Source organism: Nuphar pumila, chromosome 2 (assembly GCF_984573655.1).
Source record: "Nuphar pumila chromosome 2, dmNupPumi1.hap1.1, whole genome shotgun sequence".
NCBI lineage: Eukaryota > Viridiplantae > Streptophyta > Magnoliopsida > Nymphaeales > Nymphaeaceae > Nuphar > Nuphar pumila.
Window position 1 is genome coordinate 145369902 of NC_143250.1, and position 144179 is coordinate 145514080.

Below are 144179 nucleotides of genomic sequence, written 5' to 3' on the forward strand. Positions count from 1 at the left end.
AACGTTCAAGGTGACGTATACTAGCTGCTCCTGCCAGACAAGCGGCCCCCATTAGTTCTCACTTCTCAATAGGGGTGGCAATCGGGTCGGGTTGGCGGGTCGGGTTGGCGTGTCAGCATACCTCAACCCAAACCCGACCCGTTTATTAAACGGGTCAGCTGTGGCAAACACGAACCCGACCCGTTTAATAAACGGGTAACCCGACACGACCCGCCAACCCATTTAATAAATGGGTTGGGTCGGGTAAACGGGTTTTCAGGTTCGCGGGTCAGATTGGTGGGTCGGGTTGGCGGTTGACGGATCGGGTTGGCAGGTTGGCGGGTCGGGCAGACGGGTTGGCGGGTTGACCCACCCGCCTAACCCGTTTATTAAACGGGTCAGCCGGGTTGGCGGGTTGGCAACCCGACCTGTTTAATAAACGGGTTACGCGGGTCGACCCGTTTATTAAACGGGTTGGCTTAAGCCCAACCCGAACCCGCCTAAGAGGCGGGTTGGCGGGTCGTGTCAGAAATTGCCACCCCTACTTCTCAGTACCTCCCTTAGGTCTCTTCTTGCAACTCTCTGTACAACTGGCGGCCAAATAATGCGGGCTTGACTTTTATGTTATACTATGTGTCACCTCACAATGGCTCAAAGAAAAGGCATAGAGAAAAGTTGGATGGCAGAAGATGGATGCAGAATCGCAAGCCATAGTCAAAAGCTTCAACGGTCAAGATCTTTTCTGGTCATTTTATAGTTTTGCCCTAGGCCAGCCTTATATAAAGGGTTTAAGAACCCTAGAATCTCATATTCTCTCTGTCTCCAAACCCTCAAATCCGTCTTGGAGGGCGCTCGTTGGTTCTAACTGAGAGATACCCATTTGAGATCTGCCTTTCTTCCACCCGGACTGGGGTTCTCTCTGAGTCTCTGCTCATAAACCGTTTTTTTGAAGCAGAAATCATCCCTGAAGGGTGAAACATGGCGGAGGATAGCGAGGTGGTTGCCGGCAGCCCAGTCTCTTCGGACCACAAGAGGAAGATCGACGAGGTTCCGAGCCAAGAGAACGAACCGGTGGAAACTGAGGTTTCGAGCCAAGAGAACGCCGAAAAACTGGAGAAACCCGACGAGAACGCGGATTTAGCGGAAGAAAACTCTGTTCAGGAGGCCCCGGAGGTCCCGGAGGTTGAGGATGCCCCCTCGGAGTCCCCGGAGGCGAAACGACCTCGATTGGATGAACCTGTTGAGCATGGTACCTTCCATTAACATAGATAGTTACTTTTTTTATGCTTTTCATATTCATATCCTTCTTTGGTTCCTTACCCTCGCAGTTCGTTCACTCTCTGCTATTTATGGAAATTTGTCTTGTTTTTTGTTTTATTCCGTCGTTCGTCTGTTTATCTTGGTTAGTTTTATACATGCTTTTTACGTTCTAAAGATAGAGGCAATATAGATTTCACACTGCGATTCAGGGGGTGAATGGTTGAATGTATTGCATTGTCAATCGAGGTAGCTTGGTGGTTTTTTATGGTTGGATAGAGAAGTAATCAGTATTTCCTAGGGAAGCACACTAACATTCATAGTTTTTTGTTGCTTTGGTATTAATCTTATATTGGCGAGTTCTCATCATTCTTCCCTATCTTTTGTGTTTCCTCGATTTTATTAGACTTCTTTTCTTTGGGTCTTTTTAAAAAAAGGAAGAAGTAGAAGAAATTAATCTAAATGTAGTTATTTTTTTGTTATTGATGTTTGGATCCTACGTCTACCTCAATCTTGTGATTTAAGCACACTTATCAGTTCTGCATTTTCTTAATTTTTTCTTTATTGTAGTTTGGTCCTATTGCTTTCCTTGTCATGGTCATCGATTATGTCGTTGAAGTGTTATCCAGAAATTGATTGTGGGCTTACAAGGTTGTAACTGTTTATTTGAAACTTGAACTTCTCTATTTACATTGCGATGGATTTGTGCCTCAGCTGCCAAAGAAGGTGACCAGATTCAGAACTCTGAGGAGGTTCCGGCAGATGATTCTCAGAATGCATCCGTAGAAAATCCTCAGCAGCCTACCCAGGATGTTCCACAACAAATTATTCCTCAGGTGGATCAACAGCCTAACCTTGAGCAAGATACTTCTCGTAAAGTTGAAGTCCCTAACAATAAGGTGTGTGCCTTTATTTGTTTAAAGCTTCTTAGTTCTACTTGTTAATGACATAGAGAAGTTTTGTATTACTTTGACAATTGAGTGTCTCTTGTGGATCATCTGGTACAGGTTGGAGTCCTCATTGGTAAGGCTGGGGATACAATCAGGTACCTGCAGTACAATTCGGGGGCTAAAATTCAGATTACAAGGGATGTTGATGCAGACCCATCGTCTACAACAAGGCCAGTGGAACTAATAGGAACTCCCGAAAATATCAACAAGGCTGAACAACTCATCAAGGATGTTATTGCAGAGGTTTGTTCTGTTTATTTAAATTTGTAATTTTTTCGATGGGTTCAGCAGTTTTGGGTTTTATTTCATGTGTGATAAAGACTACATGGGCATTTCTACATTTTTTATGGTTATTATTTTGTCAATCACATTGCAGGCTGAGGCAGGGGGTTCACCTGCCCTTGTTGCTAAGGGCTTTACTGCTGCACATACTGGTGGAGAACAACTTCATATTCAAGTTCCTAATGATAAGGCATTTGAACCTCTCTTTTTTCATGCATGAGATGCATATAATGCTTCTATCATTGTCTTAACCTATATACATGTAAAAATTGGTTCCAGGTTGGTCTGATTATTGGTAAAGGTGGGGAGACAATTAAGAGTCTTCAAACCAGATCTGGGGCTCGCATTCAGGTGATTACTCTATATTTTGAAATGATATCCAAAAATTGAATGTTGAATCAGCAGTTACCGTAGCATTTACTGGCAACTTAACCCAAGTTCTGAATAAGCATGCTTTGTCATCATTAGTTGGTACCACAACACCTTTCTGATGGTGATGCATCCAAAGAAAGAACCATTCGAGTAACTGGCAATAAGAAACAGATAGAAACTGCTCGGGATATGATCAAAGTTGTACTGATGAACCAGGTTAGTCTATGGTATTCATGTCCTTTAACCCTTTTTTTCTGGTTGTATGATAAATGACTAGACATTTGTTATGAGCACAGATTTTTAACTTCACAATAATAAGATTGCCTTTGTTGGTGGACTGCCTTGGTTTGAGCATATTGTTGATATTATCCATATTGTCAATGAATGATTCTTGTTGTTGCATAATTTTCATGAGGTCCTTAGACATACACCCAGATACATGCTTTTGACTTGAAGAAATGCTTTGGGAATCTGTTAGGTTTGTATGACTTGGAAATTATAAGCATCATTATATGTTCTTATTAAGATTTCACATGCTTGGATGAGGAAAAAAACTGTAGATGCTATTTGCAGGCTTTTTGTACCTTTTTCAATGTTATTGTTGGGTTTTACCTGCATCATGTGCAATTTCAATTGTTGATGTCATCAATCACTGTGAGAAATTTGTCAAATAAAACCGCATAACCTTCCTTTTCTCTTTCCCCGAAGTGATATCTGCAAATTGGAGAGAGATACATGTTTTATTAACTGTCAGTTATTCTTCATGACATTTTGGGGCCATAGCTTTGATATGTCAATGGTCAAATAGCAAACCTATTGATCATTTACTAGGACCAGCCATTCAAGTGGTCAGTGCAATCCTAGATGTGTCCTAACTAAAAGTAACTTGACTAAGTGTCTAACTGTCTATTTGTACATCGCAAGTCATAAAATTGTCACTACGTTTTGCAAATGGAGGAAAATAGTTATCACATAATTTAGTATCTCATTGGCTGTGGGATGTTGTTCATTTCTGTGGGATTAAAGACAATGTGTCTATGTTATCGGGACATGGCAAGACAGGCCACGTACCCGTGTTGACATGACTGACATGCCTACGGATACCGGATGCAGCATGGGTACGTGGGCTGGGTCTGGTCCAACTAAGACCCACCCAACCTGAAACCCACACTGGTTTTTTTTTCTGTTTTTTTTTCTCCTGTCAAACCTCCCCCTTCCCACCCTCTGCAGCAGGAGAGAGAGAGAGACCTACCTCCTCCTCCATCTTCTTCTTCACCTCCTTGTTCTCCTTCTTCGTATCCAGAGAGAGAGAGAGAGAGAGGCGGTGGGAGTCTCAATGATATCCAGACCTACCTCCTCCTCCTCCTATTATATATATATATATAGCCGTCTCCATACCCTCATTTTTTGAAATTGTCGTGTCGTATCTTCCGTACCCATACCCAGGTGACATAGCAATGTCGGGTATTTGTGTTTGGAAAACTGGTGGCCAAAGATGTTGATTTGTCCATTGATAATTCTTCAAGAGTTGCTTTGAAACTTGTGTAGCTATGAACTTATTTTCATCAAATCCTTTTTTGGGTTTTTTGGTGCTTTATTGTATCTGAAGTTTAGGTATCTTCTCAATAATGACTTGGGAAATCGATGGATACAAAACTTTGTGAAGAGTTATTAAAGTGTATGGTTTCTAATATCATGCTACAAACAACCATCATGCTAAATTGTCATGCCTTTTTTCTTTTTAAAAACCGTAGAACAATATGCAATTTATTATGCAATGTAAGTCATGCTATTCTTATATGCTGACGATCTTACATTTCTATATTTAAAACATGTCTGTGTGCTGGTCATTTTGCCTGTCCCAGTTTCCATGCAGAATTTGTAAAGATTGTAATTCTTGAAAATGCTACATTAGGCTTTCAGTTTCCCTGAGGATGGTGGTGTGTTCATGCGTGATCCCATATAAAACATGCATAAATACCGGAAGATATTACATTTGGTTTGAGATGCTAATTGCCATGATTCATTTATGCTAAAAGCGCCGACTTCGAATTGGTTGGCTTTCATAATGCAGATCTGGTAGGAGAGCCAACATCCGAGACTCATGCGTTCAGCTTTATGTCTTTTACATCCATTTGTACTCTCATCAGTTGAGGAGGGGTATCTTCTTGGGTCCTTTATGGTCCAGGAAAGCACATAATTGGTAAGGTCACTTTGAGACTTTGCAGCTGAAGTATTGGACTAGTAATGTAATGTCATGAATTCTTGATAGACCAGGCTTTCGTCCTGATGTTCAAATGCATGCACCAAGTAACCTGAAGTTGACTGTTTTATGCCAAAGGAGTTTTACATTGGTGAAGTCCGTACAGTTATTATGGGTGTCGATATTGGTCTAGGTCAAACTACTTGTTTCCAAGTTGTTACATGTTGGCATTGATAATGGATGTCTTCATGGAAAAAGTTGTTACATGTTGGCATGATATGGATGCTATATGGATTGGGAGAGCTTATAAAGTTGCCATCAATTCTTGGACTGTTCCCCAGGATTGTTAAGTGTTTTACCATGTTCACCAAGATCTGTTTTTGCATGTTCATGATGCACTTAACACTTCCACGTGATTGCTTCAATGTACCTTATCTCTTTTCTCCTATGTCTGAGATTTTTCAGACCCTGTTCGGTTCAGTTAGCTCCTAGGTTCTATGCCTGCCCTAATTACATAACTTGCAGCATGTTTGATCCAAGATAGTTTTAAGGTGACAAATGGATGTAGTCTTATTCTTCAAGATCAATTGCTTGCTAAGTTATCCTAATAATTTGTTTGAAAATCTATGCGGATGACCTACATGACACATTGACAAGAGAAATGATGTATTTGTTGGATTGATATCTCGAATCTCTGTTTGTGATGCTTATGGTAGGATTTTCATGCTGCTCATGAAAAAAACCCGAGTTCTGCTCTTCATATTTTATGAATATGTCCATCTTCTTGGTTACGTGGAAAGACTATAAAGCGCGTGAATACTGATTCTAAATATCTCTGTAACTATACTTCTATCTGCATCTGATGTGACAATAAGTACAGATAAAAACAAGCTAGCATTCATAAAATGATTTGGTTGATATTTTCCATTTCCTCTTAGTTATGTTCTTTTGAACTGAATTCATTGGTTAGTCATCTTGTTGCTTGTGTTTTGAAGCTGTAATAACTATTTTTCTGTCATTTTTAGATTCATATCAATGATGGGTGCTTCAATGCAGTATTTTTTTGTATTTGCAGTTTTGAGATTTGTGTAGATTTACTTTGCGGGAAGTCTTTAATGGTTTCTTCTGTTATCATACTTTATGTGCACCCAAGTGTGTTTATTTCATCTAAGCGGGTCATTCTTTGATTACCTAGACCTAGACAAGATGGATATACTCGTCTCCATGAGTTCTCCCCCTCCTATATGTAATTGAGTTTCACCAATTTTGCAAGCAACTTACCGCATACTACTTTCTGCATTAGTTCATGACTTCACATCATTTATATGTTATGGTTTTGTGTTTGTGATTCAGGCTCCTGTGAGGCCTTTGGCTCCTGCCGGAGTTAACCAGCAAACATATCGTCCTAGCGGGCCTCCATCTGTTCCTCAATGGGGAGCTCGTCCTCCCCATCCATCACAACCAATGGGTAATGATTATCAACAGCGAGGACCTCATCCATCTCAGACTCGATATCCTCAAAATCATGGTGGTTATCCTCAACAGCCACCACCAAGGAGTACCTTCAATCCAGGCTGGGATCAAAGACCTGCTGCTACACAAGCCCCCCCTCAAGCTGGTGGTTATGGTTACTATGGACAAGGAGGTCATGCAACAGAACCTCCATCTTCTGCTCCTAATCCTGCCCCTTCTCAAGTTAATTACAATTATGGACAGCCACAAGGTGGTTCTGGTTATGGGCAACCACCCACGTATTCACAATCAATGCCTCCCCAGCAGGGCTATGGACAATATGTTGACTCGGGTTATGAAAAGCCAAACCAAACCCAGCAGTTTTACGGTGGACAGCAGGCTAATTCTCAGCCAGGGTATGCACAGCAACCAGGCTTTCAGTCGGGGTACATGCAAGATGGATACAACAAACCAACCTATGATAACATGTCTTCACAAGGACCTGCACCACAGTCCTATGGTCCACTAAGGGCAGCTCAGCCTGGGGAAATGCCGCAGCAGGGGTCAGCTCCTCATGCATATGGGTCAAGTGTGCCATCACAACAGACTTATCTTTATCCATATGGATCAGCACCAACTACCGATGGATACAGCCAACAGCCTGCCGGTTCTACTACTGCCCCTGGTTATGCACAACCTGTTGGTCAGGCTGGTGGTTATGGCCAATACTCTTCTCAACCAGGGTATGGTGATCACCAGGCTCCAAACAGTTCAAGTTATGACTACCAAGGACCCACAGATACGGGGTACAGTAGCGTGCAGGGTCCAACATATGGTGGTCCAGCAAACACCCAACAGGGATATGGGCAACCAACAGCGAATGCAGCAACCTATGATCAACAGGCAGTGCCTCAATCAGGTTATGGAAGTTATGGTGGGAATGCACCAGCTGGTTATGGCAAAACTCTGTCGCCGCAACCCGGATATGGACAGTACGATTCTTCTCAAATGTATGGTCGTCACTAACATATATTCCAATCTTTAACCGATGGAAGTCCAACTGAGATCTCTGTTGCCATAAAGTTTAGTCTGAATCATGCATGCTAGTTGTTTCGATTAGAGATTACCCAGTAGGCTTATCCTTTAATCTATTGCATATGAAGCATGGAGTATGTTGTCAGCTTCATGTCCAGTGACAGGTCCTTTAGTTTGTTACTAGTATAATTTTCTTATGAAATGTCTCACTTATGAGTTGTACTCTTATATATGATTTTAACGTTTAAGCTTATTTTTGTGATGCTGTTGGGTTATCTGTGCGTGCATGCATGTGCAAAAATATATTCACATGCTTCAATCATTGCAGGCAAATCATGCCAGAATCTTTGGTACATGCTACTTTGAAGTTGAATGGATGATCTTGTCCTTGTCACCTTAAAATCTTGTTACATCATGTTTGTTTTGCATAACTCACCCGCTCACTGTTGATCTACAAGCTGAAAGCGGAGTGTTAAGAAACTCGCTCACACATTGCTTTTATGCGATGCTGAGGTGCTGTGTTGCAATGCATATCCATAAATCATTGTTGCAGAATATATTTGCAGGGTGTCTCGATAATTCATTGCAGACATGCAAGTTTTCAGAATCATGTGATACATGCAATATTGTGCTATGCAGCAACAGATGTGCCGGGATTGGTCGTTGGTTTATCATTTGCATTTCGGTATTAGGTCTGGTTATGAAATTGTAGTCATGGGTTGTATGGTAATGCTGGTTTAGAAGTGCTCTTGTGAAATGGGCAATACCACAGCAATGTAGCAAGCAGTTTTGGTATGCCAGTTTTGTAGGCCTGGTTGTAAGATTGAAGTCTGAAGATGCTGGTTATCACCTCAACTTTGTTTAACGAGATCACTGTTACTGCTAGTAAGTGTTTGACCAGCATTTAAAGTCCACTTCTGATTCTGTAATATCTTGATCTTTAGAAATTGTTCATCAGGGTCCCTAAAAAAAGATTGTTCATCAGGGCAATTAGCCTACCTATATGATGGGTCCCAGAATTTCTTCCTTAGATGGAACGATTCCATGTAGCCTTTCTGAGATCCGAGAAATGGGAAAAACAGGATCGCATTGGACTATTTTGAAACTATATCATGTTGCAGCATACAGCACAGATGAACTCATGGCAGAATGAAACAAGATTAAATGGCACTAGTTCCTCAAATTTAAATACAAGTCTAATAACAGATATAACAATAAATGTGTGCAAAAAGAGCAAATCTTGAGTCAAATAACTTCAGGAGCAGCAAAACAGAATGCATCTCTCTCTCTCTCTCTCTCTCTCTCACCAATAAGAAAATATCTGCTGTTGCAAAATGTGTTATTCCTGGATGTTTTTTATCAATCATTGGTTTCTGTTCGTGTAACGATGAGTGCAACTTATGAAGTGCTTTCAAAATGGTTAGCCTTCTTCGTCCACCAAAATGGTACCTCCAGTGCTTCCAATTCTAAGGTCAGACAGAGAATCCATATCGTTGTCAAGCAGCAAAGGCATGGTCCGGCCCTGCACAGATTAATATTTCCCAAATAAAAAATAAAGCAAGCATACGCTTGAGAGTATACTTTGCCTAGTTCATGATGATCAATTATGGTGCAAATTGGATAACTTAAAGTAAAATGCTTGTAACGTATCTTAACATGTCATGTTTTAGAGAACAAAGGGGAGAAAGAAAAGTATCTCACGATAATTAAAAAAGTTGGCACATGATAATTGCATATACCCCAACAGAATAAAAGATCGTTGGAAGGTGAGGATTCTATAAAATGGCAGCCAAAGACCGGACTCCAACTTTGTCCTCCAAGACTAATGCTGGATATGGTCGACCTATATACACGCCTGCCGTGTACTGGCCTTCCTCTTACCATATTTTGAATTTCTAGAGAATACTTGGATAAAAAATCCCCATTGCAAGTTTATGATGAAACTATTGTATGTTCATACCTCTTCTTGAAGAAATAATTTTGGCTTTACAGACTACTAATGCTGGATAAGGTCGACCTATATACATGACTGCCGTGTAATGGTCTTCCTCTTACCATATTTTGAATTTCTAGAGAATACTTGGATAAAAAATCCCCATTTCAAGTTTATGGTACCTCTTCCGGAAGAAACAATTTTGGCTTTACAGACTTCATCTTAAAGAAACTGACACACAGAACCTTCAGCTTTCCAACCTGTATCACATCTTTCAATGATTACAAAACTTTCTGCATGTGCAGAAGATGAGAAAAGCAAAAACAATTATAAGGAGGCATTGTGAATACGGTGGTTGTAGCAGGAAGTTTCTTTGTAAGAGGCGGCTTTTCCCCCATGGATGCTCCAACACATTTCAGAGTAATTGCTGCATGCAACATGTGGCATACATGAGTCATCGTACAAAATCCCCTTGCAAATGGCTTCTTCAACCATCAATTTAACATTCAATTCTTACACATTAAACCAGAAGCCATTTTCTGAGGTCCCAGTGTCCCAGAAGATCGCTTCTCATCCTCAATACCATGAAACCTTTTTAGCTCAAAAAACCTGCACGAGAATCACTCAATGCTTTAGGCACGTTTAAAGCCTGGAATATGCAGGTTGGTTAAGTGCAAGCATTGTGTGGTAGGGACATGAGCAACCTAGCTCTCTCTGAATGCACCTGACCAAATTGGTCAAGGTGTTAACATGAATGAGCATTCATTCAAGGCTTATCATCACTATAAAACAAGAGACCTTTGTGTCCTAACTTTGGTAATCTTTATGCTTGTATTATCTGAAAATTTGAACTGGAGAGTGCAGTTAGATCTACTAACATATGTTGGTCAGATAAACTGCAGTTAATGCCTAAAAGCACACTATATGGCAGCTTACCTTGGATGCATTTTCCTTATCTCTTGTTTGTCCAGTTGCATGTTAGCCATTACTAGATGAATATACCTGTAAGTTGAGTGCCAACTCAGAAAAGAAAAATAGGTAATGATGGATAAGTTGAAGTCACAAACATTCATAAATTCCATTTATCTATATAGAGAGTGTATTAAGTTTATTTCTCTTCAAGCAACAACTGCAACAAATTTTCCATGAAAAGCTGTTTGTAACTTTGTAAGATATCCTGTTTGTTGTAAGGTTAACATTTCCAAAATCTTGGAAATTTTTGGCACATTATTTGGTTGCTTGTGTAAAATAATGAACACGAGATTGTGAAACACATAAAAGGATAACAAAAAATAATATTAGGAAAACTACTATCCTTTTTGTTTCCCTTTATTTTCATATTTATATGATATATACAAGCAGCAAGGTGTAATCTCACCTTATCTCAGCATCCTTCCGTTCATTCTGGTTCACCTACCAAGTATGATGTAACTTTTTCAACAAAATTTTGTAACTTAAAAACTGACCACTAAACAGAACATTTTTTTTTACTACCTCACTCCCATTTAGCATGGTGACTTTTGCTAATCGTGCGATCAGAACAAATCGTTGCACACCACCTTTTCCAGGATCAGCAATTGGATTCTCAGAGAGTCTAACATCCTTCAAATACATTCAGCAAGCAGATTATTGTAGGAAATACAGCTATACATATACATTTATTATTGCAAATCCTCTATGAAAATTGTCACTGACAAAAGAAATTTGGTGCAAGAGTCTCTTAATAGGTTTAAAGTATTTGAACTATAAATCCAGGAACCTCACCGTCAAGCTTGGAAAATTGTTTAGTGAATCCACAGATGCCAAATCTTCAATCTTATTACCACCTGAGCAGTGGTACGATAAGAAACAAAAGAAGAAAAAAACAAAAATAACCACATAGCCAAACAAAAATAACAAAAATTACCACTTATAAACAGCATAGTCATCTCATAATAAAAGAAAAAAACAAAAAGCTGAAAAGATACCTAGAAGCAGACAACGCAAGTTCTTGAAATGCTTGAAGCGATTCTCTTGCAAGTCACAACCATATATGGAATCATGATTTGGATGAAAATCTGGATAAGATATGCTTTTCAAGTTGTTCTTGCTTAAATGAAGTTGCTCCAAGCTGGACAAAAGAATATTTTAAAAACTAAAATGAGTCCAGAGTCCAGACACAGCCAAATAATAGCTTAAAAACAACAATTTCTGATGTGGGAATGATATTTCATACTTTACCTTCTTAACTGAGAAAGCTTCAGAACTTCATCCCACGTATCTATCAAGTTATCCTCCAAATTTAAAACCCGCAAGAGATCAAATCCTTCCACATAGGAGAATGATGGTGAACAGGGCAATATCTGTATGAAAGAAATATTTCTACAGTTCTGTTTTAAAATCACAACCTCCTCATAAAAGCAGCTACAAAGGTACTATTGTTTGAGGTGAGGTAAAAATTAATGCCTATATGCAAATACCCAATATGATTTATAAAATTGAAGGCATTTTCTCCTTATGCACAAAGCATGCACTATCCATGCAAGGACACCACAATGAATGGATTGGAAGATTTCCTCATTTATTTTATGTTAATCCTTGTCATGGATAGATCCAACTATATAAAGTGTGCAAGCCTTCTATCCTTTTTTGTTCCAATTAAAAAATACAAATTTTAGAAAAATTAAAACCCTGAAAGCTTGTCAAAGTGAAAAGTGTGGACAGAACGACATTCCAGAACCGTGAAAGCACCTGAAAACACCTTTTACTTCCCCCTTCATGTCAGTCTCATCAATCTGTTTGCTACTATGTGACACCATTGTTGCTATCCAACAATAGTGTCTATAAGACATGGTTGCTATTGTAAACATTGGCTCTTACCTCGATTCTCATCAATCTATTTGACATCACGTGGAGCTCTTCGATAGCTGGAAGATAATTCTTCAGGACATCAACCTATTGGAATCCAAACATAAGTAGTCACGAGCAAGAACCCTACATCTCAATGACAAGCTACATCAAGTTCCTACAAACTCACAGTAATACCTGCTTCCATGTCACACCACAGTTATTGAGGACCAAAATATGAATGTTTTTGAGAGAATGCATCCCAGATACATCATGTGACATGCGGTTGTTAGTCAAATCAAGGACTTCAAGAGCTGGCAGTTCTTCGCAGATAGAATTCACATCCTACCATCAAACTCAAATCAATCAAATTTTTGCAGAACTATAAAGGCCAAGTTATGATGATGGCATGGACGATGCATGCCAAGTATCCTAGCATGAAGACGTGCTATGGCAGTTGAAATACACGCTGTTGGAAGTTATCATCTGATATGGCTTGAACAGATAGCAGCACATCAAAGAGTGATACTAATGTAACCAAGAGTTCTTGGGTCTGAAGTCTCATTAGGGGCTGTTCCCCAACATAGCTATCACAAGAGGACAAAAAAGAAAAAGACGCCATCCAATATGGATGAAATAAGTTACAACATAGTTTGACTTTGACATCTACAGATTTGGTTGATTCTATTCCAAAATATGGCCAGGAAAGGTTCATCATACTTATACCAATTTATGCACATAGTATGTGTGTATATTTATGCATATGCACGTTTGTGTGTTCTCCAGCAAGCCAAATGAGAAGCTCTACTTCACTAGAAATACTTCAAGTGATCAAGCATGACTTGGGAAGTAAAGGTGATGCCTTGCTTGCCTCATTAGATGTGGGCTATGTCACATGGGTGCGGGTGCGGAACTTTCAAAAAACCCGGGTGCGGGTGTGGCACTTTCAAAAAACCCGGGTGCAGGGGTGCGGCAAAAATATAAAAAATTATATATATATATATATATATATATATATATATATATATATATATATATAAAGTCCAAAAGTTGGACATAAATGACCCTGGGTGCGGTCAACGTACCCAAGGTTGGGTTGACCGCACCGGGTGCTGCATGCGCACCCGCATCGCGTCGACGCGGGTGCGGCACCCAGTTGGGCGAGTCCCTGTGACATAGGATGTGGGGGATACAAGAAAGAACAATCAGATATAAAAGTTATTAAATCTTTTGAGGTTGGCAATGTATATAACTGTTAAAATATAGTATGCGTATGGATCTGGATCCAGATCCATACGCACGTTAAATGAAACACATGCACAATACTGTTTCATTAATGGCATTCTTGTAATACTTCTGTAACAATAGACTCATTGTATATCTGCTTCTTTTTTATAAAGCTTAGGGCTTGGAGGTTGAGCTATTGTGTGCCGCCCCAGCCATTGTGCATCTCCCTCTCTCTCTCTCTTCTTGTTTCCTGTGAAGCTGAACCACACACATACGAAATCTCATATGGTATCAGAGCAGTGGTTGCGAAATCCTATCAGAGGCGTGTTCAGCGAGATCTGAAGAAACAGGTTTTGCTTCATCTTTCCCCCCTTTTATTCTCCTCTCCTCCCCTTCTCTGCAACTCGTTCTTTTTCTGCTAGTTCTTTTATCATCTCCGTCTCGGTCCCAGAACTAAACAGGTTCCTAAACTTCTGCTACTTGTTTTTTTTTTTCTTGATTCTCGTTCATCATCTGTTTATCTTCTTCATCATTAAAACTGCTTCATCATTAACGTTTGTCTCTCTTTCCTCGACATCAACGACTGCAGCCATCATTTCTAAGTGTTCTCCTCTCTGATTGCAGTCTGTTTGATTCAACTTTGATTGCAGTCTCCTCTTTGATTGCAAACAATCTCTTTTTATTCTAGCAATTTTTTTCCTTCCTTTATTGTTGTTTTAGTGTTCTCTGTGCAATGCCTAGGCAGATTATAACAGTTTACAATCTCGATTCTGAATCTGCAAAAAAAAATGAATTTCCTTTCAAGATATTGGTAGCACAGATACATGCCTTGTTGAAGTTCTACTGATTGATTAAGTGATCTCAAATCTGTTTGTTTCTTTTCATTCGTCTTGTTTGCTTATTCATTGTCCCATTGATGTGGATTACTCCTCGTCATCCGGTCCCTCTGCAAATTTCTTGAGTCAGCTCATTACAGAAAAACTTACTCATTCTAATTTTTTGACCTGGAAGAGGCAAATCCTTCCTTTTATACGGAGTCAGGATCTCGATGAACATCTGGATGGTTTAGTTCCTATACCACCACGACTTATTTTGCAGGAAACCAAGGATGAGAAGGGTGACACAATTATCATTTCTATTAAGAATCCAGAGTATACAGCTTGGAGGAAGCGGGATCAGTCTTTGGTTGCTTATATTACGTCAACACCTATGTCACATGGGTGCGGGTGCGACACGGGTGCGGCACAATTTTAAAAATTTTGGACACGGGGACTCGGCTATATATATAAATATTTTTTTTAAAAAAATATATATATATATATATATATATATATATAATAATATATCCTGTGTGTGCATATATCTATATAAATTTTGGACACTCGGCTCGTGACTCTTCCGAGTTGTCTCAGATCCTGAATTAACTGAGTTAAAATAGTAGTATAACTGGGTTAGAACCAAACTTGGCTGAGTTTATCATTGACTCGGCTGAGTCTTAGCTACCATGGGAATAAAACATCATCAAGGTATTAATTAAAAGCATTAACTAAAAGCATGTTCTGGTAAATGCATTAAACATCTTTTGCTAAAATTATAACATTAATTAAAAGCATTAAAAGCTTTTAATTTTTCAAAGCTAGATTTGAAAAAGAGAGAGAATTAAATGATCTCGGTGGATGAAAAATGTTGGTACTCGTGGATGAGAATTTATTAGCCTTTATAAGAGATAGAACTCGGTGGATGAAAAGTGTTGGTACTCGTGGATGAGAATTTATTAGCTTTTAAGATTGAGAGAGAGAATTAGATGATAATATTTAAGAATAATTTTTTATGGGGCTTATGAGAGAGAGAATTAAATGATAATTAGCTTTTTTCATGCTATATATATTTTAAAAACTATATAAAAAGATCATTTTTTTTTGTTTTTTGCTATAAAAATGGACAATTTTGGACTCGGTCAAAGTTGACCGAGTCCAAAAGTGGACGGACTCGGCCTCGACTCGTTGACCAAGTCCGACTCGGCGTTGACCTGTCCAGGCCGAGTCCGAAGCCGCACCCGTGTCCGCACCCGTGTTGGGGCGTGTCGACTCGGGTGCGGCGCCTCCCTAGCCGAGTCCGTGTGACATAGGTCAACACTCTCTCAAGAAGTGTTAGTTACTCTTTCAGATGATTGCACTGCGGCGGATCTGTGGAGCAAGCTGTCTCAGACATACTCTCAGATATCAGAAGCCCGAGTTATGTACTTAAAAAATGAATTTCAAAGTTTGAAGAAAGGCTCCATGACAGTCATGGAATACATAAGCCGCTTGAAGAGTATTACTGACCAATTGGCGGTTATTGGAAGTGTTATTGCAGATAAAGATAAAGTTCAACAACTTCTCAATGGATTAAGCCCTGATTTTGACATGTTTACCACAACTTTATCATGCCTTCCTCACTTGCCCACCTTTGACGACCTTCAAGCGAAACTTCTCCAGCATGAGATGATTATGAAACAAAGGGTAGAAGGAAATGAATCAGCTCGTTCTCATTCAGTTTTGGCCATGGACACTTCTGTAGGTTTTGGACAAGGGAATGGAGGGCATCAAGGAGGCAGAGGTCGCGAACATTTTGGGCAGGGAGGACGTGGTATCTTGCCTACACCTAATATTTCAGGGGTTTTTAATACAAGGAATCAGAGGAGAGTGCCCACTTGTTTCTTATGTAACAAAAGAGGACATGTGGAAGTTGATTGTTGGTTTAATCTACAGAATAGAGGAAAAGTAAACAAAATTGAAAATAAATCAGCTACTACCGTGGACACGAAAGCGTCATCTGCAGATGTGCAACAACTTTTGTTATCAGCATTGTCACAGATGACGATAAAGCAAAATGAACAAGGCGAGTGATATGTTGATTCCGGTGTTGCCACACATGTTACGGGTAATGTGGGTAAGTTATCTCACTTATTGCCTTACTTTGAAAAAGGTAGTATAGTTACGGGAGATGGAACTTATCACTCCATTAGTCATACTGGCAGTGCACATATCCCTATGTCAAAGTCTTCACTTCACTTGTCCAATGTCCTTGCTCCTAATATTAAAAAAAACATTGTTTCTGCAGCTAAACTTGTTGACGATATGAATTCTTCCGTCGAATTTACTCCCTCTTCTGTTTATGTTAAGGATCTACGAACGAAGGAGACGTTCGCTAAGGGGAAGCGACAATGAAACATGTACGTCTTCAAGGAGATTCCTTCAGTGTCTTTGCCTTCAGTCTCAGTCCTCCAGTTGAAGTCGTCCAAGCATTCTTCAGAGTCTTCGCCTTTAGAGTCTTGGTTTTTCCCTTAATTGGAAGTTTTTAATTCATCTCATTGTAATAAGTCAGATATTTGGCATAGTCATTTGGGACATTGTAGTCGGGGTTTCGTTGAAAATCTTGTATCTGATGGTTTCTTCCAGAGTCTAGTTTATGTTCATTTTTTTATAATAATAATAAATGTTCTTCATGTGAACTCTGCAAAAGCCATGTTCTTCCGTTTCATATTATTAATAAAAGGGTTTCAAAGCCATTTGAGATTATTTGTTTCGATGTTTGGGGACCCGCACCTATTCCTTCTCTTTCTGGCAGTCGTTACTATGTTATCTTTATTGATTCTTATTCCCGTTATACTTGAATATATTTCTTGAAACATAAGCATGAAGTTTTCCAAATATTTCGGGAATTCCATTCGATGGTCAAAACAAAGTTTTCTTGTGATATTGTGCATTTACAATGTGATGGTGGAGGAGAGTATTCATTGAACGAGTTTATTGCCTTTCTTCGGGATAAAGGAATAAGTCGACAGGTTTCTTGCCCTCATACTCCTCAACAAAATGGGGTTACAGAGAGGAAACACAGGCATATTGTCGAGAGTGCGATGAGCATGTTACATGATAGCAATGTGCCCGTTAGTCTCTGGAAAGAAGTTTTTCACACATCTATTCATGTCATAAATCGTCTTCCTATAGCACTTCTGGATCGAAAATCTCCCTATTATATTTTATTTGGGCAACATCCCTCTTATGATGAGCTGCGTGTTTTTGGTTGTGTATGTTATGTACATATTGTTTCATCTCTGCGAAATAAGTTTCAGGACAAGGCCGTCAAGTGCAAATTTGTTGGGTATGCGGATGAATACAAAGGCTATCGATGCTATGACCCTACTACAAAACGTATTAGGACCTCCAGAAATGTTGTTTTTGATGAACGAAATTTTCAGGTCAATGACTCTGAAGAGTTGTCATCTCGAGAAGTAGAGGTATATGATTCATGGATGAGCGCAGATCTTTTTGCTAATACAGGAGAAACATGTCAGGCAAATTGTCCTTCCTTCAGCTTGAGTAGGGAGTTAAATGACTCACAAATGCATGTTGAATTATCTCCAGTAGAACGCTTCTCTGGACAAATATACACTAGACGGGACATAAATACAGAGCCAAGGAATATGGAAAGCATCGCCACGCATTAGGCATCCTATTCAACGATGGGTGAGTTATGAGACCTTTTCCCTTGATTTCCAGTTGTTTATGTCTCAACTCACAAAACAGGATGAACCTACTTGTTTTAATCAAGCTCTTCAATCCCGTCATTGGACTGAAGCTATGAATGAAGAAATGGAAGCATTTCATGAATGCCAGATTTGGAAAATAGTACCTCGGCCAGAAGGAAAGAATGTAGTTGGCTCAAAATGGGTTTATAAAACAAAGTATAAGCCCGAAGGAAGTATTGACAGATATAAGGCGCGACTTGTTGCTCAGGGATTCACACAATAATATGGTGAAGACTACGATGAAACTTTTAGTCTGGTAGTCAAAATGGGTACAATTCGTGTCATCATATCCCTAGCAGTCGATCGAGGATGGAGCCTTAGCCAGATGGATGTCAAAAATGCATTCTTGCATGGAACTTTAAAGGAAGAAGTGTATATGGAGCAACCTCCTGGTTATGCCGAGAAGGATCCTACTGCCTGGGTGTGCAAACTAAGGAAATCTCTGTATGGGTTGAAACAGGCGTCCCGTTCTTGGTTTGAAAGTTTCTCTATGCAAATTCAAAGTTATGGTTTTAGAATATGCTCTCTGGATCACTCGCTCTTTATTTACCAAAAGGCAGACATTGTTATACTTCTTATATATGTTGATGACATTGTGATCACTGGGAGTTCAAATAATCATGTGCAAGACATGAAACAGTTTTTAATGAAAACTTTCAAGATGAAAGATTTAGGGGAGTTGAGGTACTTTCTTGGTGTGGAAGTTGACAGATAACAAGACACATTGACACTCATGCAACAAAAATACACTCTTGACCTTCTGGAAAGAGCCGGGATGATGAATTGCAAACCAGTCAGCACTCCTAGTGTATTACATCAAAGGCTGAGCCCTGAAGACGACCATCTTTGTGTCAACCCTACAACGTATAGAAGCCTCGTGGGGATGTTACAGTACTTGACCTTTACCAGACCTGATATAGTTTATGTTGTCAATCAGGTATCCCAGTTTATGCATGCTCCAACGGAGGGTCATATGGAAGCTATGAAGCGCATTCTACGCTATTTAAAAGGAACTATAGGAGACGAACTTGTTTATCGCAAGAACGATAATCTGCATAGAAGACATGAACTCATCACTTATATAGACACAGATTGGGCAGGGGATCCAAATGAGAGACGATCTGTCTCTGGATATTGTGTATATATTGGACACAATTTAGTGTCCTGGAGCAGCAGAAAACAAAAGGCAGTGGCACGATCGAGTACAGAGGCTGAATATAGGTCGATGGCTGCAGGTACGGCAGAAGCTACATGGATTAGACACTTATTGAGTGATCTTGTGGAGACAATTATTCGATCTTTTCTTCTATGTGACAATCAAAGCACAATAAACATTGCATGTAATCCTATCCAGCATAGCAAAACGAAGCACATTGAGATTGATCAACATTTTATACGGCAGAAAGTCGAGATGAAGGAGATAGAACTACGTCATGTTCGAACAGAAAATCAAGTGGCAGACTTGTTTACCAAGGGGTTAATAGGACGTCAATTTTGGCTATTGAAGAGCAAGTTGTACATGATCCAAAATCACGTACAACTTGAGGGAGGGTGTTAAAATATAGTATACGTATGGATCTGGATCTGGATCCAGATCCATACACACGTTAAATGAAACACATGCACAATATTGTTTCATTAATGGCATTCTTATAATACTTCTGTAACAATAGACTCATTGTATATCTGCTTCTTTTTTATAAAGCTTAGGGCTTGGAGGTCGAGCTATTGTGCGCCGCCCCAGCCATTGTGCATCTCCCTCTCTCTCTCTTCTTGTTTCCTGTGAAGCTGAACCACACATATACGAAATCTCATAATAACGACTCCAATACCAAACTAGTGAAAGAAAGCAACGAACGAGGAGAGAGAGGCTCTGAGGGCTGAAGAGAAAACCCAATTAAGGGTCTGCGTGTTTTGCTTCTCATTAAGTAGGCTTCTGTACAGTGATTAGGGTACGAAAATACCCATTACATGTTATACAAATATTACAACATGCCATTAATGAGCATGTGTTAATAAACAAGATGAATTGGGTCTGGATCCTGAGATCCAGACCTAGTCGTGAATGACGTCTTTTCACCCTCCCTCAAGGTGTACATGGTTTTGAACCATGAACAACTTGCCTTTTAACATCCAAAATTTATCCTTGATAAGTCCTTTTGTAAACAAGTCAGCAACTTGGTCAGCAGTCCGAACGTATTCTGGTTCAATTTCCTTTTCTTCGACCTTCTGTCTTACAAAATGTTGATCAATTTCAATATGTTTGGCACGACTGTGATAAAAGGGATTGAATGACATATTGATAGCACTTTGATTGTCACACAAGAGAAAGCTTTTGAAAATCGGGTCTCCTACTTCTGTCAATAGATGTCTGATCCATGTTACTTCAGTTGTAGCTACTGCCATTGATCTATATTTTGCTTCTGTGCTCGACCTCGCTATGGCTTTTTGCTTCTTACTGCTCCAGGAGACAAGATTTAGGCCAATAAAAATACAGTATCCTGAAACTGATCTACGCTCATCTGGATCTCCTGCCCAATCTGCATTTGTGTAAGTAAGAAGCTCATGCATGTGATGGCCATGCATACTCTTTCTGTATTGAAGACCATCTTCAATAGTTCCCTTTAAATATCGAAGAATGCGTTTAACAGCTTCCATATGCACAATATGCGGTTCATGCATGAACTGAGATACCTGATTGATAGAATAGACAATGTCAGGCCGAGTGAAGGTAAGATACTGAAGCATTTCTACTATCCTGCGATATCCTGTAGGGTCATCATACAGATCTCTATCTTGGGAACTGAGTTTCTGATGAAGTACACTGGGTGTGCTTAGAGGCTTGCAATCAGTCATACCTGCCTTGCTAAGAACATCAACGGTATACTTATGTTGAGTGAGTGTTATGCCTTCAGCAGTCCTGTCAACTTCTACTCTAAGAAAGTATCACAGTTTACCAAGATCCTTTATCTTGAATCTATGATTCTGTTCAATATGTTCATTAGAGTTACCTGTAATGATAATGTCATTAACATATATCAATAACAGGGTAACTACATCTTTGCATTTGAATATGAAAAGAGAATGGTCGAGAAGAGACCGAATAAAGCCATATTTTTCTACTTTAAGCGAAAAACTGTCAAACCAAGATCGAGATGCTTGCTTCAGACCATATATAGTTCTCTTTAACTTGCACACGTATTCTTTAGAGTTTCCTTCTGCATACCCAGTGGGTTGCTCCATGTATACTTCATCCTTTAGAGTTCCATGTAGAAACGCATTTTTCACATCCAGTTGACTGAGAGTCCATTGGTGTTCAACAGCCAATGATAGTATGATGCGGATAGTGCCCATTTTCACGACCGGACTAAAAGTCTCATCATAATCTTGTTCTTGCTCCTGTGTGAAGCCTTTAGCAACCAGCCTAACCTTGTATTGTTCGATAGTCACATCCGGCTTATACTTTATCTTATACACCCACTTTGATCCAACCACATTTCGATCGTATGGTCTGGGAACAATATCCCAAGTCCTACATTCATGAAGGGCCTCCATTTCTTCGTTCATAGTTTCAATCCATCTCTTAGAATTTATTGCTTGATAAAATGTTTTGGGTTGATCCTCCTTGCCCAAAGAGGCTAAGAAGAGTTGGAAATCCATTGTAAAATTCTCATAACTAACCCACCTATCAATAGGATGTCGAGATCGGGTAGACCTTCTGTGAACAGGTGATTGAATGGAAACAGGAGGATTCTGCTCCTGATTAGAGTTGAGGGGTATCTCCTTCTCACGTCAAGAGTAAACAATGCCTTTATATCTTTCTGAAGCCGATAGTGACTCAGAAATCACACTTTCCTGAGGTCTTTGCTCAGCAGTAGATACGTTTCCCTCATCTCTTTGATGACATTCAGAGGAACAAACATCATCAATACTAAAAAAGTGATCTGAGTTTAACCAAGGATGATAAACTTCAATTTCAGGAGGAGTGATAGCATTATGACCAAAATTTGATTCGTCAAACACAACATTTATGGATATTCTGATGCGCTTGCTTACGGGATTATAACATCTGTAGCCTTTGTAATCATCAGCATACCCAACGAATCTGCACTTTAAGGCCTTATCCTGAAACTTATGCCGCATTGAACTGTCAACATGAACATAACATAAACACCCGAATACATGCAAATCATGATAATTTGGATGCACACCATGCAAAGAGAAATAGGGTGATTTGTTTTCCAAGATGTTCATGGGCAATCGATTTATGACATAGACTGATGTATGGAAGGCTTTTGTCCAGAAGGTAACTGAAAGATTACTATCATGCTCATTGCACTCTCGACAATATGACGATGCTTTCGTTCAGCAATCCCATTTTGTTGAGGTGTATGAGGGCAAGACACCTGCTTACTTATCCCATTTGTTTGGAGGAAACTAATAAAGTCATTTGAAGAGAATTCACCTCCTCCATCACATTGGAAACAAATGATATTCTCAGAGAATTGATTCTGAACAAAGGAATGAAAGTTCTAAAATAACTTAAAGGTTTCAGATTTATTTTTCATAAAGAAAATCCATGTGTATCTAGAATAGCTATCAACAAAGATGAGATAATATTTAGTGCCAGACATGGAAGAAACTGGAGCCGGGCCCCAAATATCTGAACATATAATCTCGAATGGTCTTGAAGCTCTTTTATTAATGGAATGAAAAGGAAGAACATGACTTTTACACTGAAGACAACTAGAGCATTTTTTATTGTCGACACTTAAACTTAGACTTGACTTGGGAATAAGACTACTTGAAACAAGTTTATCAATAAAATAACTACTACAATGACCCAGATGACCATGCCAAAGATTCGGCTCAATACATTCAGAAAGATTAAAAACACTGTCAGGAGGAACTGAGGATGACGACATGAGCTTTAAGGTGGAATCAACAGACTGAATACCAGATGAAGGATTCTCTTGGAACACATACATATTCCCTTGTCGTTTTCCTTCAACGAACGTTTCCCTCGTGTGAAGGTCCTTAACACAAACAGAGAAATGAGTAAACTCGACTGAAGCATTAATGTCATCAACAAGCTTAGAGACAGAAACAATATTTTTCTTGATATTAGGAGCATGGATGACATTTGAAAGAGCAAGAAAAGAGTTGGACATAGGAATTACAGAATTTCCAATGTGCGAAATATGGTGGTGAGACCCATCTCCAGTGACTATACTATTTCTACCAACATAAGGAACAAGATTTAGGAGCTTACAAGCATCACCAGTGACATGAGTGGCTGCACCAGAATCAACATACCAAGTGTCTTGATCATTCTGTTTGATATTTAATTCAGCCAAAGCAGACAATAACAGTTCTTTGACTTCTCCACTATTTTTCAATGTATTTGTTCAATTTCTTGTCTCCAATTGCTTTCCTCTATTTTGCGGGTTAAACTAGCAATTTGCCTTTATGTGTCCCCTTTTGTTGCAGAGAAAGCAGGTAGGTATTGTGGCAATCCAACAATTTGCCTTTATGTGTCCTTTGCCTTTGCAGATTAGGAGGCATACTAAGAGTAGGTAATATTCCACGAACTCCTTGTCCATTCCTCTCTTGACTAACTCTTTCTCTAGATTCATACCTGCCACGTCCTCGACCATAGGCGACTCCTGTGACAAGAACGTTGTGGGCTCCAACGGGGTTGTGATTACCTTCAGAGAATCCTTTCAAAGTCATCTCATATTGTAAGAGCTTAGCACGAAGATCTTCAAATGTAGGTAAGTCTGGCAAACACAGCAAGGAAGTAACCATATATGATAATCGGGTCCCAGCCCGCTCAAGGTTTGTTGCACCATATCTTTGTCGTTAACTGCGCATCCCACTATAGCCAATTGATCTGTGATGGTTTTCATTTTGTTTAAGTACTCCGTGACAGTCATGGAGTCCTTTCTCAGCATTTGAAATTCTTTCTTTAAAAATAAAACTCTTGCCTAAGAAACTTGAGAGTACGTCTGAACGAGACGATGCCATAACTGCATAGCTGTGCAGTCATCGGGGATTGCCACAAGCACCTCCTGTGACAGGGTGGAAGTGATGTAGGCAACCAAAGCCTGATCTCGCTTCGTCCAGGATATATATTCTGGATTTCTGACAAAAGTAATGGAAGTGTCACCCTCCCCAGTCTTGCCATCTTGTGATATGAACTCTGGAGGAACAAAAACAGAGTCATCTAGATGCCCAGAAAGATCTTGACTTCTTATGAATGGGATGATTTGTCTTTTCCAGTTAAGAAAATTGGGGTTGTTTAGTTTTTCTGACATAAGTTGGCTAAGAAAGTTGGAAGAAAGTACAGATTGAGAAGAAGAAAAAGAATCCATAGGTAATTGAAGGTGGAAGGAAAATAATATTGGAGTAGAACAAAAAATAGTCAGAAACAAAGGTCAGAACCAATACGTAATTTCAGAAAACTCAGAACTCGGCTGCCTTTTTTTTTTATACAGCAGACCCGAGACAAAAAACGAAGTTATGCAGTAAACTGATCTGAATAGAGATTAGTTAATGAGAAGCAAAATATAAACACATTATTTGAATATAACATGTTTTTCCTTTTGAAAGATGCAAAGGGCTGAATCTGATTTTTGGATGAAACGATATTCTAAAATGTAAAGAAAAGAAATCTGATATTGTATTCAGATCAGAATCTGTCCTTACTTTTCTGAAGAAGATGAGGAACAATTTATGAAGTCACACAAGAATTTGCTCTTGTGTGACCATATGGAATCACGTCAAACAGCGTGAGGGGGAAAAGTAAATGCAAAATAGAGAAGGTGCAGACTCTGATGACGATTAAAGGAAAGTGGGTGACGATTAAAAGTGAAAAGGGATTGACGAGATGCAGACCTTAGAAATAGGAAAAAAAACAGAAAAACAGAATACGTTAACTAAAAAAAATATTCTGCAGAATGAGAGGAGTAGGAAAGCAACAAGGGAGGAGAGAACCTGGATTTGTTAATGAAAGAATTACCTTGGAGGAAGACGTTGAAGAGAGAACCTGGAACCTGTCGCTCTGATACCATGAAAGAAAGCAACGAACGAGGAGAGAGAGGCTCTGAGGGCTGCAGAGAAAACCCAATTAAGGGTCTGCGTTTTTGCTTCTCATTAAGTAGGCTTTTGTACAGTGATTAGGGTACGAAAATACCCATTACATGTTATACAAATATTACAACATGCCATTAATGAGCATGTGTTAATAAACAAGATGAATTGGGTCTGGATCCTGACCCAGTCATGAATGATGTCTTTTCAACTAGAATTCAATATTACTTTATATTTCGATATTTTCATGGAACATGGAATTGAAATAAAATATTGAAATCTTAGAGAAGAATAGAGAAGTGACTGAAACAAGCTGACAGCATTAGTTGGAATTTACTAATGTGGAAATATTATGCATCATATGAAGTTGTACAAATATGTACCTGAAAGAGCAACATCAAGACTGTATGCTAATTTACGGTCGCAATTAGTCCATGATATGCAGTTATGCGTTCATCCTCAGGAACTTTTGCAAGAAAATTATCATTTTTTGTTTTAAAAGCATATAAGTTCCTAAAATAACGTTGAACAGCAGCAGGCCTACATAAATATAAGGTAAATGTTAAAACACATACTTTCCAATGTGAAAGTAAGTTTCCGGTCAGATCAAGCTCCTTAAGATCTGCATTAACAAGAAAAAAACATAAAAAAATTCATCAGCTATTATATGAAAAGTTTATGAGCAAATGTATTAAAAGTAAAAAGGAGAAAAAATGATTAAGCTGAAAAAAACTAATGATTTATAGGTTTCATAAGAGTTACAATTCACTGCATGTGATACTTGCAGTAGATAGTTTGCAGTTGAGCAACATTTCTATACAACTTCAAGCGTTGTTTATTAACAATGATCGCTTTGTCACTAGGATAGTTGTAGTGTCCACAAAGGGATCAATTGTAAAAAATCGATGAAATCCATGTTCCCCTCAAGTACATAAAACAGTTCTCAGTTTCACATGGCACCAAACCTTGATTCTATATATCCTTCCACAAGTTGATTTCCCGAGCTAGATTGGGTTTTCTAGAACAACACACATACACTCTTAACTTATAAGCATTTATGTGCAGCATGTTAAGTTGTATTATATATATATATATATATATATATATATATATATATATATATATATATATATATATATATATATATATATATATATATATATATATATATATATATATATATATATATCATTGTAATAAGTAATACCCAATAGGGGTATTTCAGTCTTTTCACTCTATAGGTTGTGCCCACCCATTAGGGGCACTAGTGTCTTTGTATATTTTTTGTTTCCTTTATTTTTTTTCAGTTTTGTAAATTCCTGTTTTTGCAATAGGCAATATTGTCATTGCCCAAATATAGTTGTTGGGTGATCCCAACAACTACATTTATAGCTGTTGGGACGCTCAGAACAGCTATATTGGCTCTCCTTTATGTATATATAGGTGTGCTTTCCCTTAGATAGGTATTGCTTTCTCAAACACCCAATCTCTCAATAATATTCATTATTTTTACTTGTGATTCAGGCTTATAAGTGGCGTATGTGTATGAGTTTTGTATTGACCCTTAAGTAGTCATTGTGTTCTTCTTGTAAGCCCATAAGAGGCATCTATTTGTATTTTTTGCTCATAACATGGTTTCAGAGCCTTAGTGCTCCTTGATTGTTCTTTGTATTTGAAGATAGCATGGTGGACAGTAAAGATTGTAGGAACGTCGATTCAGTGCTTCAGGAAGTGTGTGCCATCAACAATCTTCATGTCTTTCGCTTCTCCCTCTTATTTTCTCTCTTTTTCGCTTCTATTCTCTTTTACCCCATGGCCGACAAGAAAGTTGTAATTGTTCCCATAAAATTTGATACCAACTATAACATGTGGGCCACCACGGTGAAAAGAATATTAGTAGGAAAAAAATTGTAGCATTTGGTTGATGGTTGTACTCTGAAACCTCAACCTATTCTTACCAAAGTTGTAGTGGGAGAAGATGAAATATCCAAATAAGAGACCCTCAAAGGAAATAAGAGAAATAAAACTCTCTTTGATTACAAAAATAGCTATAAAGTATGAAAAGTAGGTCATGCTTAAGTGTTCTCTCTTCATTAGAAGCATCAGTGAGGAGCCATGTGAGAACATCTTGGAATTTAAAAGAGCAGATGAGGCTTGGACTTTTATCAAGCAAACTTAGACTCAAAGAGATGCCACTCACAAATGGAAAATACATAACAAGATCTATCAATGCACACAAGGTGTCAAAAGTCTGTGTGAGTACTGTGGATCTTTAAAAAGACTATGGGACAAAATGGCTAAATTAGAGCTTATTTGAGACACACTCAATGATGCTCGTCTAAGAAAGAAACAAATCTTATAAGAGCATTTTTTTTCAATTTATGCTAGGCCTAAGACCTGAATTCGAACATGTGAGGGTCACCATTACTTATCGTGAGAAAGATGAGCCATGAAGTTTTGGCCGAAGTATGTATGAAAGAGACTACGTTGAAGATCATGACCAAGTCCAAAGAATCCAAGATAATGTATTAGTGATCCAAAGACACAGTGTCAACACTAACACTTACAAGCCTTCTCACTTCACAAGACCCAACTTTGAGAGGCAACGTAATGATGAAGGAAGATCATACGCTACAACAACAACTACGCCTTCATCCCAAAACAGAAGATCATACGCTACAATTGTAAAAAAATGAGGCACATTAAGCCTTATTGTCATGAATTTAAAAGAAATGATGAACAAAGAGTGATAAACGTAGATACATCGTATGAGGATAAGAATGGAACAAATGGAGATTTCAAATATGTTGGAACCATGTCGTTCTCCAATTAGTGGAAGCCCTACAACCACTTCTCAAAAGTTCATATTCTTCCATCATGGGAGTCATAATATCCTCTTCTTCTCTTGCAGATGCTTCTTGGACTTGGCTTTTGGACTCTGATGGTTCTTTCCATATGACTCCCCATGATCATTTACTTTCCGAATGTAGAAATAATTCAAGTAAATCTAATGTTTTCAGTGTTGATGGCTCCTTGATATAAAAGGGTTTGGTGACTTTAAAAATTCTTCAATTTTTTTTATACAAAAAATTAGATTGTCCCAAAATCCAATTTCAATCTTCTTTCCATTTTTCAAATTGTCGATCATGGTTGTAGAATCTTCTTTTCATCGGACCAATATTTGGTGCAGGATATTCAATCCGAGATGCATATTAGGGAAGACCATAGAGAAAGAGATCTCTACTCCATGGATCGATTGATAATTCCCAAAAATATTTTTTGTTATAATGTACATGATTTGGATATCATGGCATCAAAAGCTAGGTAATATACCTCATTTGAGAAAATTTTGTAATGAAAATTTTGATTGCATTGATTGTATTCACGGTAAAGTCAAGGTCATTCCCTTTTAAGAAAAAACTTTTTTTTATTGCACTGATTTACTTTCTTAGGCACAAACATGAAGTATTTAAATTTTTTAAATCCTTTTATAACTTGGTCAAAAATCTATTTGAGTATAATATAACACTATTTTTTGCTCTAATTCAGGGGGAGAGTTTATGTCAAATGATTTCAAAAAATATTTGGAACTAAATGAAATTGTTCACCAAAGATCTTGTACTTTAACTCCTCAACAAAATGGCTTGGTTGAAAGAAAACATAGGCTATATTATAGAAACTATTACAACCCTTTTCATTTCAAAAAATATCCCAAAGGAATTTTGGGCTGAAGCTGCCCTTACCATTGTTTATCTCCTAAATTGTATTCCTTCAGTGAAGCTTTAAAACATTACCCTTCTTGGAAAACTTTATAAAACCTCCCATGATTTTTCTAGACTAAGAACTTTTGGATGCAAATGCCTTGTTCTTACCAATAAAAAATGACAAATTGTCTCCTCGTGCAATTCTTTGTGTTTTTCTAGGATACATAGAAACCCAAAAAGGATTTAGATGTTATGATTTTCATAATGATAAACTATACAACAACAACAACAACTACGCCCTCATCCCAAAAACAATGGGGTCGGCGATATGAACCAAAAAAGAAAATCATTTCGGGTCTTCCACATGAATCCTTCTCATTCAATCATTTCTATCCAATGTCATGCCCTCGGTGAGGTTCAAAGCATTCATATCCTTTCTTATCATCTCCATCCAAGTCTTCTTAGGCCTACCCCGACCTCTTTTAACTAATTATTGTCCCATTTCTCCATCCTTCTAATTGGAGCATCATTAGGCCTTCGCCGAATATGTCCAAACCACCGTAAACGATTCTCTCTCATCTTATTTTCAATTGATGCAACGCCTACCTTCTTACGTATCTCTCCGTTTCGAATCTTATCTTTTATTGTATTTCCACACATCCATCTAAGCATACACATCTCAGCTACACTCATTTTTTGAATATGATGTCTCTTGGCAGCCCAACATTCCGTACCATATAGTAAAGCGGGCCTAATTGTCGTCCTATAAAACTTTTCCTTCAATCGCAATGGCATTCTACGATCGCACAACACTCCAGTTGCACTTTTCCATTTCATCCACCCAACCTTTATCCTATGATTTACATCTCCATCAATTTCTCCATTCTTTTGAATGATAGATCCCAAATATTTGAAACAATCATCCACCGGTATTTCCCGCTCACCAAGCTTCACTACACTCCCATCACTACTTAGTTGCTTACTAAATCGACATTCCATATATTATGTCTTACTCTTACTCAACTTAAAACCTCTGTCTTCCAATGTCTGTCTCTATAATTCTAACTTAGCATTAACCCCAGCTCTAGTCTCATCAATCAAAACAATATCATCAGCAAACAACATACACCACGGCACATTTTCTTGAATTGATCTCGTAAGCTCATCCATCACTATAGCAAATAGGAAAGGGCTTAATGCAGATCCTTGATGTAACCCAACCGTTATAGGAAAATTGTTTGTCACCCCTCCACAAGTGCGGACATTGGTTACTACTCCGTCGTACATATCTTTAATGATAAACTATATATCTCTAAAAAATACGATTTTTTTGAAAAAAAGAAGTTTCTTTGATCAAATGCGCCTAAGAAAGCTAGTAATTACTACTTGTTTGAATTACTTTCTAAAGATAAGGAAGATTCTTTAAGTATTGATAATGTAAATGAAGAACCTCAATTAAATACTCCCAGTGATGTTCCTAATATAGATAGAGACAACCATCCTATCCTTTAATACAGTAGAAGGGGCAATGATAGTCAACTCAATGCTTTAGACAAATATTCTAGCCATGAATCACAATTACAAAATAAAGTCGCTCATACATTACATGGGGAGAAAACATAGTTTGTGCAGAGGTACCCCTATTTCTTCGGCCTGAAGAATGTTGGATTTCATCACATCTTTGATGGGGATAAAACATGGTATACCATCCATTGATTCTACACTTTGTACTATTCTCTTGATTTTTGTCTCACCCATACCATGTGATCAAATGCTGATTGTGAGATACATCAACTCTATATCATTATCGTCCAACAAATCTTTAAAGGAAACTCACATGTATAAGTGTGAATTTCTCATTCTTTCACAAAATGAAGTCACTCATACATTGCATTCATTTCATTCTTTCACAACAATGTTGTTTTTCACTGCCTCTTTGATGGGAAGAAAACAGAGTATGTGCAGAGGTACCTCCATCTCTTCGGCTTCAAGAATGTTGCATTTCACCGCACCTTTGATGGGGAGAAAACATAAAATATCGTCGTTGACTATACACTTTGCGTTATCCTGATTTTTCTAATCTCACCCATACCATGTGTCAAACGAACCCTGATTGTGAGATACGTCAAACGATGACTGTGAGATACATTGAGTCTACATCATCATCGTCTAATACATCTTAGGGGCTTTCACAGTTCATTAGAGCAGAGGCCCCCATCGATTCTACATCATCATCCTTCACATTCTCTATGAAGAGAACATATTTTCAGGTGATCAACTTTTGCACTAACGAACAACTCATGGACTTTTGGTTTCCTATTTCACCCATACCATAAGATCTCACCATCGATGTTTTTACCAAAAAAACTCACTATTGATAAAGTGTCGTTGATCTTTTCACCGTCGATGCTTTTATCGAAAAAACTCATTGTCGATGAAGTGGCGTCGATCTTCTTACCGTCGATGCTTTTACCAGAAAAACTCACCGTCGATAAAGTGTCGCCCATGCTTTTACAGGAAAAACTCATTGTCGATTAGGTGTCACCCATGTTTTCATGGTTTTCCACCGTCGGTGAACCGTTGTCGATAGGGGTGTCAACGAACCAAACCCTATAGGGTCAGGGTATGGCTATAAATAAGAAGACCCGAGTCCGAACCCAAAGGTCTGAGTAATACATGGATCCGGGTATAGTTTGTGAAATTTTATACTGGACCCAACCCGAGTTTCGATTAAGACCCGCAATTTTCCAATGTAAATATGAGAAAAAATATTGTTTTACATGGTATGGTCCGAGTTTGGTTCATGTAGTTCTTATTGGGTCCGAGTATGTTTTTTCTTACAATGGACCTGATTAGACTCGGGTCCGGACCCGAAACTATACCAAAAAATTTGGTCCAAGTCTGGTTTCACTTGGGTCCAAACCAAACCCAACCCGTTGACACCCCTAACTGTCGATGAACCATTGCCGGTAAGGGATTTTCGCAAAGTCAGAATGTCGTCGAAAGGATTGGAGACCAAAAGAACCCTTAGAGTTGCGAAAATAGGGCATTTGCATGAAAATGAGGGTTTGAGAAACAAAGCATCATTTATATAGACAGGAATTTCGCAAGAAAAAGGAATTTTGCAATATCTGTGCAATACTCATTGAGAATTTCGCAATATAAGACTTTCACAAGTTTTTAGTAATTTCACAATACTACATGCATACTCCTCGGGAATTTTGCAAGGAAAAAAAAATTTGCAACATGACTTGCGATACAAGTTTCGCAAAAAAAATTTGAATGTCTCAAAATCAATTGTGATTTTGTTGATGAGTTTCACAAGTCCATCAACTTTTAGCGTTGTGACCTATGAAAATTAAAAATTCGCAGCTACGAGAGGTAAAAGCATCCCAAAAAAAATTAAAAACCTGCAGAATTGTCCATTTGGCAGATTTGGTAAATTGTGGGATATTTCGGGAAACACATCAATTGTATCGTACAGTACGGTCATTTTCCGTATCTTTTATTAATTAATATGGTATTCTTTACATTTTCAACATTAATTAACCATTCCTATCGGTCATATGGTCATTAATCATGATGAAGCTCACCCATTTGAGCCCATTTTTGCAATCTCCTGGATGGAGACTGGAGCTATAACTCAAGGTTGACATATCCGCCACTCGTGCAAATGATGGTGGTGTTCTCACGCTTCCAAAGTACATTTATACGAATTTCAATACTGAATCTATTTCAACCATCGTATGCCTTTTGTTCTTCACTTAAGCCTATAAGAGGTCCAGCAGCCATTGATTTTTTTCTGCCTCTAAATCCACTATCAATGGAGAAGAAAAATACTTCTCAAAAAGTCTCAAGGAATCCATCAAAAAGATATACAAGGGCAAAAAAAAAGTATCTAATTCTGCAAGAATAAGTTCTGCAGTATTAGTAGTGGAAGCACGAATCACACCATGTAAGAATACAAATAATGAGTTATGTTAGAAGAATCATGTTCATCCGGGTCTTTTCCTTCATACTATAATTTAGTCATAAAGCAAGACTCACTTGGTATCACAGTACGAATCACATGAGGTGGCCCAGATGAGCTAACTCCTAAATAAGCGAGTGAAGCATGTTGCAATTCTTCAAGTCGACTGAACTTCTCCTGAGCTTTATCCTTGCCCAAAAGTTGAATTGCCACTCTATTCTTTCTTAATGAATAGACATACATCTCATCTTTAAAGAAAATAAACCAGTAGTTAGAGGATGCCACATGTGATAACAACCGGATTATGATAAGAATATCTAGTAATTCCAAAGACAACAAACCAAGCCACATAATAAAAAATGGCCTACAGAAAATAACCAACATGCTAAAAACCAAATTACTCAAAAGGAATAAATCAAAACCACTTAAAAATCCTTAGAAACAGCACCAGGAAGAAAAAATGAGTTCAAATGGCAAATTCGACGCACCATCTTCTGCTTTTGCAGTGCCAAACAAGTAACAGAAAAGAACCAACACAAAAGCAACTAATTTTCTCATAAAAATCAGTCATAATCACAAAAAAGGAAATCAAAACCATGACAACACCACCAAGAAGGCAAAACGAAGTTCGAATTGCAGATTTTGACAAACCATCTACTGCTTTTGTAGTGCCAAACCAGGAACAGATGAGAACCAATACGAAAGGAACTAATTTTCTTCACAAAAAAAAAATCCTTATAAACAGCATCATAAAAAGAGAAAACGAGTCAAAATCGAGAAATTTGACGTACCCTCTTCTTCCTTTGTAGTTTCAGCCGTGTACCGGCAAGCAAGGGCCTCTAGAAAGGACACCCCTTTGCTTATGGTGTGAGGGCGAACAAGGGATCCCGATTTCTCGCCTCTGGCACGAAAGTAGCGAACCCCATTGACGCTACCATCGTGCTTGCCGTCCCCATTGTCCCAATCGACGCCTACCCAAGTTCCCGAATAGCCATCGACGGATCCCGCGTACTTCACGGTGCCGATTCGGCGGGAGTCGGAGACGCTGTGGACTCTCCGATCGATTTCGAACGATGGTTCTTCGCTTGGTGACATAGGTGCCCCTTCAAACTATTCCATCGATCGAGAAGCCTCTGATCTGTAGCAAAATCTTCCAAATGGGTGTGGGAAACTTCGGACTTGAATCGTTAGAGCAGATGAGTCGTTGAAGAAGTGGGGAAGATGGCGGCCTCTATAGTGGCACGTTTGGTCTGATGGGTGTCTGGAATCAAATGCTCTGGTTGGATTCAGAGAAATGAGCGGAATTGCAATCGAATTCCCTGAGAAGCAAGGAAAATTCTGATACAATTGGGTTTCCCGGATCCACTTTTTTCCCACGAATCCAAATATGCCCAAGATGGGCCACTGGTTTCCCTCCAAAAGCATGCTTTCCATAGGAAAATGCAGTCTGTTTACCTTAACACACCTTCTAAAACTAACGGTGCCTAAGATGTGTCTTAGGGAGCGTTTGATACACAGGACACACCCGTGTGGGGACCGACCGGTTTGTCCAGCATTTGATATGCAGGCGCACGGTGTTCATCACAGAATAGAACACGTTCTGTGCAGGTTCTTTACAAAGCGCTGGCAAGTCCAGGACAAATGTCACTCGGCTCTGCCCGCATGACATTTGTTCTGCCACGCAAACGCTGCCTTGGGGCGTTCTGGTTTCAGTGAAGTGAGACAGCACTCACACAAAAGCCCCCCCTGTGCCCGCAAGGGCTCCGCTCACTGGTTGAGGTAACTTGTGAATGTCACCAAGTTGACAGGTTGTCACGGGTTAGAAACTCACAGGGAGCATCCTTGCCACAAGATCGAAGTTGGGTATACTCAATGGTTTTACCAACCGGAGGCTCCAAAAGAACTGAAAGGCCTCCACATGAGAAAGTATTTTCCTATCTGGGTATGTATGAAACACACACTGAAAACATGGAGTCCAACCATGTGAGTGGGCATTCATTTTTTCTTGATAGGCAAGCTGAGGTCAGGCAGACCCCTACTAGTTATACAAGGATACCATTGAGATTTGAACTTGCAACTTCTCAACAAAAGGTGACGTGCACTAGCTGCTCCCACCAGACAAGCGGAGCCCCGTCGGTGAGTGGCCATTCATTTTACCAAGAGTGGGGAGCGGCCTATTTTTCTAGCATTCTGTGTGAAAGACTGTTTGTTTCACCCTCGTTTCCATGGGTGAAATACAAGAGCATTTGTTTACACCCCCGCGCACCAGAAGCCACTTTCCCATATAAGGTATGTCAAAGCAGGAAAGTGATTCCCCATGGGCGAAGGTTTTGATAGAAAAAAAATATTTTTTGCATTTATTATGTGGTTAGAAAACTTTGTTTCAACTCCACAGACCCAAGGGGGTAGAGTAGTTGGAACAGGCCTCGGCTGTTAGACGGGCAGTCAGGGTTAGACTCCCGCAGGTGTAATTTCCCTTGCATAAGCTGAAGCTGGTGGCTCCCTGGGGTCAACGGGTGTGCCCGCACCCCCCCCCCCCCCCCCCTTTCCTTTAGAATCTTTCGAGGGCCGCTTTCATAAGAAAGGGCATGAAACAAACGTTAGGGTTCAAAACTCCTAATCCCAAGGCAGCTCCTCCTTTTCAGTTTGGTATGAGCAACACCAGAGAGAGAGAGAGAGAGAGAGAGAATCATCAATCACTATAAGATAAAAATAAGATATCGATGAGCGTCTTTGATGAGGGGTGCTTTAAAACAAAAGAATCGCATTGGACCGAGCTGGATACTCAACGCCACAGTCTTCTGCGAGTATAATCATAAAGAGCCCAGATGAAGTTCTTGGTCTTTTCCTCTTCAGGCAACTTCAGCATGCCAGCAACGGCTGCATACCCCGTGTGGTGTTTGATTGGGACATCTGCTTCTGTTCTTGTCCCCAACACTTGTTTGACGCGTTCAGGGGGTGACAGAGCCCACTGCATTGCCCAGATAGCAAGGGGCCTCATGTAACAGATAGACCTGTACTCATCTCCACTCGTCCAAGCTTCGGGAGTTTGAAAGGCAAAGCTGCACAGGCATTAAAATTGAACATTGTTATCACAAGCAGCTGCAGAAGTATTTTACCAGGAAATTAAATGGCAAATCCAACAATGCACACACACACACAAGCTTCTTGAACCTGTCTTATCAATCCAACAATGCACACACACACAAGTAAAATGACGTTATCACATTAGCAACTATGCTAGCAATACAGACTTGTCTTGCGCTTTAACGATTATTATTATCGTTATAGTTTCTTTCATAATTACTGATGAAGCTGTTGATCAGGCTTACTCTAAACCACATTTGGTTACCAAGGGGGCTTTCAAATCTTCATCAATCTAAAGGAAGATATCATGTTATTTCATCACCAAGAATGAAGTCTTTTCTTTGTCTTTTTCCTTTTGGGGGTTCAGTTTCCGTACCATAACTGATGCCATGAAGGCTCTTGGCTTTGAATCAAGGATTTAGCACTATGTAAGTCCTTTAGTAGCCAGATTTTGTGCAGGCTTTTAACTTTTAGTCTAGACAGGTTTGCATCTCAACTTTAGTCTTGCTCTGATACAAAGCGGCCAAGGGGGCAATACCTACAGTGTTGTAGCAAGGTGATTAATACATGCAGTTTTCATATTCTTGATTTTTAAATTTAGCCAAATTTAAGTACATATATGTGCACAGGCCCACCAACTATTATAATATTTTAATTTTTTTTGTTTTAATTCTTTCTAAAGATGTAATAAAATTTCCAAAATATTGCAATAAATTGGAAATTTTATAGAATAAAAATATTCCATGATACTTTTGAGAAGCATGGTCTGCCCCTCCCTAGAACCCTAGAATATGGGACCACATTGGTATGATTTTTTTTATTTATTCTTAAGAATCCCCAAGATATTTTTCCAAATTTTTATGAGAAACCCACTCATTGTTAAATTCACCCAAGAAATATATATATATATATATATAGATATAGATATATATATATATATATATAAATAATCACATGTACAAAGAGAAGGGATGGCGCCTTCACAAGCTGCCAGTGATGGAATTACCCCAGTCCCTTTTGAGACCAAACAGCTTCATAGACTCCTTGTGCAGTTCTAAATGCTTGCTCTTCCATGCCTTCCTGAATCATGCTAGCAGCTACAGCATATGTCACTCCTGGCCACACCTCTCTTGACTGCATTGCAGTTGTATCGATTTTTCCATCCGGTAGCATCCCATTAATGGCCCCTCGCTTTCCATCTTTGAATCGTAACACGTTGAAGTCATAAATCATCTCATGTGCCATCTGTGATTTGCTTTTTTCCACAACTGGTGCAAGACCACACGCCCTTGCATACCTATGAACACCGAACAGATTAATAGTCTTCACACTACATGTTTGTATTCTAGTTTTGACAATGCTGCAAACTTGTCATCAAGTAGAAATTCAGAAGGTGGAGTGTCATATAGGAATCAACAGCATTTTAACCACAAGATCACCCTTTACCAAGAAAGTTCTTTATCTACTATACTAGGCATCTAAGTAAAATGCAAACAAAAGATAGTCTATTGAAATAGAGTTGCCAGCCATGAAGAAACATTAAAATAAGTTGAGGTACATCTAAGTAGTAGAGATTTCAACCCTGGCCATCCAATTCTCGCCTATATAAGAAACACTGTGTCCTGGTTCTGACCTGATATAGACAACTGAACTATGTGCACTGCTGAGTATGGATATGATAATGTGCCATTTATAATTCCCACTCCTTGAATTATATGTAAATACTAAGGACACCAACAAAAAACTCCATCTGTCTTCCTTGAACCATAAAATAAATGACAAAAAAAATTCAATTCTTCTAAATCATAGTCACCAGTATTGGTCATGACAATTTCTCCCCGGGGTTTTTCAAGAGTTGGGTTTTCTCTGGAAAGTCTTGAAATTTTGAAAATATAAAAAATAATAAAATAAATAAGAAACAAAGGTTTTGTATTAATTTTTCTTGCTAAAATAAAAAGAAACAATTGAAAAGGTCTCAAAATACAAAAGAAACCAAGAAAAAAAGAAAACATAGGTTTAAAACATATAAAAATATGAAAAATACAAAATATCTCGTGAATATATCACGATAATGTCACGATATAATTTTTTGGCAATATTTTGAAAATATCATGACTTTTCCCGATATTATCAGTTTACCTAAAAATACTGATAATACCGCAATATTTTCAAAATATCGATGATATCAGTGACCACATTCTAAACTGTCACACGGGTACTTCATTTATCCCCTTATATGTTAGTCGTGTTGAAATCTTCATAAAAATGGTCATACCCGCAGCCATATCCATGTGAGATAGCATCGAAAGAATAAATACACATGATCCATAACATGCAAAAATCAAAATAGTTATTGATTCTAGATATTTAGAAAATCATATGGACATGAAAAATAGCAAGACATGAAACTATTATATACACGAGACTGAGAACTAAAGCCATCCTCCATACCAATGTCCAGCCAACTGATCCGCCTGAATAGATGAGCCTGAAACACCACCACTGCTGTCGTAATTGAAATAGGAACCATTCCACAATGTTTTTTCATAAACATTTTTAGCTTTCTCAAATTTATTCAAAAAATTCTCTTCAGAAATATCATCTCCAACTTCATGTGCCATTGCAGCAGCAGCCTGCAGTGCTGCCACCCAGAGACCCCCTGTGTAAGCGCTTACACCTGTTACACACCATACATCATAAGTCTGATCAGGAAAACCTTCATTCTCAATCATCCCATCCATATTCTTGTCAAACTGCTCCATGTAAGCCATGGCCATGTAAACTGACGGCCAAACAGCACGACAAAATGACTTATCACCAGTTGCAACAACATCTCTGTATACTTGGAGTACAAATTTTGGATTCAAGTCTTTCCATCTGTCTGTGTTGTGGATATTGTAACTGTTCACTTCAAACCAGGGGTCATGCAGTCCAAGATCATGGGGAACAGCACCAAGAGCCTTTCTTGCAACCCACTGACCATTAGATAGCATTTGCACTTTTTCAGGATCATTTATCATTACTGCTGCCGCAAAGTCTCTCTGGATGCTTAGTTCAAGCTTTGGAAATGTCATGACTAAAGCAAATGATGCATAAAAATGGACGTCATAAGTATTCCACATAAGATACTCAATCCCTTCAAGATATAAGAACTGCCCAACATTTTCTTCTCCATTTTGAAGCAGTGAAGGTCCAAATGCTGAGTTTGATATCTGTGGATTACGCATCTGTTCAAGGATGACACCCATCCTATCAAGGATATCAAGTGCAGTATCATGATTGCTGCTTACCAAGTTTTTAAAATTGGATTTACCAAGGGAAAACTTTTCATCTACAACAGAAACATGATTCTGAACAGGAGGATTGCCATCTGCAGAAATTTCTATATTTAGATTCACTGAACTGCACCACATTAAAAAAGAAAAAAGTCCACGACCAAAAGTATATAAGAACATAATAAATACCTGTCCAAATTGTTCCTCCTGCATTAAGATAATAGAGCTCATTGAAGAGGGTGACAGGATACCTGTAAGAAAGACGGAACTTTTTTACATTTGAAGTATATGAATGATAAGGAGATGCAACTTAAGGAACCTACCAATCAGGTAACCTTTTATCGTGAAGAATAGGGCTCTGCCACTTTTCAATATGAGATTCCCAGTTCTCATGTTCTGTTTTAGGAAAAAAAAAGAATGAATACAGACATCCAATTACAAGCCACAAGCTCAGGTTATGCTTTGCATTTTGACATATTTTCTGCTCATACCATGTATAATTTTAATGAAATGTGAAAGAGAGATGGAAAGGTGTCTCCATCCTCAACAAGAGTACGAATTCTGAGTTCTTGTCTTTCTATGCAGAAAAAAATAAGGAATTCAAAACCAAGAACACTTGGTTAATATGGACAAATCTAAATATTTATTAAGAATCAAATTACAAATACATTTGATCAGCAGATTACTGCAACACTATCTTTATACGTTCAGTTAAAATTTGTCCAACAATCTTGTGCCTATAAAGTTTTTTTATTTTTGCAATTCGATTGTACCTGCAGCCAAATAGTCAATATATGACTACCTCAGTATGGGTCATTAGACTCTCATTACTTCCTATAATTTGCAAATGGTTTTGACCCTTGATCTTCACATCCTTTACTGAAATAAGTAGTGCATGTTTTCAACCTTAAGGGTGTGTTTGATTGCCCTATATCTGAAGTCTGAACAAGGGTTTGAGATCAGAGGATTTCATATCCAGTTTGGGAGCAGGGCGGAGGTCCACTATAATTACATTCATGTGTGAGCCCCATAGTGAGATTTGTCATCATATCTCAGATCTGGTATTCAAACACATGCTAAGAGAACACGTGTTTAATAGAAATAGGCCCAGGTAATGAACAGATCAAAATTCTTCAGATGATCAAGAAGTCGTTTAGTTTGTCCTGAGAAGATCAAGCTCTGAAGTTGTTTAGTTTGTCCTGAGAAGATCAAGCTCTGTCGAGAGGTGGCCAGCTATGAAAAATTTTAGCATAGATCATCAAATCTTTTTTATGCAAATTGAGAAATAAATAGAATCTAACTCATATTCAAACTGCTCAAAACAGAAGATGGATGGAAGCAATGAATGAGGAGATGAAAGCTCTGCATTAATGTCAAACTTCGGAAATTGTGGAAAGGGCTTCTGACAAGAATATAGTGGGATTGAACTGAGATTATAAAATCAAATATAAACTTGATGGGCCTGTTCAAAGGTGTAAGGCACGTCTAGTAGTAAAAGACTTTACTCGAGCATGGACTTGATTATGAAGAAACATTTAGTCCTATTGTAACTGTGGGAACCATTCACATTTTATTGTCTCTTGCAGTTGATCAATGGCTGAATTCATAGTCAATTAGACAATGCATTTTTGCATAGGGAACTCAAAGAATAAGTGTACATGGAACAACCTCAAGGATACAGTGAAAGAAATCCAGTTGAATATGTATGCAAATTAAAGAGAGCATCGTACGTGTTGAAGCAGACTCTCGTTCGTGGTTTGAAATTTTTTTCTTAGAGATTCAAACTTCAAAGGCATGAATTTTATAGATCAATCCTTGTTCATTCACAAAGGTAAAGGCTACAAGACAGTTCTACTCATTTATGTAGATGATATCATTGTTACAGGCAGTTCCAGAAAATCAAGGATATATTGAGCAAAAGATTCAAAATAAAAGATCTTGGTAAAATATTGTTAAATTGTACATATATATACATAAAACTGTATATATATATTTATTTATATATGTATTTATATATATATATATATGCATATCATATATATTGTATATATACAATATATTGGACAAAGTCAACCATACTTGACTTGATCCAACGACTAGAAATCTAGCTAGTTGGAAAGGTCCTCTCTCTCCTTTCTTTTCCCTCTCTCACTCTTTCTTTTAGCTCTCTTTCTCTCCCTCTTATGTATATAAATAAGGGTTCTCCCCTTTGTAAAAGTATACTTCTTGCACACTTGTGATATTGAATAAAATATTATTTTTTTATATTGTGCCTTCTTGTGTGTATTCCCTTTGTGTGATTTGTGAGTCTGTTCCTTAGTGAACACTTGTGTACTTATCCACTTAATTGGTGGACTTATTGTTTATGATTGAATATTCTTTTATTGTTTACATGGTATCAAAGCTTGACTCTTTTTTTGTGATTCTCACTGAAGTGCTCTTGTGTGAGCCATTGGTGGAATGTTTGTGAGATCGTGATTGTGCAAGTGCTTGTAGATTGTGATCGTGCATCTTTGAAGTTCTCAAGTGCTTGTGTGACACATTTGTTAAGTCCCAATATGGCGAAACACACAAGAGGGGGGGTGAATTGGGTTTTAAAATTATTTCGCTTTTTACACAAACGGATATAAGGAAGTCAAGGAAAGTGATGCGGAAGTAAAAGAAATAAGCAAACTACAACACAAGGTTTATAGAGGTTCGGCCAAACCCGGCCTACGTCCTCTTGGCACTCTTGCCCAATCCACTATACCCCTAGCTTCACGGTGCTAGGAACCAATAACAATGGTTTTACACTAGTTGTGAAACCCAACCATGAGCTCTACCGACTCATCATAACTCTATTAAAAATAAAGTGTAACATATATATATATATAATATTATTATTATATTTTTTTTATCTTTATTATTTTTCTTTTTCTTTATTTTTATTTATTAAATATCTAGTTCAATTTGAACTAGATATATTGTTTAGTCAAGTTCCTAGTTGGAACTTGACTACAATATAGTCATTGGACCCTTGTCCAACGACCATATTTAGAGTCGTTGGAAAAGGGTCCAACGACTCTAAGGAGAGCTCAAAATGAGCGCTCCTCCTCCTCCTCCATTTTGTATAAATAGGGGTGTTCCCCCTCAATAATGTAATTCAATGCTTCTTAAGCATTTTTGTGTATAAATAAAATATTATTTATTTTTCGTGTGTTCTTTCATTTATACCCTTTCAAGGGTCATGCTTGTAGTGTCTTCAATAGACACTTGTTTGTGAGTTCTTCGTGCATTTATGGAAGACCACCATTTCATTACATGGTATCAGAGCCGCAGAGACCTAGATCTTGAAGTGTTTTTGCTTCGATTTTCGTGCCTCATTTGCAAAAGGTGTTTCATCACCTTGTTCTTAACTCAAGAAGATTTGTTTGAAGAAAGGAAGACTTGCGCTACAAAAAAAAATTGTTATCCTCTCTCTCTCTCTCTCTCATATATTCCTCCCTTACCCTTGTAAAAAATGAATGACAATGATAAGATCACAATCATACCCATGAAGCTAAATGATACTAATTATGTAATGTGAGCTTTGATTATGAATAATCACATTTGGGAAAAAGGATTATGAGGTATAGTGGATGGTTCCGATTCGGAACCTAAACTATCTCTTACCAAGAAAGAAGGCGATAAAGAGGTTCCTCTAACGGAAGAGGAGAAGAGTAAGGAGTTAGCCACTTATGAAAAGAAATGGAAAGAGTGGAGGTTAAGGCATACAAAAATTATGTCATGGCTAATTAATAGCGTAGACATTAAAAAATACTCTAGTCTTGCCAAGTTCGAACATACCGATAAGACTTGGGAGTACCTTAAAAATATGTATTCCCTTAAAGATATTGCGCATGCGTGCAATCTTCAAGACAAAGTTTGGATAATGACTCAAAAAGATAAAACCATCTGAGAATATTACAATGAGTTGTCCAAACTTTGAGAAGAATTGACCCTTTTAGAGCCAAAATGGCATTGTCCTAAAGACATTGAGTTTCGTAAAAAACAACTTGATATGGAGCATTTTTATCAATTTATAAATGGTTTAAGACCAGAATTTAAGTCGACTAAATCAACTCTTCTTCATCAAAGAAAAGTTCCCTCTATTGTTGATACTATAGAGGAACTAACTATGGAGGAAAACATAATTAAAAAGAATATTCCAAAACCAGAAGATGATTCCGTCCTAGCTGTGTCTAGACCGAGCAATCATGTGCGCTCTTACAGGACACCTCACTTCAATAGACAAAATGGGGACTTTGACAAAAGAAAAGTCATTTGCCACCATTGTCATGAACCAGGGCACTACAGGCCTCAGTGTCCTAAACTTCGAGAATTAAGAGAAAAGAGAGCAGCAACTGTTGGATCGGAACTTAAAGATCAAGATACACCAGTCTCTTTGGCTCAATTAATGGAGATTCTCCAACCTCTTATCAAAAGAGCTTCTTCCTCATCTGAAGACTCAATTGGAGCAGTTGTTTCATCTTTCACCGATCTAGGTAACTTTCCTTGGCTTTTTTATTCTAGTGCTTCCTTTCATATGACCCCAAATGATAATAGCTTATCTGAATGTTTCAAAAATAAGTCAAGTGTGTCAAAAGTTTTTACCGTTGATGGAACCTCTCTTGAAATAATAGTAGGAAATTTTGAAAGGGTTCATAAAACTAAGATTTTTTTTTATTCCAGAAGTCAGATATATTCCTAAACTAAATTTAAATCTTTTATCTATTTCTCAAATAATTGATTATGGATATAATGTCTCCTTTTCATCTCATGGTTGTTGGGTATAAGATCGCCAGTCAAAAAAGCTGATTGGGGAAGGCCATAGAGAAGGAAGACTCTATTACATGATTTTTTTAGAATTGCCTAAGAATATTTTTTGTTATAATATTCAGAAAGTAGAGTTAGATTTGTGGCACAAAAGACTCGATCATCCTCATATGGCCAAAATCCAACATTTTTCTGATCTTGAAAATTTTTTTAATTCTGAAAACTTTACTTGTAAAGATTGTATTCTTAGCAAAATGAAAAGATTGCATTTTTTTTATAGAACCTTTGTTTCTTCTATACCACTTGAATTAGTACATTCGGATGTTTGGGGTCCTACACCAATTATTTTGAAAGATGGATTTGCATATTATATCATTTTTGTTGATGACTTTTCTAGACATACTTGGATTTACTTCCTCAAACATAAATCAGAAGTCTTTTCGTACTTTCAAACATTTCATAACATGGTTAAAAATAAGTTTCAAAATGATATATTCATTTTTCTCACATATTCAGGGAGAGAATTTATGTCCCAATAGTTCAAAAACTATCTAAGTTTACATGGCATTACACATCAAAGGTCTTGTCCATACACACTACAACAAAATGGACTGGCCGAACGTAAACATCGTAATATCATGGAAACAACTAGGACTTTATTAATAGCTAATTATGTTCCAAAGGAATTTTGGGTAGAAGTGGTCCTAACTGCTACCAATTTTATTAATCGAATGCCATCTTCTTCCTTGAAAAATATAACTCTAATTGTAAAACTAGTGAATCTTTCTCTGGATTACTCTAGATTGAGAGTGTTTGGATGCAAGCACTTTGTTTTTACTAATAAAAATGACAAACTTTCTCCCCGTGCGATTCACTGTGCCTTTTTAGGATATGTCAATAATAAAAAAGGGTACAGGTGTTTTGATTTTCAAAATAAAAAACTATACGTATCAAGAAATGCATCTTTTTTTGAAGAAGAAAGCTTCTTTGATTTTGAAAAACCTAAGGAAGTCACTGAATATTCTTTTCTAATAGATTTGACCTCAAAACTTGTTGAATGTGATCTTGAATGTGACTTTGGCAATGATCAAAGTACTATTGATCTCGAACACAATGACGATAATAAAGGACAAGACCATAGGGATGTTAGTTTACAATATTTTAGGCGAAGAGAGTCAAATATTCTATGTGCACTAGAAAAATATTCCGAAGTATCCACTAGTAAGTCATCCCGAGTTTCAAGACCTCCTGGAAAATTTATGTCGTACAAATCATTTTCACCAACATATAGGGCAATTATTGTATTAATACACTCATACGAGGAACCATCATCGTACTCTCAAGCAAAAAATCGTGTAGAATGGGTAGAAGCCATGGAAACTGAGTTAGATGCACTTAAAAAGGCTTCTGCTTGGACTTTTCAAGATCTTCCTCTAGGTAAGAAACCTATAGGCTGTCGATGGGTCTACAAAGTTAAAACCAAGAGTGATGGAACTCTTAAGAGATATAAAGTCTGATTAGTGGCCAAAGGCTATGCCCAAGAATATGACATCGATTATGAGGAAACCTTTGCTCCAGTCGCTAGTATGACAATTGTTAGAACCTTAATTGCTTTGGCTTCTATTAGGAAATTGCCCATATTTTAGATGGATGTCAAAAATGCATTCATAAATGGTAAGCTAGTTGAAAAAGTATACATAGAAGTCGCACCTGGTATTAATATTCCCAAAGGTAAAGTTCTTCGCTTAGAAAAAGCTCTTTATGGTCTTAAAAAAGCACCAAAAGCTTGGTATAACAAGCATAGTCAGGCTATGCTCAATATTGGTTTTCAATCATTTTTAACTGACACTGCTTTGTTTATTGAAAATTCTGATGCAGGGATTATAGTGCTTCTTCTCTATGTGGATGACATGATCATCACCGGAGGCGATAAACAGGGAGTTGAAAACATTAAAAAACTTCTTAAAACTCATTTTGAAATGACTGATTTAGGTTTATTAAGATATTTTTTAGCAATTGAAGTGGCTTATTCCCTTCGGGAGTACTTAATGTCTCAATCTAAGTTTGTTTTTTATATTGTTTTAAGGTCTGGAATTACAGATGATAAGAAAGTTGACACTCCAAAAGTTGTCAATATTAAGATAAAAAATGATGTTGGAGAACCTCTTGAGGATCCTACTCCTTACAGATAGATTATCAGAGCACTTTCTTATCTTTCAATTACCAGACCAGACATAGCACACATTGTACACATAGCTAGCCAGTTCCAACATGCTCCCACCACAGTTCACATGGGAGTCGTTTTGCGTATTGTTAGATATATTAAGTCTTATGTTTCACAAGGACTTTTTTTGTCTTCTACCTCCTCACTAGATCTAATTGCATATATTGATGTTGATTGGAGAGGTGATCCCAATAAAAGACACTCAACTACTGGCTTTTGTGTTTTTCTAGGTGAATTGTTAATCTCATGGAAATGCAAAAAGCAGCAGAAAGTCACCCTCTCATCCACAAAAGCTGAATACCGAGTCATGACAACTACGACCATGGAAGTAGTTTGGCTCAGACGTCTGCGTGCCGATATGGAAGTTGAAGCAACACAAGCTTCACATATGTACTGTGACAATAAAAGTGCGATCTATATTGCAAGCAACCGAACATTTCATAAGCGCACCAAACATATTGAGATGGATTGTCACTATGTCAAAGAAGAATTTTTGCATGAAAAGTATTGAATTTTGGTTATTAGGATGACCAAGTCGTTTGTGCCATAAATCCAAGTCAATTTTCTGAACATTGCAACAAAAGGTATTCTTAGGTATTTCCAAAAAGTTCATGTAGTAGAGGTCTCCTTCTCTATGGCCTTCCCCAATCAGCTTCCCGAAATGGTGATCCTGCACCAAACAGACATTAGAAGATAAGGAGACATTTTATCCATGGTAAGATATTTGAGAATCTAACAAAAAATTTAAGTTTAATTTGAGAATATACCTTACTTTTGGAATAATAAACCTTTTAGAATTTTGCAAAGTATTTTCAAAATTTTCAATTCCTTTTATTTCAATAGATATACCATCGATCGTAAAAACACTTGATACACTTGAGTTGATAAGACATTCGAATAAAATATTGTGATTGGGGGTCATAAAAAAAGCACCAAAGTCAAGAAGTTTTACCGAGATCAAAAAAAGAAGAAATTATGACTTAAATTAATGCTTCATTTTAAGAAGATACTCTTTTAAGGAAAGGTTAGAGAATCTCCATAAGTTGTGACATAGATACAAGTGCATCATGAGATTTGTTAGTTTCACTTGATTCTTGAGACAAACCAACCGAATCCACCTTTTCTTTCCTCTTTCTAAATCTAGAACATTGAGGTTTAGTATGTCACGACTCATGACAGTTATAACAAATAATTTTTTTCTTGTCATATTCATTGCCTTGTTTTCAATAAGGTTTGTTATCATACTCATTTTTTTGTTTCCAATGAGGTGGCTTGTAAGGGTGCATGTAGTTTTCCAGTCTAGAGACGGCTAAAACGGAGTCATCTTCATTTTTCAAAGAGTACCCTCTTAGCCTATTCTCTTTCATACACAACTCTTCAATAGTGTCAACAACAGAGGAGATTTTTCCTCTATAAAGAAGAGTCGATTTGGTACTCTCAAACTCCGGTCTCAAGCCATTTATAAATTGGAAGAAATGTTCTGCATTAAGTTGTTTTTGTCAGAGTTCTATATCTTCTGGGTAATGCCACTTAGGCTCAAGAATACATAATTTTTCTCCAAGTTCGGAAAATTCATTGTAGTATTCTCTAATACTTCTGTATTTTTAAGTCATTGTCCGAACTTTGTTTTGTAAATTGCACACATATGCAATATCCTTAAGGGAATACATATTCTTAAGGTATTCTCGAGCTTTGTTTCCATACTCAAATTTTGTGAAACTATAGCACTTTTTAATATTGTATCTAGTAAAATCATCAATAAAGACAACATAATATGAATATCCTTCTTTAGACATAATGGGTGTTGCCCCCCATACATCCGAATGCACTAATTCAAATAGTATCTTAGAAATAAAATTGCTACGTAGATAAGAAAGAGAATGCATCTTTCCAAGGATATAATCATTGCATGTAAATTCTTTTTTATTACAATTTTTTTCTAAAAAAGGAAAAAAAATACAACTTAGAAATACTAGGGTGACCAAGCCTCTTGTGTCTAGTACCAATATCTTTAGATTGGATATAATTACAAAATGATTTGGATGACAAAGACAAAAAATCCATGTAATATAGGTCTCCTCTTCTATGGCCTTGCCCAATCCGCTTTTCAAGACTAGAGATCCTGCACATAGCAATTGATTGGTTAAAAAGAGACACTACATCCAAAATCGATTTGAGAAATGAAAAAAAGATTTAAGTTAAGTTTTGGAATAATCTTAATCTTTGGAACATAAAATTCTTTGCCTTACTAAAAACTTTTTTAAGGTTTTCCATCCCTTCAACATCTAATTGTAAAACCTGTAAATTTTTTAGAAATTAAATAAATAAAGAATTAGCTTTACCTTTAAGTTAAAAATGTGTTTCTACCTTTTTAATGTCAACTTTAGATGTTTTATACGCTTAATTATATTATTCTGACAAAGAAGGGTAAAATGGTCATTTCAATCATTTTTGAAGGTAAAATATCATTAAAATATAATATTGTCATGAAAACTTATTGTTTTAAAGAGCATAAAATTATTGGAGTGTTTTAGAGGTGTTTTGAACGTAACAAAATACATTTTAATGATTTTTAGAACAATTTGATGACCCATCCGGAGACCCATCCTTCCCTTGTGTCCGATCCGGAGACCTATCCTCTCCCTCAGCTTCACCCCACGCCATTGGTTCAGAAGAAAATAAGGGCCCTGGTAAGCAATCAGGAAATTACCAATTTGTCTAAAAGAGCAAATTCATATACCTCAGCCCGCCGTCGACGAGGGGGCAGAACTGTTAAAATGTATCATTCAACATTTGTAATATATATATATTATATATATAAAGCATAATACATATTCATATATGGTATATATGCATATGTATTATCCTAATTATATATATAAAATATATATTTTTCTATTTATAGGTATAGGGGTAGTTTAGACATTTCACTATTTTACGCATATTCTATTGGGAATATGTTTGTAATTTTCCTTTTAAATTTATTTTTTATTTTTTCTTTTTTCGTGGTTTGCGCAACCTTGGGTGGCTCCCCAAAGAGTCGTTGGGGAGCCCCCAACGGTCACAAATGTGACCGTTGGGGGCTCCCAACGACTCCTTTGGGAGCCCCCTAGGTGGCTCCTTTCTTGTGTTATAAATAGGGGTCTCCCCCTTTGTATTTCTTACTTCTTGAGGGAGCTTATGCTCCATTGTAATGGGGTTTTTACCCCTTCTCCATTATTCTTCAATGATATGCAACTTATGACTTTATGTCATATTTTTCCCTTTTTATGGGTTTTATGTGTTAGCACATTATGTGCTTATGTTGTTTCCCTTTAATGGGTATATTTGCACTTCACGTGCATAGATATGGGTTCATTATTGAACCCAATGTATTTCAAGTCACTTTCTAACATGGTATCAAAGCGAGGTCACGATGGGGTTGTCCTTTGGTGCAACGGAAAGCGTGTCGCTCAAGAAATTGTGAAGTATTCATTGCTCTTCCTAAAGTATTATGCTTTTGAAGTTATTCGGTATGTATCCCTTTTCTTAAAAGTATTATGCATTTGAAAATATGTTTCTTGCATATAGTTTGTTCATTTAATGGTCATGATAGTTGAATTATTTCTTTTCACATTTTGTGTGCTCATATATTTTGAAAATATCTCTTTTTAAATTTGGTGAAATCGTTTGTTGTCCAAATATAAAATTCGTGTTTTTCGAACTACTCATCGCATATAATAGTAATTTATGTTTTTAAAAATTACCTTCAATTATGTGAGATTTATAGTTCTTATATAAATATTTCATGATTGACCTATAAGTTAACTTTTAAAAAATTATATATATGATTTCTTGCTAAAATAATGATCTTTGCTTAAAAAATTTTAACTCTCATATGAACCCTAATTTGATTCGAGTTCCCCTCTTGATTATGGATTTTAGTGCATTTTTGAAAAATTTGATATAATCATTATATGAGAATCTCTGACATCTAAAATCTTTGTTGAATCCTAAAGTAGTTCTTGTTAATAATGACTTATAAGAACTCCTAAAAAGTTTTTCAATGTTTCTTTTTTGAAAAATTATCTATGATAAACCATTAGGAAAGATTGTTTTAAAAGGAATTTCCCACATAGAGTGCATAGTTCATCTATTACATCCTTTTTGGTATAAATGATTTCATTTTTCATCCTTATAAACTTGTTGGTTTGTATTTTTCATAAGGTTTCGAAACCTCTTAATAATATCTTTAAAGATGCCTACATTGGCCATAATATGGTTTTCTTTGTCCTCAATTGCACTTATCAAGCATGTAATTACATAATTAAAATTTGAGAATTTCAAGCATTGCTCTTTTTATAAAGTGCATACTTGCTCACTTTTGTGTATTTTTGTATTTTGTGCACATTTGCTTCTCAAATATTTTGCGCTTGTATGCATTCCCTCTTTTTTATGATATACATGCCTTAGTGCATGTTTGTTTACACCTTGGTGTGTATTTGTTCAAGTATTGTATGAGTGCATTCGTGCACATCTTTTATAAAGTCTTGTGTGCTTACATGTGTATTGTCTCTTCGTAGACATTTTTTGCATTATGGAGCCTTTATGCACATTTCTTTTGTGAAAAATATAATGAATTTAGATATTGAGTTCTTGTTAAATCATTGTAAGTGCTTATAGCACTTTGTATGTGTCCGCATATCTCATCACAATCAAAGAATATTTTAAAATTGTTGTATGGGATTTAATTCCAAATCTATAAATTTTCAAGTGTTTTTTGAATATTCTTTCCTTGAGTATTGTGTTAAAGCCTTCTTTGTGAACCATTACGGTTCTTATGATTTCTTTGATTAAAAGCTTGATTGTCTTGATGAATTCTTTATGTTGTTGTGTTTGTTGCTTAATAAGTCTTTTTTGGTACAAAGACTTCTTTTGAAGATTAAGCATAATTCGTGTTTATGCAAAATTGTTTTGATGGATTATATTGGACCTTTGATTCAATTTGTTAATCGGTCCTCTTGGTAAAAACTTTTATTTGGAAAATGATTCTTTATGTGGTTACTGCCCTTTTGTGGCACTTATATTTGTCCATCACATGTTATTTAATGCATCATTTATTTGGCCTTATTTTTGTTATATTAGAGATGTTTGTCGAGGTGAGTTATGGGCACCTCGTGTTGTATCATTTTAGATTGTCCACCTTCCATATTATAGATGGTTGTTGAGGTGAGTTATGGGCACCTTGGGACTCTAAAATGATTTGTTATTTGATCTCTAATTCTGAGTGTGTCACTCATTTTTTCTCTTGTGGCCATTGATATTATGGATGCCTCTAAGTAAATGTGATGGACATGTGGTGTTTGAAACCTTAAATGTTTTTAAGGTATATTTAAAATCAAGGTGTTTTGGGATTATAGCCCAACCTTTTATTTGTTTAAGAATCTTATGAGTGCACTTGCACATTTGTGATTCTGTATGTTGTGCTTGTTGTGCACATGTGTTCTTGTGTTTTTTCACAAGTGTTCTTGGTGTGTGTATGTTCACACATTTGCTCTCAAGAATATTATTTTATCGATTGTAGTATCTTGTTGAAGATACTTTTTACATGCATTTATTTCAAAATGTTATTGTTATGAGTATTCTTTTTTTTTTAAAAGGAATATTGTTTCATTCGAGGTTTTATTTATATGTTGTCATTACAAGCTTTATTGCCTCAAAAGTCCTTTCCTTTTATGCCCATTATCTAAGTGTCATCATATGTAGACAAGAATTTTATTACACCTTCGTGTGTTTTTAGCCCTTTGTTGGCTTTTGCTCTCTTGGTCTAGTAGTTGAACACACTTGTCTTGAGTGTTATCATATGTAGACAAGACACGTTGATGCACACCATCGTGTGTGGTCTTAGTCCATGTTGGCGTTTGTGTCCTTGTTCTAGTCGCTTAGATGTATGCCCATGGTTGGCTTATTTCACTCATTTCAAGTGCCATCTTATGTAGACAAGATATGCATTGTGTTTTAGCCCATGGTTGGCTTATTACTCTTGTTCTAGTAGCTGAACATACTTGGTTTTAAGTGTATTTTTACGTAGACAAGAGATACTTTTTAGTCCATGTTGGCATGTATTCTCTTGCTCTTGTCGTAGATACACTTATTTCAAGTATTATTATATGTAGACAAGAGGTTCTTTTACACACCTTTGTGTGTGTCTTTGGCCTTTAATGGCTTTATATTCTTGATCTAGTAGCTTATACACTTGATTTATGGGTTTTGGAGGACTAATGAGGAAGATGTTTGTAATGGATAAACTATTGTTGAAATTTGCAAAATTTCATTCATGACTTGTGTTTTTCAAGCAAATCATATTTTTGATATGCATATCAAGTTGATTTCTTAGCATTTAATCTATATATTAAGTGCTTATTGTTTTTGTCACCCTTATATGCAAAATGTGTATTAAGTATGTCTTTCATAAATGATTTTAAAACCTTGTGAACTCTTGGGTTTATTTTGCCTAAAGTATGCTTGGAGACTTTGTTTCTCTTGTTTAGCACTTCATTACATGTTTGAAGCATGATCATTAATGAGTTCTTTGAGTATTAATTCATTTCATGATAAGTATATGCATATGCTCTTTATGGCTTTTTTGGGCCCTCATTCAATAATGTTTATGTATATCATGCCTCTTCGTAGGCTTATTGTGGTGTCCCTTAGTGGACCATTTTGTTATTCCCCATTATGGGGTTATATTTGTCCAATGGTGGACCTTATGAATGCATTATGCATTCTTGCAATTTACTTTTACATATTTTTTGTTTCCGCTCATTTTGTTTTAACATGATGTATGATTTAGAAACTTTTGGTTTTCTAAATTTTTTCGGTTCATGCTAAAGTAACCATCTTATTATGCATAAATTTTTGCACCTTGTTAGGAATGTTCTTTTTTTGAGTAAAGTGCAAAGATATTGTTTACTTGTTCTTTTGTTGTTTTTTTCTCAGGATCCTGAAGATAAGAGGAAAAGAAGTACCTTGGATAGAAGGTGCTCATCGATAAAGACATTGGAGGAAGACATTTACAATGACATTCGTACTGAAGGCTCTTGAAGCTTTGAGATTCTCCTTGCCGTCTTCAATCTTTTTGTTCCCCCACGCAAAGCTTGAGGGGGGGTGTTAAAATGTATCATTCAACAATTGTAATATATATATTTTATATATATAAAGCATAATACATATTCATATATGGTATATATGCATATGTATTATCCTAATTATATATATAAAATATATATTTTTCTATTTATAGGCATAGGGGTAGTTTAGACATTTCACTATTTTACGCATATTCTATTGGGAATATGTTTGTAATTTTCCTTTTAAATTTATTTTTTATTTTTTATTTTTTATTTTTTCGTGGTTTGCGCAACCTTGGGTGGCTCCCCAAAGAGTCGTTGGGGGCTCCCAACGACTCCTTTGGGAGCCCCTTAGGTGGCTCCTTTCTTGTGTTATAAATAGGGGTCTCCCCCTTTGTATTTCTTACTTCTTGAGGGAGCTTATGCTTCATTGTAATGGGGTTTTTACCCCTTCTCCATTATTCTTCAATGATATGCAACTTATGACTTTATGTCATATTTTTTCCTTTTTATGGGTTTTATGTGTTAGCACATTATGTGCTTATGTTGTTTCCCTTTAATGGGTATATTTGCACTTCACGTGCATAGATATGGGTTCATTATTGAACCCAATGTATTTCAAGTCACTTTCTAACAAGAACCACCTGCGCCGCAGCCCTCTCCCTCTCGTCGCCTTTTCCGACCCGTCGCTACCGGCGAGCACAACCACCGGCAACAGCACCACCTCCCCCGACCAGCCCTTTTCCCCCCCTGTTCCACCTCCTTTCTCCTCCCCTGCTCGCCTCTCTCCGACCTCGCTCTTCGGCAGACCGCAGGCTGACAACCTCCGTTTCCCAGCAACCCTGACTGTCGCTCGCCTCCTTCCCTCGTCTTCTTTTGTTCGCCGGATCCCCCCCCCCCCCCCCCCCGCCCCGTCGGCACCCTCACCAGACGCCTGCCGACACCCCTTTCTCTAGGCACCTCTCCTCCTGCAGGCGACCCCCGAACCCTCTCCCTGTCCCACGACGCCACCACTGACCCACCTGTTGCCTGAATCAGTCAGCTTCACCCCGACCGGATCCTCACTCCAGACCCCCAGCCCCGACCCCCTTTTCGCCTCTCTTCTCGACACCGACGACACACTGTCGGCATCCACCCCGCCTCAGCGGAGGTCACCTGACGCCAGAACCCCCGTGCGCCATCTTCCGCTGGCGATACCCTCCGCGTCCGGCCCTCGCAAGGCAGGGACGCAATCTAAAACCCTCGACTACCGGATACTCTCTCTCTTTGGGTCGCCGGAGGCAGACGAAGCTCGTCGGTGCCTTCCCCCAACCCTCAAACACGATTAACTTCTCTCTCTCTCTCTCTCTCTCTCTCTCTCTCTCTCTCTCTCTCTCTCTCTCGCACAGGAAGCTCGTGAGAACCTGAGTCACCGGAGGTAGACGAAGCTCCCACCGCACATCTATCTCCCTCTCTCTCTCAGCGGCAGGGAGGAGGTTTTCACGCTTTGGGAGATCTGACACAGGCAACGAAGGAAGCCCCCCTCGATGAACGACGATTCAAGGTATTTTTTATGTACTTTCGCCAAATTCTCCTTTTGTTGGCGTTTTCATGTCGTTTCTTTTCAAAAAAAAACCTTGTTTTTTATACATTTTTAGGTCGTGTTTTTTTATCCTATGCATAACTGTTTAGTTACACACTGTCTGTCCCAAGCCCGGATAATGGAGGAGGGTTGCGGTAGGCCAGTGACAGCCAGCGTAAAAACGTAGTCACATCCTATGAATATGAACCAATATGCGAATTTCGTTGGGGCGTTCCCTACTAAGCGACGCTCTGTACTCTATAGGCCCGAAGACAGTGATAAGTGGGCAAGGGTAGCTAGGACATTGCCCAGAAGCGAATCGTTAAACCGGCGCCCGGGAGTGGGGTCAAATAGGCAAGGGTTCCCGCACTTTGTTTGACGGGTGAGGGTAAAAAAGATAGTTCAAGACCATAAAATTAGGTTAGCCACTTGGAACATAGGGTCTTTAACTGGTAAGTTGGTAGAGTTAGTAGATGTTATGTGTAGGAGAAAGATTGATGTTTTATGTCTACAAGAGACCAAATGGGTAGGTGAGAAAGCAAAAGTGATATAACCTTGGGGATATAAGATTTGGTATACAAGAATAAATAGGAATAGGAATGGAGTTGGGATTGTTATTAGGCGTGAGTTTATAGATAATGTAGTTGAGGTCCGTAGGAAGGGTGATAGGATTTTACTTATTAAATTAGTATTTTGTACGGATATTATTAATATTATTAGTGTTTATGCACCTCTAGTAGGTTTAAATGATTCCATTAAGCGTCAATTTTGGGAAGATTTAGATGGAGCAGTACGAGGGATATCTTATGGAGAAAAGTTTTTCATCGGCGGTGACCTTAATGGACATGTAGGCATTAGTAGGGATGGATTTGAGAGTATCCATGGAGGCTATGGTATAGGAGAAAGAAACGAAAGTGGAGAAAGGATTTTAGATTTTGGTGTGTCATATGATATGATCTTAGCAAACACTTGGTTTAGGAAGAAAGAGTCTCACCTACTAACATTTAAAAGTGGGGTTAATACGAGTTAGATAGATTTTTTCCTACTTAGAAAGAGAGATAGGGGTTGTTGCATCGATTGTAAGGTTATACCGGGAGAAAGTGTAGCTACACAACATAGAGTCTTAATTTTAGATCTTAAAATTAGAAAATGCCACAAAAGGGAAAGACATAGGATAGATCCTAGAATTAAGTGGTGGGCATTGAAAGGAGCTAAACAAGGAATGTTTGTAGAACAGGTAGCTAAGGAAGCTAATTGGTGTCTCGAGGAGGATGCAGAATCAATGTGGAATAAGATAGCGGGTTGCATGCGAAAGGTGGCTAAGGAGGTATTGGGTAAGTCTAAAGGCAGTGCACCGCTAGGTAAGGATACATCATGTAACGCCCCAAAATCGTGGACTTGAAACCTTTTATGAAAAAGGTTGAAAGCTTTGAAATCAATCATTTATCAGAATTTAAAACAGAAGTTCAGCGGAAGATCAGGTTCAGAACAGCAAGTCCCTAGACCTTGGGCGCATTACAACACAAAAGCAGACTACCCCTTACAAACCGATTTGCAATTCAAATATATATATATATATATATATTTGATTGAAATGAAATGAAGAACCAAGTTTTGGTAATACAGTTTTAGAAATCCAGAGTTTAAATCAGAAGAAATGCTTTCAAGAAACTTCATACCACATCTATCAAAAGTATCCCCAGGAGCGTAACGTCAGGAAAGGGCCTTGCCTTGAACGCATCGCATCATCGTGCTATCGCAAGCTGTATAACCTGTTCACCACCTGCCCATGAAATGGGTCAGTCCCACAACAGACTAGTAGGGGTGCAAAGGACAAGAAAGAACAAAGGATGCAATAAGCAAGATAAACGTTAGCTCAAACAGGAACAAGCAAGACTAGCAGATCTAACCAAATGTGTTGTGGAGTAAGCAAAGCTCTAGTAAAGCAAACAGCTAAATACAAGAGCAGGAAGGATCATAGTGCTAAACAAGCAACTATAGCGATCCCACAGATTCTAAAGGTGAAGAGTAACTAACTCTATCCCACAGTCAAGCAAAGCAATTGCATAAGACAAGTATTCATAACAACACTCGTAATACACACAAGTACCATTACATGGTTCTGTCTATCGGCAAGTAGCTATGATAAGCAATCATGTAGTAGTTATATCACAATATGCAATAACTAGCATAATGCTAGTATTATAAGTAATTGACTAGTATGAGAAGCTAGTCAATACATAGCAGAACTGCGCAAGCAGTTTAACCAACTAGAGTAACGCCTCAACAAGCGTACATAGCTCAACGATTAGCGTACCGAACTACCGAGCTAACAAGCAAGCAAGCAATGCATGTCACAACATGCATATCTCATGATCATGTGTATAAGTTATATTTTGTCTCATTATTGAGCAGGTCGTTGTGGGTACGCACAAGAAAAAACGTAGAAACAACCGAAATCGATTCGAGGGTCCATTATGTAATTAAAAAAAATTATTGTTTTGGACCCGGGTCGGGTCCGGACTCGACCCGAGCCCCTTTTCTTTAGGGTTTTAAAATAACCCGACTCAGGATCCCGAGCGCCGCAACACCCCCCTTTCTCCCCCTTCGTTTTCGGGTGGATTAGGGAAACCCACCGGGGTTTCCCCTTTCATCGCCCCCCCTGAAGCTTTTAAAAGCTCTGCAGGAGCGCAAAGGGAGGCACAGCCCTTCGCCCCCCCCCCCTGTGTCGCCTCCTCCTTCTCTGCGCTCGCTGTCGTCGTTGCGCCCCGCCGCCGACGCCGGCCACCGCCTCCCAGGTACGCCGTTCTCTTCTCCTCCCTCTTCTCTTCCTCACCCCCCCCCCCTCTCTGTCACCTCGCCGGGAGGCCGACAGGCGGCTCACAGCCCCTGCCGCGGCCTCCCACCTCCCTTGTGCCCATCGGGGGCCCGACAGGTGGCCTATGGGGCCCCTGTCGTTCCCTTTTTTTCCATCTGGGATTCGCTGGAGTGCCGGCAGGGGACCGAGGCCCCTGCGACACCCCCCTCACCCCTGTGGGTGATAGGGAAACCGACGGGAGGTCGATTGCTCTCCATGTCACCCCCGTCCCGAGCCCTCTCTCTCTCTGGCAGGGGTTAGTCCCCCTTGCCATCTCTCGATCACAGGTAGGCAGGGGCAATGCCCCTGCCGCTTCATGTTTCCCGGCAAGCAGGGGCTCGCCCGCTGCCTCTGGGGTTTTGGCGCGCAGGGGTAGTGCCCCTGCCGCCTGCCTGTCTCGGCTGGCAGGGGCAATGCCCCTGTCACCCTTTTTGTTTTGCTGGGCTGGCAGGAGCTCGCCCCCCTGCTGCCTCTTGGCTTCTGGGAGGGCAGGGGATACCCCCCTTGCTGCCCCTTGATTCTCAGCACGCAGGGGCTTGTCCCCCTGACACCCCCCGTCCTGAGCTCTCTCCCTCTCTCTCTGTCGGCAGGGGTTGGCCCCTTGCCGCCTCTCGACTGTCGGCAGGGGCTAGCCCCTGCCTCCGTGTTGCTGTCGGCAGGGGCTCAGCCCCTGCCGCTTCATGGCTATCGACAGGGGCTGCCTCCCCTGCCGCATCGATGCTGCCGGCAGGGGCTGGTCCCCTGCCGCTTCGTGGTTGTCGGCAGGGGCTCAGCCCCTGCTGTTTCGTTGCGGTCGGTAAGGGCTCAGCCCCTGCCGCCTCGCTGCTGTCGGCAAGGGCTCAGCCCCTGCCGCTTCGTTGCTGTCGGCAGGGGCTCAGCCCTGCCGCCTCGTTGCTGTCGGCAGGGACTGGCCCCCTGCCGCCTCGCTGGTTTTTCTATTTCTCCGCATGATAAATAGAGTAGCGCTGAATTCTCATACTTTTGCAGACATCGTATCGAACCCCGCTCTGGCTCCGCGGCCTGAGCCTCGTATCATCTACACGCAGTTGCACGACATCCCGAGGTAGGGGAAAGTCGCACGAGGATTTTGGATGAATAAAATAAAATAAGACTTCTGAGATAGAATAGTTATTTTACATACCTGCTTATCTGAAGAAGTATTTAATTTATGAATTGCTAGTTAATGTTTTACTCGTTCTGATTCTTTTGAAACTACATGTTTAGAGTAAACTCTATGGGTAGACTCATTCTAGAGAGAATCAAGTAGTTTAATTGGTATACCTGTTTACCTGTAGGACTTCTTGACTTGTGATTGTCTGTCCTGCATGCTTATCCTTTTGAAACCGCATACTTAATGCATAGACTCATTTCTGGAGAGAAACCCACTGCAATTACTATTATAACCAAACCTTAAGGCAGGTATGGTATAAATTTGACGAGAGGTCATGGAGAACCTTGAAGTAGGAACTCAACACTTTATATAGATGAGTTAATGTTGGCCTCCACAGGCCAAATTTCTCAAAAGAGCAATACATGTCATTTATGAACCAAAAGAATCATAAAACATTATATGTTGCCCTCTCATCGTAGTCGTAACTCTAGGGAGGTACAACCGTACTTTGGACAAGTACGGCCCATGTGGGTTACGATGGTTGGAGGATGAGGTTGTAGCAACCTCGATGCGTGCAATTAGCACAATGCTGAGATCACATAAATGGTGATCATTCGCCTTCACAGGCAAGATGCTCGAGTGGGTCTAATAGACCAGAGCATGTAGGATGGGGCGGCGGTTAAGAAACCCCCGTCGTACCCATCCGATCTTCACGGTTCATCAAGGGAGAAGATGGATGGTACAAAGACTACGATGGACAGGTTGTTAACAACCACCCCACGGGCAAAAGACTCGATTTCCCCAGTCATCGGAGTTAAGGGAATTGGGATTACCATAAATTATCCTAGGTGGTAACTCTCAGGTACTTCTACAGAAGTTGGATGCATCCATGGGCCACGAATGCCTTTGGGGATTTACTCTTTTGGTCATTGACCGTCCCCTTAGGAGCGGACTCAGTCAGTCATCCGGGTTAATGAAAATACCCGACATAATAAACCCCCGGATCGGTCTCGCCTGTTTCTACGTTTCGCGTCTGTGCGTACCCACAGGCCAGTTAATATCAGAACTTAAAGAATATCGTCATGAATAGTTGTAGATGATTAAGACTTGCACTGCTGGAAATGCTTCAACTAACAACTTTTTACACATATTACACTTGTTAGAATAGATTACAATTGTATTGATTGCTTCAATATCATAACTGCTTATCTCATGAATGTCCTGTTTTATTTTCATTCTACTTATCTGTTCGTGCACCTACAGGTTTGTTATGAAACTGACCCATTTCATGGGCAGGTGAGGAGTAGGACTTCACTGGCGGCCGATGGCGTAGTGCAACATGGATCAAGATTTATCTTCTTTCTGCTGGCGGCTTGGCTCTGGGTCTTTTTGGAGTTTTCTTTAGATTTATTGAACTTTGGAACAAAATGCTCATTTTGTAATAAACTGCAGATTGCCTTATTTCTTAAATTCCTTTAAGTTGTTGTACATGTGAATGATGATTTTCAGCTAACGTACCTAGGATTGTTGACTTGTGCTCCTTTCTAAATATCTTCCGCTGTCGTTTTTAAAAGTTAACACTTTAAATCTTTGAAAGGTTTTTCGATAAGGTTTTCGAAATCACAAGTCGAAATTTTGGGGCGTTACAACTTGGTATCAGAGCCAGATCAGAAAGAGGTGAATCTTGACTATTGAGCATCCCATCGCGCTGTAAGTAAGTCTTTGATATTTTATAGCATGTTTAGACTAAATTATAATCTTGTTTTATTCGTAGTACCGTCAGATAGATGGATCCTTTTACTGGTTCTAGTGGTAGTCGCGGTAGGGGCACGCGTAGAGTACGTGGCTGTTCCGTAAGGGAGAGGGGCGGACATGGGATGTTCGAGGCTAGTTACTGGGCTAACCACCCTCCTCTACCCATTTTTACGGATGAGCAAGGCTTCCCACTACCGATCGCCTACCAAATACCCTTGGCAACAGCGTGGGCTGAGGTGCATACTCGAGAAGGTGGTTTCGCGCCTTCACACGTTCGGGTGCACCATCAGACACCACAGGAGTCATCGGGAGATTTTGTTCCCCCTAAGTTAGTAGAGGAGTGTGTTTTCTGCGGAGAATCAGGACACACCATGGATGCTTGCCTCCACAAGGCCGAGCATGTCGGCAAGATCGCAATTTCGACTGCAGGCGAGCAACCGCCACCTCCAGCTGACCCAGTGGGCGGTGTATCACCCACATACACGTCTGCGACGGATTCTTCAAGTTATAGTCTTGGCTCACCGGAATATACTCCGGCGACGCCTCTCTACGGACAGGAGACCTCCTACGGGGAGCCACTTCCCTTCACCCCTAAGCGCAGATTTAGGCGCACAGGCAATAGAAGGGAATATCTTAGAAAGTACTCTAGCCGTCCCTAAGAGGAGGTAGCACTTACCCAGTTTTGTTGGAGTCTGTGAACTCATTTATAATTACGGAATAGAACTTTTGCTTATGTACCAGCACAGCTGGATTCTAAATATTTGACTTTCGTAATAAAGATCTATGTTTTTGCCTTTGCTCCTATACTTATGTCTACTTGTACGTCTTCAGTATTTTTTACCTTAATCTTGGTTGTTTTTTAAGGATGGCGGGAAACTCAAGCTACAGCATGGCCGATGAGTTGCGTGAGCAGAGGGGATTCATGATAGATACCCTCAACTCCTTGGCTGAGGCGATTCGTAACCAGGGTCGCCTCCATCAGGATCCGGGTTCTCTTGTTGGGAATACACCAACCGCCACGTATGAAAATTTTCTAAAGCTTGACCCTCCTACCTTCTCTGGCAAGGTTGACCCTGACTTGGCGGAGAGTTGGGTCAAAGAGGTGGAACGGGTGTTCCAAGTGTTGTCCGTCCCTGACGATAAAAAGACGATATGTGGGTCCTTCCGATTGAAGGACGACGCTCGCGAGTGGTGGGACACTACCCGGGAGGTGCAGTTTCCAGGCGCAAAGGTGATTTCCTTGGGAGGCCTTCCGAAGAGTTTTTCTCAGAAACTATTTCCCTCCTCATGCGAGGGAAAAGAAGAAGGTGGAATTTCTGGAGTTGTGTCAAGGCAGCTTAAGCCTGAATGAATATATCGCCAAATTTCAACGGTTGGAGCGCTACTGTCCTCACCTATTCGAGGATGATCATGAGCGGGCTGGAAAGTTCATTCGTGGACTGAAGGAAGGACTCAGGCATAGGGTTCTCACCAGCATGCCCGCGACTTTTTCCGCGGCGGTAGCAGCAGCCACCCTACTGAACGAGGATTGGGAGCGTTCAAAAAGTGTGCAAGCCAAAAAGTCACCCGCGTCAGGTGGTGATCAGAAGAAGACCTATCCCAGCGGCCCAGGGCAGCGACCACCTTTACCACTGAAGACTGAGGGAGGGAAGAAGTAGTTCCCTCTGGCAAAGCGCCAACGACAGCAGGGCCATCCACCGCCCAGGCAGTCGTCTGGGGATAACTGCCCCAAGTGCAAGAGGCCTCACGTGGGACAACCTTGTCCGCGGGACACCGGCGGATGCCTGTACTGTGGCAAGATGGGCCACTTCATTCGCGACTGCCGGAAGAAAGCAACAGATGACCTTAAGCGAACCGACAACGTATCTCAGCCTCCTCGACCACCTCATCAGCAGCAACAACGAGCACAACCAAGCAGTGGCAGGGAGCCGGGTCGAGTTTATGCACCCACGGTCGATCAATTAACAAAAGGGGATCTCGTTCAAGGTACCATTCTTGTTGCTGATCAAGCAGCTTTTGCACTCTTTGATTGTGGTGCTACACACTCGTTTGTTTAAGAAAAATTCGTAAAACAATTGCATATAACTGTAAAACCACTTGATAACGCTTTAGACGTGTATAACCCCGTTGGAAAGAACACAGTTTGCACCACTTACATACCTGAATTGGACGTAGTTGTGGCAGAGCGACACTTGCCTGCTTGTGCTATCTTGCTTGAGATGACAGAATTTGACGTCATCCTAGGCATGGATTGGTTGCACAAGTATCATGCCAAAATATTTTGCCGTGATGGCAAGATCGTTTTATCACCTTCAGGCTCTTCGAGAGTAGAATTCAGAATCCCCAGACCTGTTCGAGCAAGCCGGATGATCTCAGCGCTTAAGGCACAAAACTTCTTGCGGAAGGGATGCACTGCCTTTTTGGTTAGTGTTATCCAATCAGATCCAATGCTCATTCCCATCAGTGAGTTGGATGTTGTTCGCGATTATCCCGACGTTTTTCCTAAAGAGCTGTCGGGACTTCCACCGTCTCGTGAGGTAGAATTCAATATTGAATTGCTACCAGGTATGACGCCGATCTCTAAAGCACCCTACAGGATGGCGCCGGCTGAGCTTGAGGAGCTGAAAAAGCAGTTGCAGGAGTTGTTGGATCAGGGATTCATTCGCCTCAGCGTTTCTCCTTGGGGAGCTCCTGTGCTCTTCGTGAAGAAGGACATGACCTTGCGTTTGTGCATCGACTATCGAATGCTCAACCAGGCCACGATAAAAAACAAGTACCCATTGTCGCGTATCGAAGACTTGTTCGATCAGTTGCAGAAGGCTAAGGTTTTCTCGAAAATCGATCTTAGGTCTGGATACCATCAACTCAGAATTAGGAATGAGGATATTCCTAAGATGGTCTTTCGGACGAGATACGATCATTACGAGTTCACGGTCATGCCGTTCGGACTGACCAATGCCCCTACAGCTTTCATAGACTTGATGAATAGGGTGTTCAAACCATTTTTGGATACCTTCGTGATAGTATTCATCGACGACATCTTGGTGTACTCAGAAAGTCGAGAACAACATCGGGAACACCTAATCACCGTGTTGGAGACCCTGCGAAAGGAACGTTTGTATGCCAAGTTCTGTAAATGCGAATTCTGGCTTGAAGAAGTTATGTTTTTGGGACACGTTATTTCTAAGAAAGGAGTGTCGGTGGACCCTGCAAAGGTTGAGGCTGTACTTAGTTGACAGCAACCAAAGAACGCACGTGATATCAGGAGTTTTCTTGGACTAGCGGGTTACTACAGAAGATTCATTCAGGATTTTTCTAAAATTGTGTTACCCCTGACGAAGTTGCTGAAGAAAGAGGCTAAATTCTTATGGGACGAGAAGTGTGAGGCGAGTTTTCAGTTATTGAAGGAGCGACTTACCAGTGCTCCTATTTTGACCTTATCTTCTGGTAAGGGCGGATTTGTGATTTGTATTGATGCCTCTGGGTCAGGCCTAGGGGTTGTGCTGATGCAGAATGGGAAAGTGATCGCTTACGCTTCTCGGCAACTTAAAATTCACGAGAAGAACTACCCAACTCACGATTTAGAATTAGATGCGGTGGTGTTCGTACTGAAGATATGGCGACATTACTTGTATGGAGAGCAGTTTGAAGCATTCACTGATCATAAGAGCCTTAAGTATCTATTCTCGCAGAAAGAATTGAACATGAGACAACGACGTTGGCTTGAATTCCTCAAGGATTACGACTTCACCCTCTCCTACCACCCAGGAAAGGCGAACGTTGTGGCTGACGCCCTCAGCCGCAAAGCACCGGAAGTTTCGATTAATGCTTTATTTGCTGGATGGAGGTTGGTCGAAGACCTAGCCTCATGGGAACCTTTCGCGATCACTCAAGGTTCAATCGGCTTATCCCACCTTGTTGCTCAACCTGAGCTACTAGCGAGGATCATCAATGGGCAGAAAACTGATGCACGCTATGAGAAGTTGAAGGCTCAAGCGATATTGGCAGATACACCTTTTCGTCTGAAGGAGGATGGAAGTATATGGTTGAAGGAGCGCCTTTGGGTTCCTGACGACCCGGTCCTCCGAGATGAAATTCTTGCGGAAGCCCACAAGTCTAGGTACACAATTCACCCTGGCGGCACGAAGATGTTCAAGGACCTACAACGCAATTATTGGTGGAACGGTATGAAGCGAGACGTGGCTGAGTATGTCTCAAAGTGTTTAACGTGTCAGCAGATCAAGATCGAGCACCAGAGACCCGGTGGGGTCATGCACCAGATAGAGATCCCTCTATGGAAGTGGGAAGATGTCACCATGGACTTCATAGTCGGTCTACCGAGGACGCGGAGGAAGGATGACGCGATTTGGGTGATCGTCGATAGACTCACCAAGTTTGCTCACTTCCTACCTATCTGTCTCAATCAATCGTTGGATAGTCTTGCTGATCTATATGTTAGAGAGATTGTGAGATTGCACGGTGTTCCAATCTCGATTATCTCCGATCGTGATCCGAGATTCACTTCAAGGTTTTGGGGGCAACTGTTAAAATATGTTGTACAACAACAACAACAACAACTACGCCTTCATCCCAAAACAATTGGGGTCAGCGATATGAACCAAAAAAGAAATTCATTTTGGGTCTTCCACATGAATCCTTTTCCTCCAATCATTTCTATCCAACGCCATGTCCTCGGTGAGGTTCAAAGCATTCATATCCTTTCCTATCATCTCCATCCAAGTCTTCCTAGGCCTACCCCGACCTCTTTTAACTAATATATTTTCCCATTTCTCCAACCTTCTAACTGGAGCATCATTAGGCCTTCGCCGAATATGTCCAAACCACCGTAAACGATTCTCTCGCATCTTATTTTCAATGGGTGCAACACCTACCTTCTTACGTATCTCTTCGTTCCGAATCTTATCTTTTATTGTATTTCCACACATCCATCTAAGCATCCGCATCTCAGCTACACTCATTTTTTGAATATGATGTCTCTTGGCAGCCCAACATTCCGTACCATATAGTAAAGCGGGTCTAATAGTCGTCCTATAAAACTTTCCCTTCAACCGCAATGGCATTCTACGATTGCACAGCACTCCAGTAGCACTTTTCCATTTCATCCACCCAACCTTTATCCTATGATTTACATCTCCATCAATTTCTCCATACTTTTGAATGATGGATCCCAAATATTTGAAATAATCATTCACTGGTATATCTTGCTCACCAAGCTTCACTACACTCCCATCACTACTTCGTTGCTTACTAAACCGACATTCCATATATTCAGTCTTACTCTTACTCAACTTAAAACCTCTAGCTTCCAATGTCTGTCTCCATAATTCTAACTTAGCATTAACCCCAGCTCTAGACTCATCAATCAAAACAATATCATCAGCAAACAACATACACCACGGTACATTTTCTTGAATTGATCTCGCAAGCTCATCCATCACTATCGCAAATAGGAAAGGGCTTAAAGCAGATCCTTGATGTAACTCAACCGTTATCGGGAAATTGGTTGTCACCCCTCCACAAGTGCGGACATTGGTTACTACTCCTTCATACATATCTTTAATTATACTAATGTACTTGAGAGAAACACCTTTCTTCATCATTGTCCACCAGAGAACGTCCCTAGGTACTTTATCGTATGCCTTCTCTAAATCAATAAAAACCATATGCAAATCTTTGTTCCTCTCTCTATATCTTTCAATAAGTTGTCTAAGAAGATGTATAGCTTCCATAGTTGATCTTTCAGGCATAAAACCAAATTGATTCTCCGATATCATGACAACCTTCCTCAACCTAGACTCAATCACCCTCTCCCAAAGTTTCATAGTATGACTCATGAGTTTTATACCACGATAATTTGTGCAATCTTGTATATCACCTTTATTCTTATATAAAGGCACCAAAGTACTCTTCCTCCACTCATTAGGCATCTTATTTGTTCGCCAAATCAAGTTAAAAAGATTTGTCAACCATTCTAAACCTTTCTCTCCCAAGCATTTCCAAGCCTCGATAGGTATACCATCTGGGCCAACTGCCCTTCTTGATTTCATTTTCTTCAAAGCCTCTGCAATTTCTTTCTTTTGAATCTTGCGCATGAAGTCACGATTTATCTCATGAAAAGGAATGGAGAAGTCTCCAAGATCTTGAGCATGACTATCATTAAATAGCTTATCAAAATAATCTTTCCATCTCTCCTTAATCTCCTCATCTTTGACTAAAACCCTTTGCGTTTCATCTTTGATACATCTAACCATACCCAAATCCTTCGATTTCCTATCTCTCATCTTTGCAAGCCTATAAATATCCTTCTCGCCTTCTTTGGTATCCAACTTGTCATAAACCTCCTTATATACCTTAGCCCTCGCGTTTCGAACAACTTTTTTAGCTTCCTTCTTTGCTATCATATACTTCTCCAAATTCTCATTATCACGACTCTTACTTAGATTTCTATAACACTCTCTTTTAACCTTAATAGCTAATTTGACATCCTCGTTCCACCATGATGTATCCTTACCTAGTGGTGCACCGCCTTTAGACTCACCCAATACCTCCTTAGCTACTTTTCTCATACCACCCGCTATCTTATTCCACATTGATTCTGAATCCTCCTCGAGACACCAATCAACTTCCTTAACTACCTGCTCTACAAACATTCCTTGTTTAGCTCCTTTCAGTGCCCACCACTTAATTCTAGGATCTATCCTATGTCTATCCCTTTTGCGGCATTGTCTAATTCTAAGATCTAAAATTAAGACTCTATGTTGTGTAGCTATACTTTCTCCTGGTATAACCTTACAATCGATGCAACAACCCCTATCTCTCTTTCTAAGTAGGAAAAAATCTATCTGACTCGTATTAACCCCACTTTTAAATGTTACTAGGTGAGACTCCCTCTTCCTAAACCAAGTGTTTGCTAAGATCATATCATAGGACAAACAAAAATCTAAAATCCTTTCTCCACTTTCATTTCTTTCTCCTATACCATAGCCTCCATGGATATTCTCAAATCCATCCCTACTAATGCCTACATGTCCATTAAGGTCACCGCCGATGAAAAGTTTTTCTCCATAAGATGTCTCTTGTACTACTCCATCTAAATCTTCCCAAAATTGATGCTTAATGGAATCATCTAAACCTACTTGAGGTGCATAAACACTAATAATATTAATAATATCCGTACCTAATACTAATTTAATAAGTAAAATTCTATCACCCTTCCTACGGACCTCAACTACATTATCTATAAACTGACGACTCATAACAATCCCTACTCCATTCCTATTCCTATTTATTCCTGTATACCAAATCTTATATCCCCAAGGTTCTATCACTTTAGCTTTCTCACCTACCCATTTGGTCTCTTGAAGACATAAAATATCAATCTTTCTCCTACACATAACATCTACTAACTCTACCAACTTACCAGTTAAAGACCCTATGTTCCAAGTGGCTAACCTAATTTTATGGTCTTGGACTAACTTCTTTACCCCCACCCATCCAACAATGTGAGGGAACCCTTGCCTATTTGACACCACACCCGGGCGCCGGTGTGACGCGTCGCTTCTGGGCGACGACCTAGCAACCCTTGCACATTTATCACTGCCTCCGGGCCTAGAGAGTACAGCGCGTCGCTCAGTAGGGAACGCCCCAACGAAATTCTCATATTGGTTCATTTTCATAGGATATGACAAAGTTTTTATGCTGGCTGTCACAGGCCTACCGCAACCCTCCTCCTTTATCCGGGCTTGGGACCGGCAGTGTATAACTACACAGGCGGAGTTTGTTAAAATATGTTGTACATATATATATATATATATATTTATATATATAGATCACGACACATACACATATATATATATATTAATTATATATATGTCTATGTGTCTATCTACATATATAAATATATATATTTATATCTTTTGTAAATAGACCCATATAGGGGTAAAACAATCTTTTTACTTCTTATCGCATATTGTATTTTTTCTCCTTTTCTTTTATTTCCTTTTTTTTCTTTCTTTTTTATTTTCTTTATTCTTTTCCTTTTCCACCTTGGAATGGGCCCCACCTAGGGGGACGTTGGAGCATCCAACGGTCATATTTATGACCGTTGGAAGGGCTCCAACGTCCCTCTAGGAGCCCTTCCAAGGCCTCCTCTTTTGTCTATAAATAAAGGGGTTTCTCCCCATTGTAAAGTATGCTTCTTTGAAGCCTTTTGAGTGGAATATATATTTTTCCTCTTCTTTTGGGTGCCTTACCACTTTAAGTGGTTGTGTTGTTCTTTTGCCCATTAGTGGCTATTTGTGTATGTGCGTGCTCTCTTGTTTTGCTCTTGGAGACTTCATCCGGCACTTCATTACATGGTATCAAAGCCTTGGTTGATAAAGCTTCATCGGATCTTCTTTTGACAAGTAATATCCTTCTCTTTCGTGCATTTATATTCCTCTTCTACAAATGGCCAACAAGGATGCAAAAATCGACCTCTCATTCAAATTGGATGGGACCAATTATCGCATGTGGGCGGCCGCCATGGAAAACAATCTCAAAGGTAAAAAACTTTGGGGTTATGTATGTGGAACCATTCCGGAACCACAATTGAAGTTGACTAAGTTTGAAGGTAATGAGGAAAAAGCTTTGAACGAAGAGGAAAAAGAGAAGGCTATTCTTGATTACTCTTCTAAATTAGAAGATTGGGAAAGTGAGCATGCTAAAATTTTAGCATGGTTCATGAACAATGTTGAATTAAAGATTTGTGCAAATCTCGCCAAATTCAAGAAGGCTAATGAAGCTTGGTTCTTCATGAAAGGCATGTACACTCAAAGAGACCTTGCTAGGCATTTCTTCCTACAAGAAAAGGTAAGAGCTACTAAACAAGGTGATATGAGTATTAGGGACTACTATAGTGCCCTATCTTCTTTATGGGATGAACTTGTCCTTCTCGAACCCCAATGGGAAGGTAGTGCTATTGCTATGAGGCAAGAGCAAATGGAAAAAGAAAGATTTTTCCAATTTATTCATGGGCTTCGCCCCGAATTTGAGCAACTTAGAGGATCCCTTCTCCATAGGGTCTCTACTCCTCTAAGTGATATTTTGGCCGACTTATGTCAAGAAGAGACTCGTTTGGCATTAAAACGAGATGTTGATGAAGTTCATGCCGTATCTAGACCCGGCAACAATGTAAGGCCATACAAACCACCTCATTTCTTCAAAAATAATGGTGGTGGAGGAAGGAAAATCATTTGCCATAATTGTAATGAACCGGGCCATATTCGTCCGGATTGCCCAAGATTTAAAAAGAAGGTGGCCTCCGTTGGTGAAGCTCCTCCAAGTGAAGACTCAAAGAAAGATGGTGACATAAAAGAGTCTCTTGCTCATCTTACCGAAACTCTTCAACAATTCATGAAGATGAGCTCCTCTCAGTTTTCTTCTACACCATCCACTTCCGGCGCCGCTATCTCCTCCTTCCCAGGTATGACCTCTTGGATTCTTGATTCGGGTGCCTCCTTTCATATGACTCTGAATGCATCACTCTTATCAAAAACAAGTCTCAACAAATTTAAATCTTTTGTCTCCACTGCCGATGGAACATCCTTGGATGTTGAAGGCATTGGGAATCTTGAGAAAACTTATAATGAAAACAAAGAATTTTATGTTCCCAAAATTCGAATTATTCCAAAACTTAATTTAAATCTATTTTCCGTTTCCCAAATTACCGATTTTGAATGTAATGTCACTTTTTCACCTACCCATTGCTATGTGCAGGATCTCCGGTCCGGGAAGCGGATTGGGCAAGGCCATAGAAGAGGGGATCTTTATTATATGGATTTTTTGTCATTGCCAACCAAATCATTTTGTAATCATGTTCAATCCAAAGATATTGAGACTTGGCATAAAAGACTTGGACATCCTAGTGTTTCTAAATTGTATCTCTTTCCTTTTTTGGAAAAATTTTGTAATACAAATACATTCACATGCAATGATTGTATCCTTGGAAAAATTCATTCGCTTCCGTATTCTCATAGTAATTTTGTGTCAAAAATACCTTTTGAACTTGTGCATTCCGATGTATGGGGACCGGCACCCGTTCTGTCCAAGGGAGGCTACTCTTACTATGTTAGTTTTGTTGATGACTTTACTAGATATACATGGGTATACATTATTAAAAATAAATCCGATGTCTTTAATAATTTTAAAGAATTTCATATTCTTATTCAAAACCAATTTCAAAACAATATAGCTATATTTAGATCCGACTCTGGAGGAGAATACATGTCTAAAGATTTTCAAAATTATTTCAAAACAAATGGAATTTTACATCAACGATCTTGTCCTAAAACCCCACAACAAAATGGTCTTGCGGAAAGAAAACATAGACATTTAATTGAAACTACAAGAACACTTCTTGTTTCTAAAAATGTTCCTAAAAACTTTTGGGCCGAAGCTCTTCTTACCGCAACATATTTAATCAATCGTATGCCCTCTGCTTCTTTAAAAAATGTATCACCTTTTGAAAAATTATTCAAAATTACTCCAGATTTTAATAGATTAAGGATATTTGGATGTAAATGTTTTGTGCTTGTTCAAGGACAAGATAAACTATCACCTAAAGCTATTGAATGTGCATTCATTGGATATGGTGAAAATAAAAAAGGTTATAGATGCTATGACACTCGAAATAATAAACTCTATATATCAAGAAATGTAAATTTTCTTGGAGAACAAAATGGATTTGATGATCACACATCTAGAGAAAACCTTGACTATTCCTTCCTATTTGATCTTGCTCCTAGAATTGAAACACCAGATGCAAGTACTTGCGATAATACTTGTGATGGCATCTCCCATCATAATGATATACTTCAGCATGGTAATGATTCTCAAGTTGAGAATCTTAATGAAATGAATGTATATACCCGACGGTCAGGAATTGAACATCAACCTGCTCTTGAAAGATATTCTCAAGATCTCTCATTAGAAGAACCTATTAATGCACCTAGGAGATCTTCTCGTAATAGTAGACCTCCACAAAAATTTGTATCTTATGAATCTTTCTCACCTAATTATAGGGCTTGTCTCATGTTAATTCATTCATATCATGAGCCTACTTCCTTTAAAGAAGCTAAAGATCATCCACATTGGATAGAAGCAATGAAAGTTGAATTAGAGGCTCTTAACAAAGCTCAAACTTGGAGTATTATTCCCCAACCATTAGGAAAAAAGGCAATTGGGTGTAGATGGGTATATAAAGTTAAAACCAAGTGTGATGGATCTCTTGAGAGATACAAAGCTCGTTTGGTTGCAAAAGGCTATGCCCAAGAATATGGAATTGATTATGAGGAAACCTTTGCTCTCGTAGCTAGGATGACTAGTGTGAGAACTTTAATTGCCTTAGCCTCCATTAAACAATGGCCTATATATCAACTTGACGTTAAAAACGCTTTCTTAAATGGAAATTTATATGAAGAAGTCCTTATGGATCATCCGCCAGGTCTTGAAATTGGTAAAGGAAATATTCTAAAGTTAAATAAAGCTCTCTATGGTCTTAAACAAGCACCTAAAGCTTGGTATGATCTTTTTAGCAAAGTAGTTCTTGATAATGGTTTCTCCTCATGTTATATTGATACTGCTTTGTTTGTTAAAAATTCTAATGATCACATTACAATTCTGTTATTATATGTTGATGACATGATTATCACAGGTAATGATAAGAGAGGTATTAACCTTATTAAGAATATTCTCAAAGAAAATTTTGATATGTCTGATCTTGGTTATCTAAGATATTTTTTAGGTATTGAAGTTGCATACTCTCCCAAAGGGTATGTCCTCTCTCAGATGAAGCTTGCCTCCGACATTATTGACAGATCTGGACTGACTGATGACAAGAAGGTGGAGACGCCAGAAATAATCAATGCCAAGATGAGAGCTAGTGATGGCACTCCTTTAGCTGATCCCACACCTTATCGTCAATTGATTGGGTCGCTCACATACTTATCCATCACTAGGCCCGATATTTCTCATGCAGTTCATAGTGCAAGTCAATTTCAGACTGCTCCCTCCACCATTCACATGGCTGCTGTCATGAGAATTATCAGATATTTGAAAGGCACCATAACAAAAGGATTATTCTTACCCTCTTCTTCACCTCTTACTTTACTTGCTTATACTGACTCTGATTGGGGTGGTAACCCCGATGATCGTATTTCTACCACAGGGTATTGTGTGTTTCTTGGAGAGTCACTTATCTCTTGGAGGTGTAAGAAGCAACAGAAAGTTTCACTCTCTTCTACTGAAGCAGAGTATCGTGCGATGGCCACTACCACCACGGAGATCGTATGGTTAAGAAGTTTGCTTAAAGATATGGGAGTCTCATTCTCAACTCCCTCAAAGCTGTGCTGCGACAACAAGAGCTCTATCTACATTGCCAGCAATCACACCTTTCATGAAAGAACAAAGCACATTGAGATGGATTGCCATTATGTTCATGATGAGTTCCTACGAGGCACCATTCAATTGCCTTATGTTCCAACCGAGTACCAGTTGGCGGACTTCTTCACCAAAGCTTTGCCATCGCCTCGTTTCTTCTTTCTCCTTAGCAAACTCTCGGTGATCTCACCGTGTGTTTGAGGGGGGGTGTTAAAATATGTTGTACACATATATATATATATATATTTATATATATAGATCACGACACATACACATATATATATTAATTATATATATGTCTATGTGTCTATCTACATATATAAATATATATATATATATATATTTATATTTTTTGTAAATAGACCCATATAGGGGTAAAACAGTCTTTTTACTTCTTATCGCATATTGTATTTTTTCTCCTTTTCTTTTATTTCCTTTTTTTTCTTTCTTTTTTATTTTCTTTATTCTTTTCCTTTTCCACCTTGGAATGGGCCCCACCTAGGGGGACGTTGGAGCATCCAACGGTCATATTTATGACCGTTGGAAGGGCTCCAACGTCCCTCTAGGAGCCCTTCCAAGGCCTCCTCTTTTGTCTATAAATAAAGGGGTTTCTCCCCATTGTAAAGTATGCTTCTTTGAAGCCTTTTGAGTGGAATATATATTTTTCCTCTTCTTTTGGGTGCCTTACCACTTTAAGTGGTTGTGTTGTTCTTTTGCCCATTAGTGGCTATTTGTGTATGTGCGTGCTCTCTTGTTTTGCTCTTGGAGACTTCATCCGGCACTTCATTACAACAACTTCAGTTGGCATTGGGCACAAAGTTGAAGTTCAGCACTGCGTTTCACCCTCAGACTGACGGGCAGTCGGAACGTACGATTCAGACCTTGGAAGACATGCTTCGAGCCTGTATGATGGACTGGAAGGGAGAGTGGGATTCCCACATCAGTCTGGCAGAATTCGCGTATAACAACAGCTATCATGCAAGCATCGGGATGGCCCCATACGAAGCTTTGTATGGGAGGCCATGTCGTTTACCTGTTTACTGGGACGAGGTTGGGGAACGAAGATTGGAGGCACCTATAGTTTTGCAACACTATACTCAACAAGTGCAAATGATTCGGGAACGACTCTGTACCGCTCAGAGTCGGCAGAAAAGCTATGCAGATAGACGCCGACGAGAGCTTACCTTCGATATTGGCGAGATGGTTTTTGTTAAGGTATCTCCGACGAAGAGCGTATTTCGGTTCGGGAAGAAGGGAAAGCTAAGTCCTAGATATGTCGAACCGTTCGAAATCCTGGAGCGGATTGGAGAAGCAGCTTATCGCGTGGCGTTACCTCCTCAGTACGCCCAGATCCATAATGTTTTTCACGTATCCGTGTTGAGGAAGTACGTTCACGATCCATCGCACATCATTCATTATGATGATGTGGACATTAGAGGGGACTTGACATTCGAAGAAAGACCAGTGGAGATCGTCGACCGTCGCGACCAAGTGCTAAGATCAAAGACCATTTCCTTTGTAAAGGTTCGGTGGCAACATCATGGAATTGACGAATGTACTTGGGAACCTAAGAACGATATCAGGGAAAATTATCCTGACCTGTATTTTGATTCTTCAAGGAAATAAATATTTCACGGACGAAATTCTTTTAAGAAGGGTAGCATGTAAAACCCACAATTTAAAAAAAAAAATTATTGTTTTGGACCCGGGTCGGGTCGGGTCCGGACCCGACCCGAGCCCCTTTTCTTTAGGGTTTTAAAATAACCCGACTCAGGATCCCGAGCGCCGCAACACCCCCCTTTCTCCCCCTTCGTTTTCGGGTGGATTAGGGAAACCCATCGGGGTTTCCCCTTTCATCGCCCCCCCTGAAGCATTTAAAAGCTCTGCAGGAGGGCAAAGGGAGGCACAGCCCTTCGCCCCCCCCCTGTGCCGCCTCCTCCTTCTCTGCGCTCGTTGCCGTCGCTGCGCCCCACCGCCGACGCCGGCCACCGCCTCCCAGGTACGCCGCTCTCTTCTCCTCCCTCTTCTCTTCCTCACACCCCCCCCCCCCTCTCTGTCACCTCGCCGGGAGGCCGACAGGCGGCTCACAGCCCCTGCCGCGGCCTCCCACCTCCCTTGTGCCCATCGGGGGCCCGACAGGTGGCCTATGGGCCCCCTGTCGTTCCCTTTTTTTTCATCTGGGGATTCGCCGGAGTGCCGGCAGGGGACCGAGGCCCCTGCGACACCCCCCTCACCCCTGTGGGTGATAGGGAAACCGACGGGAGGTCGGTTTCTCTCCCTGTCACCCCCGTCCCGAGCCCTCTCTCTCTCTGGCAGGGGTTAGTCCCCCTTGTCATCTCTCGATCACAAGTAGGCAGCCGCTTCATGTTTCCCGGCAAGCAGGGGCTCACCCCGCTGCCTCTGGGGTTTTAGCGCGCAGGGGTAGTGCCCCTACCGCCTGCGTGTCTCGGCTGGCAGGGGCAATGCCCCTGTCACCCTTTTTGTTTTGTTTGGCTGGCAGGGGCTCACCCCCTGCTGCCTCTTGGCTTCTGGGAGGGCAGGGGATACCCCCCTTGCTGCCCCTTGATTCTCAGCACGCAGGGGCTTGTCCCCCTGACACCCCCCGTCCCGCGCTCTCTCCCACTCTCTCTGTCGGCAAGGGCTAGCCCCTGCCTCCGTGTTGCTGTCGGCAGGGGCTCAGCCCCTGCCGCTTCATGGCTATCGACAGGGGCTGCCTCCCCTGCCGCATCGATGCTGCCGGCAGGGGCTGGTCCCCTGCCGCTTCGTGGTTGTCGGCAGGGGCTCAGCCCCTGCTGTTTCGTTGCGGTCGGTAAGGGCTCAGCCCCTGCCGCCTCGCTGCTGTCGGCAAGGGCTCAGCCCCTGCCGCTTCGTTGCTGTCGGCAGGGGCTCAGCCCTGCCGCCTCGTTGCTGTCGGCAGGGACTGGCCCCCTGCCGCCTCGCTGGTTTTTCTATTTCTCCGCATGATAAATAGAGTAGCGCTGAATTCTCATACTTTTGCAGACATCGTATCGAACCCCGCTCTGGCTCCGCGGCCTGAGCCTCGTATCATCTACACGCAGTTGCACGACATCCCGAGGTAGGGGAAAGTCGCACGAGGATTTTGGATGAATAAAATAAAATAAGACTTCTGAGATAGAATAGTTATTTTACATACCTGCTTATCTGAAGAAGTATTTAATTTATGAATTGCTAGTTAATGTTTTACTCGTTCTGATTCTTTTGAAACTACATGTTTAGAGTAAACTCTATGGGTAGACCCATTCTAGAGAGAATCAAGTAGTTTAATTGGTATACCTGTTTACCTGTAGGACTTCTTGACTTGTGATTGTCTGTCCTGCATGCTTATCCTTTTGAAACCGCATACTTAATGCATAGACTCATTTCTGGAGAGAAACCCACTGCAATTACTATTATAACCAAACCTTAAGGCAGGTATGGTATAAATTTGACGAGAGGTCATGGAGAACCTTGAAGTAGGAACTCAACACTTTATATAGATGAGTTAATGTTGGCCTCCACAGGCCAAATTTCTCAAAAGAGCAATACATGTCATTTATGAACCAAAAGAATCATAAAACATTATATGTTGCCCTCTCATCGTAGTCGTAACTCTAGGGAGGTACAACCGTACTTTTGGACAAGTACGGCCCATGTGGGTTACGATGGTTGGAGGATGAGGTTGTAGCAACCTCGATGCGTGCAATTAGCACAATGCTGAGATCACATAAATGGTGATCATTCGCCTTCACAGGCAAGATGCTCGAGTGGGTCTAATAGACCAGAGCATGTAGGATGGGGCGGCGGTTAAGAAACCCCCGTCGTACCCATCCGATCTTCACGGTTCATCAAGGGAGAAGATGGATGGTACAAAGACTACGATGGACAGGTTGTTAACAACCACCCCACGGGCAAAAGACTCGATTTCCCCAGTCATCGGAGTTAAGGGAATTGGGATTACCATAAATTATCCTAGGTGGTAACTCTCAGGTACTTCTACAGAAGTTGGATGCATCCATGGGCCACGAATGCCTTTGGGGATTTACTCTTTTGGTCATTGACCGTCCCCTTAGGAGCGGACTCAGTCAGCCATCCGGGTTAATGAAAATACCTGACATAATAAACCCCCGGATCGGTCTCGCCTGTTTCTACGTTTCGCGTCTGTGCGTACCCACAGGCCAGTTAATATCAGAACTTAAAGAATATCGTCATGAATAGTTGTAGATGATTAAGACTTGCACTGCTGGAAATGCTTCAACTAACAACTCTTTACACATATTACACTTGTTAGAATAGATTACAATTGTATTGATTGCTTCAATATCATAACTGCTTATCTCATTAATATCCTGTTTTATTTTCATTCTACTTATCTGTTCGTGCACCTACAGGTTTGTTATGAAACTGACCCATTTCATGGGCAGGTGAGGAGTAGGACTTCACTGGCGGCCGATGGCGTAGTGCAACATGGATCAAGATTTATCTTCTTTCTGCTGGCGGCTTGGCTCTGGGTCTTTTTGGAGTTTTCTTTAGATTTATTGAACTTTGGAACAAAATGCTCATTTTGAAATAAACTGCAGATTGCCTTATTTCTTAAATTCCTTTAAGTTGTTGTACATGTGAATGATGATTTTCAGCTAACGTACCTAGGATTGTTGATTTGTGCTCCTTTCTAAATATCTTCCGCTATCGTTTTTAAAAGTTAACACTTTAAATCTTTGAAAGGTTTTTCGATAAGGTTTTCGAAATCACAAGTCGAAATTTTGGGGCGTTACACTCATCCTACTCATCGTAGTACGCAACGTACCTGTTCAAAAGTACAACCATGATGAGACAGGCATGGATCTCTTGTAGGAAATCCCAACACTTCTGCTTTACAAAAGCCCACAGTGAACTCATTCAAGTTCCAACTTATCGTGCTCGGGTCCTTTAGACAATCGCAAGCAATCTGCCTATTAGGCGAATATCAACATAACAGGATTTAGCTTAATGTGTCAATACACGCTTAGAGGTTACTATAGACCTTTCGTCCTGCTCTTCGTAGTCCAAACATATCGTACGTGACTAAGGGTACAACTACAAGAGGAGGAACATGGATCTCTCGTAAGAGATCCAACAATACCTTCACGAATGAAGGAAGGCGCTACAATCTTGGTTGAAACAGAAAGCCTAGAAACTAGGTCTCGCATCAGAGGCGAGGTAACGCCGATCTAGCGATGGCGCAAGTACCTCGCTAGGATCCCCGCCCTACTCGTGCACAGGCTTCTAAACAAGGCTATCTGAGTCGTATCGGATAGGTGAACTAAGGTTGTAACACACCTATCCCAAATACATCGATTTGGGAGATCCGGCCGCTATCTTTGCTTTACAAGCTATACATCTTGAAAATAGGTTTGCACCTAAGACGATGTCTTTGGAGAACCGAAGTGCATAAGTGTGTGTTGTGGCTTGTAAGACAAGTGAAACGATATACACTATACACTCGAAGCTGCACTCAGGGAGTGCAAGCAGATAAGGGTCAACCCCGTGCACATACTAATGCAATGGCAAATCGAGGTGCAAGAATCGATGGGCGAAGATGCACCGCGAGGGTAGAACACTAGAGCTGCGCACTAGGTATGAGATCATACCCCGATCATCGTAACGCAAGAGCAGACAACTACGTAAGCAACTCGTGAGTTATGATATCCTATACTGACTATGCAGGTGTAAAGGACGACTCACGAGGCATGGGGTTGCACCTCGATTAAAAGATAAGTGTAAGCAAGAAAAGAAGCATGCGACAGAGATAGAATACATGCATGAGCAAAGCATATGCACGAAGTGCGGCAAGAAGGTAAAGACGAACACATACAAAACGTAAGTGCAAGAACAAGCACGACAACACAGGAAAGTAAAGTACGAAAAGTAAAGCAGAAGTAAGGCCATGGCGCATAAAGCGCGGGGCAACAAGTAAATGCAGGAAGTAAAGTGCAAGAACGTAAAGGAGGACCAGGATTTGCATCCGGGAGAACAAAGCAAACATAAGCAAGTAAATGCCAGGGCGCAAAGCGCGGTGCAGCAGGAAAGTAAAGTGCGAGAAAGTAAAGAGGACAAGGATCCTGAAACCGCGTCCTTGAGTTAAAAGACATGGAATGTAAAGACAGGAATGAAAAGCCTGAGCACATATAGCGTGACGGCAACAAAAAGGAAAGTGCGAGAAAGTAAAGAGGACAAGGATAGTGAAACCGCGTCCTTGAAGGTAAAGACATACGTATATATATTATACATATACATATATCATCCTCTTTTAGTTATCTTTTCTTATTTTAGCATTTATCAGTTCATTGTCCTTTCACGCAAGAATCTCCTACCTTAAGGGGTTGCGGGTCCTCGTACGCATGCAGCGTAGACAAACAAGAGCTCGAGCCACAGAGGGCGAGCTAGATCCATCGTTCAACCTAGAAAGCTTAGAACATTAGTATATGCCGTAATATAAACGAAAAGCAGCAAAGTCAACAAGGCCTCCTGCCTGCAGAAGGCAGATGCAGGAACTCTGCATCCCGCAGACAAGGGTGCCAGAGGCAGGGCCTCAGCCCTGTCTGGCAACAGCAGCAGAGGCAGGGAGCAGGAGCTCCCTGTCTGCCAGCACAAAGAAAGGCAGAAGAGGGAGCAGAAGCTCCCTGCCACACCTGCCACAACAAGGCAGGGGGGAACACCCCCTGTCAGAACACGAGACAGGGGCGCAGCCCCCTGCTGGGAACGAAATAGGCAGGGGCTCTGCCCCTGCCGGCAACAAGAACAAGGCAAGGAGGCAAAGCCCCTTGCCGGAGAACAATGAAACGCAGGGGGCAAGCCCCTGCTCGAAAATAGGAAAGCAAGGGGGCTTCGCCCCCTGCCGGCAAAACGCAGGAGGCAGGGGGCTCGCCCCGTGCTGGCAAAACGCTAGAGGCAGGGGGACAGAACCCCCTGCCGAGAAGGAACAAGAGAGCAGGGGGGGCTCTGCCCCCTGCTGGGACACAAATGCAGGGGGAGCTCCACCCCCTGCAGGCAGGCACAAGGACAGGGGGACAAAGCCCCCTGTCGAGGAGCAACAGAGGGCAGGGGGAGCACGCCCCCTGCCGGGGAAACAAACGAAGGCAGGGGTGCTAAGCCCCCTGCCGAAGACAAACGCAAAGGCAGGGGGACGAAGGCCCCTACCAAAACAACAAGAAGGGCAGGGGAAGCAAAGACCCATGCCGACAAAGCTAATGGCAAGGGGACGCGGAGCCCCCTACCGGAACAGCAAGAAGGGCAGAGGGAACGTGGAGCCCCCCTGCTGACCAAGCAAGGACAGGGGGAACGGAACCCCCTGCCAACAAGAGGCGTCAACAGGGGCTCAGCCCCCCTGTCGACCGTCCAGAAAAAGGCAAGGGGGCGTAACCCCCTGCCGATAAGAGGTGACAGGGGGCTCAGCCCCCCTGACGACCAACAGCAAAAAGGCAAGGGGGGTAACCCCCTGCCGACAAGAGGCGACAAGGGGCTCACCCCTCCCCCTGTCGACCCACCCTACACAAAGGAGGAGAGGGGAGGGTTTTACCTCCGAAGACTGCAAAGGGGGGAGTCGTCGGGGAACGAGGTCATCGAAACTCGGAAGTTGCCATCGTCTGCTCTGGTCGCTGGTGGCTACAGAAGAAGGGGAAGATACGTTGCCGGAACTCAGAGGGTCGAAGGCACGATCGGCAGCGGCTGCAGCACCGAGGACGGAGGCAGAGGCTGACGGCGAGTCACCGGTGCTCGGGGCCCCTGGCGCAGCCGACAGCCAGACAGGAGGAGTCTTGGAGCGATGTGCTGTCGTCCGCGTCGATCGTCAGCAGCCGAAGATCGACGATGGCTTTCGTCGAAGCCTACAGCAGTCGGGGCAAAGGTGGTGGCCGTCGGCGAGTCGCCAGCGTCGGTGGCCACAGGGAGGAACGGAGACGGGAGAGGATCGCTGGTCGTCGTCGACTGAGGATGCCGACTGAGAGAAGGTGGCCGGACGGAGCTGCTCGCCGACGTCTCCAGTCGCCGACGGCCGCGCGAGAGATGGAGCAGATGATGAGAGAGAAGAGGCGAGGGTTTTGAACCCTCGCCCGAGACGCCTGCGTCTTTTAAAAGACGCAGGTTCTCGAGGATTCGAGAACCCGGGTCCGGTTCGGACCCGAATCCGGGCCCGACAAAGCGGCCCAGACCCCGACATGTGTCCGACACGTGCAGGGCACGTGTCTGACACGAGTCAGACGCGATTTTTTTTTCCACGGTCGTTATATCCTACCTCCCTTAAAAGAATTTCGTCCTCGAAATTTCATAGGAAGGTGATCTGCCTAGACCGCAGCCTAAGGAAACTAGCTATAGGTCAGGATGCACGTGCGCACACGAACCCCCAAACACATAAGCTTCTGAAGGGATCAGGATAACACATAATGAGTCCCAGAGAGAGGTTCGAAGCCAACAACTTTTTCGAACAAAACGTACGTGTGAATTCATTATAAACTTGTCTTCGCAAGAGTTCACAAAGAGCCATAAATAGAAAGGGAGTTTAGCAGAAGGCTATAAGAATATTTATTCGCTATCTTCAAGGACGAAGAAACACAACGAGTCATCAAAGAAAAGGAATCTAGTAGAAGACCATAGGAAAGGTTTATTCATTAACTTCTACTTGATGCGATAAGGGATGAAGAGACAAAACGAGACATTGCTCTAGCTTGCGTTCCTTGAACGGGGTCTCTAAATCATCATCAAGACGTGTGTCACTCGCAATCTCTAACAAACTCTGTGTCATGAATAATCACAATCCATTCCCATCTCTCAAGGCCTTATGCGGCCAACTGCCACCTATCATGACTCACTTAAGGCATCATACTTTCTCATATAAGCCCACCCTTCCATAGAAGGTCCAAAACATGATCAAGATAAAAAAAAAACAATAAAGATCTGACTCACACATCTGAGCTGAGCATATAATCATGCTAAAACAGAAAGCCAAATCCATAGATTCACAACGGGCTATACTCATCAATATCAGAAGATCAACAGAGCTCACCATAACTTTTTACGAAAATCCAAATCACACAAGTTCCCCGCCGGACCTCCTGATCTGAGAAACGTACGACCTCACAAGGGATCACCGCTCTAGATGGTATACCTGGTCTTGGACAGTACACTTCCTCACAGTTCACCGTCTTCGCGGCTACCCGCTCTTGGACAGTGTATATCCTCACAAAGATTCTACCACTCTAGCCGGATTATCAGATCTTGGTCATACGTACCCTCACAGAAAACCTTTGGGGTCCCAATCCTCAACAAATGCCATAATCAAAGAAAATCACTGCGATACACGCATCAGTACAAATGACCGCTCACAGGGTCGATAGCCACAAATATGATTAACAAGATCCACGCCGGATTACCTGGTCTGGGAAATGTACGACCTCACAAGGAATTACTGCCCTAGATGGTATACTTGGTCTTGGACCATACACTTCCTCACAGTTCACCGTCTTTGCGGCTACCCGGTCTTGGACAGTGCACATCCTCACAGAAATCTACCACTCTAGTGGGTCACCTGATCTTGGTCATACACCCCCTCGCAGATAATCCATTGGAGATTAGATCCTCAACAGATACCATACATAGTGATACATGCATCAATACAATCGACTCATCAAAACAATTGACCACACTCGGGGTCAGCAACCACCAATATGGGCATAAGCATATATGTCAGCAATATGCATCGTATCACTTCTCATGAAAGAACAAAACACAAAATCACACATTCTTTCAACAAGGTTCCACGAACCATAATCATATATCGAATATAAACATTCATCGCATGCTCTCAACAATTCTATTCAGGTGGCATGATAAACACATCATACAGAAGATTTACTCTACGCAATTCGTCATTGCCATAAGAAACAATGCATCCTCAAATAGGACCTCAAAGCATGCGCAATCAAAGCATGAATTCTATACACAGAAACACGCAGATAATATATTATGAATCATCCTAACTTCAACTTACGTAACTCCTACGTAATCCAATAAATTCACAGGATTCAAGTTATATGTGCAATTATTCTGATCATTGCATCATCATATGCATTCACAAATCTTACCTCAAAGCACATCGCATTCGACCACTTCAGCGTGAAACATACGCACATATCTACAAGACATTTTAGTCCAATATTCATGATATTCGTCAATCATGCTATACAAGAATGATATAATCACACAACCAATCATAATGCGAATCCCTGCAACACAGTTATGTAGGCGTGATGTATTATAAAAAACTAATTGTTTGTAGTCGTGAGGTGTCATTCATCTAAATGATCTAAACTAATGATTTTATAGGCGTATAAGTCAACCACCTAAAAGTCAAAACTGATCATTTGTAGGCGTAACAAGTCAACTACCCAAAAACTAATCAGTTGTAGGCGTGACACGTCATTCACCTAATAAGCATCACAATCATTAAGATCACAAAGACACCAAAGTCACACGTAATTCCATTGATAAGCTTTGACTTGACAAAAATACGTAACAAAACACACAAAAAGTCTTAAACTAAGACTATCAAAGCATCGATTCGATGTTTACTATGTGTTCTTGTTGCTATTGCTGAGGAGGTTGGGGTGTATTGCCCCCTTGTCGGAGGTCATCCACCTTCTTTATCCGACAATCACAGATAAAGTGGCTCATCTTGCCACAATAAAAGCAGCCACCAGAGGCTCGGGGACATGCCTGTCCACGGTGAACATGATCGCATATCAGACATTTTTGGTTTAACGGTCGTTGAGGCTCATTTTTTCACTTAGTTTTTGTCTTTTAGCAGGTCGACGCTTATTGTCAGCACTATCTTCGGTAGACTTTTCATTGCGACGTTGTTTAAAGTGGCGTTCTTCAGTAGAATGACCTACCTTTCCGCTAAAATTACAATCATCGGGGTTCCGAAGGCACATAGGATCGGACAAAACATGAGGGTCAACACCTCGCTCTAGATTGGTGCTCATGCAAACCAACCTATCAACCTTATGATCCAGGTTCTGGACCATCGCTTGGAGCTGCTCCGGTTAATGCGTTTATAGATTTGATCAGTTTATTAAACATCTATGCAAAAACACATTTTTTAATTAAAATAAATACAAAATAATTTAAGAGAAATAGTACTCACAGTGCGATGCAGATGCCGGATGATCAAGGTTTACCACTTTCCCTGTTGCTCTGATACCAAAAGTTATAACGCCCAAAAATCGTGGACTTGAAACCTTTTATAAAAAAGGTTGAAAGTTTTGAAATCAATCATTTATCAGAGTTTAAAACAGAAGTTCAGCGGAAGATCAGGTTCAAAACAGCAAGTCCCTAGACCTTGGGCGCATTACAACACAAAAGCAGACTACCCCTTACAAACCGATTTGCAATTCAAATATATATATATATATTTATATATATATATATATATATATATATATATTTGATTGAAATGAAATAAAGAACCAAGTTTTGGTAATACAGTTTTAGAAATCCAGAGTTTAAATCAGAAGAGATGCTTTCAAGAAACTCCATACTACATCTATCAAAAGTATCCCCAGGAGCGCAACGTCAGGAAAGGGCCTTGACTTGAACGCATCGCATCATCATGCCATCGCAAGCTGTATAACATGTTCACCATCAACCCATGAAACGGGTCAGTCCCACAACAGACTAGTAGGGGTGCAAAGGACAAGAAAGAACAAAGGCTGCAATAAGCAAGATAAACGCTAGCTCAAGCAAGAACAAACAAGACTAGCAGATCTAACCAAATGTGTTGTGGAGTAAGCAAAGCTCTAGTAAAGCAAACAACTAAATACAAGAGCAGGAAGGATCATAGTGCTAAACAAGCAACTATAGCGATCCCATAGATTCTAAAGGTGAAGAGTAATTAACTCTATCCCACAGTCAAGCAAAGCAATTGCATAAGACAAGTATTCATAACAACACTCGTAATAAACACAAGTACCATTATATGGTTTTGTCTATCGGCAAGTAGCTATAATAAGCAATCATGTAGCAGTTATATCACAATATGCAATAACTAGCATAATGCTAGTATTATAAGTAATTGACTAGTATGAGAAGCTAGTCATTACATAGCAGAACTGCGCAAGCAGTTTAACCAACTAGAGTAATGCCTCGACAAGCGTACATAGCTCAACGATTAGCGTACCGAACTACCGAGCTAACAAGCAAGCAAGCAATGCACGTCACAACATGTATATCTCATGATCATGAGTATAAGTTATATCTTGTCTCATTATTGAGCAGGTCGTTGTGGGTACGCACAAGGCAAAACGTAGAAACAACCGAGATCGATTCGGGGGTCCATTATGCTATGTATTTTATTATACCCCGAATGACTGACTGAGTCCGCTTCCTAAGGGGACGGCCAGTGACCAAGAGAGTAAATCCCCAAAGGCAAACAAAGGCCCAATGGATGGGCATCCGAACTTCTGTAGAAGTGGCCTGAAGGATTTTCCCTAACCGCCGATGACTGGGGAAGGTCGGATCTTTGCCCGAGATTGCCATTAATGACTGTCCATCGGATTTTGTACCATCCATCATCTCTCTTGATGAACCGTCCCGAATGAGCGCGACGGAGGGTTTCTTAACCGCCGTCACATTCTACATGCTCTGGTCTTTCAACCCAATCGAGCAACTTACCTGTGAAGGCGCATGATCATTATTTAGGTGAATTATACGCGCCATTGCGCGTTCGAGGCAATCACACACTTCTTATCCTACTCACCGCAGTACGCAACGTACCTATTCAAATATACAACCATGATGAAAAGGGTCAATCCGTAGTGAAGGTAGAAACGCCACTCTTGTGATCTTAAACACATGTCATTGCATGTTCGAGGCAGACATAGACCTCTCATCCTACTTATCGTAGTACGCAACGTACCTGTTCAAAAGTACAACCATGATGAGACAGGCATGGATCTCTTGTAGGAAATCCCAACACTTCTGCTTTACAAAAGCCCACAGTGAACTCATTCAAGTTCCAACTTATCGTGCTCGGGTCCTTTAGATAATCGCAAGCAATCTGCCTATTAGGCGAATATCAACATAACAGGATTTAGCTTAATGTGTCAATACACGCTTAGAGGTTACTATAGACCTTTCGTCCTGCTCTTCGTAGTCCAAACATACGGTACGTGACTAAGGGTACAACTACAAGAGGAGGAACATGGATCTCTCGTAAGAGATCCAACAATACCTTCACGAAGGAAGGAAGGCGCTACAATCTTGGTTGAAACAGAAAGCCTAGAAACTAGGTCTCGCATCAGAGGCGAGGTAACGCCGATCTAGCGATGGCGCAAGTACCTCGCTAGGATCCCCGCCCTACTCGTGCACAGGCTTCTAAACAAGGCTATCTGAGTCGTATCGGATAGGTGAACTAAGGTTGTAACACACCTATCCCAAATACATCGATTTGGGAGATCCGGCCGCTATCTTTGCTTTACAAGCTATACATCTTGAAAATAGGTTTGCACCTAAGACGATGTCTTTGGAAAACCGAAGTGCATAAGTGTGTGTCGTGGCTTGTAAGACAAGTGAAACGATATACACTATACACTCGAAGCTGCACTCAGGGAGTGCAAGTAGATAAGGGTCAACCCCGTGCACATACTAATGCAATGGCAAATCGAGGGGCAAGACTCGATGGGCGAAGCTGCACCGCGAGGGTAGAACACTAGAGCTGTGCACTAGGTATGAGATCATACCCCGATCATCGTAACACAAGAGCAGGCAACTACGTAAGCAACTCGTGAGTTATGAGATCCTATACTGACTACGCAGGTGTAAAGGACGACTCACGAGGCATGGGGTTGCACCTCGATTAAACGATAAGCGTAAGCAAGAAAAGAAGCATGCGACAGAGATAGAATACATGCATGAGCAAGGCATATGCACGAAGTGCGGCAAGAAGGTAAAGACGAACACATACAAAAGGTAAGTGCAAGAGCAAGCACGACAACACAGGAAAGTAAAGTACGAAAAGTAAAGCAGAAGCAAGGCCATGGCGCATAAAGCACGGGGCAACAAGTAAATGCAGGAAGTAAAGTGCAAGAACGTAAAGGAGGACCAGGATTTCCATCCGGGAGAACAAAGCAGACATAAGCAAGTAAATGTCAGGGCGCAAAACGCGGTGCAGCAGGAAAGTAAAGTGCGAGAAAGTAAAGAGGACAAGGATCGCGAAACTGCGTCCTTGAGTTAAAAGACATGGAATGTAAAGACAGGAATGAAAAGCCTGGGCATATATAGCGCGACGGCAACAGAAAGGAAAGTGCGAGAAAGTAAAGAGGACAAGGATAGCGAAACCGCGTCCTTGAAGGTAAAGACATACGTATATATATTATACATATACATATATCATCCTCTTTTAGTTATCTTTTCTTATTTTAGCATTTATCAGTTCATTGTCCTTTCACGCAAGAATCTCCTACCTTAAGGGGTTGCGGGTCCTCGTACGCATGCAGCGTAGGCAAACAAGAGCTCGAGCCACAGAGGGCGAGCTAGATCCACCGTTCAACCTGGAAAGCTTAGAACATTAGTATATGCCGTAATATAAACGAAAAGCAGCAAAGTCAACAAGGCCTCTTGCCTGCAGAAGGCAGATGCAGGAACTCTACATCCCGTAGACAAGGGTGCCAGAGGCAGGGCATCAGCCCTGTCTGGCAACAGCATCAGAGGCAGGGAGCAGGAGCTCCCTGTCTGCCAGTACAAAGAAAGGTAGGGTAGGGAGCAGAAGCTCCCTGCCACACCTGCCACAACAAGGCAGGGGAGAACACCCCCTGTCAGAACACGAGACAGGGGCGCAGCCCCCTGTTGGGAACGAAACAGGCAGGGGCTCTGCCCCTGCCGGCAACAAGAACAAGGCAAGGAGGCAAAGCCCCTTGCGGGAGAACAATGAAACGCAGGGGGCAAGCCCCTGCTCGAAAACAGGAAAGCAAGGGGGCTTCGCCCCCTGCCGGCAAAATGCAGGAGGCAGGGGGCCTCGCCCCGTGCTGGCAAAACGCTAGAGGCAGGGGGACAGAAACCCCTGCCGAGAAGGAACAAGAGAGCAGGGGGCTCCGCCCCCTGCTGGGACACAAATGCAGGGGGAGCTCCACCCCCTGCAGGCAGGCACAAGGACAGGAAGACAGAGCCCCCTGCCGAGGAGCAACAGAGGGCAGGAGGAGCTCGCCCCCTGCCCGGGAAACAAACGAAGGCAGGGGTGCTAAGCCCCCTGCCGAAGACAAACGCAAAGGCAGGGGGACGAAGGCCCCTACCAAAACAACAAGAAGGGCAGGGGGAAGCGAAGACCCCTGCCGACAAAGCTAATGGCAAGGGGACGCAGAGCCCCCTGCCGGAACAACAAGAAGGGCAAAGGGAACGTGGAGCCCCCCTGCCGACCAAGCAAGGACAGGGGGAACGGAACCTCCAGCCAACAAGAGGCGTCAACAGGGGCTCAACCCCCCTGTCGACCGACCAGAAAAAGGCAGGGGGGCGTAACCCCCTGCCGACAAGAGGCGACAGGGGGCTCACCCCCCCTGTCGACCAACAGCAAAAAGGCGGGGGGGGTAACCCCCTGCCGACAAGAGGCGACACAGGGCTCAGTCGACCCACCCTACACAAAGGAAAAGAGGGGAGGGTTTTACCTCCGAAGACCACAAAGGGGGGAGTCATCGGGGAACGAGGTCGTCGAAATTCTGAAGTTGTCGTCGGCTACTCTGGTCGCTGGTGGCTACAGAAGAAGGGGAAGATGCGTTGTTGGAACTCAGAGGGTCGAAGGCACGATCGGCAGCGGCTGCAGCACCCAGGACGGAGGCAGAGGCTGACGGTGAGTCACCGGTGCTCGGGGCCCCTGGCGCGGCCGACAGCCAGACAGGAGGAGTCCTGAAGCGATGTGCTGTCGTCCGCGTCAATAGTCGGCAGCCGAAGATCGACGATGGCTTCCGTCGAAGCCTGCAACAGTCGGGGCAAAGGTGGTGGCCGACAGTGAGTCGCTGGCGTCGGTGGCCGCAGGGAGGAACGAAGATGGGAGAGGATCGTTGGTCGTCGTCGGCTGAGGATGACGGCTGAGAGAAGGTGGCTGGACGGAGCTGCTCGCCGGCGTCTCCAGTCGCCGGCGTCCGCGCGAGAGAGATGGAGCAGATGATGAGAGAGAAGGGGTGAGGGTTTTGAACCCTCGCCCGAGACGCCTGCGTCTTTTAAAAGACGCAGGTTCTCGAGGATTCGAGAACCCGGGTCCGGGTTAAGCTCAGGTCCGGTTCGGACCCGGATCTGGGCCCGACAAAGCGGCCCAGACCCCGACACGTGTCTGACACGTGCAGGGCACGTGTCTGACACGAGTCAGACACGATTTTTTTTCCACGATCGTTACACATCATGGTGGAACGAGGATGTCAAATTAGCTATTAAGGTTAAAAGAGAGTGTTATAGAAATCTAAGTAAGAGTCGTGATAATGAGAATTTAGAGAAGTATATGATAGCAAAGAAGGAAGCTAAAAAAGTAGTTCGAAACGCGAGGGATAAGGTATATAAGGAGGTTTATGACAAGTTGGATACCGAAGAGGGCGAGAAGGATATTTATAGGCTTGCAAAGATGAGAGATAGGAAATCGAGGGATCTGGGTATGGTTAGATGTATCAAAGATGAAACGCAAAGGGTTTTAGTCAAAGATGAGGAGATTAAGGAGAGATGGAAAGATTATTTTGATAAGCTATTTAATGGCAGTCATGCTCAGGACCTTGGAGACTTCTCCATTCCTTTTCATGAGATGAATCGTGACTTCATGCGCAAGATTCAAAAGAAAGAAATTGCAAAGGCTTTGAAGAAAATGAAATCAAGAAGAGTAGTTGGCCCAGATGATATACCTATCGAGGCTTGGAAATGCTTGGGAGAGAAAGGTTTAGAATGGTTGACAAATCTTTTTAACAAGATTTGGCGGACAAATAAGATGCCTAATGAGTGGAGGAAGAGTACTTTGGTGCCTCTATATAAGAATAAGGGTGATATACAAGATTGCACAAACTATCGTGGTATAAAACTCATGAGTCATACTATCAAAAATTGGGAGAGGGTGATTGAGTCTAGGTTGAGGAAGGTTGTCATGATATCGGAGAATCAATTTGGTTTTATGCCTGGAAGATCAACTATGGAAGTTATACATCTTCTTAGACAACTTATTGAGAGATATAGAGAGAGGAACAAAGATTTGCATATGATTTTTATTGATTTGGAGAAGGCATACGATAGAGTACCTAGGGACGTTCTCTGGTGAACAATGATGAAGAAAGGTGTTTCTCTCAAGTAAATTAGTATAATTAAAGATATGTATGAAGGAGTAGTAACCAATGTCCGCACTTGTGGAGGGGTGACAACCAATTTTCCTATAACGGTTGGGTTACATTAAGGATCTGCTTGAAGCCCTTTCCTATTTGCTATAGTGATGGATGAGCTTACGAGATCAATTCAAGAAAATGTGTCGTGGTGTATGTTGTTTGCTGATGATATTGTTTTGATTGATGAGTCTAGAGTTGGGGTTAATGCTAAGTTAGAATTATGGAGACAGACATTGGAAGCTAGAGGTTTTAAGTTGAGTAAGAGTAAGACAGAATATATGGAATGTCGGTTTAGTAAGCAACGAAGTAGTGATGAGAGTGTAGTGAATCTTGGTGAGCAAGAAATAGCGGTGGATGACTGTTACAAATATTTGGGATCTATCATTCAAAAGAATGGAGAAATTGATGGAGATGTAAATCATAGGATTAAGGTTGGGTGGATGAAATGGAAAAGTGCAACTGGAGTGTTGTGCGATCGTAGAATGCCATTGCGGTTGAAGGAAAAGTTTTATAGGACGACAATTAGACCCGCTTTACTATATGGTACGGAATGTTGGGCTGCCAAGAGACAGCATTTTCAAAAAATGGGTATAACTAAGATACGTATGCTTCGATGGATGTGTGTAAATACACTAAAAGATAAGATTCGGAACGAGGAAATACGTAAGAAGGTAGGCGTTGCATCCATTGAAAATAAGATGAGTGAGAATCGTTTACGATGGTTTGGGCATATTCGGCGAAGGCCTAATGATGCTCCGGTTAGAAGGATGGAGAAATGGGAAAATATATTAGCTAAAAGAGGTCGGGATAGGCCTAAGAAGACTTGGATGGAGATGATAAGAAAGGATATGAATGCTTTTAACCTCACCGAGGACATGACATTGGATAGAAATGATTGGAGGAGAAGGATTCATGTGGAAGACCCAGAATGATTTTCTTTTTTGGTTCATATCGCCAACCCCAATTGTTTTGGGATGAAGGCATAGTTGTTGTTGTTGTATTGTTTAAGAACCAAATTTCGTCTAAGTTAAGACTATGAACCACCAAGTAGTCTTAGTTTTAGTGTTATTTTTATTTTGTTTACTTTATTTATTTCATTATATAGATTTTCTTTTCTCTTTGTATTGTATAAATTGTTTTTTTTATTTAGTTATTTAGGTTCCTCGGGGTGGGCCTGAACCAAACCAGAATGGGGTCCGATCCCGACCCGAAGCGGGTTCGATCTAGACCGACGTTTCACCCCCGTAAAACCTAATGTGAACCCTTTTTTCCATTCTTTTGTTTTCCCTCACTGTGCACAGCTTCCAAACCATCTTCCTCCTTCCTTTCCCTGTTCGAAAACTGGTTGGAGTCGGGTGCCATCACTGCCCTACCTCGTTGATGTTTCCTCCTCCTCCCTCTTTTCTTCTTTCCCTTGTATTCCTCTTCGTCTCCCCTCCTTTCTCCTATGTTTCTTCTCTGTTAGAGTGTTGGCGGGAACACCACCAGGTTCTGTCGCCGTCATCGGGACTCACTTTGTTCCCCGTTCGAGCACCGACTGGAGGGTAGCCATTACCATAACCCTCTTCAATCGTTGTCGAAGACCTAGTGAGGTCGTCTTCTCCTGTTCGTCGCATGTCTCCATCGCCCCACCACTGGGGTTTCGTGCGTCGCTCCCGTTCATCGCTCCTCACTCAAATCCCTCTCTTTGTTGGGTGCTCCAGCCACTGTCGGGGCCTTCTTTTCCACCGGCCGTGAAGGTTCGTTCGGGTGAATCGTTCCCCTAATTGTTGCTGTAGAGTTAGGGATGCATGCCTGATTTTTTGCCGGCGATTTTGGTTTGGCGTAGGCCAAAACCTGGGACCATGAGTCCGTTCTCCCAACCGTTGCATTGCAAGGTTGAATCGCTCGTGAAAGAACCAGTTAAGTCATAGGAGAACAATAAAAAATACAAAGAATAATGAATACTCCTATGATTGTTTCTGGATGTCTATACCCTCTTTTGTACCAGATAGGTTTGAATAAGCAAGAGAAACAATTAATTAGATTTTTAGGATAACTGCTTTCGTATGTATAATCATATATTGTGAACATGTAGAGACTTTTAAGATTTTGCATGATCATTGCATATGAATTTGTTACATGTGAATGAAAAAGACATGTTTATGTTTGGTCATGTGATTTGACCTGTTGATACAAGTCAAGGCTTGGATGATGTACATGAGGTGCTTGTGTGTGTAGCATATAGGAAGGGTCGAGATAGAACATGTTCCATTATTATATTTAAATGCAAAGTACATAAATGTTCTTATAAATGACATGTAAATTTATAATTGAAATAATGCATGTCATAGTCATAAGTTGGACATAATCATGTTTCTTTTGAGCTGAATGATGGCATTGCATGATAGATTGCATTTTTACTTCACTTTGGAGTATGCTATGAATTGGTAGTTTCATACTATTATGCAAATGATTATCATGTATATGAATGGTTATGAAATTAAATGTCATGAATGAAAATGAAAATGATTTTGAGTTTGCATGCATACAAGTGATGTAATTATGAATGCCATGAGATGAATGATGATTTATGTGATTGAATGTCATGTTCTTATTATGATGTAGATTCCCTTGTCTCTCATTTTTTAAATGACGGGAATTACACTTGATTGCATCATTTTAACTTGAATTGCATTCTTCAAGTTTAGTTTTAGTTTCCTAAGGGCATGTGGTTGATGCCCTACAATATTACAGATGACCTCATAGAGCATTGAAGCGAAGCGCGGGTTGCTGTGCGTCTGAAGGCTCCACTCTTACCTACTACAATTCTTGGAGGGATCAGGCAAAAGTTTGAGATGGTTAAAAACTTGTGTAAATTTTACTTTTTGTCTGAATCGTTATATTTAAAGAAGTATAATATTTTGGAATGAGAACATTTTTAAATTTTGTCATTTCATTCTTTTTATGTCCTTGTATATAGTTTAGAACTTTAAATCATTATGTAACTCCTCAATTATCTTAAATCTTTATACGTTTTGTCTTTCACATTTTGTTTTTTACATGTGAGAAGCCCTTAGAGTAATAGTCTCAATCAAGTTGTGTCTATGGATGATTTTGTACTGGATCTGATATTGAGAGGCTAATATACACTCACGCTTGTGCTTAGGTGGGTCATCTAGTATTTGAAATGGTTGGAATGTGGTCATAGATGAACTTGTTGGCATATTACTTTCGAGAACCATGTGAATTGTTTATATAAATAAAAAGTTTTAAATTTTTCTAAAAATTTGGGGTTTCGGAAAGTTTTAAAAGGTTGGATTTTTAGGAGTGTTACACTAATAATGTTTCATTGGCTGTGGAAACGAATGATTCAAAAGAATTAAGACTTGGTTTGGATAAAAGAGATGTATTTTGAGTCATATGAAAGGAGGCACCCGAATGAAGGATCCAAGAGGACATATCGGAAGTTAATGAGATCGCGGCACAAAATGTGGAAGGTGTGGAAGAGTTTATTATCATGAATTGTTTAAGAGTTTTCATAAGTTGAGTAATGGAGTCCTTTATGTCTCCATCTCTCTTTGATTCTTCACTTGAATTACTTGGACTATCTCCAACGGAAGCCACCTTCTTTTTAAGCTTAGGACAATCCGGTCTAAGATGACCCGGTTCTTCCTCCACCATTGTTAGTTTGTAAAAAATGAGGAGGTTTATATATCCTCATGTTATTTTCCGGTTTAAATATCGCATGGACCTCATCAAAGTCCTTTTTAAGAAACAAGCGAGTTTCTTCTTGGCATAAGTCGGCAACGATTTCACCAAGAAGAGTAGAAGCCCTATAAAGAAGGGATCATCTTAGTTGTTCAAATTCGGGATGAAGCCCATAAATAAATTGAAAAAATCTCTTAATTTGCTCTTGCCTCATGGCAATACTTCTCATTGTGGTTCGAGGAGAGCAAGTTCATCCCATAGAGGCGATAGAGTACTATAATATTCTTTAATACTCATATCTCCTTGCTTGGTTCCTCTTTTTTTTTATAAAAAGAAGTGCCTAGCAAGGTCCGTTTGAGCGTACATACCTTTCATGAAGAACCATGCTTCGTTTACTTTTTTAATTTGGCTAGATTAGCATAAATCTTGAGTTCTACGTTATTCATGAACCATATAAATATTTTGGCATGCTCACTTTCCCAATATTCAACTTTAGATTGATATTCTTGAATAACTTTGGCCTTTTCTTCAGCACTCAAGGCTTTTTCTTCATTCTCCTCTTTGGTGAGCTTCAATTGTGGTTCTGGAATGGTTTCACATACATATCCCCAAAGTTTCTTACCTTTGAGGTTGTTTTCCATAACGGCCGCCTACATTCTATAGTTGATCCCATTTAATTTGAATAAAAGGTCGATCTTTGCATCTTTGTCCACCATTGTGGAAGGAGTTAAATAAGAACAAATGTATGAATCTCAATACCACTCAAACATAAGAGAGAGTAGTCCCAATAGTACTTCCAATACCTAGTGGCTATGATACCATGTAATGAAACACTAGTGAAAAGAACAATGTCACAAAGTGACTACAAGAGATGCACAAGCATACAAGCAAGAAGTCACTAATGGGCAAAATAGGCCACAAAGTGGCAAGTGACAAACACACACAATATGAGAGAGAGCTTACAAATATAAATAATCTCTTATTGAAAATGCCTTTACAAGCATTTCATTGTGGTGGAACAAGTTGCAAGTCTCCTTATTTATACAACAAATCAAAGCAAAGGGGCTCCCATAGAGTCGTTGGGAGCCCCTTCAATGGTCACATTTGTGACCATTGGAGAGGATCCCAACAGTTCTTATGTGGGCCCATAAGCAAAATGAAAAAATAAAGAAAAAAAAGAAAACAAAAATTAATAAAAAACAAAAAAAAGTATCTAATGGACATGCATATTTACAAGTGAAAAGACTAATTTGCTCCTAGTAGGTATTACAAAAGATATATATATGTTAACATGTGTAGGTGTTTGTATGTGGATTGTGTGACTGGTTGAGTGTATTGCTATAGTGTATAGTGATTGTATGTGTGTCACTGTAGTGTATATGTAAATGTAGATGAGTGTAATATGTGTGTATTGTAAAAGTATCTTCAACAAGATACTATAATCGATAGAACAATATTCTTGAGAATAAATGTGTGAACATACGCACACCAAGAACGCTTGGAACACTTGTGCACATAAGCACAAAAGCACAAAATCACAAATGTGCAAATGCACTCATAAGTTTCATAAACAATAAAAGGTTGGGAAATAATCCCGGAAAACCTTGAGAGAATACAAGAGGGAGTGCCCATATTTATAGGGCATAAGGAGACCTTGGAAGGGGCTCCACATAGTCGTTGAAGCCCCTCCAACGGTCACAAATGTGACCGTTGGAGGGGTCCAACGACTAGTGTGTTGGGCTCCTCCCAAGGTGAGTACAAGAGCTTTATTAAAAGAAAAAAGAAATAAAGAAAAGAAAGAAAGAAAATACAAAACATATTCACGAAAATGAATATGTGTAAAATGCCTAAACTACCCCTAAGACTAAAGACAGAAATATTATATATATATATAATAGGTAGATACATATACATTATATATATATATATATAATATATATACGAAAATAACAAGTTTGATTTACATAATTTAACACCCCCCTCAAACGTAGGGCAAGATGACCGATAGTTTGCCAAGAAGGAAGTTGAACCGCGGAGCACACAAGGCTTTAGTAAAGAAATCTGCCAACTGATATTCGGACGTGACATAAGGAAGATCAATGACTCCTCGGAGATATGCTTCACGAACATAGTGACAGTCCATTTCGATGTGTTTAGTCCGCTCATGAAAGGTGTGATTTTTTGCAATGTAGATTGCACTCTTGTTGTCGCAACACAGCTTGATAGGCCCTTCTACTGTGATCCCCATGTCTTCCAGCAGTTGATGAATCCAAACAATCTCCATGGTAGTAGTTGCCATAGCACGATATTCAGCTTCAGTTGAGGAGAGCGACACCTTTTGTTGCTTCTTGCATCTCCATGAGATTAGTGAGTCTCCTAAGAACACACAAAAACCAGTGGTAGAGTGACGGTTATTTGGGTCGCCTCCCCAATCAGAGTCAGTATAAGCAATTAATTTTAAATCGGAAGAAGAGGACAGAAAAACTCCCTTATTTAGAGTACCCTTTATGTATCTTACGACTCGCAAGATGGCACTCATGTGAACTGATGTAGGCGCATGCTGAAACTGACTTGCAGTATGGACTGCATGGGATATATCTGGTCGGGTAATACTCAGATACATCAAAGATCCTACAAGCTGCCTGTAGGGTGTAGGATCCGAAAGAGGAACCCCATCATCAATTTTCATTTTTGCCCCTACTACTGCAGGGGTTTCACAAAGCTTCTCATCTGTAATACCTGACCTGTCAGTGATCTCAGAAGCAAGTTTAGTTTTAGATAAAAAATATCCTCTAAGGGAGTATGCTACTTCGATCCCCAAAAAATAAGTTAGAAAACCCAAATCAGACATTTCAAATTTATCTTTCAAGATAGATTTTATACTCTTAACCCCGTTAGAATCACTCCCAGTGATGAGCATATCATCAACATATAATAATAAAATCACAATCCCTGCATTGGATTTTCTAACAAATAGAGAAGTGTCAATAAAGCAAGAGGAAAAACCATTTTCAATCATTACAGAGTTAAACCTATCATACCAAGCCTTGGGGGCTTGTTTTAGACCATAAAGTGCTTTTTGAAGGCGAAGCACTTTCCCTTGGAAGTCTCCATTCCATGTGAAGCATCCATATAAACTTCTTCGTTTAAATCGCCATTTAAAAAAACATTTTTAACATCCATTTGATAGATGTTCCACTTGTTGATAGAAGCAACGATTATAAGACATCGAACAGTGACCATCCGGGCTACAGGAGCAAAAGTTTCTTCATAGTCAATACCATACTCTTGACTATATCCTTTTGCAACCAATCGAGCTTTATATCTTTCAAGGGATCCATCACTTTTAGTCTTTACTTTGAAAACCCATCTGCACCCTATTGTTTTCTTACCTTTAGGAAGATTTTGAAACTCCCAAGTTTTGGCTTTTCTCAGAGCTTCAAGTTCATTGTTCATTACACTAATCCATTCAGGGCACTTTTGTGCTTCTTCGAAATTTCTAGGTTCTATATAAGAGTGGATGGCACTAAGACAGACCCTATATTTAGGTGAAAAAGAGTCATAGGAAATGAACCTAGAAGGAGTCTTTCTACTTCTTTCGGTTCTACGAGGGATCACTTTGCTCTGAGGAGCACTTGGACTCGCATCATCATATCTTTCAAGAGCACTTCTAAAGTTGTTTTGATCTCTATGAGTATAGGTGATAGGGTCTCTAGGTAATCCTTTATCAATATGGTGATGTGATGAAGGGAGCAAGGGGATGTTTTCCTCAGTTTCAAATTCATTTGAGTTACTTTGATCTGACTCATTATCATTAGTGTCATCGTCTTTATTTAGTAAATCAAATAGAAAAGAATAATCCATATTCTCATTATGAGATTCACAATGTTCGAATCCACTAAGATTTTCCAAAAAACTCACATTTCTGGAAACATACAATTTATCACTTTTGACAAGGGTTTTAGAATAGCCAAGAAAGGCACAAGGAATGGCCTTAGGAGAAAGTTTGTCATTCTTATCAGTAAGGACAAAACATTTATACCCAAAGACCCTTAACCTGCTATAATCAGGTTCCTTTTCGTATAATTTTTCAAAGGGAGAAATTTTGCTTAAATTTTTCGACGGAAGTCTGTTTATGAGATAGACAGAGGTAAGGGCTGCCTCAGCCCAGAGATTCTTTGGAATGTTTTGTGAAATGAGTAAAGTCCTAATTGTTTCAATGATGTGCCTATGCTTTCGTTCGGCTAACCCATTTTGTTGGGGGGGTTTCGGACAAGATTTTTGGTGAAGAATACCAAAATTTTCAAGATAACTTTTGAATTCATTTGAGAGGTATTCTCCCCCAGAGTCGGACCTGAGGATTTTTAGGCATCCATTGAATTGATTTAAAATCATCATATGAAAACTTTTAAAAGTTGAAAAAACTTCATGTTTATGTTTAAGAAAATAGATCCAACAAAACCTAGTGTAGTCATCCACAAAAATCACATAGTATGAAAATCCTCTTTTTGACATTACAGGAGCCGGACCCCATACATCGGAATGGACAATTTCAAATGGTTTTGTCGTAAACATGGATCTTTGAGGAAAAGGCAAACTTTTCATTTTCCCAAGAATACATTCATTACATAGAAAATCACTTTTACAAAGATGTTTAATAAAAGGCAAATAGGAGATTTTAACAATATTGGGATGACCCAATCTCTTATGCCATACATGAATATATTTGTTTTGAACAACATTACAAAATTGACTCTTGGGAACTTGAAGAAAATCAACATAGTAGAGGTCTCCTCTTCTAGAGCCTTCTCCAATCAATCTCCCGGAGTGGCGATCCTGTATCCAACATTTATTAGAAGAGAATTTTATATCGCAACCATGGTCCGAGAGTTGAGAGACGGAAAGAAGATTTAGATTAAGTTTTGGGATAAGACGAATTTTTGGAACAAAGAAGCCTTGTCTTTCAAAATTGCCTATTCATTTAATCTCAAGAGGTGTACCATCCGCGGTTGAGACAAAGGATGGAAGAGAATTTTTAAAAAAAATTGAAAGAGAGCAAGTGCTTGGGGTCATGTGAAAGGATGCCCCGGAATCTAAAAGCCAAGATGTCTTACCGGGGGAAGAAGATGACATGGCCGCTCCGGAAACGCTTCCCTTGAGAAGAGGTTGCAATGCTTCTACGATTTGTTGAAGGGAAAGAGACTCACTTGATGATGAAGGTTGTTCTTCTGCTTGGGATGCCAAAGCCGTTGCAATTAATTTCTTCCATTTAGGACACAGGTTTGATATGTCCTGGTTCTTTACAAAAGTGGCAATTCAATTTGCTATAGTCTCTTTTGCCATACCGATCATTTCCTCCTTGACCTTGGTTCTTGAAATGAGGAGGTCTATAAGTCTTCACGTTATTCCCCGGTCTTGACACGGCATTAACCATTTCACCATCTTCTTGAGTAGAAAAGGTAACAAGAATGCTAGGATTATTCTTGCTAATCCCCATACGGGTTTCTTCACCACTTAGCTTGGTGATTACATCTTCAAGTGAGGGAGATGTGAAAGAGGAGAGAAGAGAGGACCGAACTTGTTCAAATTCGGGTTTAAGCCCATTTAGAAAATTGAAGAATCGATCTTCCTCAAGTTGTTTGTGCCTTAATTCGATTGCTTCTCCACTCCATTTTGGTTCAAGGACGGCAAGCTCGTCCCAAATAGAGGATAATTCGGCAAAGTACTCCCGAATGGTCATTTCATTTTGTTGGAGGGTCAAAGCCCTCTTTTGGAGAAAGTACTTTGAGATAAGTCTTTTGAAGTGTACATTCTCTCAAGATACAACCAAGCTTCGGAAGCTTTTTTAAATTTGATGATATTGGCGTTTATCTTGGTCTCAACGGATGAAAAAATCCAAGATAAGATTTTGAAGTTCTTCATTTCTCAATCATTATGCTTTTTAGAATATTCTTCAAGAGCCTTTTGTCTTTCATCCCCTTCAAGGATCTTAATATCCCCTCATTCAATGATGGTGATTTTGGGTTCCGGTTCCGGTTCCGGTATTGATCCATGAATGTAACCTCAAAGCCCCTTTCCTTTAATATGGGCTTCCATATTACCGGCCCAAACATGATAGTTTGAGCCATTAAGCTTAAACCCGAGAGAGAAATGGGAGTCTTTTTCGCCCATTAGAGAGGAAAGAAGACAAGAAATAATACATACCTCAAGTATTTTTCACGTCTTTCTTGATAAAAGAGGCTTCTAAAATATTGCCCGAAGAAGATGATCCACTTCAATCTCAAAAAGCTTGAAGACACGCTTTTCAAGGTACTTAAACGGAGGAGAATCACAATTCTTGTTCTTCAACGAAGCTCTGATACCATGTAAAAGTATCTTCAACAAGATACTATAATCGATAGAACAATATTCTTGAGAATAAATGTGTGAACATACGCACACCAAGAACACTTGGAACACTTGTGCACATAAGCACAAAAGCACAAAAGCACGAAATCACAAATGTGCAAATGCACTCATAAGTTTCATAAACAATAAAAGGTTGGGCAATAATCCCGGAAAACCTTTAGAGAATACAAGAGGGAGTGCCCATATTTATAGGGCATAAGGAGACCTTGGAAGGGGCTCCACATAGTCGTTGGAGCCCCTCCAACGGTCACATCCGTTGGAGGGGTCCAACGACTAGTGTGTTGGGCCCCTCCCAAGGTGAGTACAAGAGCTTTATTAAAAGAAAAAAGAAAGAAAGAAAGAAAATACAAAACATATTCACGAAAATGAATATGTGTAAAATGCCTAAACTACCCCTAAGACTAAAGACAGAAATATATATATTTTATATATATAATAGGTAGATACATATACATATATATAATATATGTATATGTATTACCTTATATATATATATATATATATAAAATATATATACGAAAATAACAAGTTTGATTTACATAATTTAACATGTATGTTGTTGCATATATATATATATATATATATATATATATATGTGTGTGTGTGTGTGTGTGTGTGTGTGTGTGTGTGTGTGTGTGTGTGTGTGTAGGTGAATATACAATGTTTATGCCTTTGAGTGGCATGTTGTTTGTATGTGTGGTGTGTAGTGTCTACATACGTTCATGTGTGTGCATGATTTCTGTGTCTCTATTTTTATACCATGCTGTCCTCTACTGAAATATGTAATTCTGTTTTTTATATGTATGATATATGATATATCGCAAATATATCATATATAACATCATGTTGTCCTCTATACAAATATGTAGAATATATATGTTGTATATAGTATTATATTGTCCTTAATGTCCAATTATCCATTATTAGTACATAAATTATGCATCTTTATTTTTATTTGGTCAATTTTTTTAATATTTTTTGTGAAGCATATGCTTTATTCCTCAAGGCTTATGACTCACTTCATGAGCAGGTCTTATGCCTCACTACGCCTCAACGCTATTCACAACATTGTTTTCCAATTTGAACAGCATACCCGGCTGCCACCTACTCGTCACAAGAGTCCGACCTGAGACCTTCCATTCACCACGGCGCATAATGGTCATCATGTCATCCTTCAAAGAGGCCTTAAAAAAACAACCCATTATGGCTGTAAATCGTATGTCTGACATATGCAGCCATAATTTCCCAAATGAAAGGATTATCCAGACATTTTGCCTGAGTATCTCCTGCTAACCCAGCCAACAGAGTCCAATTGAATGGAACATGCATGCTATTGTAAGTAGCGTCCTCTATGACCACCGCGCGTTGCCCTTCAACTTCCTCAATGGAAAATCCAGCATCCTCCATAGGCGTGGACGAAGACAAGTTCACAACACTTGCCCACGATTGAGGAGGCCCTGGGCCAGAAGGTCCAACACCATTCCCCAATGGAGGAGGATCGCAACGAGACAGTTCTTCAGTGATGCCGCTGCTTATATACATATCCCCCAAAGCAATGCTTGATGAATTGGTAAGCTACTATGATTGTGCACAATATTTCCCCTTCTCAAAAAATTTCATAGATTCAATTAGAGGAAGATCTGCACGAGGAGATATTTAACCATTTATTTAGCTTTATATCATGCTGCTTCTTTACTTTTTTCTTATACTGCATGCTGGCAAAGTCAAGCTGACGTTATGTGCTATTGATAGAATAGAAAAAATACAACATCAATCACAAAAAAGAGATCTCCGGATATCATCTTGGGAGATTGCTTACTTGCCACATGTATGACTTTTATTGAAGATGATAAATTTAAAAATGTCATCATGGTGAATTGCTTTGGGTGGCACCACCAAGAGCATGCATACACAAAAACACAGCAGGTAAAAGATGTCAAGAGTTATGCAACCAGCTTTCTTCAAGAAATAAAATGGACTGAAAACAAGAACAGTTTCCATCCCTTATTTCATGTTCTGATTTCTTCATGGTTAACTATTCATTTTCACAGAACTCCTAATTTGTTAAAAATTTAAGGTTAAATTGCATAATAGACAGCGTTTAGTAAATCCATTGGTTGTCAGAATCGAATATAAATAGGAAGCTATTTAAAAAGAAACAATAACAGTTACCAAGAATAGCATCATGTGCAATGTGTGCGGCTGCATCTTCGTTGAAACCATAAAATTTAGTATACCGCCTGCCAAGAAAGCATCTTCAGCATCAATAAACATCAAACAGTAGTAATATTGGCTGCATAGTCGAAGATACTGACCTATGATACGTCTTACCACCAGAAAATCTGGCTTCAGGGCAAGCCCATGCCAATGAAAATGTAACAGTACGAACTTTATTGGATGGAACAGTCACAGAGGAAGCCACTGCAGCTCCAATAGATAATCCCCTCTCTGAAGGCATCAACTTCCCGTCAAGAACAAGCTGATCAAATGATCCATACTGTAGTGAAAAGAAAGGAGAAGAAACAGAAAAGAGGCAAAGGAGAAATCAGAGGAACATAAAAATAAAACAAGGTATCAGCAAAAGAAAGCATGCTCAAGCTAAATACTTGTTAAATTTGCATATACCTAACTAATTTGCCATAATGACACGAATCACTGAGATGCCACAAATTAGAAACTAGAGGAACGAAAAAGACATTCATAGATTAATAGATAACTCCAATAGATCTTCTTACACATTACTACAGAATCGAGTCGCCACGAAACTAGAAACTAGTGGAGTAAAACATCTACAAATTATTTGCCAATAATCTTCTAAATTATTTGCTTAAAAAACCATTTCAAAGAAACAGAAGAAATCATACAAGAGCTGCCTACAAAAGAAAGACCACACAATCCATAAGATTTAGAGTTGATACATCCCATAAACTCACACCCCCCAACAAGAAGAAAAAGAAAACAGTAAAAAAGGCCATGCTCGAACTTAACTTCTATGAGTGGAAAGGAAGTACAAGAAACTTCATAAATTATTGGAGATCCCATGCAATATGTGTTTACAGCACATCGACATGACATGCAAGCATTGATGCAAGAATTTATTTTATTTTAGTTTTCTTACAAGCAAAAAGTTTCAAAAAATGAATTGCAATACACTTTTTTCATTCAGAAAAATAAACAGCTCCCAACCAGTTTTGAGAGATAACTCTTTAAGACCTAATTAAAATATCTATAGCCCTAAACACAAGAAAGTACCCATCTGACCTTTTTGATTTGATGCCACAGTTCTCTTGCCGATAAGCCTTGTGCATTACCAGATATCAAGAAGCAAGGGCACTCTGATACTCGTACTGCTTCAGTCTCCTGAGATGCTATTGCAAATGTTACTGGTGGGTGACCATTGGCAGTCCTGCATTGCAACAACTTGAAATGTTGGACATAGCAAGGAAGGGAGACAATCCACCTTAGAAATGACACATCCAATGAAGTAGATCAATATGAAGGGCAAGTATTTTAGATCAAGAAAGGAACTTGCTTGTGATTTAGAAGTACTCCACTCACGCCATTCTTTGTCCTGCAATGAGATTAAACTTAAAAAAAGCTGCATTTGGGGAAAAAACATCTTGGAAAAAATTTGAGATATTTGGCAAACTAATCATAGACAAAATGGCATCATCCTTAGGAAGAAAGCATAGTGGCAGAGAAAGAAGCATATAGAATATAGACTTACGCAAATTTTTTATTGGAATGACCACCAGAAAATTCAGAGTCTCCACCAACCGAATTCTGAACGGGTAACATAAAATTAGAGCAAAAGTTTAGTAATGGCTTCCCTTGCAAGCATGTGTAAAGAGTTTTGATTCTTTTGAATATGAAGGGGATAAATCACATCACTTGATTCTTTTGTTTCACTGAAAAGGTTTACAATTATAATCATAAGAAATGACCATGCTTAACCACACAAGAATTTCTTTCTTTTTACAGTTAACTGCCACAAAACTTTCCAATGCTTAGGCTAGAGTTCTAACATGACTATAAATGGTTAACTTACGGCCCATGTAAAAAGCAGATTGACAGCAGCATCACTGTTGCCAGAGTTGGTTAGCTGGACAAAATCAACACATGGTGTCTCAATAAGCATCCATAAGTGTATGGAGCAGAAACACAAAATCCAACACAAGATAGTTCTTTTTCACACCATGAATGTAAATACTGCAACAGGAAAGCTGCTCTCTTGATAGTTGTGTGGTATAAAAGGTGATATTTGTCTGCAAACTATTTTAAGCTCTGGATCAGGTTCTCCTGCATCAGAAAGTTAAAGATAAAAATCTCAATAGAATCTTGGTGCTTGTAAACCATGAGCTCCCAGCTCCACACCTTTCCCCCGCTCCCAAATTGAGACATCTATTACCCTCATATACAGTCCATGCCCTTGGGTACAATGCATGATAAGTAGAATTTTTCCCATTCAGTTTCCAGTCCCATGATCCAATCCCTGAATCAGTACCCTCTCTGCAATGCATGTTACCCACATAAGTGAACCTGCTATTGAAGCAATTGCATAACCAGCTAGAAACTACTATAAGAAAAAGGGGAAACATCTATGGTATCCCCTATGTGCATATCAGGATTTCTTCTTGAAGCACCACAGCACCAATAAAGAAAGCAGTTCTTACTTGACCCAATCAGGGCATCCAGGATGCAATACAGAGGAAAAGTTTTGACCATTTGGACGGGAAACGAAAACCTGAAGAATGAAATGACTTCCAATAAACAACTTGATGAAGCAGGAAAAAACCTAGATTACATAACATTATGATAATCGAAATTTTCCAATGGCAATGGCACATACACTGTGGCAAGAAGCTGGACCATTTATTAGATGCAGAAACAAGAATAAGAAGATTGAATCAGAATAGTAGGTAACAGTAAAACATACATCATGGTTTTACACATAACAAACTGAAAACAAAATCAAGTATTTTCAAATATGAAATACCATGGCAAGGTGTAACTTGTAGCTTTCTCATAGATTAAAACACAGAAAGCCGATAGAAAATCAAGATTTTTATATAATATATACTAAAAATCCATGCATTTCTCTAAATATTTCAAGCAGTACAATTGTTCCAAATAACTCAACTACATCATAATTACCAGCTTTAGGTATAAAATAATCATATACCAGCTTCAGGTATAAAATAAGTATCTCTTTACCCTCGGATATACCTTAACTAGATTTTGTGGTACCAATATATGCACTCTGTTTGAAAATGAGTCCAAAGATTATTTAAACCCGTCCCTTCAGAACAGTATAGACACAACATAGCCTGCAGAGTAGCTGGCGCCTTCAGAATTGAAGCTCATATGTAACTAATTGCAAAAAATCAAGCTCATTAATCCGTGGATCTAGCAATAAGGGAAAAAAAACAAGTCCCAACATTTTCAATCAAAATAATTAATATCGATAAGGGAAAAAAGCCATAAGAGTGCAATTCTCTCTCTAGCTTCGACATCAACACTTGAGAAGGATGATTTTAAAAAAAACATCTAAAAAGGGTGAGGCTAATTGCTGTAAAATTATATTAAAAGAAGCTAAGAAACTGAGTGGTATTTTTCTTCAAGAATCAATCAGAAAGCAACTTAATGTGTCATGATGATTTACATTATTGAACAAGGGAATTTAGATGGAATAATCCCTAAACCAACAATTCATCCTAGCATGCTTAGTCGTTGACATTGAAAAGGAAAAAAAAAAGAATCACCATTATAGAAGTTGACCTGATTCACTAATACACCTGACGCTATTTGTCCATCAATGAAAAAGCTTTGAAGTGGACAGGTAACCAAGAAAATTTATAGCTTACTGAAAATTGATTTGCCAAGACAGGTGCTTCGTCCCACTCTCCAGGAAAGAGTTGCCACCGTTGAAATTCACCTTTATAATTTCTGCCAATACTTCCTGCACTAAAAGATGACATTTCCATTTTTCAGGCAAGCAAGAATTTGACAATAAATGAAACTCAGGGAAAAAGTTCCTGATTTTTTGCTGGAGTACAATCAGAAATCCCTCATGCCATTGAAAGGAGGCAATATGTATAATGGCATGTTCTGTCAAATTCGCAGCTACTGTATCCTTTTAAACATTAAGAGCCTATACCATCAGATATTAAACCATTTGAAATTCTGCAAAACATATAAACCATCAGAATTTGTTAACTACCCAATGCCTCCAAGTGGGACTCCTTGGGAAGTGAGGATTTTGCGTGGAGTGAAAGGATCAATTGCTGTTTTCTGCAAAATCAAGAATAAAGTGGAGGGCATGCTGTTAGTCGAGTTTCTTCAAACCAAAATTCAATTAGGTCAGTTATCAAACATATCCATGAAATACAGTTCTAGAAGGTTTTGCCCATGTTTAGATACCCGTCCTTTTGATGTTTCGCTTGTAACATGGCGCCACATTCTCAGACCTAGAGAAGCCTGCCATGAGTTCAAGAAGTTATGTTAGACCATCCAAAACAGATGATATGCACCGTAAAAGCAACAGAAAGGTGCTGTAAGATAGCACCAAAAATGACAAAACAGTAAAGAGCTGGTGAAATATTTACCATCTTCAGCATCTCTGCGTATCTTAGAGTGAATTCTGAAAGAGCATTATCCTCACTATTTATTTTCCGCTGCCAAGTCAAGGAGGCAGATATTCTTGGATCAAACTGCACCAAGAAAAGAGTCCAGACTAGCTGAAAGTGGTATATAGTTCATGGGCTACGTGAAACATGTTAATATAAGAGAATCTTATGACCATGCTTGTACCCTTTTCTTCTTTGGGACCATGAAGAAAAATTAAAAGTTGCCATCGGAAAAGCTCAAAGAAACTGATGAAAACATGAACTTCGTAGAAAAAATAAGGAAAAATTCAGCAAATTTATCAGCTTTTCTGAAGTTCCGCTTTGCCAACAGGGATACATCAATTTACTCCCTTGTTATGTCCCCTTATATGCTATCATTCTTAAAGGGAAAGTACACAAATATTCTGTTCCATGGCCTTTAACCACTGTATTTGTCAAAATGAATGCATCATGATCTGCATGAGCTTCATGCAATCAAACAAGGCACAGCAACACATTTTCTGTCACCAGTTTGATAACCCAAAGAGGTACTATAAACATGTAGCTTCAATGTGACAATCTTGGTACTGGGACTCTCTCAGCAAGGGAAAATCTCCTGATAAATAAAAAAAATGATTTTCCCGGTATACTTTTGTAAAATATAAGAACATAAAAGAATTAAAATTTAAAAGCTGTTAATATCGCAATAACATCTTGAAATTTTCCATAACAATGTTGATATTTGTGCGACTTTTTTGACACTAAGGGCATATTTGAAAATGGGGAAATGATAGGGAAAACGTGAGTGAAAAAGAAAAGGTGCAAATTTTCCAGTTACTTCAAACAAAAGAAAATTTTTCACATAAAATTTAAAAATTCTAACATGACAAGCTGCTCCCCCTCTCTCTCTCAATTCGATCACGTCACACAAACAAAAGAAAAACTTTCATAGGAAAACTTCTCATATCTAAAATTATCTTTTCATATGAACATAAAGTATGAACCACTACCCTTTTCCTTGCAATTATATAGTGAAATAAGAAGAATACCTGTGAAACATTGGTTTGAGTCATGGAACTCTTAACAAAATGATGCCTCTCTTCTTCATCGCCAACATTTCCCACCATCTTGGCACCGGCCACTCAATTCTCAACCAATCAACCAGCACTTCAGCACACATTATAAATAAAAGATGTAAGTTTTACCATTGAAAAGGTCAACAGATATACTTCCAGACATGCAACAGCAGTAGAAAGCTCCTCGTGGCCTCGCTCATGTTAGGCTAGTGAAGAGCTCATTGGAACTCGCAAAATAAGCTCGGCAAATTGAACATGACCTCATTAACTAGTAAGAAACATGCTTTACACGAATTTAATTCCATAAAGTATAAATGGTTGAAATGTTTGACTTGCAAGGAAATACATGATCTAAAAGCTGGCTCCTAGCATTTGAATCGTACTAAACCCATTTATGAGGTCCAATTGATCAACACAACCTGCACATATGATTTCTAGCTTACTCATAGGGCTGGTAAACGAGTGGAGCTTGGGCTGTTCGGGCTCAGCTCGTCAAGGGTACACCCCAGCTCAAGCTGGAGCTCGGCTCATGGGCTCATCAGCTCGTCACGAGCCGAGCTTGGCAAGCTGATCACAAGTTGGCTTATTTTCTTGAAAAAAGCTTTTTTAAAGTCTTTTTTAAACTTGATAATATATATAATACATAATATATATATATATATATTATAATATGTATAATATATGTATAAAATATATAAGTATATAATATGTAAAATGAGTCTATCCGAACCAAGATTGCCATGTTCGTGCTCGGATAGTTTACCAAAATGAGTTGTCGAGCTCAATTTCTGACCCAAGCCTAACAGTGAGCAGCTCAATTTCTGACCCAACCAAGATTGCCATCTTCGTGACTCGGATGGTCAAATCAATATGACCAAATATTATCCGAGTCTTTATCGTGAAAAAGGAACAACAAAAGATTGTTTTTAATGGTAAGAAACTCTTGCCAAAGCGAGGAAAACCCCGGGTGGAGCTCTCCGACCACTCTGCCTTACGTGGGCCCACCTCTGAAAGCTAGGGACACACCCGTAAGCCGCCGGTATGGGTTTGATCCAATGCCTTCATCTGAGCACTCTCACAACCGCCCCGCTGGCCACACGGAGCGACCCTGCAGTGGTAAAAACAACAAAAAATAATGCAATCACGGTTCTGCTGATGGTCGACACCAACCCCTCGGGCACCTGACCCAGTCAAGTCCAAGTAGAACTGGGTCTAAGGTAGGTTCAGGATTGCAAACAAGTTCAAGGATTTGACCAAGCCATCTTATAAGCCTTAATAACTTTTCATTGAAGCCATTATGCACTAGTTGGATTTGACTATTGTTACCCTTTAAAACTAGCGAGTTGTTGGATACGATGTTTGTCAAATTTTTTTTTTTTAACCAGGGAAAAACCGTCGCCCTCGCTGAGTTTGTTGGAGGAAAACAACAAATTTTCCTTGCCGATCAGAGCTTTAGAGTGCGTTTGTGTGTCACGGAAAGTGAGTTGTTTTTCTTAAAGACTCATCGACCGGCGTATATTTCCGCAGGGCCCACAGTAACAACACAAACCCCATGCGTTGCGTTTCTGCAGAAAACCCTCCACGAGCGTGCCATTCTACACACTGGAGGTGGGTTTTCTGCAAAAACTGTTTCCGTGAAGTGGTCCGATTTCATTTTCGGAGCAGAGAAATTCACGGAAGGGGGCGGCACGCCGGCACCCTCTTCCGTGACATGCAAAAGCAGTATCACGACGAAGAATGCACCGTTTTGAGATTCAAACCCGTCACATCCCGCCAACTTGGTGACACGCATGAGTTATCTAAATAAGCAGAACTTTCGTGGGCTCATCTTTTAAGACAATGTTTTAAAATAAACATGACTGGTAGGTGAGCCCCATTATGACCTTAAAAGCCAGTTGAAAAATAGTAGGTCCCCACAATTATTTGCTGACTTTATTAGCCAGTTGAAAAACAGTAGGTCCCCACAATTATTTGCTGACTTTATTAGTCCTTTTTTTTTTGTCAGGCTAAGGTGTCTTGGAGCTCATACTTGGGCTTTTTCTTTTGTGATAAAATAAAATAAAAAACCCCCACATCACCAAACACACATTGGTAGACCGTTGGTAAAACCATTGAGGACCCTTTGCCAATTTGGAGAGTAATCTTCTCCATAATCTCGTCCACCTGTTTTTCTATTAATACCATAGATATTGGAAAACATGGTAGCATAAATAACTATGACCCAAACACTGTCTAACGAAAGAGAGAGCAGGAGCAAATCCATTGATCGGGCCCGAGTACTTTGTCCACAAAATACAGAAAATCGCTACATGCCCAGCGATTTTCTGTGTTTTGGGTTTTACACAGAAAATTGCTACAGTAGTAGTGCAATTTTCTGTAGCAATTTTCTGTGCTTTGTGTGGCCTGAGTACTTTATAAAGTACGCTAGCTCAATCACCTAACCATGCCTGGGGATGTAGGAGGGGGGGTTAGTGGGTGGAGGGGATAATGTCAAGAATCTCGTTCTTGAAAAAAACCCAGAAAAAATCACCGAGGTGATATCCCATGTGGTAAGCGAGGTCCTGTGTCAAGCTGAAGGCCGGGGATCGAACCCAGCTACCACATGGAGCTGCTGTTGCTTTTACACGGTTGGGGCAAGTAAGGCTGGGTGTTCCCGAAGTTTTACCTTGCAGGGAGGCGGGTCCTCTAGTGACCCCGTTTCTGGTGAGGGTTCTTCCTTGTTCATAAAAAAAAAAGAAAAAACCCCAGAAAAAATCTCAATTTAAATTCTTTGAAAAATCACAGGAAATATTGGTGTATATAAACATAAAAAAATATAGTGAATAGCATATAAAATTTACAAAAAAAATGCTTTTATAATGTCAACATGGTGATAACACGGCGATGTTATAACTTATAAAATAGGTGATATTTTAAATATATAGTATTTTTTGCACGGACAATCTTCTTTCAAAAATATCGCGATAAATATCTGATGTTGGCTAGGTAACACGCGAAAGTTCTTTTGGTAATGGAACAAAAAACGATTGCCTGAAAACATCGACTGAGGAGAGAGGGTCAGACTCTGGAAGACAAGAAAATTTCTACAATTACCCTCTTAAAATTGATACTTTATTGTTTAAATTCCCAACAAAAGGAATGGCGAAATTCCCATTGATGTGGGTATCTTTGTGATTAACTCCATCCACAGGCTCCATCCCACCAACCAGAGAAAGAGAGAGAGAGAGAAATTTAAAAGGACGGATGTATCCCACATTGAAACTCCACAAATTTGCGGATTGAAGAGCTAAGAAAACCCCAAGAAATCGACCTAAAAAAATAAAATTTCCCTAAGAAATTCCCAGGGATCGGATGCAGAAACGCGCTTTCACGAGAATATTCTGGAGAATGTCGGGCTTGAGCAACGCAAATTTGGTGAGAATCCAATGCCACAAAAACATAAGGGTTCCTCCGCAAGGTTCATCCACAGAAGGTGAGTGAGGGCTTAAGATCAGGCCAGTCGATGGACAACAGAATAATATTCCTGTACTACCCTTGTTGGTGGGGTAGAGAAAATGTCTCGATCCAATGCTATATTATTCAATTCGGAATCCTTTCAGTCTGGAGAAAAACTAAGAAGAATTCGGAGGGTTTTTTCCTGATTTCCAACAAATTTACGTTCGTTTGGTCGATGATCACGGGAAGAGAAGGGAAAGAAATTACCGAGAAAATAACGGAAAGAGAGGAGGCGATCGGAGGAGTTGCCGTCGGCGAGGGATTGGACGGATCGCCAGAACAGTTCGGGATTGCTCAAGGAGAGATCGGGCGGAAGACGGAAGGGATCCTCGTGTCTCCTCGCTATGGGCCAGTCTAAGCCCTTCAGCGAACCTACCCGCGAAGTACACGACTCTCTCCCTATCAAGCGGGCCACAAATGGGTCGGATCCCGAACCCATTTCAGATCCAACGATCCCTGAATAACGAGCAAATTTTTCAAAGATTATTTTTTTAGAAAAATTTACAAATACAACCTATCTTTTAAAATATTACAAATACACACCTAACTTTTGCGAAACGCGAAATAAAAACCTCCCCAATGGAAAACCCTCCCAAACCTCTTCAATGAACATTTTATTGGATTTTGGTTGTTTTTTTGTAAAATTTTGATCCTACATATCTATATGCTTGTTTTTACATGAATCAATTCTTAGAGCATTTGATCCCAATGCATGGATAGGTTTTCATAAGTTTTAAAATCAACAACATACAATTTTCATAAATTTTTGAGGTTCCATATACCATTTTTTCTATCCAAAATCAATGGTCCAAGTGTCAATTTATAGTATATCAATCATACTAATTTTGAAAAAAAAACACCAAAAATTTTTCATTTGAGAGGTTTGAGAGATTTTCCATTAGAGAGGTTTTCATTCTCTCTCTCTCTCTCTCTCTCTCTCTCTCTCTCTCTCTCTCTCTCTCTCTCTCTCTCTCTCTCTCTCTCTCTCTCTCTCACACACACACACACACACACACACACATATATATATATATATATATATATATATATATATATAGAGAGAGAGAGAGAGAGAGAGAGTAATGGGTCCATGCTAAGTGAAATTTCTGCTAAATTAACTTAATGTTTTATGCCATTGGATTTTGTTTAGATCCAACGGCGTAAATGCCAAGTACTTAAAAAGTTTAGGGTTCTTGAATCCCTCTCGTCTCTTCTCTCTCCCTCTCTCGCTCCTCTCTTGGTTGAAGTCCTTTTAACCAAAATGGGCTCTCCCCCCTCTTTCTCCTCCCTACGGTTGTAGGAGGCGGGACCATCACCGACGCATTGCTCGACTCTCCTTCTCAGCACTGCTCGAGGACTCACCCATCGTCGGTTCATCGCTTGAGACAGAGAGGGAGCGTCGTCTAATCGACTGCATCCCTTGCTCAGCTGGTTTGCCCTTTCTTCTCTCTCTCAATCGATCTATGTCTCTATCTTGAGCACCAAGAAAGGCGTTCCTCGCCTAAGACCTCTCTCTCAATGGATCTCTCTCGTTAAAGCATCAAGGGAGGGTTTTGATTTTCGACGAGTTTGGCGTGTGGGTGGATCGAGATGGTGGTTCGCTAGTTGTGGATGCTCCACGATTCAAAAGATAAATAGGATTTTTAGGGGGTTTTATTCGATTTTGATGCTTTAAGGAAGGTTTGAGGGATTTTTCAGGTTTCCTCATGGTTCTCTATAGGTTTTCCAATGGCGGACTTGCAGAACATAGGGGATGATCCAGGCATCGAGACGCCAAAGTTGTTTCTGAGGGTTTTTGGGTCATTCAAGAGCGAGAGTAAGAGCAGGAAGAAAAGTCAGCATCTATGATCCAGATCGACTCGAGAACAAAGTTAAAGGTGACATTTTCATTGGGCTCTTGCTCTGCTTATTTTTTACACGATTGAAGAATTTAGTTGCATTTTTCATTTTCCTAATTACATTATCTTGTTTGAGGGTTTGTATTTTTAGAGACTTCCTTTACTTTTTAGAGGGATCTAATTTTAGGATTCCAGATGATGAAGATTAGTTGTCTCTTTGTCATTCACAGGTTGCACGTATTTTGGGTTGTGTTACATCTTATTTTAATGTTGTGCTCGAGCTTTTCTTTTTATGCAGATAAGGACAGGGAGCTAGGAGAAGCCCAAACAGAAACCAGGGTATTGAAATTATCATAACGTCTAAGGAAAAAAATTGTTGAAGAAGTAAGTTTTGTTTTTTTCACAGTCATTTTGTTGTCATTATCCATCATTATTATTGTTATTTTTTTATTATCATTATTGTTGTTACTAATATAGCGGATTGGAACTGGCGTCAGTAGGGGGCAGGCAGACTATCAATGGTAATTTTATTCAAGCCCTAACAAAATGATGGAATCCACGTACCTACACCTTTTGGTTTTCATGGAGAGAGATGACTTTGCTTCTGGACGAATTCACCAACATCATGGGCCTACCAGAGCCAGTTGGTCAGCCAGATGATCCCTTAGAGTAGCAATTTTTGATCAATACCAAAGGACTTGACCTCCAAGATGCTCTAGCTTAAATGACAGGACACAGATCTTGGTCGCTTATCGAAGAATCTAAGAATCAGTATATCAATCTATTTGAGCTCTACCGCCAGTATGGGACATATAAAGAAGTCGACACTCTGTCTAAAGCAACCCGAGAGCGAATCGAACATGCCATGATCCTATGCATTGTAGGGCTAGTTTTCTTCCAAGACGGACAAAACTATGTGGATGTCAGAACCGTCCAACTTTTGCGAAGGTGAGGAAGTCAGCAGACCAACCACCTCTCTATTTCCATGACCGCCCTAGCCTTCCTTTATCATGGTCTGACCCGCTTCACTCTCGGTGAGGCAATCTTGGTAGAAGGGTGCACGTATGCCTTGCAATTCTGGTTTCTCCAACATGTGCCAACGAGAGTCAGTTCCTTCAGATACAATGGCAAAGAACCACAACCTACTCCCCAATACTGAGCCCTGATCAAGAATCTACATTAAGACGAGATCATTTGGGACTACTTCAACTGGTGAGAGTGATTCCCTCATTACACCTATGCGCATGGCAAGCGCTACCGATTGCTCGGACCATTTTTTTGTGTCAATTATTAGCCAGAGAGATATGTCAGGCAGTTTTCGCAGAGGTAAAGGTGCGTCGATACTCCTCTTCTATTGAGCATCGTTCCAGAATTTGATCTGACATCTGCTTAGTGGTCTAGAGCATACCATGTCACCAAATATAGTTGGGGTTCTTTTGTCAGTCTTTCCATCTTTCCTGGACCCAACGTATCTTTCGATTATCTGGAGTGGTGGGAGATTATTCGCCCACCCTCTTTTTGTCTATGATTTTATATCATTCTTTCAATAAAATTATTTTCTCATGTGGACCTTATGACATTCTTTTGATATCTTCATCATGGTTGACGACCCCGCCCGAGTAACAAGGCACACTTTAGTTGTTTACTTCCTTCATCAGGGTAACAACGCAATTGTCACATTCATGTGATGACTCCATTCCGGGTAATGGAATACTCTTGCTTAATTGTCAGCCTAAATCTTTTGTTCTCTTATTCATTCATTATTTTTCCATCGTGGTTGAAGACCTTGCCTAGGTAACAAGGCATCCTTTAGTTGTTCGTTTTCTTTCAAGGAACAACAACACAATTATCACAATATTTTTGACAATTCAATCCTTGGTAATGGGATATTTCTTTCAATTGTCAACCTGACTCCAACTCCTACCTATTCATTATCCTCCTTACCAAACCTTTTTCAAAATCTTCTATCGGTCTAACCATTGCTTTATTTTGTAGAAAACCTTGGCATTGTCGCATGGTTCAGACAAGGTTCTGGAAGAAGATCGTCCCATCGCAGTATAACAACCACACAAAAGAAATGAGTTCCCTCAGTTCATCCAGAGGACAGGGTCAGGAAGGCGAAGATGACATCGATCCCACCATGTATACTTTGTTCTAGAAAATGATGGTGAAACTACTGTCAGAACAAACTGGGGCAAGATCAGGGAAGGTACCCTCCAAAAAGAAAACCAAGGGCAACCCCGTGAAGAAGCATGTCAAAATAGGTAAAAAGAAGATTCAACATGACAATGCTTCTGAAAAGACAGATTTGACAGAAGAAGATTTTGAGGAGGAACAACTGACATTTACCCCAAATCCTCTACATTGGTTCAAGAAGATTGTTTAAATTGAAGAGCCAGAATCAGTAAATAAACCCAAGATTCAAATTTCAGTTAAAGATCCGATTCAACAACAGCTTAAGGAAATGACCCGTACGGTCAAAGATCTTCAAGTCCGAGACAAGGGCAAAAGGTCTACACTAACGAAGATTTTTATGATGGCATTGAGGGGGACGACAGTCTAGAGGATCTTCCCCACAAATTTATCAAGTTTGATGGGTCTGACGATTCCAAGGCCCACCTGGCCATGTTCTTCGCGGAGTGCAACCGATTCAGAAAGGACAACAGGGCCCTATTCAGATGTTTTCTTCACAACCTAGAAGGCACAACAACAAAATGGTATGCGGAGCATATCAATCCTATCAAGTTGCGAGAATTCAATAAAGTGGTCAATTTATTCATTGAACATTTTCTTTTCAATACTGAGGCTCTACCAACATTGAACCATCTCTGCAACTTCATGCAAAAAGAAAATGAGAAAGCAAGAGATTTTATTCGTAGGTGGAGAGCCACCTGCAACAAAATGAGAAACTCAATCTTAGAGGAGCATGCGTTGTCTATCATCCTGAACAATTTTTCTCAACCTCTGAGAAGCCTTATTTCCACTTTCCCATCAAGATCTTTCATTGAATTAACAGAGCTAGCAGAATGACTCGAAATGGGGATGGAAAACAGTGTGTACGAGGGCATCACACTCTTAAAGACTAGTCAAGACATCAAGAAGAAGGCACTCATCACCTTCTCATTGAACACCACCGGAAACAACAATGAAAATCACAATAAGGGTGGTGAGAATTCTAACGACAGCGATTCAGGAGGTTCTAAGCCCGATAAAAACAATAATGAAGGCAAAAGGGGAAACACATTCAAGTAGAACGATAAGTCTTCTGAGTCCATCGCCCAACAGAAAACAAATACTCAGAAAAAGTCAAAGCATGACGGATGGAGTTATGACTGCAAGTTTACTCCTTTAGATCAGCCTCTTGAAAAAATTCTTGAATATATGTTGACTAAGGAAATGACCAGACTTTCAAAGATTGTTGACCCTCCTGTCACCTTGAGAAAATGGAAGGATCAATTTTGTAAATTTCATCGAGCGATGGGGCATCATATCGAGAATTGCTTTGTTTTAAAGAATATTGTTCAGGATTGCATCGATAAAAATCTTCTTATAGAAGATGAGGAGGAGAGTCGGCCAGACTCCTTCTAATTGGGAAAGACCACCACAAAGGAATTGTTTTGTCAAGGGGATGAATTGAAAGTTGCAATGCCAATGGTTTTCTTGTTCTTTTCTTCTTCTTTTGCCATTTTATAAGGACAATGTAGTCCCAGTTCCTTTTTACGTTCTTTTTAGTTTGTTACTTCAGTCCCCAGTCATTTGTTAACATTTCATCAATAAAGTATCAATTTTCTTCATATTTATGATGTCCAACATCCTTTTCCTTTGCTACACTGGGGCATATTTTATTATGAAATATTGTTTTTGCCCCAAACATCTTATGCACATGGCAGGATCGAGAGATTTTCTTATCATCAATTTTTGAGATATCATGATCAACTTTCTTTCATTACCCATTCAGGATAAGGGCTAATTCTGAGACCATTCATAGGAGGGGTTTGTCCAAAATCATAAACATTTTAAAAAAATTTGCAAAATCCTAATCATGATCACCAAAAGCTTTCAAAGTGCCAGTCTTTTTCAACATCAACCCTCAGGTTAAACTTTTTTATCAAAGCCACTTTTCACCGGGCTTTTCAAAATCAACCCTTAGGTTGAGTCTTTTTATCAAAACTAACTTTCACTGGATTTTTCAAAGTCAACCCTCATGTTGAGCCCCTTTTTCAAAAACTGATTTTCACCGGCCTTTTCAAAATTCGACCTTTGGGTTGAACTTCTTTTCACCAGTCATTTTTAAAATTTGACCTTTGGGTTGAACTTCTTTTCACCGATCATTTTCAAAATTTGATCTTTGGGTTGAACTTCTTTTCACCAGTCATTTTCAAAATTCAACATTTGGGTTGAACTTCTTTTCACCGATCATTATCAAAATTTGACGTTGGGTTGAGCTTTTCTTGTCAAAACTAGTTTTGCATCGGTCTTTTTCAAATTCAACCCTCAGGTTGATCCTCTTTTTATAAAAATTGATTTTCTTTTCAAATTCAACCCTCAGGTTGATCCTTTTTATTAAAATTGGTTCCTTTTCAAATTCAACTCTCAGGTTGAACTTTTTTATCACAATTGGTTTTCACCGGTCTTTCAAAATCCAGTTTTGTGTTGGCCTTTCAAATCCAGTTTTTGTGCTGGTCTTTCAAATCCAGCTTTTGTGCTGGTCTTTTACAATTCAATTTTTAGGCTGATGTTTTATTAAATCCATTCGACCTTCGAGTTGATCTTTTTATTCAACTGGTTTTCAAAATTCAACTTTCGAGTTGATCTCTTTTTATCAATGCCAATCTTTTTCAAAGATCCAACCTTCGGGTTAAACTCGTTTTCGAACTAGCCCAATATTTCAATAATCAATCATCTTTTGCAAATGACCCTTTTTCCAGAAAGAGTTTGAGGGAACTCGCTCCTTTTGCAACTACAATAATTTTCTTTCACAATAACCCTTTTTCTAGGGTGAGTTTGAAGGGACTCATTTCTTTACAAAATCATTTGCAAAACAACCCAATTTTACACAAAGAACTCTTTTGCCAGTAAGAGGTTCGACTGAAGCTCATTTTCTTTGTGGCCCCTTTATCAACTTATTTTGGCCTCCCCCCTTCATAGAAGATCTCTTTTTTCAGAGAAGAGTATGATGGAACTCACTCCTCTATGATACCTTTTCAACCTTTACTATTGGTTGCTTTCAAAAAGAGAAGCCTAAGATTAGGAAGTTTTGATAAAAACTTAATTTCTCTTTGAAAGATCCGTTTTGCAAACACCTCCTCTCTAGGGAAAAGAGGATTCTTTTTCAATCCCACTCAAGTAAGGGTCAAACCTGAGCCGCTCTTTGGGGAAAGAGAGAGGTTCAATCTTTGTCAAGGATTTCGGCAATTTGATGTCAATTAAATTTTTTTCATAAAGGATCACTGGATTCATTGCCAATATGTTACCAGAAATATTTGTTGATTTCAAAAGAAATTATCCATTTAACCAGGTTTATCTCGAACTACCTCATGTATTCTTTCTAAAAAGGCAAAATTTTTGTGAAATAAGAGAAAATTCAAGCTTTTTCTGTTGGTTAACTAAAAGGGATGAATGAAAGATCCTCGGTATGGTCAGCAAAGGAAAAATTCAATGATATTGAGAAGCCAAAAATAAATTGATATTGACTATAGCAATGAGTTATTTTTAAAGGTAGTTCTTCTGGCAATAAGGCAATGGAAATATCCCATGTGGTATAGAATCCACTTTATTTCTCCAAACATTCAAGCATAATGAATTACCTGCAAAAGGGAACTCTCAACTATCACCAAGTTGAAGGATAATATGAGAGTTTAGATCTCTAAATACAAAGAAGACTTAGATCATCACCAAGTTGAAAGTTGATGTGATGAACTTTCCCTATAAAGTGTTTGCATTATGCTACAAGGAACAAAATTTTAACCAAGAAAGACACAACATGTTTGTAAGAGGAAAATTCTCAATTGTCACTAAGTTGAAGGATGACATGAGAGTCTAATCCCCACGGACAAGGAAGGCTTTGATCATCCTCGAGTTAAAGAAGAATGTGACGTGCTCTTCTAGGGAAGATTTGAAATATCTCCAAGTTGAAGGTTGATAAGCCGAACTTTCCGCCAAACCCCAAAAGGGCTTAAATCTCAAGTTTATGTGTCAAAGAATGCAAAGAGATGTAATAAGTAAACCCCATATAGCAAACTGCCAAATTGCTAGGAATCGTCTTCACTTATATGAAATTCCTTTGTCAATATCTTTTCATTCACATGCTTTTATGAAACTGAGAATGATTTATCCCTTTTCATATTAAGAAAATGGATAGCTTCCTTGAAGAAACCCGATAGCAATAATTTGAATTTGATTCTTGATTCTATGAGTTAGCCTAATTGGAGGTAATATTCTAGGTAGAAGAGAGAATATCTTTCGCACATACATGCACATTTTCAAACATTTTAATCAACTATAATTTCTATCTTATTGGCAACATTTTTTGGCTATCTTGAAATGAAGTGAGAGCCTGATGTCTTTTTGATGAATTCTTGCACATTTTTACTATCCCTCTTTAGGATTCGAAAACATGACTTTTCAAAGTCCTCTTCTTTTGGTTTGAGCGCCCGAGCTCTCAAATCTTCAGCACATTTCCCTACTTTTTCCCATTCCCACCATAGACAGTTCCCACTCAGGTTAAAGGTTGAACTTGAATCTTCGCAAAAGGTTATTTCAAAAGCTTATTTTGTCTCAGTCATGAGACCCCCTTTTACAAACTTTCATTTTCAAAGTTTTAGGGACCCCATTTTTCCCACCTTTTGCAACCCCTTCGGATTTCGTGCAAAATTCAGAAGTCCATCACGGTTTTCTCACCCCCTTTTCAACCAAAGCCTTCTGTCTTCGAGGATTTTGTTCTTTTCAACCCATTCAGGTTAAGAGATAAACCTGAATATTTGGTCACAAGACCGCCCCTTTGTTTCAAATTTTCCTTTCTTAAAGGCTTTCAGGGAGTTTGTTACACCGCTTTATGGGATTCCTCACCTCTTTTTTTATCTAGCCCTTTATTTTTTAGGATTATATTGTTTCATCCCGTTCAGGTGTTATCATCGCAAAATTTTTTAACTTTTGCAAGTCAAACTGACCTTTGAAATAGTTTTTGAAAATAACTCGCCTCCGTCTTTAAAATGCGGGAAAATTCTGTAGAATGGGACTCGCCTGTCGGTACGAGGTTCAACCGTTCCTGCCACCTTTAACAGGGGTAATTGAACCAAGGATCAATCTTATGCTCTACTCTATTCAACTTGTCTAAATCATATTCTAATTTCTAAATACACATAGAATCAGGCAAGTGCTATGAATTTTCAGAAAATGCACATTTTAAAAACATGATGTTTGCTTTGAATGATTGAAATATTTAGAAAATGTAAATCTTGGAAAATCGTGAATTGGGATTTGAAATGTACTTCTGAGAGAAATAAAATCGATTTTGAGGAATCCTTGACATTTGGTGAAAATCGATTCTGAGAGACTTGGTTTCTCTGAATTCAAACTTGGAAATTGAAATTGTAACTTAGAAAATTTGAATTTGGAACTTGGGAAATGCTTGAAATATCATTGGAAAATCCATATTCTTTTGAGAAAATCGATTTTTGAATAAGACTTAGAAAAATTTTGATTTTTCTAACTTCAAACTTTGAAATTGACTGCATAACTTGGAAAATTGAATTTATGAACTTGAGAAACACTTGAAATATTCTTTGAAATTCAATGCTTTTGGGAAAATCGATTTTGCTATAAGACTTAGGAGATTTTGAGGAAATGAACTTCTTTGAATTGAGATTTGAATTGGAATTGGAAAATGCATGAAATGAATGAATATGGATTTGAGGAATTGAGAAATACTTTTTGTATTTTTGAGAAATGCAGTGCATTTTTGAAGTTAGCCTAAGAGTGTACGCTGAATGTGGCTAATGTGAAGATTATAAATCTGAGTATCATTCGTATTCTGACTATGGCCATAAACACAAATTCCACCAAGTTTATAAACTTCATAGAAGCTAGTGCATGTGCCATTCGTGTAAACCATAGTGAGTTTGAATATGCATGAATCATCATCCATCACACATTAACATTATTTAAAAAATAAACTATATGCAATGCTGCATAAGCTAAGCAGGAAATGTAAATTCTTATTCCAAAGTTTAATTTAATTTACATCACTATTGAAATTTAAATACATAAAAAAAATAAAGTCTTCAATGTATCTGCAAAACAAGAAAACTTTGTTAGTGATGATATGTTGGCTTTTCTAGATTTATCCAACAATATCAGGAAATTGTTGGATTTTGCTAGATATAAGCCTTTTTTCCATGATTCCCTTAAATCAAAATTGATAAAGTATGAAATAAAATGGAATAAATAAGGAAGATAAGATATGAAATTTTGAAATTGGGGTCCAAATGACCAAAATACCCCTAATAACAAGACTATGGCCTTGAAATTAGGGTTTTTTAGAAAGATATTTGGATAAAATGCAAGTTTTGAAATTTGAATGGAATAAGCTAAGCTAAATATGATGTGACATGATTAAAAATATGGAAATTATGGTTAAGGATTTCGAAATTGAGGTCAAATGACCAAATTGCCCCCGATAGCAAGACTATGGCCTTGAAATCAGGGTTTTCTGAAATAGATTTTGGTAAAAGCGTAGGTTTTATGGACTAAATGAAATCAAATGAGCATAAAATTAAACCTAAAGCATCCTAATATGATTATTAATATGATTAAACCCTGAAACTATATGCTTATGCACGAAAATCCAATAATATCACAAAAAATATGATTTTAACAGTGTTTTTGGATCTTTCAAGAACCCGGTTTTGCAATTTGCTTAATTCAATCATCAATCAGATTCCAAAAATCCTCAAAATTGGTACCTGAACTTGTTATAACCCTAATGTCGAATTGGAATTATAAAAATAATTTTTTGACATTGCATTAATCCAAAAATTGCATTAAACCCTAAAAATATGCTATTTTTTACCTAATTCACCAACCAGTCTCAGTCTAAGACCTGAACCAGGGAATCAAATCTCCATTCAAATCCATGAAATTTTACAGATACTAACTAAGAAGAAAACAGAGATTTCCCAATTTACAGATTGGAAAAATCATTTCCGGTTAGGGAGAAACCCTTCCGGCAATCTGAGCTAAAATATATCACTTTTAACAGGGATTAAAACGACTACTTCAGATTGAAAATACATACATAAATGGCAATTCTAAACAAAAATCTCTGAAATTTTAGTGGTGAACAGTAGACAGAAAAATAACAATACTCACTTTTTAAAGATCATGAATCGGATCTGTGGTTTGGGATTTATGACTAACACAAGTATGATTAGGGTTTTGGTAAACCCTAACGAGTTTTAGATTTAAAAACTGATTCTCTGAAAGAGAAAAAATACTAAACAGTGATAAAAAAATCCAAAAATTTCACAGCAGACAGATCTACTCAATGTAAATCCATAGCACTTTACAGATCTAAAATCGGATATAAGATGAGAGAAATATCATCACAGCAAGTTACCTTCTTGATTTTAACCACGATTTTAAAGCTTTAAAAACCCGGTTTGATGTCTGATTTTTTTGACAGGGTTCCCGAAATCCAAAACCTCTGATTTTTCTACAGTAACTCAATAACTCATGCATAAATCACATATAAAAAAATAAGAAATAAACAATGAGTATTTCAATCTGAAATAACATTATCTTTACTGTTCTAAACCTAAAACACACAGAAATTTAAGAAACTTGAAAAACCATGCATTAACTAATGTAAATCAATAAAATAAACCATAAAACAGTAAATAAAAATTATTTCTATGCTATAGAACGTAAAACAAACATGAATAAACCATGAAAATAAAATAAAAACAGGGAATCAATGGCTGGAATTTGATATCACCTTTAAAACATAGATTTAACTCATTAAAAGGGTAAATCATATATTTTATTGGTTAATAACGTAAAGAATCATATTAAAATCAATTCTAATGGATTAAAATCCCTGTAAATCACCCAAAACAGGGTTAGATCACCTTCTTGGATCGTTCTTGCTGATTCTTGATGGTTCTTGAGGTGAAACCATGGTTGGATCTTCATAAGGAGGGGTGTCCAAGCCTAGATCTAGGTTTAAATCATTAAAAACACTAAATAAAATATTAAAAATTGAAGAAATTATTTACCTTGGAGTTGCAGCAATGGAGGAAGGCTGGAGAGGAGCGAGAAGCTCCAAGAATCCAATAGGAGGTGGCTGGAAAAATCATCCCCCATGGGGCCTCTTTATAAAGAAAATTTGTTTAGGTTAAAAAATCAAGTTTTCTAAAATTTTTGGACTCTCTAAGGGGGGCGATTTTGGGGTGTAAATACTATCCTACCCCTAGCCTAAATTATCCTATTTAATACCTAATTAACCCCTAGACTCTCCTAAAAAATCCTCAAATGTAATGCCACTTGGCATTTTTAACATTTGAATTTTAAAACACGTTTTAAAAACCTTTAAAAACACTAGTTTTAAAAACTAAACTTCAAAATGAGTTTTTAAAATGAATTTTGACTCTTCTAAACCCCTAACACTAACCAAGACACTAACTAACTCTAGTCTAGCCCTGACTGACTCGAATATGGTGCCACCCCGAGTGGGCCCTACTTGAGTTTTTACAAAAAGATTTTAAAACTTGAAATTGAAGGAGTTTTCAAAAGGATTTTCAAAAGTAATCTTAAAATTAGAATTTTTGAAATGGCATAGGGTCCTAACTAGGTTAGAACTCCTCTAGATATGGTGCCAACTGAGTGGGCTCACATCGAATTTTGAAATTTTTTTAAATAAACACTAAAAATGGCTTTGAAAAAGGGTTAAAATCGACATTTGAAATTCAAGATCTTTGAAAATAGGGTCTCAAGCGAACTGGAACTCCGAGTTAGAGTCTTGAACTCTTAGGACTCTGAGATTTTAAATTTTAGAATTCAAATGTAAAATTTTTTTGAAAGATTTTATCAAGAAATGATGAAATAAGTCAGAAAACACAGTCAGGGTTAGACTCTTAACTCGACCGAACTCTAAAATAGAGTTTTGAACTAACTAGACTCTGTAAAATGACCTAAATTTCGAAAGCAAACGGAAAAGATGGAAGTAAAACAGACTTCAAAACAGACTTCTGACCGGATTAGGACTCTGAGATAGAGTCCTGATCGGACTGAAACTTTCAAAAATTTAAGAAATTTGATGAATAGAGGAATTCAGAAGCGACACCACCTAAATGGGTCTCATCTGTGAATTGAAATCGATTAAAATTTGAATTTGAAATGAATCCAGATTGTTTCCTTGAGAAAATATTTCGAAATATAAAGTCCTGGGGTTGGAAAATGATAGAGTGTTGAATAAAAACCCAGGTTTTGAAATTGATTTTAAAATAAAAGCTTTAAAATTCAAATCTGGATTGAATGTTTTGAAAACAGAGGTGCTGGATCTCGAAAATGAGATGGGATGACATGCAATGCTATGCGATGCAATGAAATGGTATGCCGAATGCATGCAATGATATGCAATGACACATGAAATGTAAGTACTGGATGAGGGTGAAAATTTGGGGTGTTTACAGATGCCCCTCTTTGTTGCTAAGCCGGTTGAAAGCCGAGCTTAGTGGCGAAGAAAATACACCAAATTTGGATTATAAAAATGCCCCAGTTAGAAAATCTTGACTGGGCATGAAAGAATTAGTTCAAGTGATGATGGTAGATATGAAATGAAAAATAAGTAGAAAATTTTATTTCAAAAGAAATGAGATTCAGGTTTTGCCCTTAACCTGGATGGGACGGGAAATATCTCATATGGAACGAAGTTCAGGCTTAACCTTTAACCTGATTGGGAAATGAAATACCTCATCACTTGAGGCTCAGGTTTGTACCCTTAACCTGATTGGGAAATGAAATACCTCATAACGTGAGGCCCAGGTTTGTACCCTTAACCTGATTGGGAAATGAAATACCTCATCACGTGAGGCTCAGGTTTGTACCCTTAACCTGATTGAGCATAAAATAGACGGAATCCTCGAAAGAAGAGACCGTGATGGAACCTTCGGATTTCCGCACAATGAATCCGATAGGGGTTTTGCAAAAGAAAGGAAATTGGGGTCCCTAAAGTTTGAAAAGGGATTGATTTTGGGCGTCTCATTGCTGAGACTAATTAACTTTTGAAATTGCCTTTTGCTGGAATTGGTGGCTTAACCTCAAGCCGAAATTGGACTGTCTATGGTGGGACAGTGGGGACACAGGGAAGTGTGCGAATCTGAGAGCCCGTGCGCTCAGATTATACCAAAGAAGGGAAGGAATCTTGAAAACTCCCGTAATCAAGTCCTAAAAGGGATGGTGTCAGGATGCACCAAAGATGAACCTCAAGCTCTTGTTTCATGCCAGGATAGCTAGAAAATATTGTCAAAATGTTGAAAATTGTTGTTGATTCAAAATAATTGAAAATGATGCACATTGTTTTGAAAGTATTCCATCTTTTCTACCTGAAGTATTATCTTCGACTGGGCTTAACTCCGTAGAATCAAGATTCGAATTCAAATTGCTTGCGATTGACTTTCTTTCAAGGAAGCTATCAATTTCCTTGATATGGACGAAAAGAAAGTATTCTTGATATTGCGAGAGCTATTGGTGAAAAAATATTGATAAAAGAATTTCACAAAATTAAAGAAGATTCTTGATAGATTCGGCAGTCTGATATCCTGGGATTCTTTTCTCAAAATGGTCTTTCTGCCTGTACTCTTTTTTTTTCGACAGAATTTGAGCTCTCTTGGATTTTTCGGGAATTACATCATCCTTCATTTTGGAGATGTCCTGACTTGTCTCTCTCTCTTTTTTTTTTTTGGAAGGGTATGTCACAAACTTCTTCATCTCAGAGATGTTCTGATCCTTCTTTTCTCTCAGGGATTATCTTGATAGTTATTGGCTCTTTGGTAGGAAATCTCTTAGTGATAGCAGAAATTAAATATCTTTTAGGGTTTGTCGGTAGGCTCATCACACTCGCCTTCATCTCGACGGTGATCTGAATTTTTCCTGGAAGGATCCGTCACAAACTCCGTCATCTTGGAGATGATCCAAATCTTCTTTGGCCCCGGGGGTCGACTCGCTTAATTCGCCTTCATCTTGACGACAATTGAGAGATCCCTTTTGCAAATATTTAATTGCAGCTTAGGTGATTGAGGAGATATGGAGATTGAGTGGATTTTTTTGTATCATCCAGGATATTTCGACTGCTTTATTTTTCAAGAAAGGTCTTTAAAAATGTGCCATTGACTGCGATCAATATCAATCACTCATGGCTTTGCAACAACATTGAATTCTCTTTGCTGGCCATATCGCGGATTTATTCTTCATCCTTTTGGTTGGCCAATAAAAAGATTTTGAACTTTGAATCCTTTTTCGTGAAAGCATTGCCCTTTCGGAAGTAATAGTGGAGGTATTCTGAAGTAATAATTTTGTGCAATAAAGATTTTTGAAATCAACCAATATTTAATGACAAATTGGCAAAATTTTCTTGAAATCCTTTTGTGAAATCGAGCATTTGAAGCCCAATGCAACACATCCATGACAAAAATTCTCTTCTCCTTTCCCCAAAGGAGAAGATTCAGAAATTGGAATTTGGGAATTACTCCTCTCTTCCCTAAAGAGGAGGTGTTTGCAAAACGAACTTTCGAAGAGAAATTAAGCTTTTGTCAAAACTTCCTAACATTAGGCTTCTCTTATGGGAAGGGGGCCAGAATTGGTGAGATTGGTAAATTGGTCATGAAGGAACGAGTTCATCACACTCTCCCTGAAAAGAGGGTCCTTCATGATGAAATGGCCTAGTCTGAAATTATGGGGCCACAAGGAAAGCAAGTCTCCGTCGAGTCTCTCCCTATAAAAAGGGTTCCTTGTGTGAAATTTGGAATTTTGTTTTGCAAACGGTTCACAAAGACACGAGTCCCTTCAAACTCTCTCTGAAAAGGGGCTAAGTGAACGAATTGAATAGCATGCGAAAAGAGCGAGCTCCCTCGAACTCTCCCTATAAAAAGGGTCTCTCGCAAGATTTTTTTTTTTTTTTTTGGAATTGGGTATTGGGTGACCAAAAGGTCGAAATTTGGAAATTGGAATTTGGAAATTGGAAATTGGAAATTGGAAATTGGAAATTGGAAATTGGAAATTGGAAATTGGAAATTGGAAATTGGAAATTGGAAATTGGGAAATTTGGAAATTGATAATTGGAAATTGGAAATTGGAAATTGGAAATTGGAAATTGGAAATTGGAAATTTGGAAATTGATAATTGGAAATTGATAATTGGAAATTGGAAATTGGAAATTGGAAATTGGAAATTGGAAATTGGAAATTTGGAAATTGATAATTGGAAATTGGAAATTGGAAATTGGAAATTGGAAATTGGAAATTGGAAATTGGAAATTGGAAATTGGAAATTGGAAATTGGAAATTGGAAATTGAAATTTGGAAATTGGAAATTTGGAAATTGATAATTGGAAATTGGAATTTGGAATTTTGGAATTTGGAAATTGATATTTGGAAATTGGAAATTAGAAATTTGGAAATTGATAATTGGAAATTGGAAATTGGAATTTTGGAATTTGATGAGTGATCAACACGAGGACTGAACTCAAGAGGTCGACTGACATGACCATTCAGTGGAACACTAACACGAGTGCTCGATTTTGAAAGGATACCGGTATGCATACCGGTTTAAAAATGTACCAGTTTGGATACTGGATTTTGGTTCAGTTCTGGTGATTGTCTTTCAATCTTGAATCGTTAGGAATTGTGATGGGATTGATAGTTGAAATCTCAATACTGACCCGATCGTTATTAATGCGATTGAATGCAAATGAATGCACAAGTGCGTGAAATGAGAGATTTGTTTATCCTGCCTGCATACAAGGTATTTGTAGATAAAAACAAAATTTTAAAATGCCCCAGTGTAACTGGGAAAAAGAATTTTGATTATTATTGAAGAAAATTTGGAAGAATTACAAAGAATAGGAATTTGTTCAAGTATAGAATTTTTTCAAATGTCGAGCATTGATGGGATCTGATAATTCTATTCCATCAGCATTGATGAGCCGATATGAATTGCGAGGTAGTGCCTCTTTGACAACATAAGGACCTTCCCAATTTGGCGCCCATTTGCCACCCGGGCGGTGCCTGAGATAAGCTGTTGATCTGAGCACTAGATCATTGACCCGAAATTCTCTCAATGATAGATTTTGCATATTGTCGGGCTATCCTCTGGCGATAGGATTGAGCATGCTCTGGTGCTCTGAGCCTTCTTTCATCGAGCAAATCAAGTTGTACCAGTCGCTGTTGCTGATACTGATCAAGAGGTAATTCTAGAAGCGATGCAAATTTCAGAGCAGGTTTCTGAACATGTAGAAGCAGTACTACTTCAGTTCCGTAGACAAGTTCTGACGGAGTAGCATTCGTTGGAGTTCGAATGGTGGTTCTGTATGCCCATAATGCATCATGAATCTTTTCATGCCAGTCACGGCCCGTTTCTAAAGTTCGCTCCAGGATTCGAATCAGAATCTTGTTGGTGGCCTCTGCCTGACCATTCCCTTGAGGATAATAAGGAGCGGAAAAATGATGATGAATTTTGAATTTTGAGCAGAATGTCCTCATTCTCTCATTCTTGAAATGACTGCCATTATCCCACACAATATCATGCGGTATACCGAAACGGCAAAGGATATTCTTATGGATGAAAGAAACCACGTGTCGACCTTCTACTGTGCGTAGAGTGACTGCTTCTACCCATTTAGTAAAATATTCTGTTGCGGCAAGAAAATATTTATGACCATTGGAGGCTGAAGGAGTGATGGGGCCTACAACATCGAAAGCCCACATGGAAAATGGCCATGGCGAGACGACAGATTGCAAGTATGTCGCTGGCGCATGTATGGAAGGCGCATGCATCTGACATTGAACGCACTTCTTCACAAAACGATAGCAATCTTGTTGCATAGTTCTCCAATAATATCTTGCTCGGATGATTTGTTTGACGAGAGTCTGATAGCCTACATGACCACCGCAAATGCCTTCATGTGCTTCTTGCACAACTTCTTCGGCTTCTTCTTCATCCAAACATCTGGAATACTCAGAACTGAATCAACGACGATAAAGGACGTCGGCAAGAATAAAATATTAAGCAGACATGCGTTGAATTGCTCGCTGCTCTCTCTTTGATAATTCTGGAGGAAATTCGCCAGTTTTAATGAAATTCTTGATATCATGATACCAAGGCTTCTTTTTCTGCTCAGCCTGGTTTATCTGCTCTACTGGGACGAAAGCGGGTTGATCAAGTCTGCCAATTTCAAATGAGCGACAAGATTCTCCACTCCTGAAAGACATGATGGATCCCAGATTAGCTAAACTGTCTGCAACTTGATTGAAATCTCTCTTGATATGGAAAAGTTGGAATTCTTCGAATTTGTTGGCAAGAGCTGAGACAATCTTCTGGTAAGGAAGTAATTTCTGATCTTTCACTTGCCATTCGTCCAGAACTTGATTGACGATTAAAAAAGAATCGCCATAAGCATGCACTCTTTTGACATTAAAGTCCTGTAGAATTTTCAGACCTTGTATCAAAGCTTCATACTCGGCCATATTATGAGTGCACTGAAAATCCAGTTTAAGAGAAAAGGGAATCATCTCCTTCTTTGGTGTAATTAGCAGAATTCTGATTCCTATGCCTGCCATATTCTTGGAACCGTCGAAGAATAAATTCCAAATTGGGGATTGTTGAATATTGCAGATCCGCTCATCGGAGAAATCATCCTCAACTTTAACATCCTCTGCTAGAGGAAAATCTGCTAATTGGTCTGCAATTGCTTGGCTTTTGATAGATTGCTGAGAGACATATTCCAAGTCGTATTGCATTAATAGGACTTGCCATTTGGCGATTCGTCCGCTGAGAAATGGTTGTTCAAGAATATACTTGAGAGGATTTAATTTAGATAGAATATTGACTTCAGACGCCAATAGATAATGTCTCAATTTCTGACACATCCATACCAGAGCTAAACACGTCTTCTCTATCTGAGAGTATTTCTTCTCGTAATCAATAAAGGTCTTGCTCACATAGTAAATGGCATGTTCTATCAAGCTCCCTTCTTTGTATTGCGCCAAGAATCTGCCGCAAGCAACTCGATTAACTGAAATGTATAGCAATAGGGGTTTCCCTAATTCTGGCGGCTTTAAAACAGGAGGATTGAGAAGATATTTCTTGATGCGTTCGAACGACTGCTGACACTCTGGTCCCCATTCGAACCTCACTCCTTTTCTGAGCAAATGATTAAAAGGCTCACATCTCATGGCCAAATTAGAAATGAATCGCCGAATTGATTGCATGCGTCCTTGAAGGCTACGCAATTCTTTGAGATTAGTCGGGGGCGGCATGTCAATGATAGCTTTGGCCTTAGCGGGATCCATTTTTATCCCCTTCTTGCTGACCAAGAAGCCTAGCAACTTGCCTGATTCGACTCCAAAGACACATTTTTGTGAATTGAGTCTTAGCTTGTAAAGAATGAGTCGCTTGAAGACTTGATTGAGAGCTGCGATGTGATCTTCCTCTTCTTTGGATTTCACCAGAATATCATCGACATATGCATCCATAGTCTTATGCATCTGATCATGGAAAATAACGGCCATAGCGCGCTGATAAGTGGCTCCAGCATTCTTAAGCCCAAAAGGCATAACCCTGTAACAGAAAGTGCCCCATGGCGTGGTAAAGGATGTTTTGGATTGGTCACGAGCGGCCAACTTGATTTGATTATATCCGGAGTATCCGTCCATAAAGGAGAACATAGCATGCCCGGCTGTGCTATCGACTAGGAGATCAATGTTTGGGAGCGGATAATCATCCTTTGGAGTGGCTTTATTGAGATCACAGAAGTCGATACAGATTCGAACTTTACCATTCTTCTTAGGAACTGCTACGATATTCGCCAACCAATCCGGGTAATCAATTGCTCGAATGAATCCTGCTTTAAGCAGATCTTCAAGTCCTTCTTTGACCTGTTGCTCGATTCGAGGATCCATTTTTCTCAACTTCTGCTTGACTAGTTTCGCCTCAGGCTTCAAAACGAGGCGATGTTCCACCAATTTCGGATCTAAACCTGGCATATCCTCATAAGTCCATGCGAATACTTCTTCATGCTGCTTGAGGAAATTAGTGAGCCTTTCTTTCTCTCCTGGACTCAAACCACTGCCAATCTTGAGAATTCTAGGATCGTCTTCTGATCCGATATTGATATCCTCAGTCGGATCTTGAACTAAGGATGATGGCTCATCTTGCTTCTGAACCGATGCAAATTCTGGCAGTTCCTGAAGAGCTGAATCGAACTCTGCGAATTCTTCTGACTGCTTTGCAGTTTGACTACATTCTGTTCCTATTCTGACCTGATGAATTATTGCTGATTTCGAACAAGCTTTTGGATTAAAGACGAGCTTCTTGATAGATTGGGAAGACATTCTGAAAATTGGAGGATAAATTGATTTAGGGAAATTGCTCATCATGAAATAAATTGCTTTTATTGAAAATAATTGGAAAGATAAAAGAGCAAAATGATTTCAATTTTGTGAAAATTTAATACTGAGAAGTAAAGAGACAAATGGCACCAAGATAGACAAAGGAAACTGGCAACTTTATTGAAAGATAGAATTAATCAAAATGACAATGATGAAAATGAAATGGAATATCATCCCGACAAAAGAATAGAAAAGGAAAGACAAAGGAATTCTTCTAATGCGCTCCCTTAATGAAAACAGTCCCTTTCTGAGATCTTCGGCCATTAAAGCCCAATCCGGCCCTTTTAGGGCAGTGCTGAGGAATCACTGGTTCAAGACGACCATCTTCATTTTTGCCTAAGCCTTGGAAAGGCTGGTAGCCGTGTTTTACTAGTAAATCAAATCCCTTTTTAGCCTTCATAAATTGCGAGAATAGAGGATGACCCTTAAGTATGCTGTAATCAATTCGTCCTCCAATCTTGAAGAACTGTGGACCTCCCCATCGGGTCGTAGCCACCGTATGCTCGGGTTGCTCTGTCATCTGTATTATTCCCGAATTCCCTTCAAAGCTGACCTCTTCAATACCCCTAATGCTAGGGATATCAGTAGTGAAAGAGGGCCTGGGAACCATGGGCTGTGCCAGTCTCTGCTCAGGATCCTCACCCAAGACTGTCATGATCATACCACCTTTTGACCACTTGATGCACTGATGCAGAGTAGATGGTACTGCGTTTGTGTTGTGGATCCATGGTCTCCCGAGAAGCAGATTATAAGTGGGCGGCACATTGACCACGTGAAAGAGAATTGAATGGACCGAGTAGTCAATGAAGATCTCCAGAAAGATTTTTCCTTTCGCTGTTTGGTCATGATTGTCGAACCCATAAATGGTGATTGGATCTGGAATGTATTCTTCTTCTTTAATGCCCAAAGCTTTGGCGGTCATTTCCGGACATATATTGAGGCTGCTGCCTCCATCGATCAGCATATGAGGAACTGCCATCCTTCTGGTTCGAACCACAACATACAAGGCATTGTTGTGAAATACATGAGGTTTAGGGAGATCCTCCTCGGAGAAAGTAACTGGAGCATTAGTCATGGCCTGATTGACTATGTGGGCCATGTCTTCTGGAGTTATGCTTGGTTTCACCTTGATTTTCTACAACAGATTATTTAATACTTGCTGATGTTTAGCGGAAGCTTGGGTTAAGTCCAAAATTGAGACATTGGATAATGCTGTAATAGGCTTTAGAGTGGATGTCCCGCTTGTCTTTGGGGTGGACTTAATGAGATGCTTAGGGAGCCATGGCATACTTCTGGCTACCTCGGGAGATACCCCAGCGGGCTTGTCAGATACTTTCAATTTGCCGAAAGCTGAAATAAGGTCCATCTTCTGGGCCTTGAACTGAGCCTGTTGCAATACCAGGACCCGATGCTGAGCTTGCATATCATTTTCAGAGCATGGCCTGATATGCTCCTGTGGTTGAAACGACTGTTCGGTGATGACTACTGTAGAATGACGAGGAAATGACTCTTTTAGAATATCTATATTTTCATCTTCCGCACCTTCTACCAGAAAATTTTTATCAATAAGGTCCTGAACAATGTTCTTCAGAACGAAGCAATTCTCAGTGTTGTGCCCCACTGTTCGATGAAACTTGCAAAATTGGTCTTTGAATTTTCCCATAGAAGTGGAAGGATCGACCAGCCTGGGCAATTTGACCATCTCCTTGGTCAACAGGTACTCGAGCACAGTCTCGAGTGATTGATCTAATGGAGTGAACTTCCTCTCATAGCTCCATCCTTCGTGCTTCACTTTCTCTCGGGGTTTTGGTCCCTGCTCCAGCTGAAGTGGCTTGTTGAATTGCGGGATCGACTTTCCTTTCTGGTCATTCTTGTTTGAACCTTCTGCCCCATAACAGAAGTCTCTATTCTGCCCCTTGCGATGATTCCATTTATTATTACTGACAGAATTAGTGAAGTGAGTCTTCTTCTTTGACTCGTTCTGGCCGTTATTCTTGGTGAAAGTGAAACCTTCGTAGAAACCATTCTCCATACTCAATTCGAGCCATTCGGCTCGCTCTGTTAACTCTATAAAGGTTCTGGATGGTGCGGTGGAGATGAGGCCTTTTAGAGGCTGCGAGAAATTGCTTAGAATCAAGGACAAAGCATGCCCTTCTGATATGGGGTCTCTCATCTTGTTGCAAGCTGACCTCTAGCGGTGGATAAAATCTCAGGCCTTTTCATTTTCTCTCTGTTTCAGGCCACAAAGGTGGTTGAGGGTCGGGAGCGCCTCAGCATTGAACAGAAAGCGCTCAATGAACATATTCACCACCTTATCAAATTCTTTCAGCTCTATGGGGTTGATGTGCTCCGAGTACCACTTAGCTGCCGTTCCCTCCAGACTGCGAGGGAAGCAAAGGAAGAGTGCCCGATTGTCACGCTTGAATCGTGAACATTCAGCGAAAAACATGGCAAGATGAGCCTTAGGGTCGCCAGAACCATCAAACTTGATAAATTTTCTGGGGAGATTATCCAGATTGTCGTCCCCATCTAAACCATCATAGAAGTCTTCGCTGGTGAAGACTTTCTTGCCCTTGTCGCGGGCCTGCAGATCTTTGACCATTTTCATCATGTCTTTTAGCTGTGACTGAGTAGGGTCATCAACAGACTGATTTTTGGATTTGTAAGCCGACCCCTGGCCCTGAGTTGACCTTTTGAATTCATGTTTATTTTCACATTCCTTGTCAGCATCGTCAGCTGATTCTGATTCATCAGACATTTCCTCGTGACGACTCTGCTTTTTGCTGATATTCTTGACGATATGACCCTTATCTTTCTGTTTGGTCTGAATTTGCTCAGTACTGGCCTCAGCTTGCTCTGCCAGCATCTTGGTCATCATTTTCTTGAACATGACGTACATTTGAGGATCAATGTCATCCTCAACCTGCTGTCCCTGATTTTTAGCTGATCGGGGGGAGTCCATCTCTTCTTCCGAAGCGATCGAGTATGCCACACCTTCGATTGATGAGGTTTTCTTTCTGGATCTTGTATGAACCATCGGGTATCATAAATGTTCTCTTGGATATTGCTGATGCTCTCTGCAAGGTAGAATTGATGGTTAGGCTTCTGAAGGAAGTTTGGTTGGAGGAAAATATTTATTGAGAATTTTGGTAGACAATTGAAATAATATCCCATCACTAGGGATTGAGTCGTCGCTGGAGTTACGACAATTGCGCTGCTATTCTTTGCAAAATAAACAACTGGAAATATGCCTTGTTACCTAGGCGAGGTCGTCAAACCAAAGTGAAATGTAAAATAAAGGAATTTTATTGAGGGGAAAAACATGATTTTATCAATAATACACTTGACAGAGGGGAGGGGGACAGACAATTTTCCACCACTCCGGATAATCAAAAGATACACGAGGACCAGGAAAAATAGTAAGACTAACAAAGGAATCCCAGCCATGCCTGGCAGAATGGTATGCTCCGAACTACTGATCTGATGTGAGATCGAATTCTGGCAGAACCCCTGATAGTGGACGAATCTCTACGTGCTTCTGTCTCTGAGAGAACTGCTTGACGCACCGCTCTGGATGATAGTATGCGCAGAAAAAGGGACCAAGTAGCCTGAATATATTGCTATATACATAAGTATATCTGGGAGGTGATTCCTGACGATCAAAGTAATCCCATACGACTTCTTTCTCCTGAAGGTTGTCGATCAGGAACCGGTATCGCGCAACTGGAAGAAGCTTCTCTCCATTGTATCTGAATGAACTGGCTCGGGCTGGCACATGCCAGAGGAACCAAGACTGCAACGCGTAGGTGCACCCTTCGACTAGAATTGATTCTCTGAGTGCGAAACGAGTCAACCCTCGGTATAGAAAGGCGAGTGCGGCCATGGCTATTGAGAGGTGGCTGGTCTGTCGACTTCCCCATCTCCTTAGAAGCTGAACTATTCTGATATCCATGTAATTCCGTCCATCGGGAAAGAAAGCTAATCCCACCGTGCACAGAACCATCGCGTGTTGAATTCTCTCTCGAGCTGTCCTAGACAACGAACTGACTTCCACAAATGTCTCATACTGTCTGTAGATTTCGAGCAGGTCCACATATTCGTTTCCATCCTCCTCTATCAATGGCCAAGACTTGCATCCTGTCATGCGAGCTAAGGCATCTTTAGGGTCCAGACCCTTAACATTAATCAGAAACTGTTTCTCCAATGGATCTCCTGGCTGACCGGCTGGCTCGAGCAATCCCATAATCTCTGAAAATTCATCTATCAGTATTGTCATCTCGCCCCACGGGAACCAGAAGGTAGAAGTGCTCGGATTCCACCGTTCTGCTAGTGCATGGATTAAGTTGCCGTTGACTGTCTGCTTTCCCACTGCGGACGCCAGTTCTAACCCACAATCGTCCAAGTGGTCCGAAAACATACGAGAGAAATTCTTGAACCATAAATAGTACCACCGGGGAAAGAAGAATCCGGTGCTGAGGACTCGATGTTTGGGAAGACTTTGTTGCACCTCGTAGGAGATGTGACCCTCAGGGAAGACTGAATCAAGCTGACTGGATGCCATCAGACTGGAAAACATGGAAAATTGGAATAAGACTTGGGAAAATACAGGAAATTTGAGGGAAATGCAGGCAGGATAAAAATAAAGTAGGAAATTTGAGATCCAGAAGACAGGAAAGATGGGAAATCACCTGGAGTTTTGAAGGAAATTAAGGGAAATTTGGAAAATCGTCCAGGGTTTGATGAAATGTGAAGAAATAAATGGAAAATGAAGTATTTGGAAAATCGTCCAAGGTTTAAAACATGGACAGTACATGGACATAGATTGGGGAATTTTGAGAAAATCGTCCAGTATTTTTAGAAAATTGGGGAAAATATGGAAAATAAAAAGGAAATAACATATTTAATCAAATTTTGCATAAACAAGTATGCACAAACAACATTCCCTAAAAGCCGACTCTAGATGCACAAATTTTGAAATAGTTGTAGGACCTTAATCCTAACTCTAAGGTTCAAATCATCTGTATCCAATCCAGTTATGCCTATATACTCAAGCCAAGGCTCGATGTACGTGGCATAAAATCAAATTCTCCGGTTCTAGGTTCAAGTTTTCCAACATCCTTGAGCACCTACCGATATACGTTGGACTATGGCCTTTGGTACGTGGCAGGCGGGTTTTCACCCAAATAAGTGGCCTAGTTGTGAGGCTCTGTCCCGAACCATGGTTCTGGAAGAGAGCCCAGCAACGTGAAGACCGGGACAATATAGGTGGGGTGATTTTTGAAAACATGAGCACATGTAAGCAAATAGAAGGTTCTAAGTCCTAAAGAGATAGATTTTTGAAATATTTGAAGAAGCAAGCATTGTTTTCATACAATTCCTAAATTGAAGAGTGTTGTATTAGACCTAAGTCTATGTGAGCATGAATAATTCTCCTCAATATGGTCCTAGCAAACCATACCTAGTCTATATGCATTCCAAGTCAGCTGGGTTCAAGTCTAGGCTCCTAGGTTCACATGATAGCATAAATTAAAAGCTGACATTCCATGAAAATCGATTTTGACAACTTGAACTAAGTAGAGCATTAAATTGATCAGGCGAAGACAGGTCCCATCACGGTCGCCAAACCTGTTATCATCGCAAATTTTTTTAACTTTTGCAAGTCAAACTGACCTTTAAAATAGTTTTTGAAAATAACTCGCCTCCGTTTTTAAAATGCGGGAAAATTTCGTAGAATGGGACTCGCCTGTTGGTACGAGGTTCAACCGTTTCTGCCACCTTTAACAGGGGTAATTGAACCAAGGATCAATCTTATGCTCTACTCTATTCAACTTGTCTAAATCATATTCTAATTTCTAAATGCACATAGAATCAGGCATATGCTATGAATTTTCAGAAAATGCACATTTTGAAAACATGATGTTTGCTTTGAATGATTGAAATATTTAGAAAATGTAAATCTTGGAAAATCGTGAATTGGGATTTGAAATGTACTTCTGAGAGAAATAAAATCAATTTTGAGGAATCCTTGACATTTGGTGAAAATCGATTCTGAGAGACTTGGTTTCTCTGAATTCAAACTTGGAAATTGAAATTGTAACTTAGAAAATTTGAATTTGGAACTTGGGAAATGCTTGAAATATCATTGGAAAATCCATATTCTTTTGAGAAAATCGATTTTTGAATAAGACTTAGAAAAATTTTGATTTTTCTAACTTCAAACTTTGAAATTGACTGCATAACTTGGAAAATTGAATTTATGAACTTGAGAAACACTTGAAATATTCTTTGAAATTCAATGCTTTTGGGAAAATCGATTTTGCTATAAGACTTAGGAGATTTTGAGGAAATGAACTTCTTTGAATTGAGATTTGAATTGGAATTGGAAAATGCATGAAATGAATGAATATGGATTTGAGAAATACTTTTTGTATTTTTGAGAAATGCAGTGCATTTTTGAAGTTAGCCTAAGAGTGTAGGCTGAATGTGGCTAATGTGAAGATTATAAATCTGAGTATCATTCGTATTCTGACTATGGCCATAAACACAAATTCCACCAAGTTTATAAACTTCATAGAAGCTAGTGCATGTGCCATTCGTGTAAACCATAGTGAGTTTGAATATGCATGAATCATCATCCATCACACATTAACATTATTTAAAAAATAAACTATATGCAATGCTGCCTAAGCTAAGCAGGAAATGTAAATTCTTATTCCAAAGTTTAATTTAATTTACATCACTATTGAAATTTAAATACATAAAAAAAATAAAGTCTTCAATGTATCTGCAAAACAAGAAAACTTTGTTAGTGATGATATGTTGGCTTTTCTAGATTTATCCAACAATATCAGGAAATTGTTGGATTTTGCTAGATATAAGCCTTTTTTCCATGATTCCCTTAAATCAAAATTGATAAAGTATGAAATAAAATGGAATAAATAAGGAAGATAAGATATGAAATTTTGAAATTGGGGTCCAAATGACCAAAATACCCCTAATAACAAGACTATGGCCTTGAAATTAGGGTTTTTTAGAAAGATATTTGGATAAAATGCAAGTTTTGAAATTTGAATGGAATAAGCTAAGCTAAATATGATGTGACATGATTAAAAATATGGAAATTATGGTTAAGGATTTCGAAATTGAGGTCAAATGACCAAATTGCCCCCGATAGCAAGACTATGGCCTTGAAATCAGGGTTTTCTGAAATAGATTTTGGTAAAAGCGTAGGTTTTATGGACTAAATGAAATCAAATGAGCATAAAATTAAACCTAAAGCATCCTAATATGATTATTAATATGATTAAACCCTGAAACTATATGCTTATGCACGAAAATCCAATAATATCACAAAAAATATGATTTTAACAGTGTTTTTGGATCTTTCAAGAACCCGGTTTTGCAATTTGCTTAATTCAATCATCAATCAGATTCCAAAAATCCTCAAAATTGGTACCTGAACTTGTTATAACCCTAATGTCGAATTGGAATTATAAAAATAATTTTTTGACATTGCATTAATCCAAAAATTGCATTAAACCCTAAAAATATGCTATTTTTTACCTAATTCACCAACCAGTCTCAGTCTAAGACCTGAACCAGGGGTCAAATCTCTATGCAAATCCATGAAATTTTACAGATACTAACTAAGAAGAAAAACAGAGATTTCCCAATTTACATATTGGAAAAATCATTTCCGGTTAGGGAGAAACCTTTCCGGCAATCTGAGCTAAAATATATCACTTTTAACAGGGATTAAAACGGCTACTTCAGATTGAAAATACAGACATAAATAGCAATCCTAAACAAAAATCTCTGAAATTTTAGTGGTGAACAGTAGACAGAAAAATAACAATACTCACTTTTTAAAGATCATGAATCGGATCTGTGGTTTGGGATTTATGACTAACACAAGTCTGATTAGGGTTTTGGTAAACCCTAACGAGTTTTAGATTTAAAAACCGATTATCTGAAAGAGAAAAAATACTAAACAGTGATCAAAAAATCCAAAAATTTCACAGCAGACAGAACTACTCAATGTGAATCCATAGCATTTTACAGATCTAAAATCGGATATAAGATGAGAGAAATATCATCACAGCAAGTTACCTTCTTGATTTTAACCACGATTTTAAAGCTTTAAAAACCCGGTTTGATGTCTGATTTTTTTGACAGGGTTACCGAAATCCAAAACCTCTGATTTTTCTACAGTAACTCAATAACTCATGCATAAATCACATATAAAAAAATAAGAAATAAACAATGAGTATTTCAATCTGAAATAACATTATCTTTACTGTTCTAAACCTAAAACACACAGAAATTTAAGAAACTTGAAAAACCATGCATTAACTAATGTAAATCAATAAAATAAACCATAAAACAGTAAATAAAAATTATTTCTATGCTATAGAACGTAAAACAAACATGAATAAACCATGAAAATAAAATAAAAACAGGAAATCAATGGCTGGAATTTGATATCACCTTTAAAACATAGATTTAACTCATTAAAAGGGTAAATCATATATTTTATTGGTTAATAACGTAAAGAATCATATTAAAATCAATTCTAATGGATTAAAATCCCTGTAAATCACCCAAAACAGGGTTAGATCACCTTCTTGGATCGTTCTTGCTGATTCTTGATGGTTCTTGAGGTGAAACCATGGTTGGATCTTCATAAGGAGGGGTGTCCAAGCCTAGATCTAGGTTTAAATCATTAAAAACACTAAATAAAATATTAAAAATTGAAGAAATTATTTACCTTGGAGTTGCAACAATGGAGGAAGGCTGGAGAGGAGAGAGAAGCTCCAAGAATCCAATAGGAGGTGGCTGGAAAAATCATCCCCCATGGGGCCTCTTTATAAAGAAAATTTGTTTAGGTTAAAAAATCAAGTTTTCTAAAAATTTTTGGACTCTCTAAGGGGTGCGGTTTTGGGGTGTAAAGACTATCCTACCCCTAGCCTAAATTATCCTATTTAATACCTAATTAACCCCTAGACTCTCCTAAAAAATCCCCAAATGTAATGCCACTTGGCATTTTTAACATTTGAATTTTAAAACACCTTTTAAAAACCTTTAAAAACACTAGTTTTAAAAACTAAACTTCAAAATGAGTTTTTAAAATGAATTTTGACTCTTCTAAACCCCTAACACTAACCAAGACACTGACTAACCCTAGTCTATCCCTGACTGACTCGAATATGGCGCCACCCCGAGTGGGCCCTACTTGAGTTTTTACAAAAAGATGATTTTAAAACTTGAAACTGAAGGAGTTTTCAAAAGGATTTTCAAAAGTAATCTTAAAATTAGAATTTTTGAAATGGCATAGGGTCCTAACTAGGTTAGAACTCCTCTGGATATGGTGCCAACTGAGTAGGCTCACATCGAATTTTGAAAATTTTTTAAATAAACACTAAAAATGGCTTTGAAAAAGGGTTAAAATCGACATTTGAAATTCAAGATCTTTGAAAATAGGGTCTCAAGCGAACTGGAACTTCGAGTTAGAGTCCTGAACTCTTAGGACTCTGAGATTTTAAATTTTAGAATTCAAATGTATAAATTTTTTGAAAGATTTTATCAAGAAATGATGAAATAAGTCAGAAAACACAGTCAGGGTTAGACTCTTAACTCGACCGAACTCTAAAATAGAGTTTTGAACTAACTGGACTCTGTAAAATGACCTAAATTTCGAAAGCAAACGGAAAAGATGGAAGTAAAACAGACTTCAAAACAGACTTCTGACCGGATTAGGACTCTGAGATAGAGTCCTGATCGGACTGAAACTTTCAAAAATTTAAGAAATTTGATGAATAGAGGAATTCAGAAGCGACACCACCTAAATGGGTCTCATCTGTGAATTGAAATCGATTAAAATTTGAATTTGAAATGAATCCAGATTGTTTCCTTGAGAAAATATTTCGAAATATAAAGTCCTGGGGTTGGAAAATGACAAAGTGTTGAATAAAAACCCAGGTTTTGAAATTGATTTTAAAATAAAAGCTTTAAAATTCAAATCTGGATTGAATGTTTTGAAAACAGGGGTGCTGGATCTCGAAAATGAGATGGGATGACATGCAATGCTATGCGATGCAATGAAATGGTATGCCGAATGCATGCAATGATATGCAATGACACATGAAATGTAAGTACTGGATGAGGGTGAAAATTTGGGGTGTTTACTTCAGGTTAAGAGTTAAACTTAAAATTTTGCAAAAGGTCTTTTTTAAAAGCTCTTTATATGTCTCAGTCATGAGACCTCCCATTTAAACAAATCCATTTTCAAAACTTTTTGGCATCCAATTTTTCTTGCCTCTTGCAACCCCTTTCGGATTTAGGGGTATACCCGAAAGTGTCATCACGGTTTCCTCACCCCTTATTATCAAAGTTCTTTAATTTTTAGGATTAAACCTGAACCTCATTTTATGAGGGATTTTCAAAATCAATTTTTCCACACTTAGTTCATATTTTCTAACTTGGGCATTTTTGTTATTCCAAATTTGGTGTGTTTTTCTTTGCCACTAAGCCTGACTTTCAACCGGCTTAGTAGCAAAGAGGGGCATCTGTAAACACTTCAAATTTTCCAGGTTTACTTATGGACACCCCTTTCACAGATGTCGACCCTTTGTAGTATAGTGTAGGAGTCTAAGCCCTAGGTCCATTCCAGTTTAGGTGTCATTTCATCATATTTTGTTAGAAAAATTATCATTTAACCCCTAGGTCAACTTAGACCCTTGTCAGTTAGAACCAACCAAGCTCATTTTAGATTTAGAATAACTAGAATGTCAGTCATTTCTAGCTCTCCTAAGCTCATGATGAGTAGTGTCATTTCATTTCAGCTAAATTTGGTTCATTTCATGAGAAATGAGCTTATTTTTAGCTCAAATCCATGCCAATTGTCCTAGAGTCAATTAATTCCAATAAATTCTATTCTCATGTGTCTAACTTGAGCTTTTCAAGTGGTCCAATTTCAGTTTAAACTCGTTTCCCACATTCTTGGAATCCATTTTAGCTCGATTCAAATCATTTCAACTAAAATTGAGCTAACCCCAGTCAGCCTAGCTAGGATTTAACTCTGGATTTAGTTCATCTTAGTTCAGATAGTGGCCATTCCAGCTCAAACCTAGTACATTCTCATCACTCACTTTATCCTATAGTGAAATTCTCATCATTTCGCTAAGAATTTTTTTTTTGTTTTCGATCATCTGGTCTAGAAGTCTAGTTGAGTCAGTGTCTTTTTAGTTCACCCGAGTTCAAAAACCCTAGAACCCAGTTCAATTCAATTCAACCTTATTCAAACCAGTCTTCCAAGTGTCACTCTTCACCCTACAGGGCAAAATCATTTCTGATCTCGATCATTTCTATTTAGAGTGGCCAGTCAATCAATTTCTAGTCCAAACTCGAATCAATTCCATTTTTGAAATTATATCTATATCTGAGATCCAATTCGTATTTCAATTTGGATATTTGATCCAATCTAGTACCAAATCTGATATCTGATATCCATTTTCTATCCTGGACCTAGATCTTTTATTCAATTCATTCTATTATCTATATCTAGGGTCCAATTTGTTTTCTGAACATGTATTATCTCATCAAATATTCAGTATTCAATCATTTGTTATTCAGGATCCATTCTTCAATTTTCATTTAATATTCAGGATCACATTATTTTGATCCGGGTCCATTTTCTAATTCTATCTTTGATCCAGAGTCTAGCTTATTCTTTTCATTATTCGGGATCCATTTTAAGTATTTTATCTGTGATCCAGGATCTTTCGTCATTTTTAAATATGGATCAGACTCATGGTCTGAGATCCAGATCCATTTGTCATTTTAAAACTTCAAATCCAGATCTCAATTTAAATCTTCTTTTAATTTCACACATGGGTTCAAAACTGATCTTTTAAATCTAAAACCCAGTGCTTTACATTTAATTTTTTGAAATGCCTCTTTCAGAAAAACATT

The 144179-nt window shown here is 39.5% G+C and overlaps 3 protein-coding genes across 9 annotated transcripts; 1 reads left to right on the plus strand and 2 right to left on the minus strand.

Moving 5' to 3' along the window:
- Window positions 1–791: 791 nt before the first annotated feature.
- Window positions 792–7788, plus strand: LOC149847482 (KH domain-containing protein). Its single transcript, XM_089997048.1, has 7 exons — window positions 792–1228; window positions 1951–2135; window positions 2244–2429; window positions 2563–2658; window positions 2748–2819; window positions 2937–3056; window positions 6397–7788. The coding sequence occupies exons 1-7, from the start codon at window positions 958–960 to the stop codon at window positions 7519–7521; spliced, it is 2055 nt and encodes a 684-aa protein (XP_089853174.1). The 5' UTR covers window positions 792–957; the 3' UTR covers window positions 7522–7788.
- Window positions 7789–8695: 907 nt separating this feature from the next.
- On the minus strand, window positions 8696–34210 carry LOC149847483 (tubulin-folding cofactor E-like). 4 transcript variants are annotated; one of them, XM_089997049.1, is made up of 15 exons: window positions 33644–34210; window positions 32930–33100; window positions 25754–25800; window positions 12488–12634; window positions 12323–12397; window positions 11684–11805; window positions 11431–11573; window positions 11228–11289; window positions 10958–11065; window positions 10842–10876; window positions 10400–10465; window positions 9981–10072; window positions 9814–9890; window positions 9646–9723; window positions 8696–9052 (listed from the first exon to the last, which is right to left on the minus strand). In XM_089997049.1, exons 1-15 carry the CDS (start codon window positions 33945–33947, stop codon window positions 8951–8953), a joined length of 1629 nt encoding a protein of 542 aa, XP_089853175.1. In that variant the 5' UTR covers window positions 33948–34210; the 3' UTR covers window positions 8696–8950. The 4 variants fall into 4 exon arrangements, with proteins under 4 accessions (XP_089853175.1, XP_089853176.1, XP_089853177.1 ...); XM_089997050.1 differs by lacking the exon at window positions 32930–33100 and having other exon boundaries at window positions 33644–34076; XM_089997051.1 differs by lacking the exons at window positions 12323–12397; window positions 12488–12634 and having other exon boundaries at window positions 33644–34076.
- A 1316-nt stretch (window positions 34211–35526) lies between these two features.
- LOC149847484 (uncharacterized) lies at window positions 35527–112089 on the minus strand. 4 transcript variants are annotated; one of them, XM_089997043.1, is made up of 21 exons: window positions 111917–112089; window positions 109220–109322; window positions 108188–108305; window positions 107139–107243; window positions 106954–107010; window positions 106754–106824; window positions 106398–106497; window positions 105207–105277; window positions 104942–105042; window positions 104729–104832; window positions 104582–104635; window positions 104261–104316; window positions 104066–104104; window positions 103795–103939; window positions 102849–103030; window positions 102706–102773; window positions 39538–39610; window positions 39404–39465; window positions 38391–39309; window positions 36946–37236; window positions 35527–35914 (listed from the first exon to the last, which is right to left on the minus strand). In XM_089997043.1, exons 3-21 carry the CDS (start codon window positions 108263–108265, stop codon window positions 35638–35640), a joined length of 2853 nt encoding a protein of 950 aa, XP_089853169.1. In that variant the 5' UTR covers window positions 108266–108305; window positions 109220–109322; window positions 111917–112089; the 3' UTR covers window positions 35527–35637. The 4 variants fall into 4 exon arrangements, with proteins under 4 accessions (XP_089853169.1, XP_089853171.1, XP_089853170.1 ...); XM_089997045.1 differs by lacking the exon at window positions 109220–109322 and having other exon boundaries at window positions 106398–106492; window positions 111917–112055; XM_089997044.1 differs by lacking the exon at window positions 109220–109322 and having other exon boundaries at window positions 111917–112055.
- Window positions 112090–144179: the final 32090 nt, after the last annotated feature.

Coding starts and splice junctions, on each gene's coding strand:
- LOC149847483 (XM_089997049.1), bottom strand. CDS start 33,947: ATGTCACCAAGCGAAGAACCATCGTTCGAAATCGATCGGAGAGTCCAC. Junction 25,801..32,929: donor GATTCGTACTGTGATACCAA/GTGAGTCTTGCT, acceptor TTGTTAATGCAG/ATCTTAAGGAGCTTGATCTG. Junction 9,724..9,813: donor AACTTCCTGCTACAACCACC/GTATTCACAATG, acceptor GATGTGATACAG/GTTGGAAAGCTGAAGGTTCT.
- LOC149847482 (XM_089997048.1), top strand. CDS start 958: ATGGCGGAGGATAGCGAGGTGGTTGCCGGCAGCCCAGTCTCTTCGGAC. Junction 2,430..2,562: donor TCAAGGATGTTATTGCAGAG/GTTTGTTCTGTT, acceptor ATCACATTGCAG/GCTGAGGCAGGGGGTTCACC. Junction 3,057..6,396: donor AAGTTGTACTGATGAACCAG/GTTAGTCTATGG, acceptor TTTGTGATTCAG/GCTCCTGTGAGGCCTTTGGC.
- LOC149847484 (XM_089997043.1), bottom strand. CDS start 108,265: ATGGTGGGAAATGTTGGCGATGAAGAAGAGAGGCATCATTTTGTTAAG. Junction 107,244..108,187: donor CTCAAACCAATGTTTCACAG/GTATTCTTCTTA, acceptor TTCTTGGTGCAG/TTTGATCCAAGAATATCTGC. Junction 102,774..102,848: donor GGTGGTAAGACGTATCATAG/GTCAGTATCTTC, acceptor CTTTCTTGGCAG/GCGGTATACTAAATTTTATG.